The following is a 144179-nucleotide window of genomic DNA, read 5'->3' as shown; positions in this document are numbered from 1 at the left end:
TCCTATAATGCCAACTGAGCCCCAAGAGAATTATCCAGCTGTGGGAAACCTCTGGTTTTGCACGGAGTCCAACAGCCCAAAATAACCAGGGTGGAATCCCTACTGCTAATGGCCAATCAAGACTAATGCTGAGAGAGGCCCATTTTCTCCCTGCACCCAAACTGGAGATTCTCAGCAAGCAATCAGAAACTGAGCCCTCATCAGAAAGTTCCCTCCACTTTAACCCCATGCGAACAGCACAGAGGTCCCCTCTTTATCCTCTGGGGACACATTCCAAAAATCTCAGAGGATGTTGAAAGTTCAGCTAGTACCTAACCCTATATAGACTATACTTTTTCAGTATATATAGATGCCTGTCATAATGTATAATTTATAATCTAGGCATAGCAAAGGATTAACGGTGGCAAATGATAACAAAACAGTTGTAACAATGTGCTGTGACAAATGCCTGACTTACAAGTTTTTCACTTTCTGTTTTTTTCCTTGTTTATTTTTGGACATCGGGCAACTGAATCCTGGGAGATTTCTGAGTGAATTTGTGGTGACATTTGTCGCTACCAACACCCCAGGGTGACCCTGGAAACACCCTTTCTTGTTGTGCAAGTCATGGTCTCTTTGAATTTGTTTTGTCACTAAATGGGTCCTCTGGGTTAAGGTCATTTGAGCTCAACTCTCAGTAAAGCGGGGGCGAACGTGGGGTCCAGAGCCTGAGGCCTGCCACTTGGGGTCCTCAGCGGATCAGGAGGTGGCTGATGGTTGGCAGGCGCCTTGGTCCACAGTGCGAGGTGCTCCAAGGCTGCGCCAAGCATCAGACAGGGCACTAGGAGGACCAGACCTGCAGGGACACTAGGATTTTAAACCACAGATGGGGGATTCAAAGCAACCCCAGAGACACAACAACAGGCAGAGGAGAGAGTCCCTGAGCATCTGAACAGGGGGCCAGGCGCCCCACTGCCCTAGAGGCTACTAGGAGCTTCAATGGTGTCCTGGGCTCCACCTGCCCCAGGACCCAGAGGTACTCAGCTGTCCAAGATGTGCTGGGGGTGGGGCAACCGGGGAGGGCAGGCGGGTGGAGTCACAGTGGGAGGGGGTAGCCGGAGGGAAGGGGCGGGGGCTGCTATAGATCTTGTGCGCCCTGAAGGTGGGGGACTGGAGGATGATCCTACTGCTGGAGGGACAGGGACACCAGAAGGCACAGTGGGCGGACTGGAGGACCCAGAGCGGACTGGGGTGTCCTAGCGCTGGGAGGAGGACCCAGCTGTGGCAGCGGGGCGGGGATGGAGGAAAAGTCAAGGGTCTGCACCCTGTGGTTTTTAGTGAGCAGAGTGTGTGTGTGGGGGGGGGGTCATAAGGCCATGCACAGCTGCGCAGGGGCGGGATGGGGGACTTGGGGGCCAGGAGCAGGGCGGGGCGTGTCCTAGAGTGGGGGGTGTGGGCGTGCTGGAGGTGGGCCAGGGACAGGCCTGATTATTGGGCACTGCGGAGCTGGGGCTGCGAGGGGGACGTGCCCAGGAGCTGGATGGGGCCTTCCTAGGGGGACAGGGTGGAGGGCGATGCAAGGGCGTGTTCTAAAGTGCGCAATGGACTGCAGGAGGCTGAGCAAGGGGCATATCCTAGAGGGGGGATGTGCTGGGGGTGGGGCAAGGGGCGTGCCTCAGTGTGAGCGGCAACGCACAGCTGAGGCTGGAAGGGGACACTCCCAGGAGCCCACCAGGGCCTGTCTAGGGGGAGACTAGGCCTTAAGGTGGGGTGGTGAAAGATGCCTGCCCTAGGATGGGGGGCTGGACATGCTGGGGGCGGGACAGGGGCGGGCCTTAGTGTTGGGCACTGCGGAGCTGCCCCTGGGTGGACATTTGGTCCCAGGAGCGATCTGGGGAGTGACTTAGGAGGGGAAGGGACGGCACAGGGGTCCAGTGGCGGCCCTAGTGTTGGAGGGACCCTCAGTGCTGGGGGAAGGGGAGAGAGGCCCCGGGGGAGGGACAGCAGTGGCTTAGACTGTTCCTGGGGACTCCCCAGCAGCAGCAGGGAGGGGGCGCGGGGTGTGCGGGGGGGGGGGGGGGCGAGAGGACACTCATGCAGGGCCCCAAGTCGGGACCAGGTGGTTTTAGGGAAGTGATAGGGCGAGATGGCCATATGGGGAGAGGACGGGACAGGAGGATCAGCTGGGGTCAAGACCGTGTTGGGGGTGGGACAGGATTGTGTCTTAGAGTGTGTGACAGGCCATGGCTCGGTGTGGGGACCAGGATGGGACACGAAGGGCTTTGAGTTTATTGGGGAGAACTCGGGCTTCGGCCTGCATGTCTTAAAAAATGAGTGTGGAGGGTGTCACAGCCTTGTCAGGGTGGGGCAGGGGACTTGCCTTATAGAGATTGTAGGACTTGGCCCTGGGGAGGAGTCCCGGCTCCGAATGGGAGGGGCAGAGCGGGTCTTAGTGGGGGGAAACTCCAGCGCATCTGTGCCGACCTAATGTGGGGGACACAGGCCATGAGGGGGCAGGGAGCAGGTCTTGGAGGGGTTCGGAGACCCGAGAGTGGGGAGTCGAGTCTCCAAGGCATTGAGGTGAGGCGTGTCACCCCGCTGGATCCTGGAGCGGCTCCGCAGGCGTTTCGGGCGCAGTTTCTGCGTCTCAACCCAGGCCCCCCCTCCTGCTCGGGGGGGCCCCCCACCTCCCTCTGCCCCCACCCCAGCGCTGCTCTCTGGGCCCCCGCAGAGAATGAGCCTGGGACTGGGTTTCGGTGACTCACCATTTCCTAGCACCTCAGCTTCCTTTCCAGGGTCTCTCGCTCTTCCCCTCCCCAGGCCTGAGTGGCTGCGAGTCCTGGGATCCCGAGCACCTGAGGGTGGCCGAGGCGCGTCCCCTGGGCCTGCGAGTGCACCTCTGCGTGGATTCCATGGCTGCGCACTGGCGCCAGGGAAGTACCTTGACCCCAGATCTGGGCGCCATCCTGCCAGGGCTGGTGTCTCCGCCCACCAGGCTGCTTGGTGTGCTCCTGGACCCTGGTGGCTCACTTAATCCGATTAACCTTCCAACTCTGGGCCTAGGGAGTGGCTCCTGGAAACAAGTTCTCCCAGGTCCCCACCACCAGTGAAGCTGGGGCTTCTGCATCTGCTTAATCTGGATGGGGCACAAGCAGGGTGACTCCCAAGGCAGCCAAGGCAGTTTAGGGAACATTTATTTTTATTCCTTCCAAGGGTCTTGGGACAGCCCCACCCCTCTCATAGAATTGGTGCGAATTCAGCTCCACCAGGCTCCGCATTGGGAATCTCTAGGGTGCTGGACTCTTGCTCCTTTGTGCACGCAGGGCCTGGGTTGAAGCCAGAATTAAACCGGCAGGGAAATGGAGTGAGAACAATTTTGATGAGTCTGGCAAGTTGGAGACTGTTCCCTGAGAGATTGAAATGTCAGTTCCTTCAGAACCCTTCCTCCACCCTTGAGCCAATCTTCTGTTAAAATAGCATGTCCCAGGAATTGCCCCTCCCTACAGGGAGCTACAAGGTTTTTGATTAATGTGTCCTTGGCTGCTCCATCCTGTCCTTCCCCCTTCAGCTCTTCTGGTTCCCACCTTTTGACCAGCTCGGGAGCATCCTGTGCCTAGTCATGTTTGCAGGAAGGAGAAAGATAAGGGGAAGAGGACTGGAGACCCAAGGAAGCCTAGGACATATAAAAAGGGCAGAACACTTTGCTTCTTGGGATACCAGGAAACCAGCCTTGGCCTCTTCTCCCTTCCAGAAGTCTGTGTTCCCCTTTTTAAAATAAACCCTGCTTTATATGCTTGCTTAGGTGTGCTTCTCTAATGTTCAAACTTCAACATGTGGGAAAGCAGAACTCCTCACCAGTAACCATGGTATCATATTTGGAGATCCTACGGAGCTCTTAATGCTTAAGTGCAGTTAGTGCAGCTGCCACTCTTCAAGACTGGGGTGAAGGGCTTCCCTGCCTAGGCAGCTATCAATCACCTGTTCAGTACAGAGCAGGCATGTTGCGTTCTGCTGAAGCTACTTCCCAGTTCTTTTTTTTTTTTTAAATTAAATTTCTCCTTTTTTTCCTGGGGTTTTTCACAATCAGGAATTGGTGAAGGGGTTCCTGTAATCTGCTGTTTGACAGGGTCACAGTGTGGGAGATGCTGTGGCAGGGCCACACCATCTGGAATCTGAAACCATGGGGAATGTTAAGTTTTTTTTTTTTATGATCCTCATGATATAGAGAACAGGGCATCTATCAATAAATAATAAAAGTACGTGTTCCCTGAGAATGCAGGAAATTTTCCAGAATGAGACCAAGGACACAATTGAGACAGGCCCCAAGATGTGTTTCAATATCTCTCAGGAGACAAAAAATAGTGTTATTCCTTAAGAAATTCACAGGAAAAAGATTACCAATCAAAGTTCCCGAGAAAAGCCTAATACACAAGAAATGTTTATCCCAGGGTTAACAATGTACACTAATGTTCCCCTCCCTTCTAAAGCCACAACCTGTGCAATAGCCTAGTTACAGAAAAACAATAGTTGTGCCAACTGTACAAGGACCACCCTATGTAACTTGCTTAATTAAAGGAAGATTATAGTATTCCCCTGGAAGACAAGAAGCTAATAAAAATACATTCCCCCCATTAACACACCCTCCTCTGCCTCACACAGGAATTCATGACGGAAGTGGAAAACACATAGTTAATATTAATGGCAAATGGGTTGAGGTGCAGAACCTGCCCTTTAGTTAAAAGATTAAAAAGACACAAGATGTGATCTGCTTTGACCAAGGATCAAGGAAACTTTAAGAAAGCAGTTAAATAAGTCATATGAAAAAAAGGAAATTACTTTGGGAATTAAAAATAGAATAATGTAAAATTAATATAGATATATTTTAGAGTCACTTTGGAATAATAGGCTTTCACTATTTTAAGTGTGTTTTACTGTCACTTTAGATTAAAAGTAAGAAAGCTTACTAATAATTATAGGTGTGCTTTAAAGTTAAAGGTTAATGAAATAATTTATATGTATGATTTAAAGTTAAAAGTTAATAATAGAACAGGAGACATGTAGTCGAGTTGTGCAGTATAGTGTTATGGGTCAGGTTATATGGGCAATGACCAAGCAGACTCCATTTTATCCTGAGACTTAACATCATGTAAGAAATTCTTCTCTCCTGCTCAGGCTTGGGGCTATTCCTTGTAGAGACAGTTATGGGTCCTTCAGTGAGCTGTCCCTGGCTGGCCAGCTAAATTCTGTCCATTTGGACAGAACTGGGAATTGGTGTGTTTTCTGAGTGACCTGCCCCACAACAGTGTGCACCTAGTGATTAAGGTGATAATGTAAAAGCTTAATCATAATTGGCAAAGGTTACAGGAAAATATTCTAAACCATGTCCTCAATATATCTCAGGTAATCAATATGTCAGAAAAGATTGTGACTCTTGAAAAGTATGCACATCAAATAAGTTTGGGGCTTTGAGACTATTTATTAACTACCTGGAAAGATATCTGCAAAAAAAAAAAAAGATATCTGCAAAAATGATATAAAAATAAAGGCCCACCTAAGGGCAGTAGATTCCTTTTGAAGGCTGCTCAGAACTTGCAACCTGCTGTCCTTCAGCACCACATAAAAATAAATAAAACTTAAATAAAGGTATTGTGGCCAACTACACCTAAAATTTTTTTAAAAATTAAAAAATAGGGACAGGCTGGGGATGTGGCTCAAGCGGTAGCGCACTTGCCTGGCATGCGTGCGGCCCGGGTTCGATCCTCAGCACCACATACCAACAAAGATGTTGTGTCCGCCAAATACTAAAAAATAAATATTAAAAAAATTCTCTCTCTCTCTCTCTCTCTCTCTCTCTCTCTCTCTCTCTCTCTCTTAAAAAAAATAGGGACAGAGTGTAAGGGACCGGCGAAACGTCGGAGGAAGAGACCACAAGAGACTAGCTCCATGCAATTGGCAAAAGGAGGTTTATTGAACCAGCCTACTGGGGCTCAAGGCTCACTCAGGAAGGGAGAGCAGCCCAGAGCCCAGAGCAGGGATTGAACAATGCTTAAGTACACCTTTTGGGGAGGACGAGGGGGGGGGTGTTGCATACATCACAGCCTCCTTTAACAAATCACCTTACACCGCGGGAAAATCAAACAATAATTTTTAGACTTGATTAGTACATTCATTGGCGGGAACAGGGCTGGCTGGAGTGATAGGTCATTCCTAAGGAGGGGGTTACATTTAAACTGGTTGGTTCGGACCCTGAATATCTACGTGAGGAATTGCACAGAACTCCAGGCCATAATTCAACTAAATGGCCAGTGGGGCCTTGTCCTAACTGCCTCAGGAATTTAACCCATGCTTTGCAGTTTAGAAGCTTTACCCTTTCAAGAGTAATATACTGAGACAATCTCAGTGAATATTATTGTTTCTCTGTGCACCATGTCGCCCCTTGACATGTCTTGAAAACAGTTCAATATCTTGCTGAACCTCACTCCTCAACCTGGGCCCAGGGCTGTTTTGTGTCACTGATGAGGCCTCCTTGGTCCAGGTCCCAGAGACACCCTCATGAATACAAGCAAATCATTGGCCTTAGCCCACAGGTGAAGGGAGACTGTCCCAAGTCTCCACGGAGTTTCCTACAATGTGAGGATGAAGAGGAGCAAGGAAGAGGTACATGTGCTAGCAAAAGAGTCAAGAAGTTTAAAAAAGCCCAGAAAGTGACTTGTTCATTGGACATGGGTTAGCAAGGCAGTGAGATTTGAGTGTGGGGGTAATTAAACATATTTAAGCCATTGAAATGTTTATATCATTCTTCATGTGGGAGGAGAAACATTTTCTTCAGAAATAGATCTGAAGTGGAATTTGAGGACAAGTGGTTAAATGTTAGTCACAGCATTCAGCAGAAATCCTGGGAAACACAGAAAATAGGAAGAGTTTCCAGCCCATTCACAAATGCACCCTGTTGGCTGGGCAGGGTGAGGCAGTGCTTTGACGGAAAGCTGAACTCCCAGAGTCCAAGTTCACATTCAGGATGTGACTTCTATTTCCTACTCGGATTCTGAATTATTTTCTTTCTGTTATTATTGTTTTCTACATTTAATTTGCTAGGAGTGATGATTGATTAAAGACACACATTATAATCTTAACTGCTTTCTGCTTGCTAAATGTCCTTCTATGAATCTTCATGATTTCATTTAAATACTTGGGAATTATTTCCCAAGTACTTGATACTGTTTTATACAAAAATGTACAATAAACTTTTGAAAAGATTTTTATGGATTCTAATTAGTTACACAGGACAGCTGAATGTATTTTGTCACATTCTACATAGGTGGATTATAACTACTCATTTTTCTGGTTGCACATGATATAGAGTTTCACTGGTCATGAAGTCATATATGTACAGAGGGTAATGACATCTGATTTATTTTACTTTCAATCTACCTCCATAACCCCTCCCCTTTTTTCACTTCCCTCTGTCTAATCCAAAGTTCCTCTATTCTTCCCAAGAACCTCACCCTTATTATGAATTAGATCTGCATATCTGAGAAGACATTTGGCCTCTGATTTCTTGGGACTGGCTTATTTTGCTTAGCATGATATTCTCCATTTCCATCTATTTGCTGGTAAATGTCATCATTTTGTTCTTCTTTTAGGCTGCATAGTATTCCATTCTGTATATATACCAAAATTTCTTTATCCGTTCATCTGTTGAAGGGCACAGGGATCAGAGATCCTTCGACCTTTGTTACAAAATGCCATTGAGTCTGAAAGACGAGCCTCTACTCCTAGGAGCCACAAGCAAATATACGATGTATGGCACCTTTGGTTGTAAAGTGACGCCAGCTAGCCACTGAGATATGATTATATTAAGATTTACATTCATATGGAAATTGGACTCCTGCTGTTCACCCTGGCCTGCTACCGGACTCATGTTACCGGGACTCATGGAGAGTTCCCATTGGTTGGGGAAGGATAGTAGGAGGAAATTCCGGGGGAGGTCGGGGGGATCCCCGGTTCCGGGAGACGGGAGGTTCCGGTAGACGCCCGCGTGGGAGGACCGGGTTTGGCTTGCCGGCGCCTACAGAGTATTGGTGGCTTTTTCAAAATAAAGTTTTGTTCCTGCTTGAGTGGCTCATGATTCTGTGCCCAGCCAAGACTGCGGCAATTGACGGCCCGTGCGGGGAACGCCTGAAGCTTAGAGGTGAGTAAAATTGCTCGCCCCTGAGGGAAGGTGACAGGATGGGTGCCCATCTCAAAAAACAATGTGTTCTTGTTTTGATTTATTTTGTTTTTATTTCGAGCTCCCTAGCCATAGAATTTTCTCAGGTGAACTGGGAAAAATGGTTGGCTCAAGGTTTGAAGTTATTCGGCCCTGAGAAAGAGAAAATCGATACAACCATTCTCTGCTCCGTTTTTGTTTCATTCTGTTTCGGCTTTGTTTTATCCTATCTTATTGGGTTACGTTACCTTTATAGTAGATTAGAATCCAGTAAAAAACAAACCAAAAAACTGTTAAGTAAATTGTTAGAGGTCCAGACTATGGTAGAAAAAACGCTAGGTCAAGCAAAAGAGAAGGTCTCTCAAGCTAGTCAGACAGAGGAAAATTTAAAGAAAGCAAGCTTAGAGGAAAAGCAGCCATCAGGTGGAGAATTACAACAGCAGGTTGCTACTAACTCCGTTCTATCACCAGAGGGCATAATTCAACCAACAGCTCCATATACCGCTGAGCGGCCCTCAACTCCCGTAGTTGATGGACGGAATTCTGAGACAGAACCCCAAAGATTAGCATGCCCTGTACTTGAGCAGGCAGGAGGGCAACGAATTCACCATACTTTAGATTTCAAAACCATAAAGCAATTAAAGGAGGCTATAACAACCTATGGGCCGCAAGCTCCCTTCACAATAAGCATGGTCGAATCTGTTACCAACTTGGACATGACACCAGCAGATTGGGCTAACATGTGTCGATCTGTGCTAAACGGAGGACAATATTTGTTATGGAAGGTTGCCAATGAGGAATTTTGCATGGAGACAGCTAGGCGAAATGCAGAAGCTGGTTACCCTCAAAGAAATATAGATATGCTATTGGGAAAGGGACCTTATGAGGGTCAAAGACAGCAAATTGAATATGACCCTTGTGTATATGCACAAATTGCTGTAGATGCAGTTAGGGCATGGAAAACTTTACAGGGGCATGGAGACTTACAAGGTCAATTATCTAAGGTAATACAAGGAACTAATGAACCTTACGCTGAATTTGTAGATAGACTTATTCAGTCAGCCTCTAGGATATTTGGTAATACAGAACAGGTAATGCCATTTATAAAACAACTGGCTTATGACCAAGCAAATCATTGCTGCAGAGAGGTCATTAGACCATGGAGACATGAAGATTTAAACACATATATTAAATTATGTAGAGACATTAATGAACAATGGCAAGTCTTAGCAGCAGTACAACAGGCTTTAGATGCCAGGCCAAAAACATGCTATAATTGTAATCAAACAGGACATTTCAAAAGGAGTTGCCCCATAATAGGAGGATTTAACAAAGCTGGGTATCAAAGGAATAAAATACCGTGTATTTGCCCACGATGCCATAGAGGGAAACATTGGGCTAATGAATGCCGTTCTCAAACCACCATAGAGGGTATTCCATTATCAAAAAACGGACAAGGACCAAGTGTTTACCCACGATATCATGGAGAAAGGTATCAGGCTCCATTGCCAAAAAACGGACTAGAGGGCCCAATGCCCCGGGGCCCAAAACCACAAATATATGGGGCAATGGAGGAACCCAACAGCACCATCAAGGTAGTGCCCAGGATGCATTATCCATTAAATCCCTCATCAGACAAACTAGAGGGAGCGCAGGGCTGGACATCTGCGCCTCTGCCAGAGCAGTACTAACTCCAGATATGGGAGTTCAAATCATTCCCACAGGAGTAAAAGGACCTCTTCCCCAGGGAACAGTAGGCTTATTATTGGGATGCAGTTCTTCTACACTAAAAGGACTTATGATAAGTCCTGGGGTAATTGATCCCGATTATGAGGGTGAAATAAAAATTATAGCTAGTTCTCCAAGAGGTATATCAGTAATTTCACCAGGAGATAGAATAGCACAGTTATTAATAATACCCAGCCTGCATGATAAATTTTCCAGTTGTAATATAGAAAGAGGTTCCAAGGGATTAGGCTCCACAGGTGTAGATTGGGCTATGCTGTCTTTAAATTTAGATTCTCGCCCAATGCTAAAATTAAATATTCAAGGACATGACTTTAATGGGCTGCTGGACACAGGAGCTGACCTTAGTGTCATCTCTCGTCAAGAATGGCCAAAACATTGGCCATTACAACAAGCCACTCAAACGCTTCGAGGCCTAGGAGTGGCGACTAATTCCGATAGAAGTGCAATGGTATTAGATTGGAGGGATCCTGAAGGATGTGAAGGAACTATACAGCCCTATATATTAGATCATCTTCCTGTAAATTTATGGGGACGAGATGTCCTAGATCAATTAGGATTGACATTAACAAATAACATCAATCCTAACGTGCCCACTACTAGGGCTAAACAAGGCTTTAGGAAAGAAAAAAGATTAAGAGAAAAAGAACAAGGTATGACAGCACCTATTCAAATAGATCAAGAAATAAATAGACATGAATTGGGTTTTCAGAAAGGGCCACTGAGACAATCAAAATTACTTGGAAATCAGAAAGACCAGTGTGGGTTCCTCAGTGGCCCCTGACTAAAGAAAAGATACAAGTAGCCCATGACTTGGTCAGACAACAATTAGCGGAAGGACATATACAACCTTCTGTATCCCCCCATAATACTCCCATTTTTGTCATTAAAAAGAAATCTGGTAAATGGAGATTATTACAAGATTTAAGAGCCATTAATAATGAGATGGTTATTATGGGACCTGCTCAATCAGGGATTCCTCAATTGTCTGCTTTACCAAAAACCTGGCATGTTTTAGCTATAGATATTAAAGATTGTTTCTTTTCAATTCCAATTCATCCCGAGGATAGTCCACATTTTGCATTTACTATCCCTGCACTGAATCATGAAGGTCCTGATCAGAGATATGAATGGAAAGTACTCCCTCAAGGGATGGCTAACAGCCCAACTATGTGTCAAATTTATGTTAATAAAGCAATCCAGCTACTTAGAAATCAAAATCCTGAACTACAAATATTTCACTATATGGATGATGTGTTATTGGCACATAAAGATAAAAACACATTACTAGAATGTTATGCCACACTTACAAACTTATTGAAAAATTATAATCTAGAGATAGCAATAGATAAAGTACAATTAAATCTTCCAATTAATTATTTAGGAGTTCTATTATCCTCAACCACGGTCCGTCCACCAAAAATTCAAATACGAGTAGATCAACTCAGATTACTTAATGACTTTCAAAAGTTATTGGGAGACATAAATTGGATAAGGCCTTATCTAGGCATACCAACAGGAGAGTTAGGACCTTTATTTGATATTCTAAAAGGTCCATCAGATCCAAATTCACCCCGCATGTTAACGCCTGAAGCAAGAAAAACATTAAAAATCATTGAAACATATATGGAAAATATGCATTTGGATAGAATTGATATAAGTTTGCCTTTATTATTTATTGTACTACCAACAAAAAATATTCCTACAGGAGTATTTTGGCAGGAAGGTCCATTATTGTGGATACATTTATCTTATTCTCCTAACACTATTCTTACTAGATATCCTGAGGCTGTAGGACAATGGATACTCAAAGGAATAAAAGCAGCTAAGGGAGTATTTGGGATTTCTCCCAATAAAATTATTACTCCATATACTATGGATCAAATTGATGAGTTAGCTAATGAGTTAAATACTTGGGCAATAATCATGTGTAAAACTAGTGTTTCATTTGATAATCACTTACCATCTAATCCTTTGTTGTCTTTTTGGTCTAAGCATCCTGTAGTTTTTCCAAAAATGACAAGAAAAACCCCTATCATAAATGCTCCAAATATATTCACTGATGGGTCAAACAATGGTACAGCAGCAGTAGTTACTCCTGATCAAACTTTTACATTTTTAGTACCCAAGCAATCAGCTCAAAAGGTAGAGCTTAATGCAGTATTACAAGCTTTTATGATGTTTAAAGATTCTGTATTTAATTTATTTTCTGATAGTCAATATGTAGTTAATGCTATAGTATCCCTTGAAGATGCTGGTAGGATTTCACCTTCTTCAACTGTTTTCTCTTTGTTTTCCACTATACAAAGTCTAATCTGGGACCGAAAAGATCCATTCTTTATAGGTCATATCAGGGCACATACAGGATTGCCTGGAGCCCTTAGTATGGGCAATGAACTAGCAGATAAATCTACACATGACATACATATTTTCTCCACAATAGAAGAAGCTATAAATTTTCATAAAAATGTCCATGTCAATGCTAATACTTTACAAAACATTTTAATATAACTAAAGAACAAGCCAGACATATAATAAAACAATGCTAATACTTTACAAATGCTAATACTTGTCAATGCTAATACTTTACAAAAACATTTTAATATAACTAAAGAACAAGCCAGACATATAATAAAACAATGTGAAAATTGTGTGACATTTTTACCACAAGTTAATCTTGGAGTCAATCCTAGAGGACTGATACCTAACCATATTTGGCAGATGGACGTCACACACTTGCCAGAATTTGGAAAATTAAAATATTTACATGTTACAGTTGATACCTCTTCCGGATTTTTGATGGGCTCCCTTCATGCCGGAGAAAAAACTAAACATGTTATAGCTCATTGCTTGCAAAATTTTGCCACTGTGGGCGTTCCAAAACAGTTAAAAACGGACAATGGTCCTGGTTATACTTCCACCTCTTTTAAACAATTTTGCTCATCATTTGGCATTACTCACATAACAGGAATTCCATACAATCCACAAGGACAAGGCATAGTTGAAAGAGCTCATCAAACTATTAAAATGTACTTATTAAAACAAAAGGAGGGAATTGGAAAGGGGTATATATCCCCCAAAGATAAACTTAAAATAACCATTTTTACTCTAAACTTTTTAAATTTGGATTCATCGGGACTTAGTGCTGCGGAAAGACATTTGTACCCAAAAAATGTACATAAGCCTAAGGTACTTTGGAAAGATATTCTAACAGGACAATGGAAAGGCCCGGATCCAGTGATAGTCTGGAATCGGGGCGCTGTCTGTGTTTTCCCACAGGATGAACAGCAACCGATTTGGATTCCAGAGAGATTAACTAAAACAATTTCTACAGAAAAAGAAGATGATTTGACTCAAATCCATAACAGCTGACATCCAGAGCTCCAGCTTGGCTATTCTTACATCTGCAACAGTGATTTACCAAGGTTTTTTTTTTCAATATCTATTTTATTATTGCATTTTTCCCACATCATAAAGTTCTATTTTAATTTTGAGCTCATACAAACCTAGGTTAATGTTTTTCTGATCAGTTTTATTTTTTGACTGTGTTTTATTTTTTTGACTGTGGAGTTTTTAAACATTGCAATGGAGATTTCACCTAGGTATAGTTACAAGGCCTTTATTTACTATTGTCTTATGTGTTGTATGTTGTGTGCACACTTCTCTTTTGTGTTGTATGTCTGTATGTGTGTATGTCCATATTTCTTATATGAGGAGCGCTCATGAAAAAATGGATCCGAATTTTTTCTTTATTCACGTGATTTATATGGTTTAATTTAAATTAGGTGAACAGCTGTTAATGATTGTTTTTAGAGATGGTTAACAGATCTGTTTGTTTACTAATTTAAATTAGGTAAACAGCTGTTAAGGATTGTTTTTAAAGGAGTTTAACAGATCTGTTTGTTTACTTTCACCTTTCCTTTTCATTATATTTAATAATTCTGTTCAGCATAATGTCTCTTTAGCATCATTGCCAGAATTTCCATCTCCATCCCAATTCCGGTGAAGACTGAGATAAAACCAAACTACAGCTTCTATGATAGCTATCACAGTAAACTGTATAAACTGATGCATCAATGAATATAACTCAACAAGTAATGCTCAATCAAGGACTTGATTTACTTTGGGAGGAAATGGACATATTGATAGACTCCTCCAATTTGAACTGCTTACAGAACTTGCCTGGACTATATATCAGTTGCATACATTGTGAAATATCATCTGGTGCACCGAATTGTGGTACTGCTGGCATATCTTTGCTGATGGTGTCACCAGTGATGCAATTTCCTTGCCAGCTCACCCCATGTTTATTGTGGTAACATGGCATATCTTTGCTGATGGTGTCACCAGTGACGCAATTTTTCCAAAGGAGCCATCAATTGGCTTGGTGTCGTGGCATTTCTGTATCCTCCTCCCTTCTACTAGTGATGGTCTAAAATTTGGGGGCCAACAGAGGTGAGGCAAAGAACCTCACCCCCCCCACTGGCACCAAGGCTAAATTTGGGGGTCAACAGAGGTGAGGCAAGAACCTCACCCCCCCACTGGTGCATAGGCCTATCCACAAGCATGGCTGAATGCTGGACCGGTAGTCAGTGACGGGTTGATCTTATTACAGTGGATTCAACCTAAGACAGGAAGCTGACGCCTAAATGTCAGTTCTCCCATGATGGGTAAGAACCATATGTTAAATTGGACAACCTACCAGGCACGGTCCCTAGCCACATTGCTTGTTGCTTAATTAAACAGAAGGGGGCAGATGCTAGGGGCCACAAGCAAATATACGATGTATGGCACCTTTGGTTGTAAAGTGACGCCAGCTAGCCACTGAGATATGATTATGTTAAGATTTACATTCATATGGAAATTGGACTCCTGCTGTTCACCCTGGCCTGCTACCGGACTCATGTTACCGGGACTCATGGAGAGTTCCCATTGGTTGGGGAAGGATAGTAGGAGGAAATTCCAGGGGAGGTCGGGGGGATCCCCGGTTCCGGGAGACGGGAGGTTCCGGTAGATGCCCGCGTGGGAGGACCGGGTTTGGCTTGCCGGCGCCTACAGAGTCTTGGCGGCTTTTTCAAAATAAAGTTTTGTTCCTGCTTGAGTGGCTCATGATTCTGTGCCCAGCCAAGACTGCGGCACTCTACCTCAGAGCAAAGCCTATTCAAGGAAGGGGCATGACCCTTGTCCTTGAAAAGACCCACAGAGCACTCCTAGGCATAAACCTACCCTGCTGAGTTGTTTGTCTGCAAATAACAGGAGATATCTGCTGTGCCAAGTGTCTCTGACTCAGTCTAGGTGGGGACCCATAGCAACACCCTAGCAGCCACCAATCAGCATGAGACAGGGAAATACCTGTGATGCCAGATGACCCTCCCTGTAGTTTATGGTGGTTGAGAACATGTTGGGAAACCATGTAGTTCAGCACCTACAACCCCCATGGCCCAAACCAAACAGTTCAAATCAATCCCCCTCTGTACTAATAAATCACCCCTACCCACCAGTGTCCACCAAACAGTTCAAATCAATCCCCCTCTGTACTAATAAATCACCCCTACCCACCAGTGTCCACCAGTGAATGTGCTAATCATGTTTAAGAGTTGTTTTATAATTTTCCCGTGGTGTGTGATGATTTGCCAAGAGATGCTATGATGTATGTTGGGATCCCTGCCTTTCCCAAAGAGTGTATAAAACTGCTGCAAACCCTGGGCTAGGGGCCTCTCAGCATCACCCGTTGCTGGGTGCACATGGAGGACTGAGCTAGCTCCCAATAAACACCTTTTTGCTGCTTACATGGATCTTGGTCTCTGGTGGTCTTTTGGGGGTCCAAATTCGAGCCTAACAAGTCTAGGAAAGATTATTGCAATAAATTTTAATTGGGCTTGAATTTTGATAAATCTTTGTGAATTCTATAATTGTTTTGTAAAAGTCAAATAAATTTTTATAAATATATTTTTAAATTTCCAAAAAAGTAAAAGAAAACAGTACACCACAAATTGACATAAGGATTCACTGTATTCTCCTCACTTGGAGAGAAATTGACAAGTTCCATAAAACCCACATGAATTTGTGAAGAAAACCAAAACTATGACCCACTCTTTCAAATACATGACAAAACTCTGTGGTTCAGCACACTGACATCAATTCTTACTGAAAAACTACAGTGAACAAACCACAAAGTTCTAGCCTGAGATTGGATTCTTATAAACATATGGGAGTATTTGAAGATGGAATGATGCACACAATTGTGAACAATTCATTATAATAAATGGACTGAGAACTTCAATGAGGATAGAAGTGTTTCTAAAATGATTCTAGAAAATTCAAAAGTTGTCCTGCAGAATGATGAAGATGCAGCCCCAGCACCAGTCACACATTAAACATACAGTTATCCATGGTTAACATATACGGAAAAAAAGTTCAATATCTCTAGCAATTAGAGAAATGCAAGTTAAATCTATTCCCTCTCACTCCAGTCAGGAGGGCAATTCTCAGGAATACAAGTATCATTAAATCTTGGTGAGTAGGTGGGGAAAAGGTTCACTCACCCACTGTTGGTGGGACTGCAGATTGCTGCAACCACTCTGGAAAGCAGTATGGAGATTCCTTAGAAAACTTGAAATGGAACCACCATTTGACCCAGCTATGCCACTTATCGATTTATATCCAAAGGACTTAAAAATCAGCACACTACAGTGACTCAACCACAAAAATGTTTATAGCAACTCAATTCACAATAGCTCAACTATGCAATCAGCCTAGTTGCCCTTCAACAGATGAATGGAGAAAGAAAATGTGATACACACACAAACACACACACACACACACAGAATGGGGAGGGGAAAAATAAAAGTCTATTGGATTAGATAAAGGGAAATTATGGGAAGGGAGGGGAATGGTGAGGAAAGAGAGTAAATTGAATGGGACACATTTTTATGTTCATATATAACTACAGACCAGGGTAACTCCACATAATGTACAACCAAAAGACTGGGATCCTAATCAGAATAAGTTACACTCCATGCATGTATAAAGTGTCCAAATATACTCTAGTGTCATGGAACACACAGAAATGCAAATACTGAAATTACTCGAATTATCAGGGCAAAAAACAAGAGGGAATTTTGGTGATCTTGAGAGAGGAAAGATGTCTTAGAATTAGACTGAAGGTTCAATCAGAAACCACTTTTAAATATTTTTTATTTTTTATTTTATTTTCTTGGTATGGAGGATTGAATCTATGGGCACTTAACTACTGATCCACATGTCCAGCTCTTCTTTATATTTTATTTAGAGACAGGATCTCACTGAGTTGCTTCAGGCCTCACTAAGTTGCCAAGGCTGGTTTGAAACTCACAATTCTCCTGCACCAGCCTCCTGAGCTGCTGGGATGACAGGCATGAACCACTACACCAGCAAGAACAGAAAATTTGATAAAGAGTACCTCATCAAATTTATAAGAATTTTCTCTTCAAACACCATAAGGAATGTGAAAACAGTCTCTAGATTGAAGCATTCCAAAATCTATGCATACATCAATATAACATCATTTTACTAATGAATGTTTTTTTTATTGATTGTTCAAAACATTACAGAGCTCATGATATATCATCTTTCATACATTTGACTCAATTGGGTTTTGAACTCCCATTTTTACCCCAAATACAAATTGCAGAATCACATCGGTTACACACTCACATTTTTACATAATGTCATATTATTGACTGTTGTATTCTGCTACCATTCCTATCCCCTACTATCCCCCTCCCCTCCACTAATGAATTTTTAAGTTATAATTATACAAATAATTCTAATGTGAAAACACTTTTTTAAAAAAGCTGCTGAACAGGGAGACACTATTTCAAATTACATATATGATTAGTTTCTTTCTAGTGTCTAGATTATAGCAAACTCTAGTGAGTTCATAATTAAATGGCAGTTGATCAATTAAAAAAATGAGTTTAGAATCGTGAAACCCTGAATATGGCTATTGGTATGATAGTGTTCCCTGAGGATGAAGTTCAAAATGAAGATTGTCAACCTTTGGTCATGAGTATGGGGATGATCCTACCGTAAGGCTGCCCCTGTCCTGGATGAGAACAGGGTTCCTCAGTGTTATTTTAACTCACCTGTTTTTCCAAAGGTTATTGATATGCTCTGTGCAAATACCCCCACCTCTGAAATCCGGGGGATCTTAGAGTATGTCTCCACTTGCTGCTCAGGTGACACAATCTGAGGCTAACAGGGACCCTAAGAACTCTGCAGCCGTGTGTTCCTGCAAGAGATAGGCAGGGGGCGACCTTCCCACACACTTCACCCTTCTCCTGCAGTACTTTTTAATTGGAAGAGGAATGATGGGGTCTGACTCTCATTCATGCTTTCCCTGCAAGTGAGGATGCAGAACAACTCCAAAGCTGAAACCAAGCCTCTTGGGAGACCCACTCATCACAGGGGCCATTTGTGGGGAGTCACTCTGAATGACCCACGCCTTCCAGTCCTGAAGCAAGAGGGTCTGACCAATCACATGGGCAGTATCCCAGCTCATGAACTCAGATATGTCTTCAGATGTAGACGCATCACCCGTGGGGTGGAGCCACACTCACCTATTCTTCTGTAATCCTACTCCTTTGCCCCATTTCGGATAGAAAGTTCCATGCAAACTACCTTTGTGTGTCCCCTTCTATTGCTTTGTCCTTGGGTGTGGCCTTCCTAGATATCAGTCAACCTGCTGACAGCAGACATTAGGAAGCTAGACTCAGCCCCCTGAAACCTGACCCCTGGCCTCATTTGAATGGCTTCTCAACAATAAAAGGGTTCAGCCTGTGTGTGTGTGTGTGTGTGTGTGTGTGTGTGTGTGTGTGTGTGTATTTTCTAAACCACCTACCGGATCAGATGGTTGTAACTTGGGGATGCATTTGCTTATCGCAGAAACAAAGCCATCCATGTTCCTGGGATGACCCCCAAAATCCTTCTTCTTGTTCCTGACTATATAAATTACAAGAAAGAAATAAATGTATACACAAGGATCATCAGCTACATCGCATGATGTCACATGCAGGCGTGCACTCCTAGTTAAAAACAAATTGAAATGGATCCAAAATATCTTAAGAACCACGTGGTTACATAAAGTTAATCAATCCTACTGTATTAATTATAGGTTATGCCCTTATCTACAGAAATATCCAAGGATTTTAACTATATTTTCATTGATATTTCTTTTCTTTTTTTAAAATATATATTTTGTAAGTTGTTGATGGGCCTTTACTTTTTTTATTTATTTGTACATGGTGCCAATAATCGAACCCAGTGCCTCATGCATGCCAGGCAAGCGTGCTACCACTGAGCCCCAACCCCAGCCATCATTGATATTTCTTTTTATCAAGGTACAAAGATAATTATTTTTCAGAAATTATTTTCAGAAATTATTTCAAAGTGTAACCAGGAAAAATTCTAAAAGGAATTTCAACAGAGGAGAAGCACACATTGGAGGTCCTAAGAAGAAAGAAATCATTTTTGGGTAAACCAAGATCTTTATATTCTAGATTTTTTTTAATATTTTTAATTTTTTAGTTTTCGGCGGACACAACATCTTTGTTTTGTATGTGGTGCTGAGGATCGAACCCGGGCCGCACGCATGCCAGGCGAGCGCGCTACCGCTTGAGCCACATCCCCAGCCCTATATTCTAGATTTTTATGATAAAAATATTTTTCCTAAACAGAAATATTTTTATATTATTAATTAGACAGATAATATAGAAAGGTAAAAACAGATTTATATGTACTGGACTGACTAAATGTTTTAACTGATTAATTCAAGGATATTTCAGGCTATTTCCCTGATTTTATTCTCTATGCTGACACTGAGCTAATATTTTTGTTCATATTTTGACATGATAAAGACCTATTAAAATATTAAGTTTAATGCCTTTAAGCAAGGTCTTTATTGCCTAATGATTCTTATTGTTTAAGGCAAGGATTAATTTGGGTGAATAAATTCACATCCTTGATTAAACACTAAATACATTAAACTGCTGACTTATATTCTACTTTTTACAATTCTTCTTGGAGACTAAATTTGATTGATTCAAAGACTGTCCATTCTTGCATATTTTGTTTGTTGAATCATTTTGAGATCTGGGAATTTTATTAGGACTGACGTTCTCCAAATTAAAGTTGTATGTTAGTTTTGAGCAATAAAAGTTGCAAACCTTGTTGAAAATTCATGGACATTATAGAAGTTCTCTGACTGGACCTATTATCCATAAAAATATGGTAGGATTTGTATACTGCTTAGTCATATTTTTAGAAAGACAATTGAGAGACACCTATTTAAAGGATAATATTCTGAGACATAAAGATATGTTGAGACCTTCTCTCAGAAAGAGATTGAGGATTCCTTTTAAATTGTTAGGATGGATCAACTAGTGTATATATTGGGAAATTACAATAATCAATTCAAGGTAAATCTGATCATTTAAATACTTGTACTACTATCCATAACTTAAACTGATGATACTATGGCTTATGCCAAGTCTTTACTCAATTTTATTAAATAAAGAAACGGGGGAACACAGGACCCCAGAGGCACACACTAGATCTTACAAAATATTTATTTTTTTCTTAATTGTAATATTGAGAATCTCAGGGGATATAGCCCAGTTGGTAGGGTGCTTTGCTCACATGCACAAGGCCCTGGGTTCAATCCCCAGCACCATCAAAAAAAAAAAAAAAATGAGACCTCTGCTGAATTTACTGAATCATGTTCACTGCTGCTGAATATGATTCAGTAAATTAAATCAGATTTGAAAAGATAGAATTTAAACCTGTCATCATGAAAATGACCAAAAAACCTGACACAGGAAGGTAAATCTTCCAACTGCAGAGTTTACAACCACACAGCTTAATGAACTTGTCAGGTAAGTAAAAATTATGAAGAGACTTCTATGGACCCATTCTCAGATCTATGTTTTTAAATTTGTTTTTTTACTTGTAGATGGAAACAATACCTTTATTTTGTTTATTTTCTCATGTGGTGCTGAGGATCAAACCCAGGGCCTCGCATGTGCTAGGTGAGCGCTCCACCACCGAGCCACCACCTCAGCCCTCAGATCCATTTTTAATGTACATTGTAGTGTGGACTGGAAAGCCCACCCATGAAACTAGATTAATCTTACTGACTGTAGTGGTCAGTTATATGTTGATCCTATGGCAAACAGGATGTCTGGGATTCTATTTGAGGAATAGACACTATACGAGAAACCTAAACCAGACAATCATGCTGCCTTTAGAAATTAAGACTACTTATCTGGACAGTTGTCCAACTATAAAGATTGTAGAAATAGAATTTTTCTCTACAGGCCAGTTATTTACACACGGTATCCACCAATGTAGGGTTGCCCTGATCATTCTACAATAGAAATTGGCACCTTTCCTAAGTATTATTCCTGAGTATTCCTAAGTATTATGCAAATATCTAGTCAGGACCACACAAGAGGTCTAGAAATAGTGGATGCATTTAGGCTGGTCTCTTAGAATGGACAAGAACAATTACAGGAGGATGCCTGTCACCTGGAGGTTTTATTGGTAATACTCTAACCCTCATGAGATGGCATCCAAAAGGATGTTAGGATGTTTGTCTTCTGCCTTCAGAATATCTACCTCACTGACAGACCTAACAGATTTCTTAAATGTGAGAATTAAGAGAAAGGATGATGACTATCCTGTAGCCTGTATGAATACAACTCATCTTAGTTATTATCAGCTGATATTTTAGAGCTACACTCTGCTGAAGTTAAGGTTCAGGTCTGAAACAGGTGCATGCCAGTTAACCAGACCTAGGCAAGCTCCTGGTCTCAGGATCTTTGAAGTGACTACTTTAAATATTATTCCTTGCTTCTATGACACAGACTTTATGGCTCTGTTTCAAACTTACAACATAGGGATTCTCTTAACATTGGACTTAAATTCCTTCCAAGAGGTTTCCTAGTCAGATAAATGCTGATGGAAAAATTAGAACTGAGTTAAAATGCTGTAAAAGGCCAGTGTGATAAATATTGTGACTGAGCCCTCTGCTCCGTGGTTTGTGGAGAGGCTGAAGCGCCATGCCAAATGACAATGTCTATGTTACCATTGCCAAGAGCAAGGCTTCCCAATAAAATCAAAAAAAAGATGAAGAATCTTCTGATGAGTGTTTGGCAGAATAATAATAATAATAATAATAATAATAATAATAATAACAACAACAACAACAACCTGGATCTTCCAAGTTGGTTATGTTCCAAAGATAGTATGTTTTCTACTAATGCCTTTTGTGTTTCTATAGTACATCATGATGACCTCGGACCAAGAATCCAGTGACTGAAAGATACAATTTCTCAATCGCCTTCAAATATTAAGGAAGAGGAAATATGTGGGGAGCCACTCTGAATGACCCCCCGCCTTCCAGTCCTGAAGCAAGAGGCTCTGACGGATCACTACATCAACCCCTGAAACTCTCTCTCTCTCTCTCTCTCTCTCTCTCTCTCTCTCTCTCTCTCTCTCTCTCTCTCTCTCTCTCTCTCTCTCTCAATTTCTGTGAACCCTTAAGGTCAGAGGAGCCATTACAGAACCCAAAGAAAAAGGTATCTGTGTCTCTTGTGTGGTTATTTCCTGCAGCCCAGTTCCCCTGGAGTGACCCTGAGTGTTTTAGTGTGAGGAACCAGCAGCCAGTGATGCAGACATGGTCCCTGTCCAGCTTTCTGACTCTTCAAGCCTGTATGTACTGTGAGCTTCACCCTCACCATGTTGATGTCGTTAGATTTATATCTGCCCTTTTACATTCTATTTTCTTATGTGTTTTTTGAGGGGGGTGAGGACTGGGGATTGAACACAGGGGCACTCAACCACTGAGCCCCATCCCAAGCCCTATTTTGTATTTTATTTAGAGAAAGGGTCTCACCAAATTGCTTAGGACCTCATCATGGCTGAGGCTGGCTTTGAACTCACGGTCCTCCTGCCTCAGCCTCACAAGCTGCTGTGACTTGAAGTGTGCGACACCATGCCTGGCCCTCTGAACTACATGCCCTGAACTGCATCTCTATTGCAAGTTTGATTTTGAGACACAGTGAAGCTAAATTGCTGAGGCTGCTCTAGCAGGTTACTGATCTATTTTTGTTTGTTTTGTTTTGCTGTTTGTTAATGAAGGTTTCTGATTTTTTTAAGAGAATGAACTCACTATAGAGCTGGGACCTCCTGAGAAACTGAGGCAGTGAAAAGACCCCCTTGAACCCTTGATTTTTGCAATCACATCAGAAAGTTTTCAGACATGTCGCCCTGTAACAGGCATGAACTTCTTGAAGGGGAAGGGGACATCCTCAAGGGCGAGAGTGGGTCCTGTCAGAAAGCAGACGGACCCTGTGCCTCTTCTGCACTCTAGTTTTATTGGAGTCCCTGGGAAATTTCCAGAGAGTCCTGCCCAGGTGCACTTTTGGACTTTTGACAGCAGGGTGACATCATACTTTCAAGTCTCGACGATCATGGCAACTCTATGTCACCTTGGCCCACGCTGAGCCATTCTAATTGGATCCTTATCCAAAGAATTATCCTTTCTTCCAAAATCTGGTCTGTGGAAAGAGTCACAAAGTCTGTCCCTGCATAGTCACTTAGGTTTCTCTTAGGGGGTTTCTTGCCTGCATTTCTCATGCAGATCACAGGTAGTTGGCTGAGGAATGTGACATCTCCTGTCCACTTGGGCCAGGCAGAGTTGCAGGTAAATTGCTGTTTGGAAAAGAATGCATGTGCAGGTCAGCACGGTGGGCCCATTTTACAGGATTATTGTCTTAACCGTCTGTTCCCACCATTCTTGCGTGTGTCCCCTAAAAGACTAAGAGACACAGGTACAGAAAAAGCACAGCTTTTGCTGACAGTCTTTCAGGATGGAATATCTGGGTGAGCAGGCAAGTTGCAGTCAGCATTCTATCCTCTGGTTCACAAGGGTGCCCACTTCCCACCCCAGTTCCTCTTTGGCAAAGTACTATGGGGTGCACCATCTTTCAGATCTTCACCTGGGTTTCACTGTGTCCCACTGGGCTGTTTAAAGAAGCTTGCTGCAGGGCACAGTGGCACATGCCTGAAATCCCAGTGGTTTGGGAGGTTAATGCAGGAAAACTGCAAGTTGGAAGCCAGCTTCTGCAGCTTAGGGAGGCCCTAAGCCACTTAGCCAGACCCTGTGTGAAAGTAAAAAAGAGCTGGAAGTTTGGCTCAGTGGTTAGGCAGCACTCAGTCAAATCCCTGGTATCAAAACCCCCACATATTTGTATATAAAGCAATACACCCTTAGTTGTCCCCAACTCCCTTTGTCCTTTTGTGCCAGGAAAGTCTTCTTGTATTGAGTGCATCTTGGACCTAGACACTTTTGACTTTACCTGAATTAACACTGTTTCTTTCTCTCTTGGTCAGGGTGACCCCTCCCCGACCTCCTGTGTGTCCAGGGTGGTTCAGGTGCACGGACTCGGGATCTGCCACATCCACAGTCTGGGGCTGTACACGTGACTCTCCATTTTGCTTTCCTTGCCCTCAGGTTGCCTTTCTTACATCTCAATTGTACATTTAATGCAAAATACTATATTCTCATACCCAGCCATGTTTGGTATTTTATTTGGAGTCAGGCTTTCATTGAGTTGCTTAGCACCTCATTTTTGCTGATGGCTAGATTCGAACTAGCAATCCTCATGTCTCGGCCTCCTGAGCCTCTGGGATTACAGGCATGAACAACTATGCTTGGTCTCACCCTCTGATTTGTCAACTTCTTCATTGGATTGACAGTAGGTTGGAGTCACCATCTGGAGTTATTCTCTCAGGCCCATTACAGTTATGCTCACACCTACCTTCTTTGAATCACAATAAAAGGGATGCTCAGTGGCAAAGTGCCCCTGCCCACAATTCAATCTCTACCATGGGGTGTCGCGTCTACCCGCCGGCAGGAATGACGACAACAAACAGGATTCTTCTTTAGCACGCTTTATTGGGAGCTTCCATTATGGTTCATTGAGAGAAAGGACCCTGAGCCCGAAAAGACCACCCCTAATATACTAGAGCCGCGGCCTAAGTCTCATGTGATTGGACAAAAGCGCATAGCAACACAGCAGCAGCCAATAAGGCAAGGAATTCAGCACTGACGCCCAGAGCCAGGAAGTACAGGTCAACTGGTTCTTACCAGTTTTTACTGGTTCTTAGAACACTCAGCACATTATCATATCGGCTCGCTCCGGAACTGGCCGACCACAAAGAACTGAGTCATTGTCCAAGAACTAAGCCACACCCACACAAGGCAGCGCAGCAAAATGGCTCACCACAATGGGGGACAATAAAGGCACCTGGAATTCAATTCTCAGCCCTGGGCAGCTATGTGTCCACTTTTCCACACCTGTGGAAATATGACTTTTTACCCAATAGCCCCCTTGGCCTTGGACAATATTGTTAGGTAGAATGAACTTGGGCCAGTGAGCAGGATGTGAAAGACTTCACAAAGCCCAACTTAAGAGTAGAGAATAAAGTTGTACTTAATTTCCAAGAGGGGGATAGACATGACAGGCAGTATTAGCCCCAAGTGGCAATTTTTTTATGGTTTATATGCAGAGTTAATGGGCCCAGTGAAGCAGGGATTTGGTTTCTTTCTGGTTGGACTATCAGTTGAAACCCAGGATGCTGAGAGTGCTGGGTCAGCTACTGGGGTTATGTTGCTTCCTAGGGCTTGTGGCTTTTCTTGAAAACCTTGACATGGAAAGAATACACTGGAGGGGGACTTCCTCCTGACAAAGTGAGGTCAGTCTTTGCAATAGAGTGACATGCATCCAGGGGGCAAGTGAGTGTGAGCTCATAGACAAGTTATAAGACCACAGATGCCTGAAGCTTAAATCCTACAGATAATACTAAATCTAGATACGATTTCCCCTATCCATACATGCCTATGATTACCCATTCTACAAAACCTCAAAATCCTTGTCAGCATCTGAAGACAGGGTAAGGACAGGGTTTCCTTGTCTTTCTGGTGTAACTGCACTGGTCAAAGTTTCTTTCCTGCTTTGAATCATAACCTTTTCTGTTTGGTTTTGGGTGAACACCTGACCAGACCTGTGCGGTTGACAGAGTCACGTCTCTGCAGAAGACTTCCTAACAGTCGAAGTAGAACATCGACACTAAGCCCAAAGCACCCATTTTATTTCCACAGCACATTGCTGCCCTAGAGGATCGCCTTCCTTCCTCCCCCACCCTTTCTGCTGGGGAGGGAGCCTTGGGCATCAGAGCCAACCCCAGTTGCTTCCTTTCATAGATCAGGAGCCTCCTCAAAGCAAGAGAGGCCAGGAGGTGAGGAGAATTACTGAATAGTTTTCAAATTGTTTTCATTTTTAGATATTATATATGGGTCATATATATGATATCTTTAAAAAGTGTTTCAAAAATTTGGAGACTGTGTCTTTCTAAGTCACTTGAGGTCGCATCAGCTGGGGGAAAAATATATTTACATTTTACATATATATTATATATATAATATATTATATATAATATATATTATATATAATATTCTGATTAGATGTACTTGGTGTGAGAAATATATATATATATATTTTTATATATATAAATATATATTTATATATGTAAAAATATATATTTTATATATAATATATATTTTAAGTATATAAAAATATGTATTTATATATATATATATAAATATATATTTTATATATAAAATATATTACATAAAGTATATGTTTTATATATAAAATATATTATATAAAGTATATATTTTATATATAGAATATATTATATAAAATACATATTTAATATATAAAATATATATTTTATATATAGAATATATTATATAAAATACATATTTTATATATAAAATATATATTTTATATACATAGACTATATTATATAAAATACATATTTTATAGAAAATATATAATATATTATATATATTTTATATATACAAAAATATATAAAATATATATTATATATAATATATAATAAAATATCGTTCTTTCTTTTTTAAGGTACTGGGGAATAAAGCCAAAGGGGCTTGACCCTGTCCTCTGAGCTCCATTCCCACCCTTTTCATTTTATTTTAAGACAGGGTCTCACTGTTTGCAGATGCAGACCTGACCTTGGGCTCCTCCAGCCTCTGCCTCCTGGAGAAGCTGTGCTTTGTTTTTGTGTTGAGGTTAAACCCAGGGCCTCGCCATGCTCGGAAAGCACTCTATGGCTGAAGCCTAGCTCAGCGGCAGGTGTCACCTCTGTCGAAGAGGCTAAGCCAAGGCTTCCCACCTGGATTCATTCCCAGCACAGCTGGGAAGCTCGTCCTGAAAAGGGCTGGGGCCAAGAATCTGTCACTCTACCCAATTTCAGCCAGTGATTGGCTGATGTTAGCCGTCAGTCACGATTCAGAGGCGGGCCTGGAGGCCATCCATCCGGGTCGCTGGGGGGAACTGTCCAATCAGTGCGCAGAGGGAGGGGAAGGGTGGGCTTCCGAAACTTCGGCGGGTTTTCTTCCTCACTGACAGGGCTACTCCTGCTCCTGGCCCCGTATTCTCTGCTCCAGGGACCCAGGTGACTGCGCTGCCCCTGTTCCTGGGGATCTCGGGTGCCCGGAGGTTCCTCCAGAGGACGCCAGGTTACCAGAGAAGCCAAAAATGGTGAGTTCGCTGAAGGTAGGCGGTCAGCACCTGCCTTGGGGCCCGGTGCGCGGGTGAGGTACTGAGTGGCGCGTGGAGTTGCCGCTGTCGGGTATCCCTGGGCCCTATCCCCTGGTTCCCTGGGTTTGGAAGGGAGGCTCAGGTCCCAGGTGTCCCCTTTGATCCCTACCGGTGGCCCGCACTCACTTTTCCCAACGTGTAGGAAGCAGGACCATAAATGCACCTTCCTTTTTTCAGTGGAGCTCCACCCAGTGGAGGTCCTCCAAATTGCAGGCGCCTCCTGCCTTCAAAAAGGCCACCTTCCCTCCACCTCACAGCTCAGCCAGACATTCCTTCTTCCCACTCATTTCAAATAGACACCGTCTGCTATTTGTCATTATCGCTTAGTGAAATATTGGAAAGAATCGATCAATCTCCCTTCCCCCCTCCCTTCTCCCCTCCCTTCCTCCCTTCCCCTTGTGTTGGAATCTGGGCTGTCCTCCAATTTGTGATCCTCCTGCTTCAGCCTCCCGCTTAACTGGGGTTACAGGCCTGTGCCAATGTCCCTGGCAAGAAGAACACTTTTGAAAGCATTTTTTTCTATTTGTGAATATTATCCTTGAGGGGAAAGAATGATCACTTAACACTTCCTTGTGTTTGGTCAAAATAACTGCTTTAAAGGGAATAAGGGGGTTGTTTATAGATCCCAGGGATATGGAATTCTGGGCTACATCAATAGAGTATAAGTTCTACATTTTCTGAGAGTCCATGATGTAGAGTCACACCAGTCCTGTAGTTAGGTAAGCACACAGGGTAATAATGATGTAGGGATGAAGGAGGCAAGGCACTGAAGGTAGCTGGAAACAGTTTTATCTGGCTGCAGCCCATCTCAGAGGGCACTGTTTTGCTGTAATCAATCCATCCATCCCCTGAACCCTGAGTTCAGGTGGTTTCAGAATTTTATACCCAGCATGTAAGGGGAGGGGCTCAGAAGTTCACATTGTAATACCGGGACCCCCAAATAACTCTCAGACCACACAGTCTCATTCCAGTTAAGCCTTTATTGCTGGCCAGTGTCAGACACTCTGCTCTTGAAAGAATGAGATGGTCAGAGTGGTGCCCCTGCCTTCAGTTGGCTCCTTTTTTAAGCACAAAAACCACAAAAGGGAACTTTGGGGGTTCAGGCAACATAAGCAAGCCTGAAAGTTGTGGTCAGTTAGTCTCCAGTTGGCCCCATAGATCATTCTGTGTTCTTGGGGAATTTTCATGAACAAAAGAATCCAAACTGCCCCAGTCATGAGCTTTTTGAGTGTCATGGCTGAGTTCACAAAATGGAGTCACCATAGTCAATTTGTCACATCACACACATAAAAGCAGGTTTTTCTTTCTCTGTTCTGGCCAAGTTAACCCTTCAAGGAGAGCACCTGAGGAGGGGAGAGCTTCTTCTCCCCTTTCTTTCCTCCCCCACCAGCTGTTACCATGGAGCCCAGTAGGTGACTTGTCTGTGAATCCCAGCTCAAGGCCAGAGGCCTTGTTTGCACATTTCTACAAACTACTATAGTGGAAACAAGTGTGTAAAAAACTAGTAAGGGAAAGTCCAGCACCTGGAGTGATGATTTCTTTTTTTTTTTTTTTAATTTTTGTTTTAGAGAGAGAGAGAGAGAGATTTTTTTAATATTTATTTTTTAATTCTCGGCAGACACAACATCTTTGTTTGTATGTGGTGCTGAGGATCAAACCCGGGCCGCACGCATGCCAGGAGAGCGCGCTACTGCTTGAGCCACATCCCCAGCCCAGGAGTGCTGATTTCTTCCAGACTAGCAGCCCAGTAAAATAGGGCAACACAAAAATAGGAAGTTTATCTACACTGAACTTTTTTGTGGACACTCTTTTGTTGACAGTCCTAAAATTAGCCATGGTGAAGATTTCTGGAGAAACCCAGTTACAATTTTCTGTGAAAAAAGGGGATGCCACTACCATAATGTCTGATTCATTGACTGTCCTTCATCCCTAGCTTTTTTCAGTATGATTTTCAGAAAGGATCTGGCTATGGTGCCCAGCGTGGCCTGAAAGTTGTGATCCTCCTGCCTCAGCTTCCCAATCTGTTGGGTTTAAAGGCATCGACAACCCCAGCTACAGAAAATAGTTCATTTTAACCCAAATATTAATTATCATACTAAGAAACATTTATTCAAGTTACCCTGAATGATGTGTGTGACCCTGCTTGGAAGAGATTACATCACTTCTTTCTTCTTTCCTTCCTTCTTTCCTTCCTTCCTTCCTTCCTTCCTTCCTTCCTTTCTTTCTTTCTTTCTTTCTTTCTTTCTTTCTTTCTTTCTTTCTTTCTTTCTTAAATATACCAGGGATTGAACCCAGGGGCACATAAACACTGATCCACATTCCAAGTCCTTTTTATAATGTATTTTCAGACATCATGTCACTAAGTTCATAATGGTCTCACTAAGTTGCTGAATCTGGCTTTGAATTTAGCAATCCTCTCATCTTAACCTCTCAAGCTGCTGGGATTACAGTTGTGTGCCACTGTGCCTGGCCTCCATGAACTTTTATAAAAGAAACTGTGTATCACTGCATTGGTAGAAACATCAGATTGGTGGGGTACAGAAAAAAAAAATAAAAAAAAATTCTTCTGTATGTCTGTCATTGCATTCTGAGCTTTGATGGATTTTGGAGACATCTGGTCCGATTAGTGATATATTCTGAGAAGTTTTGAGATTGTGGTCTGATACAGAAATTAAGATGATTGACTATTAAAGGGCTTAAGATAGCCCGAGATAATGTTTGCTCTCCATACAGAACCCTGCCTTTCCACCCTCATGGTAGTCTAGTTAGCCAAAGTCAAGTACTCTGAAGGTTCTTTGATGTAGATGCAACTGTATAGAGAACTTGAGTTCACAGCTGTAAAAATCTTGTGCTTTTTCTTTTATCTTTTTTAGATGTAGACACCATATCAAATTTCTTGGACAGAGGTTCCCTTTGGACACCTCACAGAGTCCCATGTCCTCAGCCACTGTCCTCTCCTGGAGCTGCCACAAAGTGCCCACAGCTGCCCTGTGCCTTGCAGGGTGAACAGAATTTCAGGCCCTGGGTCAGCTGCTCCCAGAGGACAGCCTGAGGTGTGGGGTACAGCCTCTCAGGGAAGCTGCTAGGGGCCCTGGGCTGAGGAATCTCCTGGAAAAGGCCTCATCTAAACAGCTACTTCCTTGGGACCTAGTTTTCCCGAAGCTCTGTTCCTATTTCTTGGAGACAGGTGGACAGTCAGCCTGTGGATGCTGGTGCTGAGGGGCCAGGTGAGCAGTGACTCCTGCCCTTTTAGTCTCTCACAGTGTGAAGGAGCAAAACCTCTCCCAGAATATAAAAACCACCCACCCCAGTGCAGAGCTGTGCAAACCTGAAAAGCCTTATAGACTGGAGTCATGGTCCAGGTGCCTGGGAGGGTGATCCTGGATGCTTTCCATGAGCAAGACCAGGAGGAAGCATGTCCCAGCTGTCAGGGACCTTCCCTGCCCCTTGAGCCTGACACATCTGTGCTCCCTCAGCACCAAAGCTTTCTGTGTATCACTTTGAAATGATGTGCTCACTTATCTGAGGCCCAGGTTTATTTATTCAGAGCCATTTATTAGTAAAATGGCAAGAGAGAGGCGGATTAAAATCCACCTTTTTTTTGGTTGTTGTTGTTAAAAATCCCTGCTTACAGCCAGGTACAGTGGTGCACACCTGTGATCCTTCCTGCTCCAGAGGCTGAGACAGGAGTGTTGCAAATTTGAGGACAGCCTTAGCAACTTAGCGAGGCCTTATGCAACCTTGTGAGACTGCGTCTCAAAATAAAATATAAAAATGACTGGGGATGGGGCTCAGTAGTAATATCTCTGGGTTTAATCTCGGGGGCATCAAACAAAAAAGAAATAAAGAAAAAGAAAACATCTAATTGCCTAATTTACCTTTTGCTACCCCTGAGCATGTGTAGAAAGTTTGTAAGATTCAGATTTGTCTTTTCAGTGGTTTCAAATTGAAATCCAACCCTCGATTCCAAAATACCACATAAGATACAGAGAAACTCTGTCTTGCATTATTGCTGCAGAATTTGAGTCCAATTTTACAAAAATAGTGGTGGATAAATTTATGAATGTGATTTCATGAAACTTGTATCTGTCCTTCACAAGGTGATGAATTTGACAGAGGACGACAGTTTTTCGCCATTGTTGTCTGAATTTGGCAGGTTCATGCTAACTGTGTGGTTTTTTGTTATCAGGAATGGAACACAGAGGTGCTTAACCACCAGCCCCTTTTACATTCTTTGTTTTGAGACAGAGTCTTGCTACATCTTCTAGGGCCTCAGACTCCTGAACCGCTGGGGTTACAGGTATGCACCATCACACCTGTCTCATTGTAAATTTTAAGGACAATTTTGAAAATACCTTGAATACCCAACTGTAATCATTTAATCACTGAATATCAGTGAAAGAGTAAATGACACCTGTTTTCTGCAAAAGAGAGATCCATGTGTCTAAATAAGGGTGCTGATCCCCTCACCATGTCACCTAATTCCTGTTCCCTCCCAACTGCCTCCTCATAGGGCCACCACTTTGGGAGCTAGCCTTTTATCTTATGAAACTTGGGAGTAACATAAATGCTCTCTCTATTCTCTCTGTCTTGTACAACATTTTGGCTGGTCTTAGATACAGTTTACTTTTCCAATTTTTTGAAGAGTATTTTTTGTTGTGGCTGTAGTTGGACACAATATCTATTTATTTATTTTTATGTGGTGCTGAGGATCAAACCTAGGGCCTCTCATGTGCTAGGCAAGTACTCTACTGCTGAGCCAGAATCCCAACCCAACTATTTCCATTTTTAGATGTAGTTTTTCTTAAGTTTACCTCCAAAATACAGTAAACAATGCCCTAAAAATTTCACAGAATTTACTGAAACACTCAGTGTTTTTTCAGAGAGTTTAGATCATGGGAACATTCAATCTTCTTTGTGAGAAAGTGTGGTGTCTTTCCACTGATATTGTTGTGTTTTTATGCCTCTAATTGTGTACCTTTTGTATTATAAGCATTTTTATCTCTTATTACATGTATTTTACCAAGCACCACTCTCCAGCCCAAGAGAATTAGTATTGTAGACTGTTGTTTATTTATTTGCTTACTTATTGAGTGCTGGGAATTGATGCCATGGACTTGCTCATGCTTAGTTATCTCCCAGAAATGAATTTCAATTTCTGAGCAACGTTCTGGAGGTGGGCAGGTGTTTTACTGGGGAATAAACCTACAGGCACTTGACCACTGAGCACATCCTCAGCCCTTCTTATTTATTTATTGATTTTTCTTTTTTTTTTAATTTTGTATAGTTGTAGATGGATAGAATACCTTTATTTTATTTATTTTTCTGTGATGCTGAGGATCATACCCAGTGCCTCACACATGTTAGCAAGTGGTCTGTCACTCAGCTACAGTCCCAGACCCTCTTTTTATTTTTAATGAAGACCAGTCTCACTAAATTTCTGAGTGTCTTACTATGTTGCTGAGACAGGCCTCAAACTTTTGCCATTTCCCTGCCTTGACCTCCCTAGTGGCTGAAATTACAGGTGCACACCACTACACCAGCAGTTGGAATGAGTTTTGAAGACTTATCATCCAATTTCTTTCCAGATGAAAATAGTATTGAAAATCAGTTTTCTTGCTTTTGTTCATACTTTTGAAATTTGTAACTATGACTCTTCCTCTTTGCTTCATTTTTTGCATTATTATGAAAAAGTTATTTAGCATATCATATTGTTTCTTATGTATACATTTTTAAAACTTCATGGCTTGGTAGTTTATTTACTTCTTTATTAGATAAACTTTGTTTTTATGAGCAATTTTAGGCTTACATAGGTTTAGTCAGTGTTCTCTAGAGGAAAAGTATCAAGAGGAAGTATGATTATCAAAGGGGATTCATTAGATTGGCCTACTTGACCCGAAGGTGGATGTCCACAGTGGCCATCTGCAGGCTGGAGAGCTTGAGAAGTAGTAGCTGCAGAGTCCCAGAGGCTGAAGCCTCAGAACAAGGGGGATCAATGGTGCTGCCCTAGTCCAGACCAAAGATTCTGGAAACTCACTAGAGAATCACTGGCAGAGTCCACTTTGGGAGAGTGAAGAATTTTGTTCCACCCAAGACACCGTCCTATTGGATGGTGCTGCCTAGCTTAAAGAGGTTCTCCAGTTTGGCTCACTATCCCATATGCCCATCATTTGTAGACACACCCTCATGGACACATACAGAAGCTCATTAATCATCGGCATCCTTTAATCCAATCAAGGTGACAATTAAATGTGCCATTACTCATAGTATCAAATACGCCTTCTCTCCAGCTGATAGTCTCCACTGTTTTCAACATATTGCATTGGTGTAGGGTGTTTGTTAGTTACTAAACCAGTGTTGAACATTTGATAAAGAGAATGGATGAAGCAACATTTAGGATAAGCCAAAGTTCATCCTTTACTTTAGGGTTCCTCTTCCTTCTGATGTGATTGTGTGTGTCACATCATATACAAGATAATGTCATACAGAAGAGTTTCACTGCTCTGGGAATCCAATGTTCCACCTGTTCATCACTCCTCCTCATTCCTTCCTCCCTCTCTGCTCCCTAAGTCCCTGGCACCCATCAGTTCTGCTATTGCATCTATAATGTTGTCTTTTTCAGAATGTTCTTGACTTGGAATCTTGCTGCACTTGGCCATTTCAAACTGGCTTCTCTCACTTACCAGTCTGCCTTTAAGGGTGCTGTCTTTCCAGGCTGCAGAGCTCATTTTCTGAGTGATGCTCTTTGGTGTGGTTTAACTTCAGCTTGTCCATTCAGTATTGAAAGGTGCATCTTCCTTGCATCTAGCTTTGGGCAGTTCTGGATATGGCTGCTGTAGTCACTGCAGTGAGGGTTCCTGTGCCCATAATTTTCACATCATTTGCGTAGACACCTGGAGTGTGATGACTTAATTGTACAGTTTTTTGCATTTATGATTAAATTTTGCATTTATGATTATGAGCATCATTCATAGTCGTCTTTTCTATTTAATACTTTTCTTCATCTATTTAATTTGGATAATATGGTAACTTATGCCTCAGGAAGACTTAGGAGGTGTTAACTCAGCTTTTATGTTTTGGAAAAAACGTAGAAAACTGGTGGCAGTTCTTATGTGTCTCATGGAAGCCTGTTTGAGATGTCAGAGCCTTGCCTTGCCTTTTTAGGAAGTAATTAGTTATTGAGTCTGTTTTTCTCAGCAGCCATGGGCTCATCTGTTTTGTGTATTTCCCCTTGTGTGTAAGTTGTAGGAGATTGTCTCTCTCAAAGAAATGGTCCAGTTTCTGTAAGTTGTCTAATTTGTGTCAAGCACATTTATGATAATCTGAAGTCCCAATGCATTGTTGACGATGACACTTTTAAATCTGTTAGTAGGTTTTCAGTCCTCGTTGTTTTTTTTCTTTAATAATATTGTATATTTTACACTTTTTATTTCTTTCTTTTTATGTGGCAGTGAGGATTGAACCCAGTTTCTCCCAAGCACTAGGCAAGCACTCTTCCACTGAGCCACAACCCCAGTCCCTGTCCTCTGTATTCTTAGCCTTTTGTCAGTTAATCAGTGATGCTGATGTTCATGAAGAACTTGATTTTGCAGACTGCGGATTTCCTGATTGTGGTTTCATCAACACTTTCTCTGTTACCTACTGTTGAGAGCCACAGCCGAAGGGGCCCCAGCAAACTTTCAGACTGCCAGCTGATGATTGGCTCACAGCGGCCCCAGCAACTTCTAGCTGATTGGCTCCTCTGCGGTGATGCTCATTGGGCTGTTTCCCTGCCCTTTCAGACTACAGAGCTGCTCATTGGGGGACTTTTTTGGCTCCACCCACACGACCCAGCCAATCGGCCTCAAGAGCAGGAGGAGTGGGGGAGGTTGAGAGGCTTGTGGGAAGCTGGTGGTGGCAGTTGGGCTCTGAAGGTTTTTCCTGAGGAGCTTTTTTGTTTGGCATGTGTGGTTCTAGAAATGAAGTTTGTTTCCTTTGACAAGTGGCTTCTGAATTGTGCCCAGCCAGACTGCGGCAACCTACCTGTGGTTAATTTATAAGGTTTACCTTGCTCTTCTTTCTCTGGTTTTCTTAAGCGGCAGTTTCATTGGTTGCTTTTAGCTCTTCTTTTCTGAAATGTGTGTTGGATGACTTAGATACCCATTCAGCACCACCTCTGGTGTTCTCTATGAATTTCCTATGATGGACTTTTACATTTTTTTCTTTCAAAATGGTCACCTTTTCTCTTGAGTCACCTCTTTGTCCTGTGTCTGTTCAGAGCCCTGTGTTTCATGTCCCCTTCCCTGGAGGCTGTTCAGTTTCTTCTGATCTGATTTCTGCTTTAGCTCTCATGTTCTTTGAGCATACATGGGATTTCACTGGTGGTGCACTTGTAGGGGTGTGGTTTATGTCCTGTGGAGTGTTGCTGTGACCCTGAGACCTCAGTGTGCTTCCCATTTGGTTGAAGGTCCATGAAGCCCTCCTGTCTGCATCATTGTCCTGACAGAGTTGGGCTGATGTCTCTGAGTGTAATTGTGGATTCTTCATTGTTTTGGGTGGTTCTGTATGGTTTCAGTCCTTGAGTATGCTTCTGTGTAAGTGGCAGGGACATTTTCTTTGTCTGTTCCATCACTGTGCAGACATCATAGCATGCTTACAGATGTGAATGGTGGCCTCTTTCACACGCAGACTGTGTGGGATAGTTCAGAATTCTGGGCTACAAACTTGTTGCTTTACCACACTCTGGAAAAGCTTCTGCCTTAGGTTTGTTTGCACCACCATTGCTACAGGCACGATGAATCTCTTTCACAACAGACAATCATTGCATATGTGGCCCAACCTTGATCAAAATGTCCTTGAACAGAACATTGGTATGTGTCTCATGACTGTATATTATGGTAGTGAACCAGCTGCTGTTAAGAAGAGTTTGACAATCATTGGACATTCATTGTTGCTGTGAGACTTAGAAAAGTAGTGCCTGCTGTTTATTCAGAAGATTGTTTTCAGAGTTATAAAACTTTGTAAGGCTGTTGTTTGGAGAAGGTGACATTTTTGTTTTTTCTTTCTTTCTTTCTTTCTTTTTTTTTAAAGAGAGAAAGAGAGAAGAGAATTTTTTTAATATTTATTTTTTAGTATTCGGCAGACACAATATCTTTGTTTGTATGTGGTGCTGAGGATCGAACCTGGGCTGCACACATGCCAGGTGAGCACGCTATCGCTTGAGCCCCATCTCCAGCCCATGGTGACATTTTTAGGTCATTGAGTTCTTTCTTTCTTTTTTTTTTCATTTTTTTATTGGTTGTTCAAAACCTTGCAAAGCTCTTGACATATCGTATTTCATACATTAGATTCAAGTGGGTTATGAACTCCCATTTTTATCCCAATTACAGATTGCAGAATCACATCGGTTACACATCCACATTTTTACATGATGCCATATTAGTGACTGCTGTATTCTGCTACCTTTCCTATCCTCTACTATTCCCCCCTCCCATCCTTTCCCATCTTCTCTCTCTACCCCATCTACTACAATTCATTTCTCTTCTTGTTTCTTTTTCCCATTCCACTCACAACATCTTATATGTAATTTTGTATAACAATTGGGGGCTCCTTCCATTTCCATGCAGTTTCCCTTTTCTCTCCCTTTCCCTCCCTTCTCATGTCTCTGTTTAATGTTAGTCTTTTCCTCCTGCTCTTCCTCCTTGCTCTGTTCTTAGTTACTCTCTTTATGTCTCTTTATATCAAAGAAGGCATTTGGCATTTGTTTTTTAGGGATTGGCTAGCTTCACTTAGCATAATCTGCTCTAATGCCATCCATTTCCCTGCAAATTCCATGATTTTGTCATTTTTTAGTGCTGCGTAATACTCCATTGTGTATAAGTGCCACATTTTTTTTTATCCATTCATCTATTGAAGGGCATCTGGGTTGGTTCCAAAGTCTAGCTATTGTGAATTGTGCTGCTATGAACATCGATGTGGCAGTATCCCTGTAGTACGCTCTTTTAAGGTCTTCAGGGAATAGTCCGAGAAGGGCAATAGCAGGGTCAAATGGTGGTTCTATTCCCAGCTTTCCCAGGAATCTCCATACTGCTTTCCAAATTGGGTGCACCAATTTGCAGTCCCACCAGCAATGTATAAGAGTACCCCTTTCCCCACATCCTTGCCAGCACTTATTGTTGTTTGACTTCATAATGGCTGGCAATCTTACTGGAGTGAGATGGTATCTTAGGGTGGTTTTGATTTGCATTTCTCTGACTGCTAGAGATGGTGAGCATTTTTTCATGTATTTGTTGATTGATTGTATGTCCTCCTCTGAGAAGTGTCTGTTCAGGTCTTTGACCCATTTGTTGATTGGGTTATTTTTTTTTAAGAGATGAGAGAGAGAGAGAGAGAGAGAGAGAGAGAAGAGTTTTAATATTTATTTATTTTAGTTCTCGGCGGTCACAACATTTTTGTTTTGTATGTGGTGCTGAGGATCGAACCCGGGCCGCACGCATGCCAGGCGAGCGTGCTACCACTTGAGTCACATCCCCAGCCCTCATTTGTTTTATTATTGTTAATTTTTTTGCGTTTCCCAGCACCATTTGTTGAAGATGCTATCTTTCCTCCATTGCATGCTTTTAGCCCCTTTATCAAATATAAGATAGATGTAATTTTGTGGACTGGTCTCTGTGTCCTCTATTCTGTACCATTCATCCACCCGCCTTTTTTGGTACCAGTACCATGCTGGTTTTGTTACTATTGCTCTGTAGTATAGTTCGAACTCTGGTATTGCTATATTGCCTGACTCACACTTCCTGTTTAGAATTGCTTTTGCTATTCTGGGTCTTTTGTTTTTCCATATGAATTTCATAATTGCTTTATCTATTTCTACAAGAAATGCCCTTGGGATTTTGATTTGCATTGCATTGAACCTATAGAGAACTTTGGGTAATATTTTCATGTTGATGATGTTAGTTCTTCATATTCATGAACAGGGTATATTTTTCCATCTTCCAAGGTCTTCTTCTATTTCTCTCTTTAGGGTTCTGTAGTATTCATTGTATAAATCTTTCACCTCTTTTGTTAGGTTGATTCCCAAGTATTTTATTTTTTTTTTGAGGATATTGTGAATGGGGTGGTTGTCCTCATTTACATTTCAGAAGATTTGGCACTGATATACAGGAATGCCTTTGATTTATGCGTGTTGATTTTATATCTTGCCACTTTGCTGAATTCATTTATTAACTCTAGTAGTTTCTCTGTAGACCCTGTTGGGTCTGTTAGATATATTATCATATCATCCACAAATAGTGATAATTTAAGTTCTTCTTTTCCTATTTTTATGCCTTTAATTTCTTTCGTCTAATTGCTCTGGCCAGTGTTTTGAGAACTATATTGAATAGAAGTGGTGATAGAGGGCATCCCTGTCTTGTTCCAGATTTTAGAGGAAATGCCTTCGGTTTTTCTCCATTCAGAATAATGCTAGCCTGAGGTTTAGCATATATAGCTTTTACGATGTTGAGGTAAGATCCTGTTATTCCTAGTTTTTCTAGTATTTTGAACATAAAGTGTTGTTGTACTTTGTCGAATGCTTTTTCTGCATCTATCGATGATCATGTGGTTCTTTAAGTCTATTGATGTGGTGAATGACATTTATTGATTTCCGTATATTTACCCAGCCTTGCATCCCAGGGATGAATCCTACTTGATCATGGTGCACAATTTTTTTGATATGCTTTTGTATTCAATTTGCCAGGATTTTATTGAGGATTTTTGCATCTATGTTCATTAGAGATATTGGTCTGTAGTTTTTTTTCTTTGAAGTATCTTTGTCTGGTTTTGGTATCAGGGTGATGTTGGTCTCATACAATGAATTTGGAAGATCTCCTTCTTTTTCTGTTTCTTTAAATAACTTGAAAAGTATTGGTATTAATTCTTCTTTGAAGGTTTTGTAAAACTCTGCTGTATATCCATCTGTTCCAGGGCTTTTCTTGGTTGGTAGTCTTTTGATGGCTTCTTCTATTTCCTCCTTTGTCATTGGTCTTTTTAAATTGTGTGTATCTTCCTGACTCAATCTGGGCAAGTCATATGACTTAAGAAATTTATTGATATCTTCACTATCTTCTATTTTATTGGAATATAGGGTTTCAAAATAATTTCTAATTATCTTCTGTATTTCTGTAGTATCTTTTGTGATATTGCCTTTTTCATCCCATATGTTGGTAATTTGAGTTCTCTCTCTTCTTCTCTTTGTTAGCATGGCTAAGGGTCTGTCAATTTTATTTATTTTTTCGAAGAACCAACTTTTAGTTTTATCAATTTTTTCAATGTTTTTTTTTGTTTCAATTTCGTTGATTTCCGTTCTGATTTTAATTATTTCTTGTCTTCTGCTACATTTGCTGTTGTTTTGCTCTTCTTTTTCTAGGGTTTTGAGATGAAGTGTGAGTTCATTTATCTGTGTTTTTTTTTTTCTTTTTTTGAGGAATGTCCTCCAGGCAATGAATTTCCCTCTTAAAACTGCTTTCATTGTGTCCCATAGATTCCGGTATGTTGTGTCTGTATTTTCATTTATCTATAAGAATTTTTTTTTATTTCCTCCTTTATGTCTTCTGTAACCCATTGATCATTCAGTAACATATTGTTCATTTTCCAGGTGATGCAGGATTTTTCCTTCCTTCTTTTATCATTGATTTCCAGTTTCATTCCATTATGATCAGATAAGATGCATGGTATTATCTCCACCCTTTTATATTTACTAAGAGTTGCCCTATGGCATAATATATGGTCTACCTTTGAGAAGGATCCATGTGCTACTGAGAAGAACGTGTATCCATTTGATGATGGTTGATATAGTCTATATATTTTGGTTAAGTCTAGGTTATTAATTGTTTTATTGAGTTCTATAGTTTCTCTATTCAGCTTTTGTCTGGTGGATCTGTCCAATGGAGAGAGCGGTGCATTGAAGTCACCGATAATTATTGTGTTGTGGTCTATTTGACTCTTGAACTTGAGGAGAGCTTGTTTTATGAATGTTGCAGCACCATTGTTTGGTGCATACATATTGATAATTGTTATGTCTTGTTGGTGGATGGTTCCTTATAACAGTATATATATAGTGGCCTTCTTTATCCCTTTTGATTAAGTTAGGTTTGAAGTTGATTTTATTCGATATGAGTATGGCCACTCCTGCTTGCTTCCAAGGACCATGTGAGTGGTATGATTTTTCCCAGCCTTTCTTTTTCAACATGTGTATGTCTTTTCCTATCATATGAGTCTCCTGAAGGCAGCATATTGTTGGATTCATTTTTTTTTTAATCCAGTGTACTAGCCTTTGTCTCTTGATTGGTGAATTTAAGCCATTAACGTTTAAGGTTACTATTGATATATTGTTTGTACTTCCAGACATGCTTATTTATTTATTTATTTATTTATTTATTTTAATATGGCTCGTTTTTCCTTTTTGGTTATATTTTTTGTCCTTCTCTTTACTGGATTACCTCCCAATGTTAGTTTTGGGTGCTGTTTTGCTCAGAATGCCTTGCAGTGCTGGTTTTTTGGCTGCGAATTCTTTTAAGTTTTGTTTATCATGAAATATTTTAATTTCATTGTCAAATCTGAAGCTTAATTTTGCTGGATACAGTATTCTTGGTTGGAATCCATTATTTTTCAGTGTTTGAAATACGTTGTTCCAGGATCTTCTTGCTTTCTTCGTCTGTGATGAAAAATCAGCTGTTAACCTAATTGGTTTACCCCTGAATGTAATCTGCCTTCTTTCTCTTGTAGCTTTTAATATTGTCTTTTTGTTCTGTATGTTGGATATCTTCATAATTATGTTTCTTGGAGTTGGTCTATTAGGGTTTTGTATGTTTGGAGTCCTGTAGGCTTCCAGGATTTGGCAATCCATTCCATCTTTCATATCTGGGAAGTTTTCTAGGATTCTTTCATTCAATAGGTTGTTCATTCCTTTGGTTTGAATCTCTATACCTTCTTCTATCCCGATGACTCTCAAGTTTTTTTTGTTTCTTTTTAATAACATCCCATATTTCTTGGATAGATTGCTGGTGACTTTTTAGCATCCTTTCTGTGTTGACTATATTCTTCTCAAGTTGATACACTTTGTCTTCATTATCTGATGCTCTGACTTCTATTTGATCTAGTCTATTTGTAATATTCTCATTTGAGTTTTTAATTTGGTTTATGGTTTCCTCCATTTCTAGGATTACTGTTTGATTTTTTTTTTTTTTAAATCTCTATCTCCTGGTATAGGTCATTCTTTGCCATTTGAATTTGCCTATTTAATTCATTTTCAAAGTATACTTTCATTGTTTGTACTTGCTGCCTAAAGTCTTCTCTAAGATTCCGTTCCATGTGAGTTACGTGTACCTTGAGTTCTTTCTCTGTCCATTTTTCTGAAGCCTCTAGGTTCTCCTGTGAATTTAAGCTTTCCTGCACTGTTTGTAATCCTTTTTTCCCTTGTTTTTTCATGGTGCTCACATTGCTTTCCAACTCTGTTTCACTGCTGTGTTTCTGTTTTCTTCTTTAAATTTGTTTTGGTTTTCATAGTTCCAATATCTCTCCTTTGTGTTGGGAGACAATGTTTAGCGATATTGTGTTTAATTGTGCTTTATGGTAAATTCATTAGTTTCATTAGAGGCCTACAGAATTTGATGGCATGTATAGAATTGAGGTTTGAACTTAGGATTTTATGATGAGGTCGGGCGCTTTGATGGTATGGAGGTTAGTATATGTTAGCTTCTTTGGGGGGTTGCTCAAATGCAGGCGGATATTAACAAGGAATAGACAGGAGTACTTGGGGGTAGTTAAGGGCTTAGTCGGACTATGGACTGATTCGTAGTATTCATCTATTTGCATTTAGTAAGTTGTACATAATCTGGGTGGTCGTGCTTAAGAGGAAAGATGGGGAAAAAGTGAGGAAGCAAACCAAGAAAGAGGGAGAGAGGAAAGAAAGAAAAAAGAATAGAAAAGAAAAGGAAATGATAATAAAAAAATAATAAAACACAGTAAAATAGAAATTACATTTAAAAAAATAATAGTACAATTGTAGAAAAGAAAAAAATAAAATTAAAAAAAAATTAAAAGAAAAAAAGACACTGTTAGGCTTCTATTTTCTTCGCTTCCAGCAGGTGGTGCTGTGCCTTCCGGGCCAAGATTTTGTCCTCCAGCTATAGGAAACAGTCCGTATTAGGCTGCTCCCTCCTCCCCCCACTGGTGTCTCTCAAAACCTGTTAGCTTAGGTTAATTCCTGGTTTCTAGTCCCCTGGCTTCTCCTGTCAGCCAGGTCTACCCCCGTGTGGTACCTCTCGGCAGTTGAAACTACACTCTGGGCCTGCAGTTTCCTGGATGTGGAGTGCGGCTTTTGGGAACCGGCACCTTATTGTTTTGATTTTCTCCGCTAGCCCCTCCTCCTAGAGCTGGCAAAACAGGTTTTGTTTTCGCCGCTGGTGGGAGGGAGGAGTTGGGGGTCAGGTGCCTTTGCCTTTCCCCCACACCTCTACTCACATTCCCTCTGTTAATCACACCCCCGGAAAGCCGGGGAGAGATTTTATGTGATTTTCCCGTTGTATGGAAAATGGTTTTAATGTCACAGATCTGTTCTATCACTGAATGAGATGTGATCAGTCGAAAACTGGCGATGGTGATGTCAGCTCTCCAAGATGGTGGCCGCTGGCTTCCTTGGTGGTCTTACTGGTTTGGAGGAGAGGATTGGACCGCTTCCTTCCCCTGTCTCAAACCCAGAATTCAGCACTGAGCACAGTGAGGGCACAGCCAGAAGGCACCCACAGAATCAGCAGCGCCATATCTCTGCGTTTCTAGCTCGCCGTTTCCCGGCGAGCGTCGCAGTCTAGCAGTGGGGCAAGTCACTGAATAAGCAGCTTGAATCTCTGTGCGGACAAATCGCTCGCGGTTGAGCCCCAGTAACCGATCCTCGGGCGATGGAAATCCTTCCTCTAGGTTTTGGTGCACCCCAATTTTGCTGGAAATTCCTAATAAGATAGCTTTTGGCCGTTCTAACTTCTCATTCACCCGCACAGTGACATGGTACACGGGGGTGATGCACTCCATCCGCCGCCATCTTCCAAGTCCTCATTGAGTTATTTCTAAGACACGTGCCATCATTCCACTTACCCCATTCTGCTTTGACTGTAACCACAAGAAACTATCAAATTGTTGTGTTTATTAATAAATAAATTAAATTAATCAAATAGAGAACTCATGTTAGTTTTGGTCATTTAATAGTAAGCTAGTTGACTAAATTTGTTCTGGAGTAAAGCACCTGCAAACTTCTAGTTGTTCTTAGTGTAATCACACAGGATGAGGTCAATTTCCAGTTAACACATTGTGACCACCTGTGTGAAATGTTGTCTAAATGTTGTCTATGAAGGAATCTCCTTAGTGACCCCATGCCCAGAGGGTGGGAGTGGGGGCTGGCCCTAGGCATTTCTTCTTTTTTTAATATTTATTTTTTAGTTCTCGGCGAACACAACATGTTTGTTGGTATGTGGTGCTGAGGATCGAACCCGGGCCGCATGCATCCCAGGCGAGCACGCTACCACTTGAGCCACATCCCCAGCCCCCTAGGCATTTCTTTAAGTATGGAACAATAGACTTTCAGAGGAAACAAGACATCAGTAAATACCATGTTGCCTATATTAACCTTGTAGGTACAGGGAGCCACTGTAGTTGGCAGAATCTCTCTCAAATGCTTAGTTTCATGATTCCTGCATTTTTCTACTTATCACCTTTCTTTTCTAAAGATACATACTATCAGAAGTGCTTATATTAGCTCTGTACCACACAGGACGTTTCTAGGACACGTAATAGAGGTGCAACCATTAAAGAAGTTAGGAGTGATCTGGGAGCCTGTCTTACTTCCTGTGAACTCACCAAAGGAAGGGTATAAATCACTATAATGTTTGCCTTCTGAGTAGCCAATTTCTAGTGTTGGAATGGGTGTAAGAAATTGAGTGCAGTAAAGATTTGATGGACCAAATCGTGGAATTAATCAGGAGGCCAGGCAATCATGTGAACATCATGCATGTTGAGTGCAGATTTCTCATGCTGTCAATCTTTCCTGGCCTCCACTATACATTTGTGGGATATTTTAGATCTCAATGACCTTTGAGGATGTGGCTGTGAACTTCACCAAGGAGGAGTGGTCTTTTCTGGATGCTTCCCAGAAGAACCTTTACAGAGATGTGATGCTGGAAGTCCTCAGAAACCTGGCTTCTATAGGTAACAATGATGGTTTTAAAATTAATCCAATTGAGAACTCATGTTTATTTTGGTCATTTATGTAGAAGGTGCAAAGGAAATCAGTTGATGAATTATTGAAGCATAAATGGCACCTACAATTTGGCAAAGCATTTCTAGCTCCTAAATATTCATAAAGATTGTTATGTTCTCTCATTTTAGGAAACAAGTGGGAAGACAAGACCACTGAAGATCAGATTGAAAACTCTGGAAGCAACCTAAGGTAACTCTACTCACAAGAGGAATTTGTGAGGGAATCTGAGAACTGTCATATAATTTTTAAAGCAAACCAACTGAAGAAGTATGCATAATTTGAAATGTATTTATTCTTATAATATTTTTTACCAGAAATATGTACTTATCTGTGACAGGTATTCAGTCTTTTCAAAGTATTTGACATGCAAAAAGTACTATGAAATTGCATATGTGAATATGACTATGTGAATAATAGCCATAGAGAAGCTGTGTTGCAAAGGATTGTTTCCTTTCAATCGATTTATTTTCAGGCAACTTTAACAAGTCAGAAAATCTAGCCTTTACATGATGTTGGTAGAAATGTAAATACCTATAAATAAATAGAAAACTGTGAATGAGTTAGGTATCAATTATGTGCTGGTCACTTCGTCTTCAAAGAAGTCCTATGGTAAACTTAAAACTTTCCCCACAGAATAGTGGAAACCTTCAAATCGATTCCAATTCTTAATCAAACAAAGAAAAATTTTAATAGAGTAAATCCATGTGACTTCATTATGTGTGCAAAAGATTTCATATATCCTTCATTCCTTCATAGGCACATCACATCTCACTCTGGACACAAATACTGTAAGCATGAAGAATGTGAAGAGAAGCCATGTGAATTTAAACAATATAGGAAATCTCTGGTTTCTCTCAAAAGTGTTCACACACAAATGTTGTTACAAACTGGAGATAGACCACATGAAAGTTCAGTATGTGGGAAAGTCATCAGTTGTTCCAATGACATTCCAAGTCATGAAGAAACTCATACTGGGTGGCAACCCTATGAATGTCAACAATGTGGTGAAGCCTCTTCTTCTCTCCCAGGTGTTCAAAGACACATGATAACACACAGTGGAGGTAAACCTTTTCAATGTGAGGTATGTGGGAAAGCCTTTCATTTATCCTCTTTATTTAGAAGACATGAAAAAACTCATTCTGGAAAGAAACTCTATGAATGTAAACAAGATGGTCGAACCTTTATTTCACACACAAGTCTTCAAAAGCACAGGATCACACACACAGGGAATGCACATTTCAAATGTAAGGTATGTGGGAAAGACTTTGCTTATCCCAGCTTACTTAGAATACATCAGAAAACACATACTGGAGAGAAGCCCTATGAATGTAACCAGTGTGGCAAAGCCTTTGCTGGATCTGGTGACCTTCACAAACATGAAAGAACTCACACTGGAGAGAAACCCTATGAATGTAAGCAGTGTGGCAAAGCCTTTGCTACCTCTTGTCAGCTTCATAAACATGGAAGAATACATACTGGAGAGAAGCCCTATGAATGTAAACAATGTGGAAAAGCCTTTGCTACATCCTGTCATCTTAACAGACATGGAAGAACACACACTGGAGAGAAGCCCTATGAATGTAAGCAGTGTGGAAAAGCCTTTGCTGCATCCCATCAGCTTAAGGGACATGGAAGAACACACACTGGAGAGAAGCCCTATGAATGTAAGCAGTGTGGCAAAGCCTTTGCTAGATCTGGTAACCTTCACACACATGAAAGAACTCATAGTGGAGAGAAGCCCTATGTATGTAAGCAGTGTGGCAAAGCCTTTGCTAGATCTGGTAACCTTCACACACATGGAAGAACACATACTGGGGAGAAGCCCTATGAATGTCAACAATGTGGAAAAGCCTACACTACTGCCTTTTACCTTCGGATGCATAAATACACTCATACTGGAGAGAATCCCTATGAATTTAAGCAGTGTGGCAAAGCCTTCACTCAGTCCTCTTACCTTCACTCACATGAACAAACTCATACTGGAGAGAAGCCTTATGAATGTAAGCAGTGTGGCAAAGCCTTTGCTGGATCTGGTGACCTTCACAAACATGAAAGAACTCACACTGGAGAGAAGCCCTATGAATGTAAGCAGTGTGGCAAAGCCTTTGCTACCTCTTGTCAGCTTCATAAACATGGAAGAATACATACTGGAGAGAAGCCCTATGAATGCAAACAATGTGGAAAAGCCTTTGCTACATCCTATCATCTTAACAGACATGGAAGAACACACACTGGAGAGAAGCCCTATGAATGTCAACAATGTGGAAAAGCCTACACTACTGCCTTTTACCTTCGGATGCATAAATACACTCATACTGGAGAGAATCCCTATGAATTTAAGCAGTGTGGCAAAGCCTTCACTCAGTCCTCTTACCTTCACTCACATGAACAAACTCATACAGGAGAGAAGCCCTATGAATGTAAGCAGTGTGGCAAAGCCTTTGCTGGATCTGGTGACCTTCACAAACATGAAAGAACTCACACTGGAGAGAAGCCCTATGAATGTAAGCAGTGTGGCAAAGCCTTTGCTAGATCTGGTAACCTTCACACACATGAAAGAACTCATAGTGGAGAGAAGCCCTATGTATGTAAGCAGTGTGGCAAAGCCTTTGCTAGATCTGGTAACCTTCACACACATGGAAGAACACATACTGGGGAGAAGCCCTATGAATGTCAACAATGTGGAAAAGCCTACACTACTGCCTTTTACCTTCGGATGCATAAATACACTCATACTGGAGAGAATCCCTATGAATTTAAGCAGTGTGGCAAAGCCTTCACTCAGTCCTCTTACCTTCACTCACATGAACAAACTCATACTGGAGAGAAGCCCTATGAATGTAAGCAGTGTGGCAAAGCCTTTGCTGGATCTGGTGACCTTCACAAACATGAAAGGAGTCACACTGGAGAGAAGCCCTATGAATGTAAGCAGTGTGGCAAAGCCTTTGCTACCTCTTGTCAGCTTCATAAACATGGAAGAATACATACTGGATAGAAGCCCTATGAATGCAAACAATGTGGAAAAGCCTTTGCTACATCCTATCATCTTAACAGACATGGAAGAACACACACTGGAGAGAAGCCCTATGAATGTCAACAATGTGGAAAAGTCTACACTACTGCCTCTTACCTTCGGATGCATAAACACACTCATACTGGAGAGAAGCCCTATGAATGGAAGCAGTGTGGCAAAGCCTTCACTCAGTCTTCTTACCTTCACTCACATGAACAAACCCATACTGGAGAGAAGCCCTAAGAATGTAAGCAGTGTGGCAAAGCCTTTGCTAGATCCAGTGACCTTCACAGACATAGAAGAATGTATACTGGAGAAAAGCCCAATGAATGTCAACAACGTGGAGAAGCCTTTGCCACATCTTGTCTGCTTCACACATGTGAAAGAACACATACTGCATAGAAATCGTATGCATGAAAACAATTGGTAAACTCTTCTGTTATTACTGTTTCACTCATATACATGTAGGAAGTTTACTGGAGAAAAACCCTTTGAATGTGAAATATGGTAAATCACATTTCATATCCTCAAAGAGAAGAGAGGCTCACACTGGTGAAAATGTGTGTGTGTGTGTGTTTGTGTGTGTGTATGTGTGTGTGTGAGAGAGAGAGCAATCAATCAATCGATCCACTGGGGATTTAGTCTGGTGGTGCTCTACCACTGAGCTACATTCCAGTTCCTTTTTACTTTTTTATTTTGAGACAGGGACTTCTTGAGTTTCTTAGGGTCTTCCTAAGGTTCTGAGGCTAGCCTCCAACATTGATTCTTCAGAATCAGCCTCTCGAGTCTCAGGAATTAAAGGCATACTCCACCACATCCAACTGAATAACTCTTTAAATGTGAAAAATATCACAAATCTTTCCATTTTCCCTGTTGCCTTCAAAGCCATTTCACTCACATTGAAAAACAAACCCTCTGAATTTGGGGGATTTGCTACATTCTGTCAGCTTCTTTTCCTTTCTTATATAAGAAAACACTCATGCAGAGAAGCCCTGTGAATGTGAGAAATGTGGGAAATCTAGTTTTCTCATTTTTTTCCCTAAGGACTGGGAATATTGTTTTGGAATAAAAAGAATAAATCCTATGCAAGTAAGAAATATAAAGGGTTCACCTGTTCTAGTTTTGTTCAGTTGTATGAAAGGACTCATACTGTAGAAAATGCTGAGGATAAGCCATGTGGGGCAGTATTCAGCTTTCAGAGTTTTCTCCAAATGCATAAAAGAATTCACATCCATAAAAATTCTTTTTCTATCTTTAAAAATTGCAGTAACACTTTCAACTTTCCAGTTCCCTTTGAACAGCATTTAAGAAATCACACTGGAGAAAAGCCCTGTATGTAGAAATGTGGTGAGAACTTTGCTTGTTTCAGATTCATTTGAACTTGTTCAGACTTGAGGAAAATTTAATTTTATTTCATTTTATTTATTTATTTTGAGATAACCACTGTAGGTGTGTGAAAATGGTGTGTGCCTTCATTTCTTTCTTCTTCTTCTTCTTTTTTTTTTTTTTTAATGTATTCAGAGGTAACAAAACTGCACCCTGGGTTGGAGAGGAGCATTGCATCAGCATGAAGATTTAAAAGCAACATGTTTTTCTGGGTTAAATCTCTCTTATTGTTAGATTCCATTTTCCTGTATTTTAAGTCTTTTGAGTCTAATGTTTCATTACATATTGTGTATGTTAGTTTAGGCCTCTCCACTCCAGCCTTTAGTACAGATTGGTGAAATGGCTCTTCTGAACTTCTTTCCTCTCTTTCTTTGTTCAGATTTTACCCAGGAGTGCTCTACCACTGAGTTTCTCCACAATCCTTTTAATTGTTATTTTTTGAGATGGGGTGATGCTGGCAGCTGGGACCATAGGGATGTGTCTGTGTACCCTGCAGCTGGCCTCTTCCTTTTCCTTGATTGCTTATTGATCTATTGATGACTCTGGGACCATCACACTTGTCACTTGTTCTTGTTCTAAGGCTCATGTATTGTGCTGTATGTAGGCACATTAAAGAGCATTATAAGATAATATCATTTGTGTATATTGTTTGAAGAGGCACTTTCTCAAAATATATTTTGCCCTATACTTGAGTTGCTTTCTCTTTTCTTTTCCCAGTTCTGGGGACCGAATCCTGCCTTGTGCATGCTAGCCAGGCATTCTAGCATGGAGCGCTCTGTAGCTCAGGTGTTGAGTTTGCTGCTGCTGTGAGTGTGGACCCCACTGATAACCACATCAGCAGATGCAGCTCTGCAGGTGTTTCCTCCACAATTGCAGCTGATCTCTTCCTTCTTAAAGATCTTTTATACCAGTGATTTTTTTTTTTAAAAAAAACTACATTCAACTTAGGTTTTCTCCCCATGAATAATACTTAGGTGGAATATGCCAGAAAACCCAGGCTTGATTTCTCTCTGTGTTTAGAGTACCTCAGTAGCCCTGGGAAAATTGTGTGATGGTTTTCTTAATACACACTGCATGACCAAAGGCTTGGTAAGGAGCATCCCAGTCTGATGTCCTAATACACTGGCACTCCCTTCTCCACCAAATAATCTTAAAAAAGACTTCTCAAGAGACCTTCACCAAAATTTTCTTTCAACAGAATGTCAGGAAAAGATTTTGCAAAGATCTCAATGTGGGTTATAACACAGACTTCTGCTTTTGTGGCAAAGCTTGGAAGACTTCTAACCAATCTTACAATTGGTACACAAAGCACTTTCTGTGAACTAATCAAGACAACAACAACAACAACAACAACAAAAAACAACTTTATGTATACCCCTACAAAAAATATAAACCTCCATTCCTGTCCCACTGGATGTAAATGAAGATCAATGAAATTCCAAGCAGTGATCCAAAAAATTTTAAGTGATACCCCTCAGAACCCTGCAGCTGATCAATGTGCTCCTGGAACATTCCTTAGGTGTCTAGCCTCATGTGCCCTACATCACTAATAAAGCTACAGTCTCCAATCAGGTGATATTGTGCAGTACTTGCTGTGTAGAGGGCTGTTTCTGCTCATGCTAAAGGATTCAGTTACTTGTTCTAAGGATTCAAAGCCTCCTGAGCAAAACCTCACCCAAAACCTATTCAGGTGCCATGGATCTTTATTGCGTATCTTTCATTGGTTATATTAAAGACTATGCAAGCATTATTCTTTGTATTTATGAAAGTTACACAGTTAGCAACAGTATGCAGCTATTTCCTCAGTTACATTCTATAGTTGGAATGTGCAATGTTAAGAGCACCCTGCAGCTCTGAAGAAAGTCCATCCTTTAAAGTTATTTTAAAGCTTCCTTTAAAACAGTGGAACTGGTGAACCATATGGTTGACTTAGCAAGGAACTTTGTGCCTGAGAATAAGGTCAAAGCTGAAAAGTCTCCCACAACAGAGTCTCCCCCATGGAGACCATTGCCATAGCAACCAGGCATCCTATACATTTGCATAGAAACTTTTCCAGTCACCAAGCATGCCACTCCCATTACATCATTAAAGTCCTCCATCTCAGGCACTTGTCTCCCAATCACTGTCACTGGTCTCCACAGGGGATTGAACCCAAGGCTGTTTTATCACTGAGCTACACCCTCACCAAGGCCCCCCCTCGTTTTTCTTTCTTGAGACAGTGGTGGACTCGGTTGCCCAGGCTGACCTCACAGTCATCTAAAACCGGAGCAATGTGGTCTCTGAACCGTTACCCCAATGGCAGTCACATTTGCTGGGAACTCAGCTGAAGTGGTTCAATTAAAGTAACGACTTTGGAATTCTATAGGATGTGACTACTGTCTCCAACCCATTCTACCAGGCCTGGTACAAATTTTCAAGTCCATTTTTATGTCTCCAGATCATAAGAAAAAATATTTTTTTTTCAAATTTTCACAGATGGACCAATATCACACAGACCCTAAGTACTTGGCAATGAGGGTAGGGATTATGGGAAACTTGTTGGAATTGTGTGGATCCATCCTGCCTTCTGATTTGTCTTCCCTATTTTCTCTCTCATTATAGTACAAGGGGTTCTTAACCACTAAGCCACATCCCCAGACCCTCTTTCATCCCCATGACAGTAGAATGCACATATATACACTCTGGTATATCATACATGGATGGGATATCATTTCTCATTTTTCTGAGTGTCCATGTTGCAGAATCATATTAGTCATGTAGTCAAATATATACATACAGTAATGATGTTGGTTTCAAGCTACTACTATCTTTCCTATTCCCACATCCCTCTCCCCTCCCTCCCATCACTTCCCTCAACCTAATGTAAAGTGATTCTGCCCCAGTGCCCCCTCCCTCCTGAATTACCATCAGCATAATAGAGAAAACATTTGTCTTTGGTTTTGCGAGACTTGCTTATTTCACTTAGCATGATATTCTCCAAACATTTACTAGAAAATGTCATAATTTTAGCCTACTATCAACCTGACTAATATTCCATTGGTCATATATACCACATTTTCTTTATCCATTCATCTTTCGAGAACCACCTAGGTTGGTCCATAGTCTACCTATTGCAAATTGAGCTGCTATAAACATTGATGTGGCTGCTGAGGAGGTCATACATGTGAAAATATTTTTTAAAAAAACAAGTTGCTGAGCAGGAGAATACATTTTACATTACATATTTAATTTTTTCATAGTATTCAGGCTATAAAAGGAACTCTAGTAACTCCATAATAAAATTATCAACAAATTAAAAATGAATTCCAAATTGTGAATCCCTCAGATATTTCTGCTACTCTTTATGGTGTTTTCTGAGAATGATTTTCAAAATGCTAATTTTTACTTTTTGCTCCCAGTCATCTGGAAGTTTCTATAGAAAGGGCGCCCCTTTCCTGCATTAGGCCTAAGTTCCAGTGGTTTTTCTAACTTCTGTTGCTGGAAGAATTGCTTCTCTCTCAACTCAATTATAGGTACCAAAGGGGAAAATTAAACAAACTACCGATAGACTCGATAATATTTGAGCACTTTCTGAGCCCTGACCTACCCTTGTTCACCCCAGTAATAATTCCAGTCCTTCCAGTTGTTTTCAGAAGTAGTTTCTCTATGTACTGAGAATCTAAAATTAGTGACTTCTGTTCCAGGGAGTATATCCTAAACATCCAATTTCTATAAGCAACAGAGACTGAGCATGTGCAAATATTCATACATTACAAATAGTTGGATTTGCATTGTTTGTATCTGCTTCCAAAAACTAAAATTTGCAGCAGTCGTATTAAAAATGTGTTAGAAATCACAGATTCCTGTTTGACCACAGAAAATACAGTACACTCTTCTTCTAGCTACTTGACAGCCTGGAATATAACACACTTGCCTTAGAAATTTCATGCATTAAATGAAAACATTCCTTCACCCTATGCAGTCTTGTCAGAATGCCTATGATAAAAATTTGAAAAAATACGGGCTGGGGTTCTGGCTCAGTTGTAGAGTGCTTCCCTAGCACATGGGAGGCACTGTGTTCAAGCATCAGAAGCACATAAAAACAAATAAATAAAATAAAAGTTATTTGTCTATTTATGAATAGTAAATAAATAAGTAAAATATTTAGAAGTAAAAAATAAAAATCTGAAAGATAGTAGGTACTCCAGATCATATGAGCATGGATATAAAGATTCACCTGTAAAAATGCTGGTGAGAATATAAATTGAATAAAGTTATTTTTGAAAATGGTATTAAGGTTCTTCAATAAGTTAAAATAAAAATGTCATATGATTCAGTAGTAGTAATTCTGGGTATGTATCTAAAAAAATTGGAGTCATTAGATCATAGAAAAGACTACATTTATATTTTCATTATAGTAATTTTCACAGAACCTTGTAAAAGAACTGAAGTACTTTTAAGGTAAATGGTAGGTTGGGCATAATTCCCAGCAGCTTGGGAGGGTGAGACAGGAGAATCATGAATTTAGAGCCAGTCTCGGCAACGTATCAGCCAGGCACTAAGCAAATCAATGAGATCTTGTCTGTAAATAAAATATAAAAAAAGAGCTGGTGATGTAGCTCAGTGGTCTACTAGCTCTGATTTCAACACACAGCATAATAAATAAATAAATACGCTCAACACATTGACCCTATGCTTTATTTTCCAAGAAGCAATTTACTTGTACCCTTTCTGGATTAACTGGACAGTATGTGTTACATTCTTTAACAAACTATTACCTGCAGGAGAAATGCAGTTTGAAAATAATGTTTGTAAGAGGAACGCAAGTTACACTAAAGGGGAGACTTTCGTGATCTTGTTAAAGACCAGATTCTGGAACGCGGGGAAATAAAGATAATTCCTACTAACCATAAAATCTCCAAGAGTTTATGATTAAGAATTCAATTATAAATCTTGAACATGAGGCTAATTAACCTAAAGTTTCATGGCACTGGATACTTGAGAGTTTGATATTATCCTGTTGTCAGTCCAAAGTCAAGAAGTGTACCTGGGCAGGATTCTTTAGAATCTTTTTTTGGATCTCTAGTAAAATTGGACAGAAAGAGAGCCATGCTCTTCTCTTTACAGAGAGGACACATTCTCTCGCTTTAAAGTGTCACCTTTTTCTTCCTTCACATCACTTCTAATAAACTCATTGTGTCTGCTTTTTTCTCATGTGAAATGCTCTCAAAGAGAAAGAAAAATCTATAAACTGTCATCCAGTTCTTGGAGGAAAAATTAGAAATACTGCATCCATTTGAAATATAGCATAAAAATAGTTGATAAGGCAAAGAGGGAATGCTGGCATTAAAATTGTGAACAGAGCTGAGAGCATTGGTGCACTCCTGTAATCCCAGGGTCCTGGAAGGCTGAAGCAGAAGGATCATGAGTTCCATGCCAGCTTCAGCAAGGGAGAAGTGCTAAGCAAATCAGTGAAACCTCTTTCTTTAAATAAAATACAAAATGCTGCTGGGGATTTGGCTCAGGGGTCCAGTGAGCCAATAAGTTCTAGAATGACTTTTTATCCAGTGACAACTAATTGACCCACCATAGGCTGGAGCTCAAGATTCAATCACAAGTTCCACAGAAGTCATATGGAAAAGAGTTGGTGTATTATAGATAGTGTGGTTAAGTTATTCCTGCACCCTCTGTCTGATAGGGTCACAGCATGATGGATGCTGTGGCAGAGCTACACCATCTGGAAACTGAAACTATGGGGAAGGTTAAATGTATTGTTTATGATACTCATGATATGGAAAATAGGGTATACATCAATCAATGATAAAAGTACATGTTGACAGAAATGGCAGGAAAATTCCCAAAATGAGATTAAAGATACAATTAAGAGATGCCTGGAGATGTGTTTTAATATCTCTCAGGATACAAACAATAGTGTTATTCCTCAAAAATTTATGAAGAAAATCTTACAATTCTCAAGGTTCTTGAGAAAAACTTAACAATTTGCACTAAGCCCCACATTCTAAATCTATAATCTGTGCAAAATACATTTCCCCCCACTAACAGGCCCTCCTTTGCCTTACACAGGAATTCATGATAAAAATGGGAAACACATTGTTAATATTAATGGTAAATGGGTTGTGTTGAAGAGCCTGCTCTTTTGTTAAAGATTACAAAAACATAAGAATAGTTGTATTTTGAAAAAGTATGAAAGAAACTCTTAAAGCAGTTAAATAGGTCATATGGAAAAGAATATTACCTTTGAAATTAAAAATAGAATAATATAAAATTAATATACATACATTTTAGAAGCACTTCAGAAAAGTGCTTTTAAGTAATAGGCTTTAACTACTTTAAGTGTTTTATTGGGACTTTAGTTTAGAAGTAAGAAAGCTTACCAATAATCATAAGTATGCTTTTAAGTTAAAGGTTAATGATATAATTATAAGTATGCTTTAAAGTTAAAAGTTAATAATTGGTCAAGATACATGTAGTCGAATTGTGTAGTCTAGCACTTATTGATTGAGGTGAAAATGTAAAAGCTTAATCGTGATTGGCAAAGGTTATAGAAAAATATTTTAAACAATGTACTCAATATCATAGGTAATTAATATATGTCTGAAAATATTGTAACTCTTAAAAATTATGTAAATCAAGGAAATTTTGAGCTTTGAAGCTATCCATTAACTACATGAAAAAACACTTGTAAAAAATGTACAGAAATAAACCCCCCTCTAGGGGCAGCAGGTGCTTCTGAAGGCTGTTCATAACTTGCAACTATAGTCCTCTCTCCTCTTCTTTCACCTAAGCTACTCATCCTTCAGGATCCCTGGATCTCTGGTAGCAAGGGCTTGAGCTAAACAATAGAGATTTAAAATTTTTCTTTTAAATTTAATGTTGAGTTTGTTGATGGGCTGTATTGAATTATATAAATAAAATCTGTGATTTGTGCTCATATTCTCATAGTACCCCACACCAATGGGGGGGGGGGGTAGACATCATAATCCTACCACTATGCTCAAGGCAAAATTGCAAGTAAGTTTGTTTTTAATTGCTTATACTCCAGAGTCTGGGATATTGACAGATCTAGAGATCTAGCACCCTCCATCTTTTTTTCCTTTTTATCCTTAATACTAGAAAATTTAAATTTTATTTTTGCCTCATTTTTTTAGGGAAGTAGAAACATTGCTGCCTCAAGGAATTACTTATGAGTAGAAATATCAGGCTATTTTCTCATAAGACCATAGAACAGAAGTATTAAGTAAAATTATAAAATTGCGATATTTCTTTTTTATAAAAATATATACATACATATGTATTCACAAATTGATTTAACGTAATATACAGTGATAAATTTACATGCACTTCTGTCTGGGCTGGGTCTATGTACTGGGAGAAAATACTGCCATGATCTGATTTCATCCTGAGACACTTAACGCAATTCACAGCAAATTAAATAAAAGATTCCAGGGCTGTGAAACATTATTGTTATATCAGTTAGTTGAAAATCAACCTCAGGAGAATTAGAGACCCTGTCCCAGAAATCAATCTATCTATCAATGTTTCAATCTGTCCATCAATTTATCCATCAATCTGTGGTCATGGGGCTCTGTAGTAAGTACCCATGTTCAGATTCCCTGTTTTTTTTTTTTTTTTTTTTTTTTTTTTTTTGGTGTGTGTGTGTGTGTTTTGCTACTGGGGATTTAACTCAGAGCCACATGACTACTGAGCCACATCCCAGCCATATTTGTATTTTATTTAGAGAGAGTGTCTCATTGAATTTCTTAATGCCTAATCATTTCTGAAGCTGTATTTGAACTTGCAATCCTCCTTCCTCAGCCTCTCCAGTTGCTGGGATTACAGGCATGCACCCCAGCACATGGTTGATCCCCATTCTTTTATCAACAAAAAAGGGCAGCCAAGAACCTGTCTTCCTGACATTATTTGTTTTTGGGTTGGATCCAATTTATTGTCACTCAAACAATTGGCCTACTAGGCTCTATTTGGGGGAAGTGCCTGAAGTCCTTTTCAATTTGTGTCTTAGGTGAGAACTGTCCAATCCTCAGCAGCCAGTGATGAGGGGGCGGGCTTGCACAATCTTCTGTTCCTTTTGTTTATGGAGCCTGCATTCTTTGAATCCATTTCTATGCTTCCAGTCCTAGATCAGCCCCAGGTTTCTGCTCTATGCACAAGCTGGAAAAAAATATCAAGGGGAAAGAAAGTAAGCATACTGAAAGCCAAGAAATGGTAAGAGTGTGTTTGCATTTTGAGACTGGGTGGGTAGTCTATTTGAAGCCAGTGGGACTAGCGATGTCAAGAAATGGAATTGGTGGTCAGGGACTCCTCAGAGTTCTCTCCAGAGTCTGGTGGCCAGAAGGTCTCTCTGTGGCAATTCAGTCTTCAGTTTGCTCTGACTAGTCTAGTGGAGCTTAGATCAGCATTTCAAATACCTCTGACATTCTTTTCCATCATTGTATGGTGTTTTAAGTGCCTTCCCGAATTCCTGTGTGGGAATCTGTGTGCCACTAGCCTGGCATTGAAAGGCCCCCGGACCCTCAAATCCCCCGTCCAAAAGAACTAGCGTCACACTGGCTGCAAAAGCAAGAGGCAAGTTTATTAATACACAGGCGCCTGCGGGTGCACAGCAAAACCTCAGCCGAAGCTTTGGTGAACTGGCACACCGGGCTTTGGGGTACAGATCTTTTATAGGGAAAAAGGAGTTGTTTTCCACCTAGCACAATAACAGGTATTTTTGAATCCAGCATACACGTCACTTAAAGGGTAAACTTGTTTTTCACTATGATAAACTTGTTTTTCACTATGATAAACTTATTTTTCACTATAGTTTCCCGAAAAACTCATTAATCTCACAGGTTTACATTGTGTTTCCTCCCTGTTCCCGCTTATGATCCCAGTTTGCTCAAGCATGTCCTGTGATGTGGTCAGGGTGCCCTTTCTAACAGGTCATGTGGTGAGCTCACCTGTTTACTACATACTTTCTACTTTTCATAATCAGGCCTTAGGTTATGGGGCTGGGGTCTTTCATTCCCCCCTTTTTTTGTTACATGGATATAATCCTATATCCATTGTTCTGCCTATTCAGATTCTTGGACTAAGTTTGTGGGTGACCCTGTCTGCTGTTGGTGTAGATGATATTGTTGAGTGAGGACCATAGTTTGAATTATAGAAAGCCTTTCTTTCATGAACTGTACTAGTCTGTTAAGTATGCAGGGCCCGAGTGTCAAGATTAACAGTAAAATAACTAAAGGACCCACTAGGGTGGATAGCAAAGTAGTCAGCCATGGGGACTTATTAAACCATCGTCCAAACCATCCTTGCTGTGCTTCAAATTTTTTCTGCCTTTTTGCCAACCTTTCAGTAACCTTTTTCATGGTTTCACGGACCACCCCTGTATGGTCTGCATAGAAGCAACATTGTTCTTTTAAAACCACAAAAAGACCTCCTATAACCCCCCTAATTTGGGAACTCCTTACTGCTGTGAGGAAGGGGGACGAAGAGAATCTTTCTGGCTTCTTCAGGCTGAAAAGGGACGGCGTGGGGCAAGCAGTTTGGAGTCCCCCTTAAAAATATCGGGTCTATCGAGTGGTCCATGATAAAAGTCCAATTGAGAAGTAATAGGCTGGAGGGCCATTCGAATGATAGGTGGTCTATAAGAGAAACAAGAACTCATTAGTACTGGAACCATATTGATGCAGTAATAAATGCCACAGCACAGGAATATGCCAATGAGTATAATGACCAAGACAAAGATTAACAATGTTTTCCATCAGGCAGTACCAGGAACTAGGAGCTAAGATATTGTTTTCACCACAAAGTTGTTGAGGACATGGCTTCCATCTGAGCATGTAAATCTTTAAGGATATTTGTCACATTGTCAGAAATGTCAGGGATGTCAACACAACAACTAACATTTAGGGTTACAGATGTCATTTTTTTCCTTAAGCTATAGTCTAATAATCTAATGCCATCTGATCCTGCAAAATCCTTTTACTAGTATGACCTGTGTCTAATAGAAATCTTTAATTCTGTTACCTAGGGCTGGATACTCATGCTAGCAAACACCAAGCCTACCTGTGTAGGTTAGGAATATCTGTGGGCCTTAAACTAGAAACTACTCTGGCAGTTTCTTTTGATAGTTATCAGGCATTCCTGTCTGAGAATTTTTTTTGTAGCCTCCAGTTTACTTATTTACGGAAGTTTCATTTAAGTATCATTATTATTAAAATGTCCAGGAATAGCTCTATTTTGGCTTAGACTGTCTTTGCTAAGTGTTTAAGATGAAGCAAGTCAAACTGACTTTTGTTTCAATTTATTGTTAACAGTCAGTTGAATTACCCTGGGAGTCCTCGGGAACTTCACAGCAGCTTCTCAGTTCTGCTAGTGCCATTTGCGCTAGGATGGGTCCAGACCTTGCTTGACCATGTGGCTTCCTTCGGAAGCATCAGGGATGTCTCCCTTTTCTGATGACCCTCCTCTTCACAGCAAATGCACTGACTGGCTTCCTGTCCTCCACTGGTCTCATTAATCTCCCTGATCGGGAGGTTACGTGGCCTAGAGTTGCAGAGCCCTTTGAAGAAGTCCCCTATTCCCTGATTCAGACTGACTCAGAGGGCAAGAGCCAAATTTTTAATTTTAAAACTTAATTTTAAACATCTAGCAAATAAGTTAACAGCCTTATATTAAGGGTACTGGGCTTTAATGTCTATCTCTCTATCCTGTAGGTGATAATCTCTTGTCTTAAATTAACCCAGGTTGTGTGTTCTTAAATCAGTACCTCTGCAAAACATTAACAGGCAATCTTAAATTGTTTATAAGAAAACTACAAGATAAAATTATTAAGAGTAAAAACATTTAGTTCATATAATAACTACCTTGAATCTTGGTGGAGTATATCCCCTGTTTGAGATCCTGGCAATCGTGCCAAAAACCAACTTTTGGAAACAATTTTAAATGTACTGAAATCTGGCCTACTTTTTTTTATAGTCATTTTCACATGCAGTGAGATGGGACATAGAGCCTTATCTCAAGTAAGGCGGGGCTCATAAATCTCAAATACTATAGTTCTGAAGCTGATCTTTGCTGCTTTTTTTGTTTTTTTTTTTAAACATCATTTTACAAAGCCTACATGAATTGTTGCTCAAGTTCACATGAATATTATCACATCTAAAACATTAATTAAAGAAAGGCTGAAAGCTTTTAACCTTTTGTAGAAAAGTAGCAAAGTACTTTTGTGTTTTGCAATAAAACCTTTACATAGATTAGGCTCTCATTAACTTAAAAATACATTTAAATTGTATCTCAGTGTAAAAAGTAACATGGAACTTTGCATAACTTATTGATAATAAGTACAGTTATAGAACACAAATGATATAAATGAATTTCCAACATGTTTTTCTTTTAAGCCTAAAATTACCATACACTTTTAGAATACCAGCTTGATATAATGTTCTTTTTAAAGCTTCTACCTTACAGACTTGTATACCTGGAAGATATGAACACATTAATGGCACCAATTACATTGATGTTTTTATATTAACCAAGTTTAGCTTTTAAAGAAATAACATAGCACAATTTTCTAAAACGACAGCACTTGTTTAACCAGCTGCTTAATGTCTTTAAGATTACTTGCTCAAAAACTTACACAGACATTTTTTATATCATTTACTTACACTTTTTAAATTACTTAATCATATAGACTTTTATCCAGAAATCTAGAACCTTTTAGTTTCTCTTTTTACCTGTTAATCTCCTTCTGTTCACATTTTGAAACAATACTTGTAAATTTTTGAATTTAAGCAGATTTAACATTTTATTAAGGCCTTTTTGAACACCTAGAAAAACTTATAAGCTTAATTTTAAAGACATCTTTACTTTTATCTGTTTACCCAATTTAAATTGAACCATTTGAATCACGTGAATCAAAGATATTTGGATCCATTTTTAAATTTTTATGAGCGCTCTTCATCTGTCAATTGTCATATCACTGCAGGATATATGGACATACACACAGACATACAGACATACAACACGCAACACAAGTGTAACACATAACACAAAAGGCAAAAGAACTCCAGTTGATCAAAAATAGAACTTATCAGAAAAACATTAGCTTGTCTGTAGAATAAAAATCATGAGCTCAAAAAAACATAGAATCTAAGAAAAGGCAAAAGTCCTAGAGAAAATTGACCGGCCAGTAATTAGTAAATGTCATACAATTTACTCTTTGTTTTAATCTGGTAATCTGGTTTGAGTTCCCATAAAAAGACATTTTTACCTTTTTTTTTTTTTTCCTTGGGCTTCAGATCTGTCTCTTACTGAGTGTTCCAGGCTTCTTTTATTTGCATATCAATTTAAGTCCTGGCTGAGGTCTGGAAGGAACTGGGAAAACTGGAATTTTGAGCAGAAACTTCATGTCTAAGGCATTTTAACCATAAGTCACAATTTTCAGGTTTGGAAGTTGAAAACATAGTAAAAGTTTAAGATACATGAATTATCTGAAATCACAAACTAAACAATTAAACCTCAACTTTTAACTGCAAGATTATGTAAATGAAAGACCCATATTAGTTTCAGTCAGAAGGAGGAAATAAAGGGTTAAGACAGATACAGCAGAGTTTCAGTCAGAAGGAGGAAGTAAAGGGTTAAGACAGACACAACAGTTAAAAAGACTGAACGGAGAGGGAGAGACAGAGCTGCGCTTGCCGGCAGAAACCGAACCGAAACCGAAACCTGACAGTTCAAGGGGGAGCCGGCATTCCCCCCCTTTACTTACTTACGGAAACAGTGTTTCCCTTGGAAACACTGGGGTCCCAGAAAAGAAAAACAAAAACAAAACAAAAAAAAATGGACCCTACAGACCCCTGGGACGTCTCCCAGGGCGGCAGGCAGGGGAGAAGTCCGAGTTCGTCAACTCCTTCTCAAGCTGCCTCAGAATACAGAGCGATTACGCGTAATCGTACAGTCGCTGCGCAAACACAGACACAACACAACACAACACAACACAACACAACACGACACAATAGCTCGAGCTGGCCAGCTTACCTTCCAGTGATGCCAAGAGTTCCTCCGGACAGGGATCTGGAGGGGGGAAAGCTGATCCCGGACGAGCCCCCAAATGAAAGACCCCCGGACCCTCAAATCCCCCGTCCAAAAGAACTAGCGTCACACTGGCTGCAAAAGCAAGAGGCAAGTTTATTAATACACAGGCGCCTGCGGGTGCACAGCAAAACCTCAGCCGAAGCTTTGGTGAACTGGCACACCGGGCTTTGGGGTACAGATCTTTTATAGGGAAAAAGGAGTTGTTTTCCACCTAGCACAATAACAGGTATTTTTGAATCCAGCATACACGTCACTTAAAGGGTAAACTTGTTTTTCACTATGATAAACTTGTTTTTCACTATGATAAACTTATTTTTCACTATAGTTTCCCGAAAAACTCATTAATCTCACAGGTTTACATTGTGTTTCCTCCCTGTTCCCGCTTATGATCCCAGTTTGCTCAAGCATGTCCTGTGATGTGGTCAGGGTGCCCTTTCTAACAGGTCATGTGGTGAGCTCACCTGTTTACTACATACTTTCTACTTTTCATAATCAGGCCTTAGGTTATGGGGCTGGGGTCTTTCAGCATGACCCCAGATTGTGTGGTGAAGACTAAGATAATCATCAAGAGAGGATCTCCACTCCATTGGCTGTGTTCCTGCATGAGAGAAGCTGCGGTTTTTAAGAACCCCTAGTTTTGCTCCTCCTGAAGATTTTTGTTGTTGTTGTTGTTGTTCATGTTTGTTTGTTACCAGGAATTAATTCCAGAAATATTTATTTACTGATTCACAATCAGTCTTTTTTTAATATTTTTATTTAGAGACAAGGTCACACTGGGTTGCTTAGGGCCCCAGTAAGTTGTAAGGCTAGCTTTGAACTTGCCATCCTCATGCCTCTTGAGCTTTACAAATGTAGGGTTAGCAGTATCTCAAATCCAGAACAGCTATCTGATATCCAGAACTCCAGTTTAGCTATACTTAGGTCTGAGAAAAAATCTCTAAATTTCCAGCTCTCACTTCAAATTCCCAAAACCAGGTTTCCAAAATGACCAGGCTGCTGTATAACGGAGAGCTTTCTCCCACACCTGGAGGCTAATGAATAGATATGTTAATGAGCACCATTAAGGCCTATTTCAAATGTAAAGCACATTGAGGATCACTTGAGGGAATACCTTCAACCAAATTATTTGTCCCTGGGGTGAATCCAGATGAAAGTTACAGGAAGCAGAATGGGATTCAGAAAGAACAGATGTAAACCTAGGTGGTAGCCTGGATGCTTTTTTAAATATTTATTTTAAGTAGATTTTGTCTCATGCTCTTTCCAAAACCACACATATACTCCAAAGTGGGCACTGAAAAACCAGCCTCTATCTCAGAGCAAAGCCTGTCCAAGGAAGGGGCATGACCTTTGTCCTTGGAAAGACCCACAGAGCACTCCTAGGCACACACCCACCCTGTTGAGTTGTTTATCTACAAATAATAGGAGAGATCTCCTGTGCCTGGTATCTCTGACTCAGTCAGGCTTGGTGGGGACCCTAGCAGCCACCAATCAGCATGAGAAAGGGAAATACCTGGGATGCCAGATGACCCTCCCAGTAGTTTATGGTGGCTGATTACTTGTTGGGAAACTATGAAGTTCAGCATGTACTCCCCTCCTGGTTTAAACCAGTCAGTTAAAACAAATCCTTGTACTAACCAATCACCTCTACCCAATTGTTCCCACTAGTGAATGTGATAATCATGTTTTAGAGTTGTTTTATGATTTGCTAAGAGATGCTATGATGTATGTGAAGTCCCTGCCTTCCCCAAAGAGTGTATATAACTGCTGTAAACGCTGGGCTCGTGGCCTCTCAGCTTCACCAGTTGTTGTGTGTATGCAGAGGACCCAGCTAGCTTCCAATGAACACCTCTTTGCAGCTTACATTGATCTTGGTCTCTGGTGGTCTTTTGGGGGTCCTGAATTTGAGCATAACAGCACACCAAAATGTTTTTTTCTTCTATTATACCCTTTCCCACATCATGGAGTTCTATTTTTTTTTCTTGCTAAGATAAATTTTATTCTTTTTACTCCTACCTTCCCTGAGTGTCCATAGATTTTATTCTTCAAAATTTGTGATACAGGATCCCAGAGAAAATTGCTTAAATGGGAAATTTTAGTTTCATCTCAAAACTCCAGTTTTAACATGATTAATTATTTTTTTTTCCCATGTTTAATTTTGAAGGGATGCCTTATTTGTAATTTTTTTCTCCAAGAACTGAAGGGCTGTTTTAAAAGATTTTGCTTTATCTATGTGAGTTTTTCACATAAAGAAGAAGGAAAAATTTAAAAATTTGGTGACATTAAAAATAATGATTCTTTTCTAAATAAAATACTATAGTTAATGTGTCCTAATTAAATATTTTCCCCTTATATTTGAGACAATTTTATTAAAATGACCTGTAGAATCATTCTGAACATTCCAGCTAATATCTTTGTGGTGGTGTGGAAGAAAAGAATAATGAGACTAGACTTGTTATTAACTAGGAAAGGGCTACAGTACACAGTGACTTTGAAGGATAAAAGCCATGTAAATATCCTGGTACACTTTAATAACCTGTTGTTACTTCTGTTTACCAGTGAGTAGTCCTTGCCTCCCTGAATGCTGAAATATAACACTAGAGAAGCATGCCTAGGCAAGTGTAGAGTGGAAAGTGGAAGGCTTTATTAAGTAATAGCATAAAAGATTTCCTCCCAGAGAAGGGACTCAAAAAGTGGATTCCATGGAAGGGAGTGGTCTTTTCTTTTTTGTAGTTAAAGTCTTATTTTAGTTCTTTCACATTCCTGTCCTTTGTTTTCCCTGAATCCTGCAGTGATAGAATGCTACTGTGAAGGCCAAAAGAGGGGAGATAGATGGGCTGGTGGAGTAATATGGGCAGGAAGTGCATGGGGTGGTTTGATCACAACTTCTCTGTTTGCTGGGAGCTATGTCATTAACAGTGCTTTAGGTTGGGTTCAGGGCCTTGGGAACATTAACATTTCCATATCCCCATGTGTTGTTCTGGTTTCCTGGACCCCATTCTCAACAATGGTCTCCACTTTCTTTGTCTTATTCAATATTAGACCCATTTAACTAACTACACTAGCTACCTATCTTTTGATCTGGCTTCACTGGTTTACATTAATATTAACTAGTAACTTTAATACTTTTTCAATAACTGTTTAGATTGAATCAATAACCCAGGAATCAGTGAAGCAGAGAATCTAGTTTTATCTGAATGTGGTTTTAGTTATCACAGTGAATGAGTTAAGATTCCCCATTGAAGAGTTTACTGTGTGTTGTGCTCTCATTCCAACATTCAATATTTGTTCAATCCTTCGTTTTAGAACAAACTGAAAAAGGTGCCTACAGATACCAAAGTCTCTTGGCCTGTATAGAATATATCAGTTTCTGAGTCTTGCCTTCTAGAGATCAGTTTGAACTATCAGTGTGTAGCCTCTAAGGGGAGTAGTTGGATGTTGTGCAGATGGAAGGAATCTACTGATGTTCCTTTCATCTAAACGGAAGTTCATTTGGTGGGGGGGACCAAACTAGGAATTCAACTCAGAGATATTCAACCACTTAGCCACATCAACAATCCTATTTTACATTTTATTTAGAAACAGTTTGTTAGTGCCTCACTATTGCTGAGGGTGATTTGAGCTCTCCATCCTCCTGCCTCAGAATCCCAAGTCCTTGGGATTATAAGCATTCCCACCATGACTGACTGAAAGTTCTTTTTTTCTTTTATTAAATACTGTGAATAAAGCTGCAATGGAAATGGAACTACTGTTATTTCTTTGAGAAATAATGGATTGTATGTCATTTTAAACCCAGTTTGATTATTATTTTAATTTATTTAGATACTAGAGATTAACCCTTGGGCATTTTGTCACTGTGCTATAGCCCTACCTGTTCCCCTTTTTTGAGACAGTGTCACTCATTTGCTTAGGACCTTGCCAAATTGCTGAGACTGGTCTTGAACTTAGGATCATCTCTACTTATCCTCCTGAGCCACTGGGAGCACAGGCATGGGCAGCCTTACTCTGCACCCCAAAATTATTATTACTGGATTATATGTCATTTTTTTAGAGAGAGAGAGAGAGAGAGAGAGAGAGAGAGAGAGAGAGAGAGAATTTCAATATTTATTTTTTAGTTTTCGGCGTACACAACATCTTTGTATGTGGTGCTGAGGATCGAACCTGGGCCACACGCATGCCAGGTGAGTGCCCTACTGCTTGAGCCACATCCCCAGCCCTATATGTCATTTTTATCTTAAGGTTTTGAAAAACCTTAACAATTTTTCAAGAATATATTTATTAATTTTTTATTTCCCCAATATTTTTCATATATATGTACTCTGGCATCCCTGTAATCTTTCATGTATTTGTTTGCTTTGGTTTGGTTTGGTACTAGCAGCTAAATCCAGGAAGGCTTTCCACTGAGCAACATCCCCATTCTTTTTTATGTTTTATTGAAAGGGTAAAGTTTCTAAGCTGCAAGGCCTGAGTTAAAAAGTGAAGGACAAGGTATTGTTAAGTTCCTCTACTACACCCAGAACCTGAAATTCCTGAGGGAGTTAAGACAACGCAGTACTGGCCATTTAGTTGAATAATAGCCTAGGGCCCTGTGCAGCTTGTCACGGAAGCATACAGGGCCCGAACCAATCAGTTTGAATGTGTACCCCGCTTAGGAATGACCAATCACCCCCGCCCAATCTGTTCCCGCCAATGAATGTGCTAATCATGTCTCAGAGTTGTTGTTCAATTTTCCCGTGCCTCATGATGATTTGTTCTGATGTATGCAAAGCCCCCACCCTCCCCAAAATGTGTACTTAAGCACTGCTTGACCTCTGCTCTGGACTCTTGGCTGCTCTCCGTTCTTGAGTGAGCCGGGAGCCCCAGCGCGTTTGAATGGAATGGATCCCCAATAAATCCCCTTCTGCAATTGCATGAGCTGTCTCTTGGTGGTCTCTTTCTTTGATGCTTCACCAGACCCTTACATTATTTTGAGAAAAGGTTTTACTAAGTTGCTTAGAGGCTTGCTAAGATGTAGAGACTATGTTTTAAATCACAATTCTAAACCTCTGGGATTAGTTCTCAGATTTTTTCCAAAGCTATTCTAAGAGCCCTGAAGAGGGTGTAGGAAATCTATTGAACTCATGTATTAAATCCTCCAGGAAAGTTTATGTGAAGTAGCCAGTGTAGGAGTGTTCTGCAAAGATTTGTTTGAATAAACAGGTATTTCTTGTTTCTAATGCCTATTCTGAACCACTATAGGGTATCATAGTCCACAAAGGTACTAGAAAGACAATGTAAACTCATTGGTTTTCAATCTTTTTATTTGCATATGCTCAGTCACATTTGCTTCCAGAACGTAGAACTTCAGGACATAGTAACTTAAACAACATATGTTCAAGTTGAGAAGCTCAGTGTACAAGCAAACTCCTTTAGGAGCAATATATAGTTCTCGACTTATTACTGGGGTGAGCAGGTTTGGGGCTGGGCTCATGAAATGCAAAAATCTTAATCAGGGTATCAGTGATTTATTGTGTTCCCTTCTGTTACCACAATACAAACTAGGGAGAATCTCCTCTGAGAGCAGTAGCAACTGAGAAAATTTGTTGGCAAATGTCTTTTTGAAATAAACTGTTATACAGATATCACTTGATATGTTACAGAGATGTCACTCCTATACTGGATACATTTTTGTGAGAAACTAATTAGGGGGTGTCCAGCACCTGGAGTGCTGATTTCTTGATAGTTCATAAGGTATGCCTCAGCAAGTAGTAAAACACCATATCCAAGTACCTTTACACTTTTTCAAGTCTACAAGCTGTCTTTGACAATTCTAGTCACATTACATCTTTATACTTTTTTTGTTATCCATTCATTAATTAATTCCATTGTTTATTTGTTTCTTTATTCATTCACTTTTTCTTTAGTTGTCATTGTTTCAAAATTCCTGGTGATTATATAATGATATAAATTTCCTGAATGTAAACTTCTGTAATGTTGCTGTATGTGTTTATTTATATAGTTACTTGTTATTTAAATGTTTTTTTTTCATTTTCAAAGCCTGATTTATATTAGATCTTAATCTTGCTTTATGAATACTTGATAAAAACACATTATTTCAAACAGATTAAGGATTTATCACCTGGGCATAACTCCAATTTCCAACTAAAGTGGTCTCTGGGTCAACTAAAAGCTGTGCAAAAACTCCTCTTTGTTTCTATACACACCTTAAAATAGGATTCCTTTACCACTTTTATATGAGAGCAAACTAACTTCTCAAAGCAGCAGTTAATAAACCTAGATGAGTTTACATTGACTAACCCACTATTGTTTTTAATTTTTTTTTAAATTCTTGACCCTGAAAGTGTCACTGATTACATTTTTAATATTCTCTCTCTCTCTCTCTCTCTCTCTCTCTCTCTCTCTCTCTCTCTAATATTCCAGATTGAACCAAGAAATGCTTAGCTTTTCTGCTAAGACACATCTTTTTCAGCTTTTTATAAAATATTTTATATAGAAAAAGGGTTCTGCTGAGTTTCTTAGAGCCTCACTAAGTTGCTGGGGATGGCTGGATTTGAAATAATGATGTTAAACCCACAGCCTCAGAAGACTCCAGGATTATAGACATGCACCACTGCACACAGCTTTTGATACTCTCTTTAAAATAATCAGTCACAACTCTAAAAATTGAAATTGAATTTATAAGACTATTTTCTAATGCAGTAAGATATTATCAACTGAAATATTTTTGAAACAAATTTAATTAATGACAACTATTTGATTCCCAGAGTTTACTTTTTACCTCTTTACAACTTGGTGAATGGTCTTCTTCCTTGTTTTTAGAATATAGGTGTCTTCTGCTATCAAATGAGTCTAGGGTAAATATGTTGAAAATATGATTCTAAACTTATCACCAATCCCCATATTTATATGAGTATTGAGGGCAGAAAAAAATGATATTTTTAACTAATGAATCAATTTCAGTAAAAGCATAGTATCAGAGTTCAAGGTAGAATTCAATTAAGATGCTTCAGTGGTAAGGTGATGTCAGAACCACCATCCTAAAAATTTAGGAACCTCTGAAGCACCATGTAAGACTTGGAATGCAGTCATTTCTTTGACTTACTCATTTTAACTTCTTGAATTATACCTAGAATTAATTTAACCATATTATATTTTATTTCTGTTTAAAATGGTTCAAGGAGTCTACATTATTTTCACAAATGACTTTCCTAAACTTACATTTTCACCAACAGTATGCAAGCATTTTAGTTTTCACATATCCATAGTTTCTTGACACTTTTTGGTTATTAGATTGTTGACAAATCTATTCTCTCTCTTTTGGTGGGGGGTAGGCACTGATAATTGAACTCAGGGGCACTCAACTACTTAGCCACACCCCAAGCCCTATTTTGCATTTTATCTCATGATTTAGTGCTTAGTTTAAGTGCCTGCTCACAAAACTACACTGTTTTCCCTTGGAAGATTATAAATTAGTTTCAATTCTTAGAACTTATTTATCTTTGAGGTCATGAATCTTTCCTTTAGTCTAGACTTACCCATTCATTATTAGAAGGAATAAATATTTTATTTGAGAGATAAATTATGTCCTCTGCTGATATGTACAATGTGTATATTTTTATAATTGGAGTCTATAACTTAATACATGAAGCTGTTTTGAGATTGAATTATGCTGAGTAATTTTTGGTATTTAGAATCTCAACTTTATGAAGTCTGTGTTCATGATCTTTTTAACAACTACCTTTGATTCTATAAAAATCATTGAGATACCATTATTGCCTAATTTAGTACTCTAAATTATCATTTACCAGTGCTTTTTTTGAATTTGGCCTTCTATTTTGAAATCTACATCATGCCAAGAACTTTGGAAAATTAATTCACTCCTGATACTTTTATTAACATTTTTTCTTAATTTCAGTCTGAATAGAAGCTGCCATATTTGGACTGAAGTTACTTAATCAAATTATAACTAAATTTAAGAATTTTGTCTGTAAAAATGAATTTGAAAAGTACTTGTGTCAATTCAATTTGAAGTGAAAGAAGATATTGACTACCTGCCTTTGGCTGATCTCTGATCCTTGGTTTTGAGTGGACTATCTAGTTATTTAGTACTTGGCCTTCAGCTACTAGACTGTTTATGAATTTGAAAAATTGTAAATGCCCTGGGTTTAAATTAATAATTTCTTTGATTTTGTGAAGAAATAAAGAATATTGGCAGTCATGTAATTTTTGAAAAGCATTTAGTAATTAAAATAAAAAACTATTCCTGAATTCTTCATAAAAAACGTCCTTCATTTAGTACAATTTTGTGTTCTTACTATTAACATCTTTAGGAATATGTAATAGTTAAACACTGAAAAGAGGCAATACAAAATGGTAGGTAAGAATGTGAACTTAGAAATCTGACTGATTGCCTGGGCTCACATCCTGGCTCTGACACGGCACAGCCATGTAGCCTGGGCACACTACTCAACATCTCAGGATTTTTCTTTTTTTTTCCTGTAAAGATGGCATAATAATAATGCCGGCATCAGGATTGCTGTAGGATAACCTGTTAGAAAATATGTAAAAACATGTAAATCTTTAGACCTTAAGTAATACCCGGATGATAGAAAAACCAACATAACCTTTCTTTTATTTTTCTTTTTCTCTTTCTCTTTTTCTCTTCTCTTTCTCTCTCTCTCTCTCTCTCTCTCTCTCTCTCTCTCTCTTTCTCTTTCTCTTTCTCTTTCTTTCTCTTTCTTTCTTTTTCTTTTTCTTTTTCTTTTTCTTTCTTTTCCTTTCTTTTGCTTTCTTTTTCTTTTGCTTTCTTTTTCTTTTTCTTTCTTTCTCTTTCTTTTTCTTTCTTTTTCTTTCTTTTCCTTTCTTTTCCTTTCTTTTGCTTTCTTTTGCTTTCTTTTTCTTTTGCTTTCTTTTTCTTTTGCTTTCTTTTTCTTTTGCTTTCTTTTTCTTTTTCTTTCTTTTTCTTTTTCTTTCTTTCTCTTTCTTTTTCTTTCTTTTTCTCTCTTTTTCTTTCTTTTTCTTTCTTTTCCTGTCTTTTCCTTTCTTTTGCTTTCTTTTTCTTTTGCTTTCTTTTTCTTTTTCTTTCTTTTTCTTTTTCTTTCTTTTTCTTTTTCTTTCTTTTTTCTTTTTCTTTCTTTTTCTTTTTCTTTTTCTTTCTTTTTTTTCTTTTTTTCTTTTTTCTTTTTTTTCTTTTTCTTTTTTCTTTTTTTTCTTTTTCATTAAGCAGTCTGTGCACCTGGAAAGCAGGGAGCGAGCTGTTCCAGAGATGCCAGAAGGAGCACATGGTCTGGGCCAAGAGGAGCAGCAGAGAGAGGAGTAGGCAGTGAGCGACAGGGTACCCTGGCATGAATGCTAAGCTACCCAGACTGTAGAGGGACGTGTGGCTGCAGCTGGGACTCTACCAGGAGGTGCACCCTCCCTGCGCGTTAGTTATGCGAGTTGTAAAATTACTATCCAAATTTCTCACAGTGCTTTTCAAACAGCATTGTTCTTGGTTACAGAAAATTCTTGGCTTGATTCTTGGTATGAAACTGGAAGTGCAAAGCACATCTTCTCTTGGCTTCCTTTTCTCAACTTACACATTAACCCTGAAAGTAAAACCCATTCTGTGGACAACCTTTCAAAGATGCTGTTCATCTTTCAAGACCCTGTTTTAGCAGACAGAGAAGGTACTGATGATCCAGACCTTATTTCTTGTCATTCTGAGAAAAAAAAATGATGCTGAAAATGCCTGCTGAAGGGAGGGTCCCGCCCTCACAGTCTACGTCAGACAAGGAGGTGCACAGAACAGTGACAAATATGTTGCCCTCTGAATGCCCCAAATGCATCTCATTTTACATGGTAAAGCTACAGAATGTATCTGGAAGGGTGTGTGTCTGCACAGATGTGCATGTGTATATCAGACAGCCAGTATACACATTTTATTTCATTCTGAACTTTAATAATTAGACTTGAAAATTTCAATTTGATGATTAAATAATCAGATTATTTCATTTCCATATATTATAAACTATTACAGGGTAAAAAGCATTGATTCTTGTCCATGTCTCAAATAAAATCATGATATAAATTTTTAGACCAAGATTTTTGTGTGTGTGTGCTGAGGATTGAACACAAGGTCTTGTGCATGCATGGCAAGCACTTTACCAACTGAGCTATATCCTGAGCTAGAGAAAGATTTGTAATGAAAATAAAATATCTCACATCAGAGAAGTGGACATACATGATTTTTTTTTCTCCAAGTGGGGTAGTTTCAGTTGGATAATAAAAGCTGAATCTTGTTTCATACATACCTATTGTCCTCTTAACATTTTTAATTAAAGAACATTTATACAAGTAGGATTTAGGTTCAAGATATATCTCTTTGTCTCATGGTTTTGTTGCTCTACTTTCTTTGAAGCTGTCCTCTTAAAAGTTTCTGCTGATACTTAGCATTTTTATACTACCCCAAAGGATATGTTGAAGAGAGAGAGAGACCATTTAGACCACATGTCTAGAGGTTGCACATGTGAGTATAGGGTAACCAGATCAGTTTAGTTTGCCCTAGATTGTCCCTGTTTTAGTGGTTGATATTTTTTTGTTTACTGCTCCTGGGGTTATATAACTTGCCCTATTGTATTTGTCTTTACTACTATTAAAGTTTCTATATTTCCAAGGAACTATGGAAAGTTCAATGCTAACTGATGCTGAAATATTTTGTGAACAGAACTGAATTTATTTCCAAAGTATTTTTCTCAGTAATGTACCATTGTCCCTACAGCAGAACTTACTATAGATTCCACTTATACAACATTATTAAAGTTAGAAGATGACAGGTTGTTGGGGGTTAGTGATGTAGGAGAGGGACAAATGTGAAGGGATTAGAGAAGGACATCTCAATAGAGCCTTGGGGCCATGGAAATACTCTGCCTTGACTGTTTCACAGCAGCATTCTGGTGAGGTGTCCAGTTGTTATTTTTTAGGCTGGTATTGTTTCAGGAAATTGGGTAAAGGAAATGCATCATCTGTGAATTACTATTTCTTTCAAAAAAAAAAAACTGTGAATCTGTAGTTATCTCAAGAGCTTAGATGCAGGGAATGGGAAGAGAAATGTGAAACCTGCAAAAAGTATTGGAAAAGGTTTTATTTTCAGGTTGGGTCAGTGGCTTAGTGGCAAGATAGCTTGCCTAACATGTGTGGGGCACAGGGTTTGATCCTTAGCACCACGTACATAAATGTGCAAATAAAATAAAGGCATTCTGTCCATCTACAACTGCAAAAAAAAAAAAATAAGGAAAATGTTTTATTCCCAAAGTATGGAAGGTTTCCAGAAGGAAACTCCTTTAGAAATTCTTTGTATCTGCTCCTGGACAGGCAGTGTATTAAGAGCTTTGAGACCATGGATACTCATTGTTTTGATAACATAGCTACTGCTTAATTTTGTTTTGATGCTGTATACACCATGTTCAGTATTTTAGTACTATTTCAAAAAGTAGAGCCTTCTGAGTATTTCTTAGGAAGCTGTGGTCAGTACAGTCTGGTGGTGCAGAGCCTGGGATCAGACACCACACCAGGGCTTATGCCTTAGCTCTACTTCCGCTGGGTAGTATAATCTTTGGCAAATCATTTATTGTTTTTGGCATGAGTTCTTAAATGTAAGATGAGATCAGAGAAGTCAGTTTTGTCTCTATCATAAGTGAGATGTGAAGAATCATTGAGACAATGAATGCATTCTATGAGTGCTCTGCAGATGCCAACTTTTCTTCAATTATTATTGGAAGCAGGTACAGTAGTGGTGCAGGAAAACCAAGAGATATATTCCTTCTTTTTTTTCAACAACTGTGATTTGTAGAAAGTCTCTTAGCCTTCCATAACTTTGTTTTCTTCTGTGGAATCTCATTATGTCTTAGTACATGACAGGTCAACAAGATTCTTGGTTCCAAATGCCTGAATTGTGAGGTGAACTTTCTAGAGGCAATAAAGCCATGACTGAAAGCACAGGCTAGAGTCTCACAGGCATCAATTTGTATCTTGTCTCTGCCTCAGTTCCAAGACACATGTATCTCACTGCTGATCCACATCTTTTCCCTCTGCTTTTCTCTAAGACTGCATTTTTTTCCAGAACAGCACTGTAATCAACCCACCCCAGGTGCAAATCAAAATTATTACTACTGTTGTAATACCTCTAATATTATTACTCATTCTCTACTCAAACTAGTGCCCAATAGGCAAATTTACCAATGCCACTACCCTCTTCCTGTTTTTCCAGGTAAGTGTTTTTGGACTGCATTTACTGATTCTACACATTGGCTTTGCTTCTTTTCCAGCTGTATGGTTAGAGTAGAATAGTGGAAGAGAACACAGAGCCTACAAATCCTATCTGTTTGCTGTTTGGTTCTTTGTGGAACGTGTTTGCTGACCCTCATCTAAGAAAATCATGACAGACACATCCTTCAGTTTCCTGGCTTTCCTTCCACCTGAGGATTGTGTGGCCTGTGTTTTCCTCCTCTATTTTCTGGCAGAGTTGTATTAAATTGTTTCTAAGTGAGATGTTTCTAGGTGTGATAACCCTCCATAATAATACAACAGTGAGCATGTGGGCAGGCCAGGTGGAGTGGAGCAGAAGGAGGGCAAGGCAAGGATGTTCCAAAGCCATGCTTCAGCTGCTTTGCTGGTCCTGGGCTACCTAATTTAGTATTTTTATTATATAAAAAAAATAAACTCGTATTTTGGTAACACTTTTAAAATCATTGGTTGTTGTTGCCTGTGACTATTTGAAACACAACCATAATATATAGTCTTATTAGTAAAATTGTGAAAAAATTGTTGGACTTCTTTACTCTTCAGATTTTCTATCTGCTTCTCATTTTAATAATAATGATTATTAAAATAGGTAATAAATATAAAGATTTGTCTCAGTTTTTTGTGGAGTAAGCAAGTAATTGGAGGTTGTTATTTTTATTTCCTAATAAGTCTATACATTATTTTAAATTACTTTGAGTCTATGTCTATGTGGGCATATATTCACCAAATAAAGTACCTTTATTCAGAAATGTTTCCATTGTAGATGTAGTTATTTTGATCATCTGTGTGGAAATAAATGTTTTGTATTTGAGTTGAACTACAAATAAGTTTGCTGAATGTTTTAAAAAAACGTATGCATCCATTTTTTAGAAAACTGTCTCAGGGAAGCATTCAATGCCATTTATACTATTAAGTAATGTTTACAGTTCATAACAGAAAACAGATGAAAATAGTATCAAAATTTTATTATGTTTAAAAAAGAATAGATAATAATAAAAACCATTGATGAATACTAATTTGTTCAGGATCTGAGATCTAAATATAAAATTGTTTCAAATATTCATTCCCTGGTACTTAATCCATTAACTTGTTAATGGCAATGCCATGTAATAATGGCTGTTCCAAAGTACAAAATTCAAGAGATGTGTTCCTTTGCATTCCTTTGATTAAAAAAATATCATAATTACTGATTTTGACTGGGAGGGCTTCAATACAAAAGTAGCATTATATTTTTCCTGAGTTTTCTTACATCAGGGATTTGAAAAAAATTATAATTATTTTAATACAAGTACATCTAAAATGTTAGCTGTAAAGAAATTTTTTTTTACAATATTCATATGATCTGTTTATAGCCATCACCATTAATACAGATATTCAAATAATTTATTGCTGCATTAAACCACCTCATCTTATGCAGACATGAGGTGTCCATAAAATGACTTAGTTTTCTGACCAAGTCACCTATCTAAGATTCCAGATTAGCCAATGAACCTTAATTATAATGTAATATTTAAAGCAGGCTATCTCAAGCCTTATAAATGTCAGGAAACAGACATAGGTACGTGGGTTCTAGGAAATATCAGTATTATGATTTAGATATTAATTTTTCTTCAGAAGCTCATCTATGAGACAATACAAGAAGGTTTAGGTGTGAAATGATTAGTTTGTGAAACTCTTACCTATTAAGTGAATTAATCTTCTGATAAGGATTGAGTGGTAACTAGAGGCAAGTTCGGTATAGCAAAAGAAGAAGTGTCCATGGGGTCAGGCCTTTGGGGTTTATATTTTCTCTCTAATGAGCAAAGCACTCTCTGTTTCCTGGTAACATTTTTTCAGCTTCTTTTTTCTACCACACTCTCTTGCCATTGTGTTTATTCTCATTCCAGACCCTGAGTAATGAAGTTAGCCATGTCTGCACTGAGACATCTGAAACTTTGAGCCCCAAAATAAACTCTTCCTCCTCTAAAATTTTTATTGAACTTAATTTTGGTCACAGCCATATAAAAGTCAAATAAAAGAGTAAGATGCTTCCATATTTGGGTACCTAATTTTAGACTAATAGGTAAAATATGTGAGGCCTTACAAAGTTCAAATCAAATGTTGACTGCACCAGAATTTCAAGATGCCTTTGAAAAGTGAAAAAAAAAAAACCTCCCTGGTGAAAGGACCTGCCATAGGCTAGTCTGGCATATATAAAGTGTTAAGGCTATATACATATGAGTAACAATGTATAGTCCTTGAAGATCTCATACAAACATTAAAGACATACTGTGATCAGTAACCTATGTGTAAGAAGACCTTGACCAATTATACCCCAAATGAGGGAAGAAGGGTCTCCCTTCATTTGGGGTGTAATTGTAACTTGTTTAATACCACAAAATATTGAGAAACCCACTGTCAACTACTTCTTTGGAGGTAAAATACATCTCAAAAGAGTACAGCAGAAATGATATATTTTTTTAAAAAAATCACATAGAAGGAAATATTCAAATGGCACATAAGTTTATGAACATGAGTACAAAGCAATACTATTCGATGAGCTACAATTTAAGCCAACATAGACTATTGTACACTTACCAGAAAAAAAAGAAGAAGAAAACACACAGAAAAGACTAATGGTAACAGACATATTAAATGATTGGAATTGTGCAGCCTGCTCTGGCAAGTTAAAAGGTAATGGCACTTTGAAAAATGTGGTGGTACTCTCTATTAAGACATATACTATGAGCCGTTAATTCTAATACCACACAAAACTAAAGTGGAAAAAACATTCTATGGAAATGCTCTAACTGGCCCCCACCACTGTTGCTTTAACCACTGGAAACTTTTCTGCCAGCTTCCACCGCACTCTTCTGTCCAGGATTCTTCAACATAGACACTGAGACCCAGTTTTCAAACAAGTCTAAACACCACTTTAGCAAAATGTCAGAGAAAATCAAGAGGTAGTGCTCTTTTAATGCCAAGGACCTGAATGATAAGAAGAAAATGAAGAATAACAGAAGCTGGAAAGACCAAAATAAAGAATGAGACGTAGAATGAGGAGAAAAAAAATTCTGATGAGGATGTAGAGGGGAATAAATAGGATACAGAAGATGAGAAAGAAGATAAAGTGAAGCCCAATTGGCTGAAATCAGAAACTGTGGTGACAGCAGTAGAACAGTGTGTTTGGGAAGGGTTTCCTCTTGGGTAGTGAGAGTAAAAAAAATAAAATAAAATAAACTAGTGTGTGAATATTTTACCTGCCTGTAGCTCAGAGAGCTGCCCCAGAGATGACATTTTTAAAAATTCAGGCATTTTGTTTCCACCTATCCAGATGCTGACCTGCTTACTTTACCATTGTTACACCAGCTGACATGTTCCATTTGAGCTTTACCCTGGTTTCCAATTTCCCTTCTCCTCTTCCTTGCTCTTTTTCTTCATCCTACCATTTATTCTCTGGTATTCTTTATTAGCAGGCCCCAGCTTTATGTCCTGCCTCAGCCCCCTTCTACATATCAGGATTTACCTCAATCCTCTTCTATGAGAGGACAGTGGGCTGAAGTGAGGTCAGGGTTTAAAAGAACCAAACAGATTCCCCCTTTTTGTATTGATTAAAGAAGGAGTAACCTTCTTTTTTATTATTTGCTTTTTCTGAAAGAAATAAATAGCACTATATAGAAAACAAAAAGAGTTATTACCATTGGGAATTATGGAGGTATATTAAGAGGAAGAGAGCATGAGGTGATTCTCAGGACATCATTAATGTTCAATTTCTTGATGTAGGGAATAATACATGGTTTGTTTACTTTGTGATGATACAAGGATCTCTATCATTTTGATGTTTGCCTGTTCTTACTGTGCTCAAGAAGAGCTGTATATTATTTTGCAAAATGTTGCAGAGGAGAGTAAAATGATGGATTTAAACATTAGGAGACATATTATAGTAATGGATGTGATAATTTTGTTGATTTTGGTGCTAGTTTAATGGGTTTGTACATATACAATAAGAGAAAAATATACACCTAAGATATATACAGGTAAACATGTGCCAATTAAACCTACATAAGGCTGTAAAAAAGTGAGATGCATCTAAAGTCAAGATTAAAAAAAACACATAAATTAGTAAGCCATAAAATGACTAGGAATTAGTTAGCAAATTCTTCATCTCAATAATTGGAAAAGTACATTTTATAAAAATAAGAGGAAAGAAAATCTAAGCAATGGAGCAAAATTAGAAGCTATTGAAAATTAACACACCACAGAAGAATGCCAATGTTGGTGATTTTAAAAAGCAGATAAGCAGGGCTGGGGCTGGGGCTCAGTAGAAGCACACTTGCTGGGCATATGTGAGGTACTGGGTTCAATTCATAGTACCACATAATACTAAAAATAATAAAGTTGTGTCAACAGCCAAAACAAAATTAAAAAGCAAATAAGCCACAGCAGTGGTGAAAACTTTTAATTCCAGTGTCTCAGAAGTCTGAGGCAGGAGGATCATGATTTCAAAGCCAGTCTCAGAAACTTAGTGAGGCACTTAGCAACTCAGCAAGATCCCTTCTCTAAATAAAATTCAAAAAAGTTCTGGGGATGTGACTCAATGTTTAAGTGTAGATCTCAAACTAAAATAAATAAGTGGTCAACTCCAGACAAAACCCTTTCTTGCTATTTATGCAGTGGTACCTCATAGATGTTATGGTGTATGGAAGAAGAAAAATGGCATTCATTCAAAAGAAAATTGTTAGGGTATCGAGACATCTGTGTGATAATGTAATGCTATTGTACCCTTCACTCATACCACATAACAGCTTATTTTCACATACTAAATACTGAATATAAGAATTAATAATAACTATTCTTAAATAGAAAAGAAAACATAAAGAATCCATAAGTTAACATAAATAAGAAGGACATACATTATATATTTTGTGCACACCTGAAATACGCTGTACTCTGAAAGCAATGGCAAGAGCACCACAATTCTAAAGTAAAACCACACAACTGAGCAAAATCCTATCTCAAAACAAAATTTTAAAAATAGCTGAGAATATAGCTCATTTATAAGACACTCTGGATTTAATCCCCAATATTACAAAAAATAATTTTAAAAAATCACATCATATACACAAACATTATTGACTAACATATGGAATAAATGCATTCTCAGAAAAAAAGAGTATAGAGTTAAACTGTTCATACCCATTTTTAGAAACTTTTTTGTTATTAAAAATACATGATACACTTCTACCATAAACAGAAACTAAAATTATAAAACTTGATAATATGAGGATACAGCTACATTCTTTCAGATTTGAAACACAGGGCATGGTTGAAGTTAATGTACATTTAGGAAGAAATAAATATTATAGTTTAACAAAAAATATAAAACAACAGGTTTACTTTTGTAGATGTCACATGAATATTGCATTTTACATGTATGCGTATTTTAAAAGAAAATGTGCAGAGTTTGAGAAAATAAAAATACAAAATGCACATAAAAGACTCAATTGCACAACCTATTTATAGATGATAAAACAGTCAGTATAAAGAAGACAATTTTCCCCAGGATAACTTGTATTAATACCCCATAAAATTTTTTCCATACTTTACTTTTTGTAAAAGAAAGAATCAAAGCAAAAAATTTTAAAATTCTCTTAAAAGGTTAAATGTATATAAAATTTTCCAAAGATGTCTGTTACATAAGAGCAAAAGTACCAACTATCTTTACCTGACACTAATATATGTTATATATTTAGAAACCACCATAGATAAACTCATATGTACATAATCACATTTTTATTTCTAAGTGCAACACATTTTTAGTTCACCAGCCAAGGGTAAGATTTTTGCATCTGAAGCACAGCTGTTAGAATGGCTACTATAAAAATGTTAAGCAATTATACAAATGTGGAAGAAAGTAACAATTTCACAATATACTAGAATATTAATTTAGTGGAGACATTTTTTAAAGCAGTAGAATTTGAAATTTTTTTTCAGCTACTTTGCTGAGAAAAAAAAAAGATCCAAATATTGACATGAACACAACTCTCAATAGACATAAAATATTCCAACTGTGGGATCCTCATATCAGAAAGTTCTGAAACACAGGGCCAAGAAAATACCAGAGTGGGGAATGAGAACACTCTGACATAAATTCTACAAGAAGGACTATTGGCACAAAGACACTTGGACAATGTGTCTGCTTTCGGAGAGACAAAGAAAAAACAAAGAGACACATTTTTTTCAAAAGCCAAGTGATCCTTCTCTACTTTTATATCATGTAAAATGTTCATGAACAAACAAAAAATCAAACATTTGATATTGAGTTTTTCTATGATACTCGGAATTTGAAAGAGGAGCATGTTAAATCTGAGGTACATACCTAGTCCTTGTTTTAAAATTTTGAGGAAGTTTTTGCTAACATTCCCATGTTGACCTTGAAAGTGTAATACATGTGATTACATGCATTTGTCATTGAACCCAGAGAGGAAACCAATCCTTGAAAATATTCTATGCATTCCAACATGGCGGGGGGCACAGAGAGATCAAGTCTCTGACCTCTTCAGCTGTGCGGGCATAGGGAGTCGTAAACAATCTAAATTCTGTTTGCTCAGGATCACTAGGCAATGCTGAGCTGACGTGGATCTGGGGCGCACAGTCTGGGCCTCTCAGAACACACACTGAGCCCGGATCGGCTGAATTCAAGCTCCCGTTCGCCTGCTTCCCGCAGACAAACACTGTGACTCAGCACTAATCCATCTGGCTGAAACAATTGGTCGGCCCTTCTGATCCTACGGAGGTAAGTGCCAACCGAGCCTTCATAGGTAGTGGCCACAGGTTTGAAAAGGGGCTTGGGAGAGAAAGTAAGGACCCACCCGTTGCATTGGTCACCCGGCAAAGGGAAACAAACTGTCTCCATTTGCATGAGATACCACCATGGCAGAGAACTGAAGTCACCAGACTTCGGTGGAGGAGATAACTTCATTGAAACCTGCGGATACAGGTGTGTAATTCCCTAGCCTTCCCTCTCCACACATCGGGGAAACCTTACGGGCCCCTCCCAGCTCTCCCGTGAGCGCGATAGCCAGACCTAGGGAATCAGACGTGGCGGGGAACCCACGGCGCGGAACTCCCAGCTACCGCTCCCACCAGTGCTGACAACTGAGGTCTCTTGCACCAGCTACCGTGGGCGTGGCTACTGGAGGGCAAGTAAAATTTGCTGAGGATTCTCAGCCCCAAGCTCTACAAACTTAGGGTCTGAGGGAATGGCAACCTGGGAGAGTGTGCCCAGTCATTCATAAAAACAGGGCTCCCGGGAGCGGCAGACCTGACGTGTAGCCAGTATTGTGGTGAGCGGCACCCGTGAGAGGGGCCTGGCTAGAGGAAAAGTGGGGAAGTGACTAGACACAAGAGGAGGCCCTAGACACTCAGGATTGTAGACTCGCCCAGTCTGGGAGGAGGAGCTGCTGCACAGTGATTAGTTCCCGAGTATTGACAGGAGAAACTTGGCCTGGTGGGCACAGCGCTACCTACTGGAAGAGAAGTTAATCAAACTCTAAGCCTGCATTTATTAGTTTTTTTTTCTTTTTTTTTTGATTTAGGGTTTTTCTTTCATTTTCATTTTTCTTTCTTGTTGTTTTTTAAATTTTTTAAAAATTTTTTAAAAATTTTTTTCTTCTAATTTTAATTTTTTTATTATTATTTTTTAAATGTTTTTTTTTCTTTTTTTATTTCCTATTTTTTCTTCTTTTGTCTTTTCATTTCTTTTCAATTTTCTTATTCCCCCTTCCTTGAATTCTACTTGCTTACTCTCATTCTCTTTAGTGACTTCTTCCCTTTCCTTCTAATACCTTTGCTCCCAAGCATCAAATAAATTTATAGGAGTAAACAGTAACTCAGCAGTAAAAAAGAACAAGAAGTAACATGAGCAGCTTGAAAAAGCAAGGAAGAAAAGGAGTACAAACAATGCAGGACAGCCTAAATATTTGGGAGGACCTAGAGTCATCAGAAAAATGGTCATATAAAGAACTCAAGGAACACCTCAGACAGATGGAATGGAACCTTAAAGAGGATACAAGACAGCAAATTCAAGCAGCGAAAGAATACATTGAGAATGAATTACATAAACAGATAAAAGAAGAAGTTAAGCATCTTTATCAGGAGATAGAGATTATAAAAAATAATCAAAGGATAATTCTAGAAATGAAGGAAACGATAAACCAAATTAAAAACTCAATTGAGAGTATCACTAACAGAGTGGAGCAAGTAGAAGCCAGAACGTCAGATAATGAAGACAAAATATATCATCTTGAAAAGAGTCTAGCCAACTCAGAAAGGCTGGTAAAAAATCACAAGAAAAACATTCAAGAGTTATGGGATAACATAAAAAAAAACAAACTTACGAGTCATTGGGATAGAAGAAGGTACAGAGATTCAAACCAAGGGAATGAGTAACCTGCTGAATGAAATAATTACAGAAAACTTTCCAGAAATAAAAAAAGGAAACAGATATACAAATTGAAGATGCATACAGGACACCGAGCACACAAAATCACAGTAGACCAATGCCAAGACACATTGTTATGAAGATATCCAATATACAGAACAAAGAGAAAATACTAAAAGCTACAAGAGAAAGGAGGCAGATTACATTCAGGGGTAAACCAATAAAGTTAACAACGGATTTTTCATCACAGACGCTGAAAGCAAGAAGGTCATGGAACAATGTATTTCAAACACTGAAAGACAATGGATGCCAACCAAGAATTCTGTATCCAGCAAAATTAAGCTTCAGGTGTGACAATGAAAGAAAAATCTTTCATGATAAACAAAAGTTAAAAGAATTTGCAGCCAGAAAACCAGCATTCCAAAGCATTTTGAGCAAAACACTACACGAGGAAGAAATGAAAAATAATAACCAAAACCATCAGTGGGAAGTGCCTCAGTAAAGACAGAGGGCAAGGGGAAAGATAATCATGGAGAAACAAACTAATTTTTTTTTAAAAAAAGGATAAATAATCAAACATGGATGGAAGTACAAACCATATATCAATAGTAACCCTGAATGTTAATGGCTTAAACTCTCCAATAAAGCGACATAGGCTGGTATCATGGATTAAAAAAACAAATCTAACAATATGCTGCGTCCAGGAGACACATCTGATTGGAAAAGACATACACAGGCTGAAGGTTAAAGAATGGGAAAAAATATACCACGCACACGGTCCTCGTAAGCAAGCAGGGGTGGCCATCCTCATATCGAATAAATTCGATTTCAAGACTAAGTTAATCAAAAGGGATAAGGAAGGATATTATATACTGTTAAAAGGAACCATTAACCAACAAGACATAACAATTATCAATATTTATGCACCAAATAATGGTGCTGCGACATTCATAAAACAAATTCTCCTCAAGTTCAAGAATCAAATAGACCACAACACAATAATTATGGGTGACTTCAACACACCTCTCTCACCATTGGACAGATCCTCCAAACAAAAGTTGAATAAATAAACTATAGAACTCAATACCACAATCAATAACTTAGACTTAACTGACATATATAGAATATGTCAACCATTATCAAATGGATATACTTTTTTCTCAGCAGCACATGGATCCTTCTCAAAAATAGACCATACATTATGCCATAGGGCAACCCTCAGTAAATATAAAGGGGTGGAGGTAATACCTTGCATTTTATCTGATCATAATGGAATGAAACTGGAAATCAATGATAAAAGAAGGAAGGAAAAATCCTACATCACATGGAAAATGAACAATATGTTACTGAATGATCAATGGGTTACAGAAGACATAAAGGAGGAAATCAAAAAAATTCTTAGAGATCAATGAAAATACAGACACAACATATCGGAATTTATGGGACACAATGAAAGCAGTTTTAAGAGGGAAATTCATTGCCTGGTGGTCATTCCTCAAAAAAAGAAAAAACCAACAAATAAATGAGCTCACACTTCATCTCAAAGCCCTAGAAAAGGAAGAGCAAAACAACAGCAAATGTAGCAGAAGGCAAGAAATAATTAAAATCAGAGCAGAAATCAATGAAATTGAAACAAAGAAACTATTGAAAAAATTAACAAAACTAAAAGTTGGTTCTTCGAAAAAATAAATAAGATCGACAGACCTTTAGCCATGCTAACGAAGAGAAGAAGAGAGAGAACTCAAATTACTAACATACGGGATGAAAAAGGCAATATCACAACAGATGCTACAGAAATACAGAAGACAATTAGAAAACCTATATTCCAATAAAATAGAAGATAGCGAAGACATCGATAAATTTCTTAAGTCATATGATTTGCCTAGATTGAGTCAGCAGGATACACACAATTTGAACAGACCAATATCAGTGGATGAAATTGAAGAAGCCATCAAAAGACTACCAACCAAGAAAAGCCCAGGACCAGATGGGTATACAGCGGAGTTTTACAAAACCTTTAAAGAAGAATTAATACCAATACTTTTCAAGTTATTTCAGAAAATAGAAAAAGAGGGAGCTCTTCCAAATTCATTCTATGAGGCCAACATCACCCTGATTCCGAAACCAGACAAAGACACCTCAAAGGAAGAAAACTATAGACCAATATCTCTAATGAACCTAGATGCAAAATCCTCAGTAAATTTCTGGCAAATCGAATACAAAAATGGATCAAAAAAATTGTGCACCATGATCAAGTAGGATTCTTCCCTGGGATGCAAGGATGGTTCAATATACGGAAATCAATAAATGTTATTCACCACATCAAGATGCTTAAGGATAAGAACCATATGATCATCTCAATAGATGCAGAGAAAGCATTCGACAAAGTACAGCATCCCTTTATGTTCAAAACATTAGAAAAACTAGGGATAACAGGAACCCTTGACATTGTAAAAGCTATCTATGCTAAGCCTCAGGCTAGCATCATTCTGAATGGACAAAAGTTGAAGGCATTGCCTCTAAAATCTGGAACAAGACAGGGATGCCCTTTCTCACCACTTCTATTTAATTTAGTCCTTGAAATACTAGCCAGAGCAATTAGACAGACAAAAGAAATTAAAGGCATAAAATAGGAAAAGAAGAACTTAAATTATCACTATTTGCAGATGACATGATTCTATACCTAGAAGACGCAAAAGGGTCTACAAAGAAACTACTAGAACTAATAAATGAATTCATCAAAGTTGCAGGATATAAAATCAACATGCATAAATCAAAGGCATTTCTGTATATCAGCGACAAAACTTCTGAAACGGAAATGAGGAAAAACACTCCATTCACAATATCCTCAAAAAAAAAAAAAATAAAATACTTGGGAATCAACCTAAGAAAAGAGGTGAAAGATTTATACAATGAAAACTACAGAACCCTAAAGAGAGAAGTAGAAGAAGATCTTAGAAGATGGAAAAATATACCCTGTTCATGGATAGGCAAAACTAACATTATCAAAATGGCGATGTTACCAAAAGTTCTCTATAGGTTTAATGCAATGCCAATCAAAATCCCAATGGCATTTCTTGTAGAAATAGATAAAGCAATCATGAAATTCATATGGAAAAATAAAAGACCCAGAATAGCAAAAGCAATTCTAAGCAGGAAGTGTGAATCAGTCGGTATAGCGATACCAGATTTCAAACTATATTACAGAGCAATAGTGACAAAAACAGCATGGTACTGGTACCAAAAGAGGCGGGTGGACCAATGGTATAGAATAGAGGACACAGAGACTAATTCACAAAGTTACAACTGTCTTATATTTGATAAAGGGGCTAAAAGCATGCAATGAAGGAAGGATAGCATCTTCAACAAATGGTGTTGGGAAAACTGGAAATCCATATGCAACAAAATGAAACTGAATCCCTTTCTCTCGCCATGCACAAAAGTTAACTCAAAATGGATCAAGGAGCTTGATATCAAATCAGAGACTCTGAATCTGATAGAAGAAAAAGTTGGCTCCGATCCACATATTGTTGGGCCGGGCTCCAAATTCCTTAATAGGACACCCATAGCACAAGAGTTAATAACAAGAATCACCAAATGGGACTTACTTAAACTAAAAAGTTTTTTCTCAGCAAGAGAAACAATAAGAGAGGTAAATAGGGAGCCTACATCCTGGGAACAAATTTTTACTCCTCACACTTCAGATAGAGCCCTAATACCAGAGTATACAAAGAACTCAAAAAATTAGACAAGAAGATAACAAATCACCCAATCAACAAATGGGCAAAGGACCTGAACAGACACTTCTCAGAGGAGGATATACAATCAATCAACAAGTACATGAAAAAATGCTCACCATCTCTAGCAGTCAGAGAAATGCAAATCAAAACCACCCTAAGATACCATCTCTCTCCAGTAAGATTGGCAGCCACTATGAAGTCAAACAATAACAAGTGCTGGCGAGGATGTGGGGAAAAGGGTACACTTGTACATTGCTGGTGGGACTGCAAATTGGTGCAGCCAATTTGGAAAGCAGTATGGAGATTCCTGGGAAAGCTGGGAATGGAACCACCATTTGATCCTGCTATTGCCCTTCTCAGACTATTCCCTGAAGACTTTAAAAGAGCATGCTACAGGGATACTGCCACATCGATGTTCATAGCAGCACAATTCACAATAGCTAGACTTTGGAACCAACCCAGATGCCCTTCAATAGATGAATGGATAAAAAAAATGTGGCATTTATTCACCATGGAATATTACGCAGCACTAAAAAATGACAAAATCATGGAACTTGCAGGGAAATGGATGGCACTAGAGCAGATTATGCTTAATGAAGCTAGCCAATCCCTAAAAAACAAATACCAAATGTCTTCTTTGATATAATGAGAGCAACTATGAACAGAGTAGGGAGGCGGAGCAGGAAGAAAAGATTAACTTTAAACAGAGACATGAGATGGGAGGGAAAGGGAGAGAAAAGGGAAATTGCATGGAAATGAAGGGAGACCCTCATTGTTATACAAAATTACATATAAGAGGTTGTGAGGGGAATGGGAAAATAAACAAGGAGAGAAATGAATTACAGTAGATGGGGTAGAGAGAGAAGATGGGAGGGAAGGGGAGGGGGGATAGTAGGGGATAGGAAAGGTAGCAGAATACAACAATTACTAATAAATAAGGCATTATGTAAAATTGTGGGTGTGTAACCGACGTGATTCTGCAATCTGCATTTGGGGTACAATTGGGAGTTCATAACCCACTTCAATCTAATGTATGAAATACGATATGTCAAGAGCTTTGTAATGTTTTGAACAACCAATAAAAAAATAAAATGAAAAAAAATGAAAATTTATCACAACCTGGTCATGGAAAGATTTTCACTTTAAAACAGACAAACCTTCAGACGTCCACTACTGTTAAATCCCATATAGGCCCATCTGATTCTCTCCTTCTGCTACCTGCACCATCAATATGTCACATATATAAAGATGGTTATTATCAGATTTGGGACAGAGATTTATGGCTCACTCCCAATATTAGGCATTTAAACCAAAAAGCCCCACTCTGTTGAGAACAATGAAACCATACCTATGACACGTGGCCTAATGCTACTCAAGAATTAGGATGGACCTCAGAGTCACAATGTCAACAAATTATAGTTTTACAAACTATATGGTTTGGAACAAATTAGGTTTCTAGACCTAAAACTATTTGGCCAGCACCCAATGGGACTCAATGGATATGTGGAACTAATCTATGGCCCTGGCTTCCCCCAGGCTGGATAGGAAGATGTACTATTGTGTACCACTGGGTGCAGGGGAGATGGACCCCAAATATAACTCAGCCACCAAACCTCCCCAATCTCAAACACAGATTGGGACAATATGTGTTTCGTTGGTATGATCATCTAGCTTCTTTGTTTATCCCACAAATTGATTTAGAAGATGTAATGTGGCATGTGGAGATTTTAAACAATTATACTCAAATTGCCCTCCATGATGTTGAGGAAAGTATCTCTCTCCTTAATACTGAAATAACACTTATGAGAAAAGCCATCTTACAAAATGGGATGACTTTAGATGTCCTCACTGCAGCCCAAGGTGGTACTTGTGCTGTTATTAAAACTGAATGTTGTGTTTACATCCCTGACAATTCTGGCAATGTGACAAATATCCTTAAAGATTTACATACTCAGATAAAAGCCATGTCCTCACCAACTTTGTCATGGTTCTCCGGTACTTCCTGGTGGAAAACATTGTTAGTCTCTGTCTTTGGTATCATGCTCATTGGCATATTCCTGTGCTGTCGTATTTATTGCTGCATCAATATGGTTCCAATACTAATGAATTCTTGTTTCTCTTATAGACCACCCATTGCTCAAATGGCCCTCCAGCCTATTACTTCTCAATCGGACTTCTATCATGGACCCGATTTTTAAAGGGGGACTCCAAACTGCTTGCCCCACATCATCCCTTTTTCAGCCTGAAGAAGCCAGAGCGGTCTTTGTCCCCATTCCTTACAGCAGTAAGGAGTTCCCCAAATTAGAGAGGGGAATGAAGCCAGATTAAAATTAGGTAGTCAGTGTAGTTAGGTAAATCGGGTCTAATATCATATCGAGTGAAATCTAAAATGGAGGCCATGCTGACAATGATTCTGGAAATGCAGGACAACTCATGGAATGTTAATGAAGTCCCAGAAAGGCCCTAGGCCAAAGTCTACCCCAGAGAAATGTTAATGGAACCCAGGAAACAGCCCCCAACAGATTTGGAGATAGCCCATCCCAAAGAAGTGATAATGAAGTTCTTCCTGCCAGATTACTTATTTGGCCCACCTGTGTCCCAATCCTTTCCCCTTACATTCCATCACCAAAAGTATAAAAAGGGGAACACATTTGCCCTTCAACGGATTCCACCTCTTGGGTCCCCTTCTTCCTCCAGGAGAAGTCTTTTCTGCTGTCCTTTAATAAACTTCTAATTTCTACTCTGACCTTGCCTTGGTGTGCTTTTCTGGTGTTATTCTTCAACATTGGGGAAGCAAGGACTCATCACCGGCCAACAGCAGTAACAATACCATTTGACTAGAGAGTAGCTTATTGCAAACTGATTCAAAATTAAACTAACAAAAATAAAATGACAAGCTCTAGAAACACGAAAAAAAACAAAGATTCTTTTGTGTACATTGTTCATCTAGATTTCTCACAAATTGTTTTTTCCAACATTTAAAAATTAGAGCAGTAACTGGATGGTCTTATTATATGCAATTGATACTAAAGTTGATTTCAGAAGGAAGACTGTTTCAGAGCTGCCTTTGTAATCTCCAGTTCTTTCTTTTTAAGCTTCATCATCTTGTAAGTTATTTCAATTGCATTGTGGGTGTGATATTTCCAGTTAACAGTGATGAGTCTTGCTTCCCCACATGTTGAAGTTTGAACATTAGAGAAGAATACTGAGGCAAGTATATAAAATAGGGTTTACTTAAAAAGGGGTAACATAGATTTCTCCAGCAAGGGAGAAGGGGGCCATAGCTGGTATCATGATATCCCAAAAAGCAAGGTGTTCTGCCCTTTTTATATGTCCTAGGTTTCCTATGTTCTTCTGTTTTCCCTGCTTATGTTTCTCCTTCCTGCTTACTTGACTAGGTGCAGGAATGCTCTGTGGGGTGGCCCAAAGGTGGGAAAAAGGTGGGCAGAAGGGGAAAGGGCAGGATGGAGTAGCCGAGGGCACATTAACAAACTTATAGCTCCCTGTAGGGAGGGGAGATTCCTGGGACAGGTTATGTTGGCAACAGATTGCAGCAGGGGCAGGTTCTTGATAAGATTCCTCAGAGCACATGTCCCCAACTTCCCAGAGTTCACTTAAAATTGATCTCCTTGACCGACCTAACTTGATTTACCTATCTTCACTGACTGCCTGTCTAATTCTGGCTTCACGTGCATATGCCTATAAAAACATGTTTTTGACGTGCTGAAATTAGTCTTTAAAAATATGAAACTGGAAACTATCAGTGATGTATAAAGCAATATTACAAATCTTTTTTAAAAGTTAAAGTTAGAAGCTGATGTATATCTCTGTGGTAGCCCTGGGTCCAATTCCCAGCAGAAAAATATGGGAAATTATAAAGTGGCATTTGGCTTCAAACTTGCTGAAGTTAGTAACAGGGACTTGAAATCTAGAGACTAGTATTCACATTATTTTTGTAGTTCTCCAGTTCAAGTTTAGTTTTCATTTAAAGTTTGCAAAAACTAATGGTGAAAACTTTATCTTCATAGGATTTGGATTTTTATTTTCATAAAATTTCATAGTAGGGGCAAAGGATCAGGCAGCACTTCCTGACAGAAAATAGATGAAAGTACACAAGCAGACCAATTGGTTGCAAAGTCAGCTTCTCAGGTCACAGATAGTGTTTGTCATTTTTGGTCTCTCTGCTGTTATTGGCTGGAACTTTCTGTTAGTTATAAGCATTCTCCTAGCTAGAATTTCAGTCATCTAAATAATAAAATAGATTTCAAATGGTGGTTAATTTCAAAGTAGTCCTAGGGGAAGGAGAAAAGTGGAACAATGCTAAGCTTTTATGGAATTGTAAACAACCCAGGATCTTTTGCTTAAGGGAGTAAGAGCCTGTAAATCTTTCAGTAAAGTGGCATAAAGGCCCATGGGTATGCAAACAGCATCCCACTAGAAAAGGACAGGGTGTGTGCACCTGACTCTATCACACACCTCAGCTGCAGCTAAACCTTGCAGGTTACTTGTGAGACTACAAGACTCAGCAACAGCTCTAGTGCTAGTTAAGCATCATGTTAGAGAAGTGACCACCACTTTCCTGAGGCTGTGGTCACTCCTCCTGGTTTGGCCAAGTTTAAATGTTTGTTTACTCTCTCAGGGGCTTACAGGTCAGCTGGTCCTTCATATGTGCAGGTTGTACACTCTCATATTCAACTAAACTTAGCTGCAACATATTATAAAAAGTATTATCAGTAGTAATAAATCTACATTTGTCCTTGTCATTATTGCTTAACCTGTTACATGTTGTTTATGTTGTACTGAGTATTTTATGTAATCTACAGATGTTTAATGTATTCAGGAGGGTATGCAAAGATTACGTGCAACTACTATGACATTTCCTATGAAGGACATAAGCATCCCTGGGGTTTTGATGTTTATGGGGATTCTGGAACCCATTGAAGCTGGAAGTTAAAAGCCAGATTTCTGGTGATGCTGACCCTCTGCAAAAGGTTAGGTGAACTCTGGTTCCAGCAACACCTCCTAACTCTGGCCCTTGTATTCTCACTGGCTAAGAGGAAATAATACCAGCTAGTGAGTTTAAACTGTTTGAGAGATTTAATCTTAATTAAATGAATCATTCTAGTTAACAAGTTGGACATTAAGAGCATTAAAAGTAGTTCCATTTGGTAAATTATAATTATGTAATTTCATTTTACAATTAAATTCAAATTATTGTAAATATATTATTTTTATAAAAATTTAAAGGAAATACTGAAAAATAATTTGCATTGATTAGTCATTAGAAAACATAGAGAATTATAAAACAACAACAACAACAACAAAAACTTCCAGTATCGGTCAAAATCCAGAAACAGCTGAGTTGAGGCTAATTGATCTTGTATGGGAAGGACATTTTTGTCCCAAGAGGAGGTGGGGAAGGGCTTCATAATTAGGCCAATTACACAGTTACACAAGAAGGCCAAAGGATAAAATGGTAGAGATTTACATAGGAGATAAAAGGAAGAGGTGAGGGCTATACAGGGTATGATATGAGGTGACACAGAGCAAAACAGGAGATGAAGGAAAAAAATGGTCGAGGGAAACACAAAAGGAGATGAGGAGCACTGCACAGAATATGTGATTATATGACACATGAGTACACTGGAGGCCATGAGAGAAGGAGGAGGAGGGTTTTGGAGGAGGTGGTGTAGTGGAGGAATACACAGGGGCTATGAGAGGACATAGTGGAGGGCTAACCAGGAAGACAAAGAGGAGGTAGAGGAGGGATTCTCAGCACCCTTGAGAAAAGGTGGTGTAGGCAGAATTACTAGGCCAAAGAGAAAGAGGTGGGAGAATACATTATTTTTTCAATAAAATTTTAAAGAAAATAGTGAAAAATAAATTTTCTTTGTCATTACTCTTTAACCTGTTACATGTTGTTATGTTGTACTGGGTATTTTATGTAATCTAACCAGGATTACACAGAGGGAACAAAGGTGGGGGAGGGCTTTCTTGGGGCCATGAGTTGTGGTTGTGTGGCTAAACATGAAGAAGTAGAAGAGGTGGTCTAGGGATAAATGGGAGATGACAGGAGCCATGAAGAGCTATGCTGGAAGATGTGAGAAGAGGTGATAAAGGGCTTAACTGGGGCCATGAGACAAGAAAAGGTAGGGCATGCCATATATGTGAGGCAGTGGTAGTATAATCCACAGTAGAGAATGAGGAGAGGTTGTGGAGACTGACAGAGATAATAGGAGGTGGTATAGGGCCACATAGATGAGAAGAAATCATAAAGGAACAAAAGGAAAAGATGAGAGGAATTGATGGAGGTCTGCACAAGGGATGAGAAGAGTTTGTAGAGAGTTATACAGTGTGGGGAAGGAGAAGGATGTGGATGCATAAACAAGAAGGAGAGAGAGGCAGTGGTGGAGGGCTACACAGTAGCCTGTAAGAAATTGTGTTTGAGGGTTACACAGGTTGCTGGCTAGGAGGTTGAGCACAGATATACAGGAGATGAGAGCAGTTGGTATAGGAAGACACAGAAGTTGAAAGGTGGATGGCTGCAGAGAATAGGAAGAGAAGTGAGGTTAGAGTGCTACTGTTGAACCCACAATGCAAAGAAAAGACCACTGATGCCAATTTTAAACCAAATTAAAGAAAAGTTATATTGTGTACACAAGACAGCTGATCACTACAACCTTGCCCGAAAATGTGGGCTAGAGGACAGCAGCTTGTCTGAGTGCAGGGAAGTTTTTATAGCACAAAAAGTTACAAAGGCAGGTGTCTTGGGAACTTATAGCTAACAGGGTTCTGGCAAACATAATATAATGGCTGGTATTGTATTGTATTATTTTAATCTACATAATTTAAAATCTCAAGGTAGGGAGTAAATTTAGATTCCAATATCAGAATTTATGAGGAGCAGCTGGGATTTCAAGGAGGGATGTTATCTGGTCAGGAAGAGCTGGGAACAGATAAATTCAAAGCATGAGCAAAAGTCCTTGACAAGCTTTTTAAACATCAAATTATGATCAGATCGAATAGAAATTTTAGTATTTTATAGTAGAACATAAATGAACGTTTCATGAATTTGTGATGAGATGGCTCCTAATCTTTAGACAGAATTAGGCTGGGTATCTCAGCTAAAAAAAAAAAAAAAAAAAAAAAAAAAAAAAAAAAAAAAACAGGAGGAGGAGATGGTCAAGTGCTACTCATGGGCCCTTGAGAAGAGGTGATGGAAGAGTGTGCAGCAAGAGCAGAAAGAGATGAGAAAAGATTGTGGAGGGCTAAACAGAAAGCTGTGAGAGGAGGTGGTGGAGGGCTAAGTGAAAAGATGAAAAAAGAATGTGGGGGGCTATACAACTAGAGATGAATATTTCTGGTGGAGTGTCCATAGTAGGAGATGAAAAGAGAATATTGAGGGATACATAGTGTTGGTAAAAGGAGGGAGTGGAGGGCACACCACAGGCCAAATGAGATGTGATATAGGGATACACAGGAAGCTGTGAGAGAAGAGGTGTAGGGTTAGAGAGAAATTCATAAGAGGTGGTAGTCAAGGTTAACATACTATAGAGGATAGTGTCTCAGAAATGCTGAATTCTAAAAAGTCTTGGTTTGATCCTGACCCTGACCTATGTTTTCTACTCCTAATCACAAAACAATAACCCTATTTCCTATCTCCTATCTCTTACCTTATCCTAGAAACACACACCATGTACTTACTTTTCTTTAACATCCACCCCATCCTTTAAAACCTTCACACCTATTCAGTGACTAACACCTGACCACAAACCTAGAACAAACATTTACTCAGACCCAATTCCAAACTTATTTGCCACCCTAATCATAACACAATATAAATTTGGTTATCTGATCTTGAATTTTTAAAAGAGGTTGGGATTCAGTGTGGCTGACATTGAGAAGGGTTTGGGCTTTGGTATGGATGACATTTGAGGGAAGGCCTCTAAACTCCAGGCTGGCTGGTGACATCTAGCTTGACTCCAATAAATTTTTTGGACCAGATTGGAGAGAGCTAAGGCCTGCTTTGTCTGAATGTGAACTTGACCTGGAACAATTAAATTATTTTTTTTTCACAGCAGCTGTGAATATTTCATCTGAATATCACACCAGCCTTGTACTGGGCTATTTCTACACCCTGTTTATAATATTAAAACAAACTCAGAGTACTGAAGTGAGTGCCCTGGACCACATACTTGTGAGCAGCATGGCTGAAGTCCTGAACACAACCATGGCCCTACTCCTTGCTCTCCCACAATCTTCACTATCTCCAAGTCAAGAAATGAGGGATCTCAATGCATGACAGAGAAGTGTTTTCTGGGCATATTATGCTTCTGGTGATGGGTGTTTCTGATTCATTCTGTCTCATGGGTTACAGTCATTTGAAGGCTTGACTGATAATTGTGCATCCACCTCTAAGGAGGCTCAAGGTGGTGCTGTCAGTTGGCAGGAGCACTCAGTACTTTATCTTCCAGGCTTCTGCACAACCTGCCTGAGTATCTTCAGAGTGTGGGGGCTGACTTCCTTCATAATGAGTAATAGGGAAAACCAGAGATCAAGGAGGAAGTAGCATTTCTTATATTTCTTATATTATATTCTTGGAAGCCACTTTCAGAGAATCCTATTAGGACTCTGTTAAATGAATAGGATAGAGCTGAGCTCTATTCATTGTAGATGGATCTCCACAAAGGCATAAGCCGGGATCACTGGTAGCATCTCAAGACTGGTACACTAGAAATTCATAAGTTTTATCATCTGATTAACTATTTTGTCCATTGCCTTATTTTTATTTCTATATACAGAAAATGATTATTAGCATTTTGTACTCTTTTGAATGGCATGCTGTCTGTTTTATTGTATAACCCACTTTTCTTTACTCAATATTATGTTTTTGAGATTTACATTGGTATAGGTCTGATTTCTTCATTATTTTGTGAGTATATGCCAATTTTCTTTATTTTTCCCCTATTAATGGTCATTTAGATTGCCTCCAACTTTTGCTCTTATAACAATGAAAATCTTTGTGCCTGCCCTAGGATAAATAATGAGAAGAGAAATTGCTGGTAGTAGAATCTGTGTATCTAATTTTCAATTGCCCCTTAGAATAGTCATATTGACTTCACTGGTATCTCCACAGAGTAGAGATGTTTCCATTTCTCTTCAATATAACCACTCACCCTGTTGCCAGGCATTTAATTTTTGCAAATCTGAAAGATAAAGAAATATTTTCATTAATTCTAATTGTGGTTGAAAACCACATCAAATTTCCCAACATAGCCATCTTTAAAGTGACCAGTTTGTAGTGTTAACTATATTCACATTGTTGTGGAACAGATCTCTAGAAATTCTTCCTCTTACAAAACTGAAACCCCCATTCATTCAAAAGCTCTCCATTTGCCTTCTCCTCCATTCCCTGGCTGCTACAATTCTTTCTGTTGTAGGAATTTGACTACTTAAGATACATACAGATGTCTACATATTACATAGTGGTATTTTTGCATCAGGCTTTTATTCTTCTCAGCATAGTGACCTCTGTGTACATCTAAATTGTGGTATGTGACAGGATTTTCTCTTTTCTGAGGTTACATAATGTTTTATTGTTTGTATATACCACATTTTCTTTCCTTATTTTTCCATAGGTGGAAATTTGTGTTGTTTCCATACCTCGACTATTGTGGAAAATGATGCAACAAGTTTTCTAGCAGAAAATCAGCATCAGAAAAGTAGGGCTGGTTAACTGGAAGGTGCCTGGAGTGGACTGAGTGGACCACCACTATTTAGGAGTCCAGCAGTCTTAGGCCCTGCAACTGTAGCCTTCTGAGTTAGTGACAGAGGGCAAGGAGATCACTGTCCAGAGGCTGATGAGGGCTTACAGAGCAGTAGTTTGAGGTCTTGGATTCCCTTCTACAACCCCACACCACCTTGATGAAACAGAGAGAAAAGAATTTTGAAACAATGAAGTCTTTTGTTGAACAACTTTTCAAACCAAGAGAACATGGGTCATGGAGCAGCCATTTGCAGGCAAGTTCTAGTTGCTCACAACAGAGGTTGAGTCTGGGAGGAATACTGAGGGAGTCACAGACCTCCAGAAGCAGCTTAGCTCCACAAACCTAAGCTGCAGGGAGAGCGTGCTTATGGTGGGTCCTTCTATGGCAGATAATGCCTTCCTCCAGGTCTCCCAGACAAAGTGCAAGGCACCATGGAAATACACAATGTCTCTAGGCCTCAGCATCTTCACTTTTCCAATGAGAAAAAGGTCACCTCCCCGTGTTAACAGGATGGATGAAGGGCAGAACCATGAAGCAGGTTGGCAAAGGTCACAGTCTAGACAGGGAACCTCCATGCTCATCTTCCCTTTTATAATGCTGGCTTCCCATGGACACTTCCCATGGACAGTTCTGCCTGGAGCCAGCTGGGACCAGGGTGTGGACTCAATGACTGGAAAGTGACTGACAAGCCCCATTTTAATGCTCAAATTATATCATATCACCAGGAGGTGTTTATGGATACTTAGTTGATTGATTGAATGAATGAATGAATGAATAAGTCAGGGTCTATGGGAGTCATGGAAATCAATGATGTCAAGTGAGGCTCTAATATGCTTTTGGTGGGATTGCTAAGTAGAAAAGGCAGTCATTTTTCAATCTCCTTTTGAATGTCACCTTCTGCAGGAGGACTCCCCCCTGATACCCTCATCAGGTTTAAGTGCCCACTCTGTGCTCTTCTTAACCTACCCCCATATACTAGATGGTTCATTGTGTTTTTCACTTGATCTTGAGTTCTTAGAGACAAAATTACATCTCATAGAATCTTCTTGCATCCATAGCACAGGGTCTGGGAAAAGGAAACAAGAAGAACCATTTTTGAATGTTTTCAGGTACCAGGCATTGTACTAAGTGCTTTAGCTACCAATATGCTTGACTACCTGAATATCAGGTGCCAGGGTGACATTAGCATGCCATTGTGCAGGTAAGAACACTGAGGCTCAGAGGAGGTAAGAAGCTGATGTTTCTTCCTGCTTTCTTCACTCTACCACTAAGCTGCATCTCCAGCCCTTTTGAAAATCATTTTTATTGAGATATGGCCTCACTAAGTTGCATAGGCTAAAATTAAACTTGCCGTCCTCCAGCCCAGCCTTCCAAGTACCTGGGAAAACAGGCATGTGCCACCTCATCTGCCGGGGCTCTCCCTTAAAGCAGATAAATTTTCTCTTACCATTGTCTCTAGCAAGCTTTCCCAAAATATCCTGGGCTCTAATGGGCTTTGGCTTATGAGAGGCCAGTGTTCTGGGGTAGAAATACTAGCTGTTTTAAGTAGAAAGGGTGGTGCACTAGAGGATGTTAGGCATCCCAATGAATCATTGATAGGGCTGGAGAAAAGAACTTGAGGCTAAGCTTCAAAGGAAAATGCCCCAAACCACATGCAGGCTTGACCACATGAACTAATGACTGCTTCTCCCTTGCTTCCCTGGAGTGCCACGTGCCAGGAGCCTTCCCTTGCTTCAACTCCTGCTGCTGTCAGCCCAGTGCTGCTTATCCTAATGGATCCAGAATTATCAGACTAAATGAGTTAGTGAGTGGACAGCACTTGGAGCTGTGCTAGGCACCTTGTAGCTGCCCCTTTGATGTGATTTCACCTCCTTACCCACTCTTTCAGCTGGTGGATTGGGTTGGGTTTATATGGAGAAGGGAACTCATATGCTCTGGATCATATAGCAGAATTATTTCCTAGAGAGTGAACTATCTTGGAGGGTGAGTGGACCTGCATATTCTAACAGACATAACTATCATGTAAGCTGCTGTAGCCCAGGAAGACTCCAACAAAGGGGTAAACTGAACCTTCAAGGCTCATGATTTTACAGAACCTGATCCAGAAGAAGTAGACTATGCTGTCTTGTGGAACAGAATCAAACTCAGACTCAGGTTCAAATTCTGACTAATTATGAACACTTATGCTAGTTTCTTCATCTCCAGGACTGGAAGAATATATATCTTCAATAAATTTTAGCTCCTCTTCTTTAGAAACAATTATTATGAATTCCCCTGGGAAGAAGTTCCATGTGTCTTCTCCCTAACATCATGTATATTTTATGTCCTCTATGCCATTCCATCGTACTTTGTATCAGCAAAATGTTACCCAAGGACACTACAGAATTCAATACAGTCTCATGGTTTTCTGGGTCCTGCCAAATAAATATCACAGGGAGGCCTTAGGAAATTCACGCAATGAAGCTGAAACATTTTATTGATAACAATTTTATCCAGACCAGGTGTATTGTAGCAAATGACCTCCTAGGCGTGTGTCTCTGTTCACCTTGGTGAACACTGGGGCCAGAGATGGAGTGGGGAGTAAAGACTAGGGCTAGCAGGCAGTGCCCTTGGTGCAAGCAGGGAGAGGGCCTGGGGGTTGTCATGGAGGGCACTGGTATGGACACCTGAGGAGCCCAGATTCCAATGTTGTCTCTTGCCACTTCCTAGCTTTGTGATTGGAGCCCATTGCTTAATCTTGCCACTCCAATTTTTCCACTGTGAAATAGGGAGGACAGTAATACCCTCTTAGGGCGTTTGTGAGGACCCAAGGGGTGTTGTTAAAGATCTCAGCTGCTATGATTACTATTTTTACTACTTTTCCCGTGGTCCAAGCTGGGGCTGAGGCTCCCAGGTCCAGGACCTGGGCAGGCAAATGCGCACAAACACCTGGTGGTCATGTTAGACCAAGGAGCTGCCTAGCACCTGGGTTTTAATCCTTTGGGGTCACGGGGTGGGCGGAGTGGATTCAGGGGCGGGGCTATAGATAGAAGGTCAGAGGAACAGCTAGTCCAGACCAGCAGGGGCAGTTGGCAGTGTAAAGGGGAGGGGCCAAGTTTGTTCCAGGCCAGGTTTGCTCAGCGGTGAGGGCGGGGTAGTGAGAGGAGGACCAAAGTCTCGCGAGATCTCACCGCTTTGGCTGCAGAGCCGGCGGAAGAGGCACCATGAGAGGTGAGCGGCGGGCTGTGGGTGGCATAAAGGCCCTTGGGGGCTGAGAAGGGTGAGAGTGGCTGAGATCAATGCCCCTGGCAAGGGGAGCAGGGCGGTAGGCAGGTGGCCAGCATCTTTGGAGGCAGTCCCCCACGCCCAGCTGCTGCAGCGGCGCCGCCGGATCTACACCATCCCAGACCTGCGCGTGGTGGTGTGGCTAGGCCAGGGGCCAGTCCCCCTGCCTAGTCAGACCTGGCGATTGGTGCCACCCTGGTCCCGCCTCAGTCTCCCAGGGTGGCGGGGTTGGCACTGCTGGCCATGGCAGCTCCACTTTGCTGTGTGCCAGGCACTTGTGCACTTCCATGCTCTGGCTGCACAGAGAGGGGCAGCGCCCTGCCCAAAGTTGCACTGCTGGAACGTGGTGGGATGGGGCTTTCAACACACTGTGCAGGCCAGTGCCCCTTCCTTGTATCAGGCTTTACTCCCAGCACTGCTTGCAGCTGGTTTTCTGGGGTCCTGGTGGGGCTTCAGAGGGTGTGTCTGGGACCCACTCTAAAATTGGATGCAGCATGGTATGTGAGTTTGTTGGGACAGGCTTTTTCCATGCCTTTTGTCTGATTCCCAGAAGGTCTTCCACCCCTAAACTATTATTTGGCCCAGTGTGAGAGAGCAGATGTGGGGTTAGAGTGACCGTTGTGTGCTAGGGTGGGGTCAGTAGCCCAATGAAAGTGGAATACTAGAGCCCAAGGCTTGCCTCAGTCAAAGGAAACTTTGATTCCCTTTGAAGCAAGTGATTCTAGTCTGGTACAGTTAGTTGTCAACCACAAAATCAAGGCTCCTCTCCTTGTGTTGAACATTTAAGGAGCCTACTTTGCTACTGAGCAGCGAGGTTCATAAATAACAGAACCTACTTACACACGTAAGTGAAAGTGGGTATGATACTTTCACTTACATGTAAAAGAGAAATAAAGGGAGAACAATGTATGATATGCAGTGCTGTCTCACTTATAACCAGAACTTTCAGCTGTGGTGGAAGACAGCATGCATTCAAGTGCTTGCAACTGCTGCTAATAAAGAAGTTTGAGTTGGTTAAAAAAAAAGTATTAGGATCTAGTTCAAACAAGAAAATCAAAGAGGGAGATGAAGATGGAAACTAGGGAGATAACACTTAGCATTGGGATAATCTTATTTAAGCTAATAAAAAGCAGAGGCTACATTGAAGTAGGGATGACATGCCAAGGTCAGTTACAGGCTCATAGGTCATACTATGGCCCTTGCATGGATCCCATTTCCCACCATGTCGCAACACATTCTTTGTGTTTTGTGCTTTGATGTATTGCTACTTGAAGGAACAGTAATGAATTCCTTCAGTTGCTAGTAATAACAGTAAAATATTAACAAGATTGAAATTTTTGGATTCATTAGGGTGAGATTTATGTGCCATCTCATACTGTTAGCATATATACTAGTCTATGTATACTTGTTATAATTTTAAATTTATGTTGAGTTAATGTGTAGTGTGAAGAAATGAGCACTAATTTTCAATTTTCTTATTCTCCTGAAGCATCCCTTATTAGTTTGTCTTACATAATTTGAGGCAAGCTGTGGGGTGTCCTATGAAAACTTTTACATATTGTGTCTTAAAGAAATGCTCATTAAAGTGGGCTTGATTAAACCATTTTTAAGATCAAAATTCTTGTGACCAGGATGAATCTTGATGATACAGATCCATCCCACCCAAGCATTGTGTGAAGCCTAGATCCTGGCCCCCAAACACTAGATGCCCCAGTGTGTCCCCCAAACTCTTTGATAACTTTTTTTCTGGGAAAATTATCATTTTTTCTGAAGTGTCTGACATATAACAAAAACATGGTCTTGGTTAGTGACACTTTTGTCAATTATTCTAGAATCTTGGGAGGCAAGGTTATTTCCTGTCATAAAATTTTGTCTGTGTTTGATGGGAATTCACATTAGAAATGTTGACAACTAAACACTAGAATCATTTTATCAGTTTGATGTGAGAAAAGAGTTGGGAAGTGACAGCAGTGTGTATGATAGCAGGTCTGATTTGAGTAGAATATACATTTGTGTCATCACTTAGGGGCTGGGTTACTTATAGGGATTGGATTGAACCCATAGGCAATCTCTCACTGAATTCCAGCCCTTTTCCCCCTTCTTGAAATGGGATCTTCTGAAGCTGTTGAAGCAGTCTCAAACTTGGGATCCTTCTGCTTCAGCCTCCCAGATTTTTGGGATTACAAGCAAGCAGCAACATGCTGAGCTGTAATCACTTTTAAAATAACCCTTTCTACTTACTGGTGTTCATATTAGCAAATTTGGGAAATGTACATAAATGTACATATACCAGTCTTCATGGTATGACTCATTACAAATTATCTTTTCATTTGAAACACTGCTAGTTATGATAGAGAAAAATTAAAATAAAGTTTAGCTTAAACTAGCTAAAGTGTAACAAAAATTTTTTCAACTTGTTTAACTCTAAAAAGGATATTTATTTTGATTTTTTAAAAATCTTGTAAGGTGTTTTTTGCTTATTACTATTGAAACGTGCTATGAAAACAAACATTTAAGTAAAGGCTTCTTGGAAGAGGATACATTTTCAGTTGTCTAGAGATATATTGAATCTCTTTAACATGAGAAGTTAGCCAAGTTGAAAATAATTATTTTTATTATTTTGAGCAAGTAAAATGTTCCAGAGTAAAAGAAGTCAGTACTGTTAAAAATACTGTTAAAAATCATTCCTTTTTTGCATATTCACATGTTCCTAAGTAAACTAAATAAATAACAAATTACAATGATTTGGAAAATGTTTCAGTTTCTAAGCGTAGAGGATGTGTTTTCAATGGACAAAACATGCTTGCCTTTATGGTGTTTTACATTTGAGAGACATAAAAGTTAGCTAGGAGGAAAACAAATAATTTACCCTACAATTCTGTGGTTTATAATTAAGGCATTTCATTGATTTTTAAGATGCACATCTGAGATGGATGGAATCTTAAAATTGGCATGTTGTAACCACATGGCAGTTTTTCTTCTGGGTGATACTTAGAATGAGAATGTTCTAGTGTCTTAAAGGTGATGGCATCTCAGAGGCAGTGAAATAGGAAATATATAAAAATGTCAATTTATTAGTTAATTTTTAGCACCAAAAACTATTCAATGGTGACTTGCAAAATGAAGATACACATTTCTTTATCCTTCTTTTTTTTGGGGGGGAGGTGGTGAGTACCAGGGATTGAACTCATTGGCATAGAGCCACACCCACAGCCCTATTTTATATTTTATTTAGAGATAGGGTCTCACTGAGTTGCTTAGTGCCTCACTGTTGCTGAGGCTGGCTTTGAATTTGAGATTCTCTTGTCTCGGCCTCCAGAGATGCTGGGATTATAGGCATGTGCCACTATATTTGACTTATAAATACTTCTGTTTAAACTAGAATTCTTTACTCAGAAGATTCTATAGAGATCTTTCTCCTCATGTAAAACAAATGAAGGATTGGCATTCATAAACATGAGTACCTTTTTTTTGAAAAGTGTTTGAGGGAAACAAACTTCTTGGTGCTTTTGCATGGAGAGCACATGGTGGGCAGTTAATGCATTTGAGGTTAAGTTGTTCAGAAAACACAAGCAAAATTTATGAAATATGGATTATTTTTGTTTCTCCTATTTCTGAAAGCTTGTAGGTCCACTTATACTTTTTTTAAGACATCCTTAAGTTGAATTTTGATGATTCACAGTTGTTATTTTTTTATAAGAATGTATTTGAAAACATTTATTCTCTGTGTACATAGTTTATGTGGGAAAGTAGCTCCATGATATATATATATATATATATATATATATATATATATATATATATATATATATATATATATATTGGCTAGGAAGCCTGTAAAAGGACTTTTTTCAGTTGATACTGAGGACAGATTTCATAGGAAACTCAACCATATAAAGGTTACATACTTTTTTCTCTAGAAGGACTTCAGCTTTGCTTATCCAAGTGTGGTCCTAGGTCCTGTAGCTTGTTTGAAATGCAGACTAGTGCTGTTGTGAACCTGTGGGAAGCACCAGACAACATATGTGACTCTCATGCTTGAGGGTATTACCAGGATTGCTGGACTAGTACAAATTTTCTGATTCAGTTGTCTGGGTGTGAGCCTGAGAATTTTAATTTTAACAAGTTATCACATGATGCTGATGCTACTGGTACAGGAATGATACATGAAGAACCATTATACTAGAGTGCCCTCATTTTACATTTCTCTCCTCTTTCCCAATTTCCTACTCCTTCAAATAGCTTTTTAAAAAACAGACCATCATATCCTTTAACTTGATTGAAGGGGAAAAAAGCATTTTTTTTTTTTTTGTGATGACCATACTAAGATTGCTTTTCAGCATCTAATTTCAGAACAAAAAAGCTCTTTAAAGCTTGGTTTTAAGTCTTATTTATAGGTGTCTCTTTCTCTTCTTTCTGTAAGTATTCTTTTTAATGTTTAAAAATTCCTTTAATATAGATAACATATTTTTATGGTTCAAAAGTTAAAATGACAGGCATGCTTGGGAAAATCTGATTTCCAACAGGTCCCCCCCCCTTCACTCCTCTTTCTTAGATAACCTCTTTTAATTTATTTCTCATAGATGTCAATTGTTTCCTTTTATAGTAGGAGAAACGCCAGTATACTATATTCTTTTTATATAAAATGTGGCATACTATGTTACTAATTCTGTTGCATGGCTTTTTCTTTATATGCTCTTGAGATATTTTTCTTTTAGTATTTATTTAGAAAGAATATAATATTTGTTTATAGAAAACACTTTTTTAACAACAGCTTTCTTTAAACAGCATCTATTAAGTACCTTGTTTATTTCACCAGCCCCCTTGGTGGGTATTTGGGTCATCTCTATGTTTATCACAGACCATATTGTGGTGAAACAGCTTGTATACATATCATTTTATACATGCGCAGGTGCATCTGTGGGATACATTCCTAGAAGTGGGATCACTTCACCAGTGGGCATTGCATTTATAATTTTGTTAAATACTTCCTTTCTTAAGTATTGCACCATTTTGAACTCCCACAAGTACAGTTTCTCCTGTTATCCCTGAAGGATTGGTTGTTTGTGAATACTGAAATTCAAGGATGCTCGAGTCTCTTTCATAAAAAGGCTTAGTATTTGCATGTAACTTATGCACATCCTCGACATACTTTTAAATTATCTTTAGATTTCATAGAATACCTAATACAATGTAAATGCCATGTAAATAGTTATTATTGTTTAGGGACTATTGACAAGGAAAAAAGTTGGTATGTGTTCAGTATGACAATTTTTTAAAAAAATATTTTCACCTATGATTGTCGAATCCAGTCTGGATACCACAGATAAAAGAGGGCAGATTGCAGTGTATGAGAGAGTTCCTATTTTCCTGGCGCCTTTCCAATGTACTATGTTTACAACCCTTGAATTTGTTAACAGTTTGATAGATGAGAATTATCAATATAGAGTAGTTTTAATGTGCATTGCTATCATTATTAATGAGGCTGAGCATTAAAAACTAGTTGTATTTCTTTTACTGTGAATGCTCTGTTCATGTGTTTTCCACATTTTTGTTTTGGATTCCTTTTTTTTCCCTTCTCAATTTCTAGAAATTTATAAATTGGAGAGATTAGTCTTGTGTGATATAAATTGTAGTTTTCCCCAGATTTTCACTTATATTTCATTTACCTTCACATATTTTAATATACAGAAGTCTTGCATTTTTTTTCTTTTAATTTCACAGTTTATATTACTTATTATGGTATCTGCATTTTAAGTCACTGAAACACTTCCAAGTTTTTTTAGAATTTGCCCATGTTTTTTTTTTTTAGTACTTTTATTGCATCATTTTTACATTTAAATGTTCAAACTAGGATTTATTCTGGTGTTCAGAATGATGTGTAAGTTCAAATTTATCTTTTTCTGTGTGCCTGTTATTTTTATCTGTTGGTTTTAGAGTCCTTCTTTGAACACTCTTATTGTATTGTTAACTTTTGGATGTACTGGAGTGTCTCTGGGTTTGTATGCTATTAGTCTTTTTCTTCATGTACCAGTATCACATTATTGGTTTTATAAAAGTTTTAATATCTTTTAAAACTAACTATTTTCCACTTCTTGCTTTTCACATTCCTGGCAATTCTTGCTTGTTTATCTTTTCATGAGTACTTTAGAGCTGTTTTGTCTAGTTCCAGAAAAACAAAAACCTAAAAGAAATAAAAATCAGATTAAATGTGTACATTTAAAATCTATTTAACTTCTCCAAACTTCAGCTTCCTAATTTGTGAGAAGAAGAATACTGTCTTTATAAGAATATTGGGAAAATTAAAGGCAAAAATGTGTGAAACTCATCACTGTCTCTTCTACCACCACCATGTGGTGAGGGGGTGGTTCTTTTTCCTGCTGGTACTTCTCTCACTTTTAAAGAGAGAAAGAAAAGAAAGACAATAAAAAGATATTGGAGTTGAAGTTAAAGCTAAAATCTTTCTCAGTTTTCAGTTTGAAGATAATCAGTGCATTTCAGAAAGGGCACAAACAGTCTTTTCTTCAAGGCCCTCCTGTTTATTGCTGTCTTGTGTGCACCCTAATAACAGTGCTAATCACCATTCCCTATGATGCCATCCTTTCCACCAGAATCTTCTACACCTAATTCTGCCACTTAAGATATGTTATACCCCCAGCCCAGTAAAAACCAGTGTCTGTCACTTTAGGCTGCTTTCCTGTGTTGTGGTGTGAGCCTTGGTAGATAAGACACTCCTTGAGAGAAACTGGGTCTGTTCTGTATAGGAGAGAATTCCAGAACCCAGCAAAATACCTGACAAAGTTCATGTTGAGATGTTTGTTGAACAAACAAATGAAGAATTCACTTTGGACTTCCATCTTACATGTCTGGGTAGCTCCTCTCACCCATTACACATTAGTCTATGCATCTTTTCAATAAGAGTTATAAGAAATACAATAAATAATAGGGGTGGATGTGGTGAGTGGCATATTTTTTAATTATGTGAGAGGCTATAATGTTAAAACATTGAAAGTTTTTCCAAGAACTATTTTAGAGCCTCTGATGTGGATTATCCTTCATATTCCTTAGAAATTTTCCTTATGGGCATTGTTATTGTACATATAAGGAACAGACTCAAAGAGGGGGGCTGACATGACTTGCCCTTGGTCACAGGCAAGTGGGAGAGGCAGGGTCCAGGAGCAGGAGATGAGTGTGCCATGGTGCACCAGACATATGCACTGAATGCAATCATTTGCATAGGTTAGATTTGTAATAGTGCCCAACTTTACTTCCCAATTGTCCTATTCTGTTAACTTCTGTTTTGTTCTGATTGATCTCAGATGTTTACATTCTCCAGGAGGCTGTTTCTAACTGCCTTTGATGCTGGCATGTGTTTGATAGAAAATAATATTTACTTTTCTATTTTTAGGTTTCTAATGAAGGTGATAAGAAAAAATGTAAGGCAGGAAAATATTTAAATATTTTTACTGTGGTAAGTATTTTATGATTTTACATTTTAAAAATTCTTTAATTATTATTTGTTTAGTCTGGTCCATTAAGGTGTAAAAGGGAATTGTTTTAGGAGTGTTTGAGTTCATAGAACCTATGGGTGGTAAGGTGAATGCCAGAAATATGGGCTGTTTGAATAATGATGTTTGCCTTTCTCTATCTCTTGGACTCTAATATTTTAACTTTTATTATCTTGTCATTTTAAAGTGTGGTTTTGAGAAGGAGATCCTGTATTACATCTACTTGCAACATTCAATGAATTCTTTTCTTTTTTTTGTCAAACTATTTTATTGATTGTTTAAAGCATTACATAGCTCATGATATATCATCTTTCATACATTTGACTCAAATTGTGTTTTGAACTCCCATTTTCACCCCAAATACAGATTGCAGAATCACATCTGTTACATATTCACTTTTTTACATAATGCCATATTAGTGACTGTTGTATTCTGCTACCTTTCCTATCCCCTACTATCCCCCCTCCCCTCCCCTCCCCTCCCATCTTCCCTCTCTACCTCCCCTGCTGTTGTTCAATTCTCTCCCTTTTTTTTAAATAGGAAGTTGAAAGTATTTGAAGTAATTTTTGTGATATAGAGGCACTTCTTCATCTTAAAAGTTTGTTGTGATTTTTTTATTATAATAATTAGAAAAATTTCTACCCATATGAAACAACATAATGACAAAAGTAAGTCCTCATCTCCTACACAAAGAAATGGCCACCATTAACACACTTTTGGAAACTTATTGATGTATATGAAAGTATATATAGGACTTTAAATAAAAATCACTCTCTATATATGAAGCTATGTGGTCATTTTTAATGTGTTTTATATATCTCTTTGTGAGTTGAAACTGATGTGCATAATCATCTGTGATCATTTTACTGGCTGTCTAGTTTGTTTTTTTTTTCATTTTCTATTTTTAGTTGTCAATGGATCTTTATTTACATATATGGTGCTGAGAATTAAACCATGTGCTTCACACATGCCAGGATAGTGCCCTACCACTGAGCTACAATGCTAGCTCTGGCTGTCCATCATTTAGAGGCATCATACTTTATGTATCTACTCCTTTGATAACCATTTAGATTGTTACTTGTTTTTCTTTCTTGTGAATAATGGTATGTTGATGATAGTATACTTATTCATTTATCTTCTTAGAGGTATAACTGCCAGGTCAAACATTACACATTTTAAATATTGATAAATATGGCTAAGCTGTTATCTGTAAAAACTATCCCCCCTCAATTTTCATGAGAATATTATTTTCAAAACCCTTGCTCATACCAAGTTTTGTTAATCTTTTTAATCTTTGATAATCCAATAGGAAAAAAATAACATTTTTGTGGTAACATTTTTTTTTTATTGGTACTGGAGATTGAACCTAGTGGCACTTCACCAGTAAATTAGATTCCCAGAACCTTTTGTTTTATTTTATTTTGAGACAGGGCCTTGCTAAGTTGCTGAGGCTGTCATTGTACTTTTGATCCTCCTGCCTCAGTCTCCTACGTTGCTGGGATTACAGGTGTGTTCCACTGTATCCAACTACTGAAGAAAATATTGTGTTATTCAAAGACTTCTTTTATTCAATATTCTTATTAACATAAAGAATTCTCTTCCTTAAGAACACACTTGTGATTCTTATTTGTGAGATATTATTAAGCATTAAATGTAATGAAAATATTTAAACATATTGAGTTGTTTTTAGGTCTTTTGCCTTGATTTTAACTTATTATTAATATTTGAAAACTTGATGGTTGTGGAATTGGCTCAAGTCATAGCACACAAGCCTGGCATGTATGAGGCACTGTGTTTGATCCTCAGCACCACACAAAAATAAAATAAAGGTATTGTGTCCACATTAATACTTTATCCTTTATTTCTCCTATTACCTGCATTTGTTAAAGTTTTTATACTACATTTAAATAGATATTAAGACATAATTACATGGCTGGGATTATGGCTCAGTGCTTGGCATGTGTGAGGCACTGTGTTGTCAATGGGAAAGAATATCTTCCCACATCTTCTCTTGGTGCTTGAAACCATCCCACTTCTTTTTTCTTTTACTTTAAGAACAGATAACAGACACTTGGGAATTATAATCAGATTGTATCATTTTTTTATGGAAAGGTTACCAATTATTGCACTGCAAAATAGTCATTTCTTTCTAATAGAGAGTGTTTCTCTCCATGTCTCTCTTTCTCTCTCAGGTCAGTGCTCTGAAAATACCTCTTAGGTGAAGGAATGCTTTGTGTCATGCCCTGATTTAATATGTTTAAAAGAGACTTTATTGAAAGCTTTTTCAAAAACCTATGTGGGAGTTGGATGAAGGAGAAAGATTATTCATTCAATGTGAAATATTCATAGATCTTTAGATGTCCACAAGGTAGAAGGATGGCCAATGTTAATCATCCCTACTCTGATATAAGTTCTGAAATGAGTATTTGCCGTGAAGAGTTGTGAACAGTGAGGATTTTTGTGGTGGGCTGTGGATTGAGCATTGCACTGTGCTCTTTGTGTGCATTACTTCATTTTGTTCTTAATACAACGAGGACTCAGTAAAATTGTGAAGTTTGTCCTTGGGCATGTAGCAAGCATGTTTAAAAAAATAAAAACAAACAAAAAACTATCACTTGAATTCAGTTCTCTCTATCTCTAAGGTCCAGTGCTTTCTAATGCATACAGAAAAGGATATTGGTAGAAGCTTAGAAAATTATATGTGACTTCAGAGGCTGCAACAGGAAGATAGACAGTATAAGGCCAGCTTCAGCAACTTATTGAGACCCTGTATTAAAATAAAAAGGTCTGGGGATGTAGCCCAGAGGTAGTACATCTCTGTGTGGTTCAATCCTCAGTTCCAAAAAAAAAAAAAGAAAGAAAGAAAGTTGTTTGAATGTTTTCATGGTTGTAGTCTAGATAATGGAAGTGTTGAAAAGACTGACAATAACTTTATTCTGTCATCACCACTGCCATTATTAATATTATCCTTTTTATTTTTAATGTTCTTCAGCATCAACTAATGAAGTCTAGGAGCATGCCAGGGTGTCTGGCTCATAGGCTTATATAATTTAGCAGCACTCAAAAGTGAAAGGTTCATGCTGCCAAGTACAAACAGATGCTCTGTGGATTGTTAATTTGGTTATAGGAGAGAATGCTTGTTTTTCCTTGCTATGTGCTAATAAAGAATCTGGAAGATTTTCTTATAAATGTAACAGATTTTGACTTGTTTAAATCCATGTAATAGAAAAGAAATGGGCAGTCCTAATAAACATTTTTTTCTTTTGTAGTGTTTGGTTAGTTTTATTCTGTAACCTGCCAGCTAATTGTGAATTGCATGCTCTTTTGTTCTTTGCTCTTTTTACTTTGGATCTGGTTTTATGGTTGGTTGCAATAGGAATTTATTGGTAGGAACATAGATTATTTCCCCATTTGAACAGATTGTGTGTTTTTATGACAGAATATTCTGTCACAGGTAGAGTGATTCAACCAGACCCTTATGCAGAGGTGTTACTATATGACTTTGTGCAACCATTTTAAAAAATAACAGTTTTATTGACATATAATTCACATTACCATCAAGATCACTCCTGAAAAGTGCAATTCACTGAGTTTTAGTATATTCGCATAGTTGTGTGCCTATCTTGCTGTCTAATTCTGAAACACTTTTGTCGTCTTCAAAGACCCATACCCTTTAGTCATCACTTTCCACTCACTCTTGCTTCATGTATCTATGAATCTCCTTTTTGTCTTTGTGGATTTACTTGTTCTGGATATGTTATATAAATGTAATCATTCAATATATAGCCCTTTGTGTCTGGCTTCTTAGCCTATTTTTGAAGTAGCACATATCAGAACTTTATTCCTTTTTTATTGCTAAATTGTGTTCTGTTATATGGATATACTGCAGTTTGTTTATCCATTTATCAGTTGATGGATATTTGCACTTTGTGGTTCTTATGATCATGCCACTGTGAATATTTGTGTTTTATAGTTGACTTATGTTTTCTTTGGGTAGATATTTAGGAGTGAAATTTATGGACCATAAGTAACTCTGCCAGACTGTTTTATAAAGTGACTCTACCATTTTATATTCCCATCAGCAATGTTTGAAGATTTCATTTCTCCATATTCTTGCCAACAGTTTGCCATGGTATTTTTCCATAATAGTCATCCTAATGGGTATGAAGTGGCATCTCATTGTGGTTTTGATTTGCATTTCCCTGATAACTAATGATATTGAATATCTTCATGTATTTTTTAGCCATTATTTATCTTTGTTAGACAAATGCCCATTCAGATTCTTTGCCCATTTTAAAATTGAACTGTCCTTTTCTTGTTCATTTGTAGTAGTTCTTATGTATTCTGGATATACACAAATGCACTCTTATGAGATATGTGAAGTATAAGATTTTTCTTACTATATTATAGTCTTTTCACTTCTTATGAAGCAAATAGATTTGTTGTTGGAGTCCAATTTACCAGTTTTTTGACTGCTTATGCAGTTTTCTCTGAAATTTTCTATAAGTTAAAAAAAAAAACAGACCTCATTTCTCAACATCTCCTATTAAAATTTTTTTCTACAGAAACAATGATCATTTCTTTAACTACAAAATAGGTTAGAGAGATTAGAAAATATTTCGTGTTTTCAAATATTTTCATCAAATTTGATGGGTGAAGCCCAAGTTGTCAAACCTGATATCCAGTGTACTTTTTTTTTAAAATCAGAAAATGTCTTTGAGTGTTCTGCTTAGCTCAGAATGCACATATTATTCTGTAAACATTTATAAATGTCTAATGTATTCTAAGGACTTGACTGGGTCCAGAGATCCAGGGATGCTGGGAACATGGTCCTGTCCTTAAAAAACAAAAGGTCATGTGCCAGGCTACAGATTTCTACAGAGTGTAGTGGCACCAGTGGAGGAGAAGGGGCACTGTCTGGGTGAGAAAGCCTCACAGGGAGTCAGTGTTGGTACTCTGTCTGCAGAGATGTGTGGGTGATCAGAACCTTTTGTTATAGTATATGATTTTTTTCTTTCAGACACTTGCTGTTGTGTGTGTTGTGTATCTTGGCACCAGTTATCTATAACAGCAATATTTAGGGATATCGATGTAAGGAAATGTAAATACCAATGTGATGACTTTGATACCTAGAAGCAAGCCTGAAGAAAGCCACTTTTCTTTGACTTCTCCAGGTTTTCAAGAATGGGAACTTCCTACTTACTAATTAATTCAGTGTGGTGTGTGTGTGTATCTGAGTTGCAGCCCAAACCCAAGCAATTCTGGGTAATCAGAGCTAAAATGTGAGTCAAGGAGGAACAGCTATTTGGCTGGAAAGAAGATTGTGTATATAAAGAGGGGTGAGTACTGTTAAGGAATTTAGATCTTTTTTAATAATGGAGAGCCATTGATAGGTTTGGGTGTATTCGGGGAACATGGTTTCTCCTGTTAACTGTACCACAGATGATAGTTGTGAGGACTAGACATAGGAGATTAGTGGGGCTGTTGGACTAGTCCAGATGAGAGCCAATGAGGACCTGAGCTAAGGCACAGATGATAGAGGTGGATACACAGACTGGAAATGTTTAGAAGGTGCAAGTTGGGATGTGTGGCTGCAATCAACCATAGTAAATTAAAAGGAGGATTACTGAAGAAGGAAGATTTCTGAAGAAGGATTCAAAGGAATAAAATGCCACTGAAGCCAGCATGATTTTGGGCCCTTGGGGGTAAAAAGTGACAGAGCAGGGGGGCATTCTCAGGCTCTCCCACAAGAGGGACAAAAGAGAGTCTCCTCCCAGCTGTGCTTTTTAAAATCCCAAGAGCACTCTTTTTTTAAAAAATTTATATTATTTTCTTTACTTGTTGATGAACTGTATATGTATTTTTTTTTTACTTTTATGTGATACTGAGAATCAAACCCAGTGCCTTATACATGCTAGGCAAGTGCTCTAACACTGAGCCACAACCACAGCACTCAAGAGCACTCTTAGCCTTGGGTATTGTGGCCCTTGCTCAGGCAGAAGCTTTGCTGGGAGCTTCCTGCCATCATCACTAGCATTCCAAGAAGAGGGGAAGGATTGTGGAGCAGAACCATCTGTTTCTCTTTGGTAATTCAACCTGGCTTGGGCAATTGTTAAGATCTGAAGAGGAAAGTTGAGAATACTTCAGAAGTTTGTGGCCTGTTTAGCCAGCAATGACAGCATTTCTGTGCAGGATCAAGGTTCACAAGTGAGTAGACTAGAATGCAGAAAGTAAACAGAGTTCACATTTAGACCAGCTTTTTTTGGGATGTGACTGTCCAAATGTTATGTTTTTGTGACTATTCCCCTCTAGAGACTGGTTATTTTCTTTGCTATGACTTTCCAGAGCCTAGCATGGATTTTCAGAGGTACCCTTATCAGCTCCTAGAAAAAGTAATTAAAATTCATTTTATACAGTGAAGCTTATTGAGTTTTTTTGTTTTCTGCCTTTTTTTTTGTACTAGGAATTGAGCCCACAGTGCTAAACCACTGAGCCACATCCCCAACTGTTTTTTTTTCTTTGATCTTGAGACAGACTTTTGTTAAGTTGCTTAGAGCTTCACTAAATTGCTAAGGCTAGGTTTCATCTTGCAGTCCTCCTGCTTCAGGTTTACAAGCCATTGGGATTACAGGTGTGTTCCACCAACCTGGTTGAACAATCTTTCTTAATGGACAAAGAACAGTAGATGCTGTTTAACTGGTTCTTGCTCCTATGCTAGTGAAGTGTGAATTTAAATTTCTTTATGCATCTCAAAGAGAACACAATAGTGTACCACAATTTTAAAAGGGTGGAATTTATGTGGTTTCTGTAAACTCCTTTTCTTGATGTTATCCATTAAACATCAGTGTGTTTAGCAGTTAGACATTTTTTAGAAATGTTTTTTTTAAACAGAGAGAGAGAGAGAATTTTTTAAAATTTATTTTTTAGTTCTCGGTGGTGGACACATCTTTGTTGGTATGTGGTGCTGAGGATGGAACCCAGGCCGCACGCATGCCAGGAGAGCGTGCTACCACTTGAGTCACATCTCCAGCCCAAAATAGAAATTTTTGTCAGAGGACAGTGGAAGGCTAGACTGGCATTACACTGTTACGGCAACAGCATCATTCAAAAACAAGCATTCTTGGCTGGGGATGTGGCTTGCCTCACATGTGTGAGGCCTTGGGTTTGATACTCAGTTGCACAAACAAATCACTGTTTTATGTTTTCATTAATGAAATACAAAGTCATTTTTGGAGGAATGAAGGATAAATTACTCATTTATATATCTTATTTGTTATAACATGACATGAATCATTTGCTTATGTGATAAACACTGCTACAGTTAAGATCAGAATTTTCTTGAATATTTAATGTCACTTTAAACATGATCAGGATTAATAATAATACTGCTGGTAAGGCCACTCTATAGATGTCATTTTACTAAGGATCTTGATCTTGCCTAAGTTTCCAAGATATAACAATAAAGGCTAGCTGAAAGCCAAAACTTGGAAGATAAATTGTTGCACACACCCAGCTCTGCCACTATGTTGTTTCTCCTCCAGGCCAAGGCAAATGGTCAGATTAAGGTGAATTAGAGAAAAATAACTGTACTGAGATTAAATGGGAGTTATTCATGATAGGATGAATCCAATTTCTCTGACAGGTTTGGTCCAATTTGGGGCCCTCTTGTTAAAAGGTTCAAGATATACTCTGTGTTGTCAGTAATGGGAAGTAGCTCAGTGACCTTGGACAAGTTATTTAAGGTCAGTTACACTCCACCTTTCTAAGATATTCACCATTGTAGCATTGTTTTGAGGATGAGCACAGCTGCTGCATATAAACTGGTAAGCACAGTGCCAAGCACATTACAAATTGCAAGTAGATCTTACTCCATGAAACAGTGTTTTTCTTCAAGGTAAAATGCAACAAGAGGGCAGTAATTGACATTGGACATATCATGAGGAACCACAAATTGGCTCTTAGCTTCAATGAAACTCAAGCTGTAGCAGGTATTATTTCACAATTTTAATTAAAATCAGTTTCAGAGGTGAGATGTAAAGTTTCATAGTTTTAAAAGTGGTTAAATGTCTTTGCTTTTTTCACCAATTTACCTGAAGAAAACCATTTGCATTTGTAAAACTCCAAAAATCAATAAATAGAAGATGCAATAACTGAATACTATGGTTTGTTTCATCTTTTGTTTAGTGGATATTGCTTCTCCATAAAGATGAGAATACTTGGATATTGTGCTTTCAGAACTCATGTTCTGCATTCCATGGTTACTGAACACTCAGGATTAGTAGTGTTTAATGTAGATATGAATTTGGGTATGGTGTGTTTAGAACACATGCAGAGAAATCATGTCAGTCAAAATTTACTAAAAGCTTATTGTTTAGCAAAACTCTACCTTTGAGAACACAAAACATGACAGTTCTGAAAAACCTGAAGAAATTTAGAAGAGGAGTGACTTTCTAAGTCAATCAGAAGCACATGCCATCCATAGTTATTGCTAACAAGTGATTTTTATAGATTTTTGTGTACCTGGCATGGGTCCTTGTATTCTTTTTTTAAATTATTCATTAGTTATGATCAGTTATACATGACAGTAGAAAATGCTTAAATTCATTGTATACAAATGGAGCAGATGTTGGCTTCTTTTAGAGAAACAACCTTAAAGGGTAGTATCATTGCAAGGGAAAAAGATAGTGGAAGGTTTACAAATGGATTCCCTTGCTAAGCTGTAAAATGTCTTGTATTTTGTGGCAGAGTTATGGATGATTTTATTTGTGATGAATAATTAAGCTTGTATCTTCTATAAGATATACTAATTTCTATTCTTGGTCCAGTTAGCTGAACTCAGTAATGAAGAATATGCTGCTACAGAGTATTATCTTTGATACTAGCTGAATTCACTTAAAACTTCCTATTTGTTTTTTGGCATTAAAGAAATCATTTGTGGTCTGTCTTTTCACATCCTTTCATATTTCTAAGCCAGAATGACCTCTTAGAGCTGGCAGACTTCATACTCACTGTGTGTGGAAGTAATTTGTAATCTTTGTTCTGAGTTCACTTAAGATATGAGAAATACTTGTAATGTTGGAATTAAGCTGTTAGGATACAGTTCTTCAGTCATATTATCATTGAAATTTATTATTTTAACCTTTAATTAGGAGAGTCACTGTTCTTGGCTGTCTGTGGCCTGTTTCCATTGCTATTCTTTCATCATGTGATTTAAGTGTTTCTAAATCTTACAAATTATTCCAAAAGAAGACATGGAATAACTTTGTAGTTCAGTACTGTCCATTCTGCATGAAATCCAGCCCTTTCAACAGTGGCATACAGAGGGCACATGTGCAATAAACATTTATTTGGATTAATTAATTGTTTTAGGGCAGCTTGCAAAAGTAATGTTTTCAGTATTCAGTGACTGAACCTTCAGTACTGGTAATTCAGCTAAACATTCAGACTTCATTTGAAGCGAGTAAACAGACAACTGTGCAATCCAGGGAGACCAATTTGTTAACTTTTCTATCCAATAGTAATTTACTTTTTTTTAAGAGAGAGAGGGAGGGAGGGAGGGAGGGAGGGAGGGAGGGAGAGAGAGAGAGAGAGAGAGAGAGAGAGAGAGAGAGAATTTTTTTAATATTTATTTTTTAGTTTTTAGTGGACACAATATCTTTATTTTATTTTATTTTTTTAATTTTTTTTATTGATTATTTAAAGCATTACATAGCTCATGATATATCATCTTTCATACATTTGACTCAAATTGTGTTTTGAACTCCCATTTTCACCCCAAATACAGATTGCAGAATCACATCTGTTACATATTCACATTTTTACATAATGCCATATTAGTGACTGTTCTTTCTGCTACCTTTCCTATCCCCTACTATCCCCCTCCCCTCCCCTCCCCTCCCATCTTCCCTCTCTACCTCCCCTGTTGTTGTTCAATTCTCTCCCTTTTTTCCCCTCCCCCTTGCCCCTCATAACCTCTTATAATTTTATGTATCATTGAAGGTCTCCTACCATTTCCATATGCTTTCCCTTCTCTCTCCTTTTCTCTCCCCCCATTCGTCTTTGTTTACTGTAGTCTTTTCCTCATGCTCTTCCTTCCTCTTCTGTTCTTAGTTGTTCTCTTTATATCAAAGCAGACATTTGGCATTTGCTTTTTAGGGCTTGGCTAGCTTCGCTTAGCATAATCTGCTCTAATGCCATCCATTTCCCTGCAAATTCTATGATTTTGTCATTTCTTAGTGCTGCATAATACTCCACTGCCACATTTTTTTATCCATTCATCTATTGAGGGGCATCTAGATTGGATCCACAGTCTAGCTGTTGTGAATTGTGCCGCTATAATCATTGATGCGGCCGTATCCCTATAGAGCGCTTTTTTAAGGTCCTCAGGGAATAGTCCGAGAAGTGCAATAGCTGGGTCAAATGGTGGATCCATTCCCAGCTTTCCCAGGAATCTCCATACTGCTTTCCAAATTGGCCTCACCATTTTGCAGCCCCACAAGCAGTGTACAAGTGTACCCTTTTCCCCACATCCCCGCCAACACTTGTTGTTGTTTTACTTCATAATGGCTGCCAATCTTACTGGAGTGAGATGGTATCTTAGGGTGGTTTTGATTTGCATTTCTCTGATTGCTAGAGATGGTGAGCATTTTTTCATGTACTTGTTGATTGATTGTATGTCCTCCTCTGAGAAGTATCTGTTCAGGTCCTTGGCCCATTTGTTAATTGGGTTATTTGTTATCTTATTGTTTAATTTTTTGAGTTCTTTGTACATTCTGGATATTAGGGCTCTATTGGAGGTGGGGGGGGTAAAAATTTGATCCCAGGATGTAGGCTCTCTATTTACCTCTTTTATTGTTTCTCTTGCTGAGAAAAAACTTTTTAGTTTAAGTAAGACCCATTTGTTTATTCTTGTTGTTAACTCTTGGGCTATGGGTGTCCTATTAAGGAATTTGGAGCCCGACCCCACAATATGTAGATCGTAGCCAACTTTTTCTTCTATCAGACGCAGTGTCTCTGATTTGATATCTAGCTCCCTGATCCATTTTGAGTTAATTTTTGTGGATGGCGAGAGAAAGGGATTCAATTTCATTTTGTTGCATATGGATTTCCAATTTTCCCAGCACTATTTGTTGAAGATGCTATCCTTCCTCCATTGCATGCTTTTAGCCCCTTTATCAAATATAAGATAGTTGTAACTTTGTGGATTAGTCTCTGTGTCTTCTATTCTGTACCATTGGTCCACCTGCCTGTTTTGGTACCAGTACCATGCTGTTTTTGTTACTATTGCTTTGTAGTACAGTTTGACCTCTGGTATCGCTATACCTCCAGATTCACACTTCCTGCTTAGAATTGCTTTTGCTATTCTGGGTCTTTTGTTTTTCCATATGAATTTCATGATTGCTTTGTCTATTTCTACAAGAAATGCCGTTGGGATTTTGATTGGCATCACATTAAACCTGTAGAGAACTTTGGATAATATCGCCATTTTGATGATGTTAGTTCTGCCTATCCATGTACAGGGTACATTTTTCCATCTTCTGAGATCTTCTTCTATCTCTCTCTTTAGGGTTCTGTAGTTTTCATTGTATAAATCTTTCACCTCTTTTGTTAGGTTGATTCCCAAGTATCTTATTTTCTTTGAGGATATTGTGAATGGAGTGGTTTTCCTTATTTCCATTTCAGAGGTTTTGTTGCTGATATACAGGAATGCCTTTGATTTATGTGTGTTGATTTTATAACCTGCCACTTTGCTGAATTCATTTATTAACTCTAGCAACTTCTTTGTAGACTCTTTTGGGTCTGTTAAGTATATTATCATGTCATCCGCAAATAGTGATAGTTTAATTTCTTCTTTTCATATTTTTATGCCTTTAATTTCTTTTGTCTGTCTAATTGCTCTGGCTAGTACTTTGAGAACTAAATTGAATAGAAGTGGTGATAGAGGGCATCCCTGTCTTGTTCCAGATTTTAGAGGAAATGCCTTCAGTTTTTCTCCATTTAGGATGATGCTAGCCTTTATTTTATTTTTGTGTGGTGCTGAGGATTGAACCCAGTGCCCTGCGCATGCCAGGCAAGCGCGTTACCGCTTGAGCCACATCCCCAGCCAGTAATTTACTTTTATAATTGTGTTTATGTAGAGTAAATGTCAAAAGAAAAGGTGTATTTGAAGCAGTTACATGAGTAAGTTTGCTACAGTGAAAGATTTTTGGTATGCTGATGGAGAAGGGACAATTTAAAATTGATATTACAAAATTCAGGTAGCTCTTTTAAAAGACTGTTTTTTTTAAAGTCTAATTGACATCCAATAAACTTCATGTTTAAAGTGTATGATTTAATCAGGTCTGACACATGTGCACACCCAAGAAACCATCATCACAATAAGGAGAATGAACAGATCCATCACCACCCCAAATTTCTTTGTTCTTCTATCCTCAAGGTCCTCTGTCCCTTTCTCCAGGCAACCACCAACCTACTGATCTGCTATCACTGTAAGTTAATTTGCTTATTCTAGGGTTTTATGTAAATGGAATTATAAAACATGTTCTCTCTCTCTCTCTCTCTCTCTCTCTCTCTCTCTCTCTCTTTGCTCTTTCACTCAGTGTAATTATTTTGAGATTTGTCTCTGTTTCTGCCTATATCAGTGGTTTGTTCCTTTAAGTGCTCCAAGTATTCCATTGTATGGATGTGCCTGTTCACCACTGACAGCCATTTGGGTGTTTCCAGCATTTGGCTCTTAGACTAAAGCCCATCTGAACAACTGTATTGCAGATAGTTGTGTGGACTTAGGCTCTCTTTTCTCTTTGGTAAATACCTAGAAGTGAAATGAGTAGATCATGTACTAGGTGTATTTTTAATTTTTTAAACTGCCAAACTCTATTCCAAGTTGTTGTTTCCTTTTAATTCCTACCAGCACTGAATGAGGAATCAGTTGCTCCAAGTCTCTATCTTAAATATTACTGTGGTAGTCTTTTTAAATTTTAGTCCTTTAAAAGATACATAGTGTTACCTCAATGTGATTTTTTAAATTTTTTTAGTTGTATATATACACAATGCCTTTATTTTATTTATTTATTTTTATGCAGTTCTAAGGATTGAACCCAGTTATTTATATGTGCAAGGCAAGTGCTATGCCACTGAGTCACAATCCCAGCCTCTCATTGTGATTTTAATTTGCATTTTCCTATTGGCTGATGATGATGTTGAGCATATTTTCATGTGCTCATTTGCCATTCCTTGGTAAAGTATCAAATCTTGTATGTTATTATTTATTGAGGTATTTGTTTTTCTTATTAAGTTTTAAGAGTTCTTTATATAGTCTAGATACAAATTCTTTATTAGATTTATGATATTTTGTCCCAGTCTGACATGTTTTACATTCCACTAGCAGTGTCTTTCAAAGAACAGTCTTAATTTTGATGAAATTCAATTTACGAATTGTTCTTTAATGCACTTTTGGTATCATATCTAAGAACTCTTTGCCTAACCCCAAGTCACAGAAGTTAGCTCCTGTTAACTTGAGGAGATTTATTGTTTTCAGTTTTACACTTAGGTATATTGAAGCCAGATTTAAAGTTAGGTAGTCAGTGTAGTTAGGTAAATCGGGTCTAATACCGAGTGAAATCTAAAATGGAGGCCATGCTGGGAATGACTCAGGAAAAACACAGGACAATGGAATGTTAATGGAGCCCAGGAAACAGCCCCCAACAGATTTGAAGATAGCCCATCACAAAGAAGTGTTAATAAACAGCCCCCAGCAAACTTAAAGATAGCCCATCCCAAAAGTCCTCCCTGTCCTTTTGGTCCACCTGTGTCCCACCCCTCAGGCTCTCCAACCTACATTCCATCACCAAAACTATAAAAAGGGGAACACATTTGCCCGCCAACTGGATTCCACCTATTGGGTCCACTTCTTCCTCCGGGAGAAGTCTTTTCCTCTGTCCTCTAATAAACTTCTACTTTCTACTCTGACCTTGCCTCGGCGTGCTTCTTTGGTGTTATTCTTCAACATCGGGGAAGCAAGGACTCGTCACCGGTCAACAGCGGTAACATATATTGGAGGTCCCATTACCGAGATTCTACACCGAGGTAAGCGCTTCTCTATGCACCCCATGTCTGTTTGAGGTGCATCTTTCTCTTTCTTTCTGGAGGGTAAGGTGGGCACCCGACGGTTATTTAAACGCAATTAGTGCAGCCGCCACTCTACAAGACTCGGGTGAGAGGTTTCCCGGCCTAGGCAGCTCTCAATCACCTGTTCAATACAGAGCAGGCATGTTGGGTTCTACCGAAGCCGCTTCCAACTTTTCTGTCTGGGCCCGGAGAGCAATTGGCGTGAGTACACAGTGTCCCGAATCCCGATCTGCCTTGGATGCGTGGAGGTGGAGGAAGGAGTTTGGAACAACCGCGGAATTCCGGTCTGGGCTACCCTCAGATGTTTCCAAAGGTTCCTTTCTCTTGAGCCCCCTCCCGACAGCCCTCAGGGGTATCTAGGGTGATCGGTAGATGAATGGCACTGAGGGAAAGCCCCAATCGCATTTGCCTCCGTATGGGCCATGCAACACTCCCAACCCCACATCCAATCCCTCCTGGATGTTCCCCTTCCTTCGCAGGTCAGAAACGTTAGCAATTCAGGCTGTAGGACTGAGAAAAAGGCATGGGATAATTAGTAAGATCTGCCCAGGTTCCCTAAGGTGCATAGGTAACTTTCAATAGTCTGTTTTACCGCCCAATGTTTAAAATGTGCTGTGTTCCTTAAGCTGCTAAGAGAAGCATTTTTAGAATCAACTCCTCTGGTAATCTGCTACCTTACAACCAGTAGATATCCCTTAACACTTAGGCGGCTCCTTTAGTCTACAGAGCAAAGGCAACAAAAAGTGCACGATTTTCTTTTTCAATGGGTTTTAGTGGCCGGGAGGATAAGCAGTAAGGCCCTTAAGTCTGAATCCTCCCAAGGTCTCTGGCACAGGGCAAACTGAGACCCTAGCAGTTTGCTAAAGGGGACCAGAAACCCCTTGGCAAAGCAAGGTGAGAGACGGGTTTTCTGGACCATTTAGGAGGTTCAAGCTTAAGGAGATCAACAGTTTTCTCCGGCGCAGGCGCCTGAGTTCTGTTTTTTTCTCTCTTCACTCAGATGGGAGCCTCACTCTCTAATACGTCAGGTACGCCACTTACCTGCGTATTGAAAAATTGGGATAAATCTGACCCTCAATCGCTCAAGAAAAAGCGCCTCATTTTCTTCTGCCGCCAGGCCTGGCCTCAATACAAACTCCCTGATGGAGAAACCTGGCCACCAGAGGGAAGTATCAATTTTAATACTATTTTACAACTTGATAAATTTTGCAAAAAGGAAGGGAAATGGTGTGAGGTGTCATATGTTCAGGTTTTCTTTGCACTAAGGGAAAATCCTAAATTATGCAAATTATGTCCACAGTGTAAAGTAGACTCAGCCATGGTATCTGCCATAAAGAGAGAAAGTCTTGGGGACTCACCTACTGAGGAAAAAGAATCAGGAGAACCCACAAAATCCCTATCGGCTGTTGGTGCGCAACAACAGCCTTCCTGTCCTCCATATCCTGGCCCCCCTGCGTCTGCCCCAACAGACAAACCAAATGTATTACCTCTCCAGGAGATGCCAGGAGGAGAATTTGGGCCAATCAAAGTACATACCCCCTTCTCCCTTCAAGACTTAAGGCAGATAAAAACTGATTTGGGGAGATTTTCAGAGGACCCAGATAGATATATTGAGGTATTTCAAAACTTATGCCAGGCATTTGACCTTGCCTGGAAAGATATTATGCTATTACTCAACCAGACCTTGACTTTCAATGAGAAAGAAGCAACTCTAAGAGCAGCTGAGGAATTTGGGGATGAACTACACCTTGCTCCTTCCCCAGCAGAACAGACTAGGAGCAAACCTAATTACCCAACTGGAGCACAGTCAGTTCCCAGAAATGATCCTGAGTGGGACCCAAATGATGAGCAAGACGCTTGGAAAATTAGCCATTTTCAAGTATTGATCCTTGAAGCCCTTAGGAGAATCAAGCAAAAGCCCATTAACTATTCTAAGATTTCAGAAATTATTCAGGGCCCCCAGGAAAGCCCTGCTGTTTTCATGGAGAAACTCAGAGAGGCAATGAGAAAACACACCACCGTAGATCCTGAATCCACAGAGGGCCAACTACTTTTAAAAGACAAATTTATCACCCAGTCAGCCCCAGACATCCGGAGGAAGTTACAAAAATTGGCATATGGCCCTGATCAATCTTTAGATAACATCCTCCAAATTGCTACTTCGGTTTTCTATAATAGAGATATAGAGGAAAAAAAGGAGAAAGAGCTTAGAGACAGAAAAAGAACTGAAGCGCTGGTATTTGCTCTCAGAGGAGTAAGCTCCCAGGGTGCAGGAGGATGAAATGCTCCTCAATCCACGAAAGGGACTTGTTTCCAATGTGGAGAAGAAGGACATTTCAAACGGGATTGCCCAAAGGCCAAGCGACCGCCTCCACGGCCCTGCCCTAAATGTCATGGCAATCACTGGAAGAGTGACTGTCCTCAGGGGCGTAAGTCCTTGAAGTCAGACCCCTCTACACAGGCCTGACGGGGCCCGGGCTCAACCTTGGCTCCCGTGACTCCTATCACCGCATGTGAGCCCCGGGTATGCTTCTTCGTAGGGAGCCAAAAGGTCAACTTCCTTTTAGATACTGGCGCCAGTTATTCTGTACTCACCTCCTATCCTGGACCTCTTTCCTCTAATACTGTAACCATACAAGGGGTGTCTGGACGGCCTATTACCAGAAGGCTTACTCCCCCACTGAGTTGTGAGTGGGACGGGGTGATGTTTTCTCATGCATTTCTGATAGTCTCAGAATGTCCTACCCCTTTATTGGGAAGAGACATACTTTCAAAACTTCAAGCGTCAGTTACAATGAATTTAAGACCAAGAGGACCATTATGTCTGCCTTTATTAGAATGTGATATAAACCCTGAAGTGTGGGCTACTGAAGGCAAAATTGGAAGGGTGAAAAGTGCAGTTCCAATCAAAATAGTCTTAAAGGACCCTTCTGTCTTTCCACATCAGAGACAATATCCCCTACGCCCAGAGGCAAAAAAGGGTTTATTGAAGATCATTCAGAACCTCAAAAGACAGGAACTTTTAGTGCCCTGCAATAGCCCATGTAACACACCCATTTTAGGAATTCAGAAACCCAATGGGGAATGGAGACTAGTTCAGGACCTGAGAATAATTAATGAAGCAGTTGTTCCTCTCCACCCTATGGTTCCTAATCCATACACTCTGTTATCCGAGACTCCAGCAACTGCTGCCTGGTTCACGGTGTTAGATTTAAAAGATGCCTTTTTTTGTATACCCTTAGACTCCCAATCACAATATCTGTTTGCCTTTGAAGAGCCAGATAGTGGATCTCAATTAACTTGGACTGTATTACCCCAAGGGTTTAGAGACAGTCCCCATCTGTTTGGCCAAACCCTAGCTAAGGATTTAACAGAGTTTAGAGATAAGACATCTCTGACTGTCCTGCAATATGTAGATGATATACTTTTGTGTGCCTCCACTAAAAGAGAATGTCAAGAGGCTACTAAAGAACTTTTAAACTTCTTAGCTGATAAAGGTTATAAAGTCTCAAAGAAAAAAGCTCAATTGTGCCAAAAACAAGTTCAATATTTAGGATTATAGCTGTCTCAAGGAACTCGCAAGCTAGGACCAGAAAGAATAACCCCCATAGGACAATATCCTCTACCTCAGACCATAAGACAACTTAGAGGCTTTCTAGGGATAACTGGATACTGTAGGCTTTGGATCCCTGGATATGGGGAAATAGCTAAACCTCTCTATAGCCTCCTCAAAGAAACACTACGCCAAGGAACGACTTCCCTCATATGGGAACCAGAACAGATTAAAGCCTTCAAGGCATTAAAAGGGGCCTTACTCCAAGCCCCTGCCCTCAGCTTACCCACTGAACAAAAATTCAACCTATTTGTTACTGAGAGAGGAGGGATAGCCCTAGGAGTGGTCACACAAAAGAAGGGACCAGCTCAACAGCCAGTAGCTTATCTCAGTAAGGAGCTTGATCTTGTGTCTCGAGGATGGCCTCATTGTTTGAGGGTAGTAGCAGCTGTGGCCTTGCTAGTTCCTGAGACAATTAAAATCACCCTGGGAAGAGACCTTATTGTCTACACCCCCCACGATCTCTCAGGAATTTTAAATACAAAAGGTGAACTATGGCTCTCAGACAATCGCCTTCTAAAATATCAAACCCTACTTTTAGAAGGACCTGTAACTCAAATAAGGACTTGTTCTAATTTAAACCCAGCTACCTTCCTCCCAGAGAAATTAGAGGGAAATCCTGAACATGACTGCCAACAAGTCCTGTCTATCAACTACTCAGCTAGAAAGGACCTTCAAATCCTTCCCCTATCTAATCCTGACCTCACCATGTTCACAGATGGGAGTTCCTTCATGGAACAAGGAGAACGCAAAGCTGGATATGCTGTGGTGACTTTACATGACACCATAGAGGCACAATCTTTGCCCCCAGGCACAAGCTCTCAACTAGCCGAATTGATAGCCCTAACAAGAGCATTAGAAATAGGGAAACAACAGAGAATTAATATTTATACTGACTCCAAATACGCCTACCTAATCCTGCATGCACATGCAGCAATTTGGAAGGAAAGAGGATTTCAAACTACTGGGGGAACGTCTATAAAGAACTATGAGCAAATCTTAAGACTGCTAGAGGCTGTCCATTTACCCAAAGAGGTAGCAGTAATTCATTGCCAAGGGCATCAAAAAGGAATAGATGAGATAGCAGAAGGGAACAGACTAGCAGACCAACAAGCCAAGGAGGCTGCTAAGGGTAATTCACAGATAACTACCTTAGCCCCTTTGATATGGACAGGTCCTCCCCCAGAGATAAGACCTCAATACACCCAGGAGGAAACTAACAAGGCACTAGCTAAGGGAGGTATTCTTTTACCCTCTGGGTGGATTCAAATGGAAGATGACAAACTTTATTTACCTGCTAATTCCCAGTGGAAGATTTTACATACCTTACATCAATCTTTCCACTTAGGAGAAGAAAATACTCTCAAATTAACCAGAGAGATATTTGAAGGAAAGGATCTTTCAAAAACTATTCACCAAATAGTCAAAGCCTGTGGCACATGCCAAAGAAATAATCCACATAATTCTACTCAAAAGCCCCCAGGATTACAAAGAATGGGACAATTCCCTGGGGAAGACTGGCAACTTGATTTTACTCATATGCCTAAGAGTAATGGATTCCAATATTTATTAGTTATGGTAGATACTTTTACTGGGTGGACTGAAGCCTACCCCTCCCGAACTGAACAAGCAGGAGAGGTAGTCAAGGCATTATTACAGGAAATAATCCCACGATTTGGGTTGCCTCGAAGTCTACAGAGTGACAATGGAGCAGCCTTTAAGGCAGCTGTCACTCAGGGGATATCAAAAGCCTTAGGCATTAAATACCATCTCCATTGTGCTTGGAGACCTCAATCCTCAGGAAAGGTAGAAAAAACTAATGATATTTTAAAAAGACATCTAAGAAAACTCACTCAAGAAACCCACTACCCATGGCCTAAGGTGCTTCCTTTAGCACTGCTCAGAATTAGGAACACCCCAAAGACATTAGGGCTTAGCCCATTTGAGCTCCTATACGGGAGACCATTCCTAAGAAATGATATTCTTAAAGACCAAGAAACTGCAGATCTAGTAACTCATATCACAAAATTGGCCAAATTTCAAGCTGAAATTTGCAAATATCCTATGTCTGAGCCAGTTACTTCTCCACCTCTATATGAGCCTGGAGATCTAGTTATGATTAAGACCATCCCTTCAAACTCTCCAAACTTAGACCCTATTTGGAAAGGACCTTTTTCTGTAATCTTATCCACCCCTTCTGCAGTAAAGGTGCTGGGACAGGAGAATTGGATCCACCACTCTCGGATTAAGGCCTGTCATCCTGAGCCAATACCCAAAGAGACTTCTTCTTCCCAAGAAACTGAGGAACGATACTCCTGCACTCCAGTAGAGGACCTAAAATATCTCTTCCGCAGAGAAAATGGTGATATGTAAACTTTCCCTTCTCTTTCTCCTTGTTACCATAAACAGACCAACTGAAGCTAACTCTTTTCTAATGTGGGCTCAACAGTATGCCATTAGGTTACAGAAAGATAATTGCTGGATATGTGGACTATTACCCCTTTCCAGCACTTCTGGACTACCTTGGTGGGTATCCCCATTACAAGGAAAGGACTGGATAAATTTACAATCCTTAATGTTACAACAAAAGAAGGAAAGACCCTATTTACAAGACGCCTCTCGTGCAGATGTTAATTTATGGCCTATAAATGAAACTTTATCACAACCTGGTCATGGAAAGATTTTCACTTTAAACCAGACCAACCTTCAGACGTCCACTACTGTTAAATCCCATATAGGCCCATCTAATTCTCTCCTTCCACAACCTGCATCATCAATATGTCACAGGTACAAAGATGGTTATTATCAAATTTGGGACGGAGATTTATGGCTCACTCCCACTATTGGGCATTTAAACCAAAAGGCCCCACTCTGTTGGGAACAGCGAAACCATACCTATGACATGTGGCCTAATGCTACTCGAGAATTAGGATGGACCCCAGAGTCACAATGTCAAAAAATTATAGTTTTACAAGCCAATGATTGGTTTGGAACAAATTGGCTTTCTAGACCTAAAACTATTTGGCCAGCACCCAATGGGACTCAATGGATATGTGGAACTAACCTATGGCCCTGGCTTCCCCCAGGCTGGATAGGAAGGTGTACAATTGGGTACCCCTGGATGCAGGGGAGATGGACCCCAAATATAACACAGCCAGCAAACCTCCCCAATCTCAAACACAGATGGGGACGATCTGTGTTTCGTTGGTATGATCATCTAGCTTCTTTGTTTATCCCACAAATTGGTCTAGAAGATGTAATGTGGCATGTAGAGACTTTAAACAATTATACTCAAACTGCCCTCCATGATGTTGAGGAAAGTATCTCTCTCCTTAATACTGAAATAACACTTATGAGGAAGGCCATCTTACAAAATCGAATGGCTTTAGATGTCCTCACTGCAGCCCAAGGTGGTACTTGTGGTGTTATTAAAACTGAATGTTGTGTTTACATCCCTGACAATTCTGGCAATGTGACAAATATCCTTAAAGATTTACATGCTCAGATAAAAGCCATGTCCTCACCAACTTTGTCATGGGAACAATATCTTAGCTCCTGGTTCTCCGGTACTTCCTGGTGGAAAACATTGTTAGTCTCTGTGTTTGGTATCATACTTATTGGCATATTCCTGTGCTGTGGTATTTATTGCTGCATCAATATGGTTCCAATATTAATGAATTCTTGTTTCTCTTATAGACCGCCCATCACTCAAATGGCCCTCCAGCCTATTACTTCTCAATTGGACTTCTATCATGGACCACTCGATAGACCCGATTTTTAAAAGGGGACTCCAAACTGCTTGCCCCAACATCGCCCCTTTTGTCAGCCTGAAGAGGCCAGAACGGTCTTCGCCCCCATTCCTTACAGCAGTAAGGAGTTCCCCAAATTAGAGGGGGGAATGAAGCCAGATTTAAAGTTAGGTAGTCAGTGTAGTTAGGTAAATCGGGTCTAATACCGAGTGAAATCTAAAATGGAGGCCATGCTGAGAATGACTCAGGGAAAACACAGGACAATTCATGGAATGATGACGAAGTCCTGAAAAGGCTCTAGGCCAAAGTCCACCTCAAAGAAGTGTTAATAAACAGCCCCCAGCAAACTTAAAGATAGCCCATCCCAAAAGTCCTCCCTGTCCTTTTGGTCCACCTGTGTCCCACCCCTCGGGCTCTCCAACCTACATTCCATCACCAAACCTATAAAAAGGGGAACACATTTGCCCGCCAACTGGATTCCATCTCTTGGGTCCCCTTCTTCCTCAGGGAGAAGTCTTTTCTGCTGTTCTTTAATAAACTTCTACTTTCTACTCTGACCTTGCCTCGGCGTGCTTCTTTGGTGTTATTCTTCAACATCGGGGAAGCAAGGACTCGTCACCGGTCAACAGCGGTAACAGTGCTGAGAATCAAACCCAGTACCTCACACGTGGTAGGCAGGTGCTCTGCCGCTGAGCCACCACCCAGCCCCAACACCACTACCTTGTGAGAAGCTGCAGTGCCCTGGTCACAGGGTGTCTTCAGTCTAAAGTCCCAAGCCTCTTTGGAATGTGAACTGGGTGTTAGGCCCTAAAGAACCTTCCCCCCTTGGCCTTAGACCACCTGCCATCATTCACACCTTAACAGACATTCTGAACTAAACACATATTTGCATTGACCCACCCTGATCTACATGGGGGGGGGGGTTTATGCTCACATCAATTTCCTGATGGTGCTTCTTGTAGTTTTGGGAGTTGGTTTATTTTTGGAGATTGGGTTACTTCCTCAATTTGGAGATTGGGTTACTTCCTCAGTTCTACCTCCTATTAGATTGAGAGCAGATAGGTTTGCTGCCTCGTGTGTCTGTCATCCTTTGGGGACGTGTGTTTGTGACAGCTTGTTGTCTGGGTTTGTGACTCATAGGGACTACGGTTGGCTGAGGATCTCACCAATATTTTTGCCTTGGTCAAGGTAAAGGGGCATTGGAAATTGCTTCTCTCTCTCTTACTGTCTCCTCTATGTGTTTTTTTTTTTTTCCAAATGAGGCATGAGATAGAAGTATCTCTGAAGTGGATATTTTCAAGGTAGGAATTCATTCATAAGCTATTAGAAGCTGCAAGTGAGCTCAGAAAAGTAACAAGATTCGAGATCCATCAATGGTTTCTGTACATGAGAAAATAAAGACTCAAAATGAAATTAAAAACAATCTTAGTGACAATCATATCAAAAGCAGAATACTTAGGAATAATTTTTAGAAAGTTGTGGAAACCTGAATGCATGAATGTTTATATATTTGTATGTATACAAATATGTATATATTTATATAATAACTACCTATAAATAATATATATTGAAATCTAGAACACATGGCTTCTTTTTAGAAGATCTAATAACATCCCTAAATCCCATATTTCTTTTTTAGAGCTTTACCTTTGTCACAGAAGACACATGAGAATGTAAAGTGTGCAGTGGGCGTACTTTTCAAAGATGATCACGGGCAGGACCTGGTCAGCAAGTCTCCCACCCCATCTGCCCACCCACAAACACCTCACCCCTTCCACCTCACTTGCATTCGACCACCCAAGTCCACACCAACTGCTCAAGATGCAGCTTGCTTGCAGAGAATGTGCATGTCAGGGGCCCTCTGGGGGTCCCCTGGCAGAACGCCATGATAGCCTGGGTAATGTCACATGACCTACTGGACACTCCAGATCAGTTGAATGTGTGACAGGTACAAAGAGAATCAACATGTTGTTATCTCGTTGACTAATAAAGTAAAAGACACATAATCTCTCTCTCTCTCTCTTTTTTTTTTTAAGTTTTGGATTGCTTGTTTTCAGTTTGATAAAATTGGGCTGAAGAACAGTTTCCTATATTTTTTTGTTGTTTTTTTGGGTGTAGGAATTTAAGTTGTGTGACAGTGAGTTTAGCAATACATACACAGGGGAAAAAAATCAGTGGTAGAGCCGAGTAAATAATTAATATATTTGTCAGAAAGCGTATTATATATTCATCGTGGCATATCACCCAGACATGAACAAAAATAAAATCCTGGAATGTTAAGGAAGATAGATGGAATTGAATGCATGAATGTTTATATATTTGTATGTATACAAATATGTATATATTTATATAATAACTATATAAATAATACATATCTATAATTTACATATATATGTTATATATGCAATATGTATTCATTGTTTTATATGCAGGGTGTTTTTTTTTTATGGACATTCACGTTGTTTTCAATAAATGGCGATTGTGGAGAGGGCCACAGTGAACTTGGGAGTGCAGATAGCCCTAAAAGTGGATTTCATTTCCTTTCATGGTGGTCATGGTCACTGTGGGTGGTCAGCCTGAGCGCAGTGAGGTGTGCCTAGAAAGTTGGTATAGACCTGTGTTTCTAGAGGGGAGTCAGGAGGCAGGGGAAAGAGCACATACGCATTTATGCATTCTATCAATTCTGTTTTTCTTAAGGACCCTGGCTAATCCAGGGATATGCTCAGAAAAATATCTGAGTCATATGGTATTTCTAGTTTTAATTTCTTGAAAAACCCCATATTTTTTAAAAAAATATTTTAAAATTGTTGATATACCTTTATTTATTTTTTTCAATATATATATATTTTTTTTAGTTTTAGGTGGACACAATATCTTTATTTTAGTTTTATGTGGTGCTGAGGATTGAACCCAGTGCCTCATGCATGCTAGGCGAGTGCTCTACCACTGAACCCCAGCCCCAGCCCAATAAATTTTATTTTATTTTATTTATTAATTTATCTCTATGTGGTGCTGAGATTTGAACCCAGGGCCTCACACATGCTAGGCAAGCACTCTACCATTGAGCCAGAACACAAGCCCTCATATTGTTTTTCATGATGTCTCTATTAGTCTGTATTTCTAGCAAGAATGTCCAAGTGTTATCAGAAATAGAATTGTTTTTTCCAATAATTTCAAAACAACAAAAAGATTACCTGCTCATTGCAGCACATGCTGTGTCTCAGGTATTTGGGAGGTTATTTTGGGAAAATCTCTTGAGCCCATAAGCGGTTCAACATAGAGGTCCATCTGAAAATATAATAAGATGATCAGGAGTAAATTTCCCCAAACAAGTGAAAAAATTACATGATGAAAATTACACTGACATATTTTAAAAATTAAAGATCTTAGAAAAGATGAGAAATCGAATGTTCCTGGATTTGGAAGTCAAGACGCCAATCATTTACATATTGATTTAAAATTCCAGCGCAGTCACTATCAGGATCTCCACCTATTTCTTTATGGAAATTGACAGTCTGATTCTGAAATTCACAAGGAATCAATCACAAGGGCCCCCAAGCAATCTTGAATGGAAAAAAAAAAGCAAACTTGCAGGACTCATGTTTCTTCTGTATTCCAAACTTGCTGTAAATCCACAGTAATCAAGAGAGGATGGTACTGGCAGAAGGACAGAAATGTGGGATGATGGAATAGAACCAATAAACCCATTCGTAAACTAATTTGAATGTATAGTTTCCGAACACGTGGTGCTGGAATATCAGATCTCTACATGCAAATAATTAACTTGGAGCCCAGTTCCATTCCATATACACGAGCTCAAAATGGGCCAAAGACCTAAATTAAGGAAATAATACTATAAAACTCAAAGGAAATATAAACTCAATTTCAGAGGATATGGAGACAGAGCGGGTCCGTGATTCTGGTCTCTCCATTACACCTAAAGGAGACAGTGATCTGAGAGGTGAGTGTCAAAAATGAAAGGGAGGTGTCTGTGGCCTGGGAATGTGGTAAGACTTGGGAGAATTGAAGTTCCTGAGATGAACCCCAAGTTTGCCCTGTGGTTGGTTGGTGGTGTGGGCTCTGCAGGCAGACAGATCTGGGTTTGAATTTCTAACCCTGCCCTGTAAGAGCACTGTGGTCTTGGACAAGTCACATGACTTCTGTGAGCCTCAGTTTCCTGGTCGGTCCAGTGGGGATGGTAATAATAATTTTTATCCTACTATATAGGATAAAAATTAAATGGGGGTATGTGAACGGCTGACTGCCCTGGCTGATGCACTCAGCAATACATTGTCGTATGTATTAAATGTGATTATTTCTGGTTATAAGGATTTTGGTACATCCGTTTTTACCCACGTTCTTCTATCATAATATGCCTTTGTTGATTTGATGCCTCATTAAATTTTAAGTTCCTTGAGGTTACGTGTCCTCAGCACCTAGCAAGATGTCTCGCACCCTCGTACTCTCCAAGAACCAGAACACGTTTACTTAATCAGTAGATCAGGCAGCCAGCCATTAGGCAATTCAGTTTTGTAAAAAAAAGTTTGAAGACTGTCACACTCAAATATGCATAAAGTAAAAAGTATAAAAGCAAAAATTATTGTGTCTAAGGCATGGGTATAACTATCAAATTTGTGCTTTAATATGAATGTACACTAAAAATGAAGAATAATTAACATTTTTTAAAGGTGGATGTGTTAGAAGTGGTATGTAAATAGTGCTCCTGCTGTGTGACTGTCTCAGGGCACTGAATGTGTGGGTATCACCACAAAGGGGCACTGTCACCTCTCTCAACCCTAGTGACACGCAGGCTTGATGAGTCTTGGCTGAGCTCCTGGATTACTATATTCCACTCCCAGTGTTGATCTCGCACTTTGGAGAGAGAAAGCTTGCCTGTCTCGGTGCCAAGGATAATTTTTTCATAAGCCACCCAGGCGTGGGCACAGTAGTTTTACATTCTCCTTGGATGTGGCTCAAGTGGTAACGCGCTTGCCTGGCACGTGCCGGCTGCTGGTCAGCACCACATAAAAATAAAATAAAGACGTTGTGTCCACTGAAAACTGAAAAATAAATATTAAAAAAATTCTCTCTTAAAAAATTGAAAGAATAAAATAAAACGAGCCTTATAAAATTCATATGGATACAGTTATTTCCACATTACAAATTAATTCAGGCCATTCAGTATCTTACATTTCATTAAATCAGAGAATGTTAATATAATCTAGTATAAACATGTTAATGTTAGGTTAAATATTTATATCTTATGAATAGAAAGCTAGGGAATCTTCAAAGGTCAAAAGGAGAATGAGGCGGGCTGGGAATGAGGCTGGGGCTGAGGCTGGGACTGAGGCTGAGGCTGAGGCTGGTGCTGAGGCTGGAGTTGAGGCTAGGGCTGAGGCTGGAGTTGAGGCTGGGGCTGGGGCTGAGGCTGAGGCTGAGGCTGGTGCTGAGGCTGGAGTTGAGGCTGGGGCTGGGGCTGGGGCTGGGGCTGGGATTGAGCCTGGGGCTGGGGCTGGGGCTGGGGCTGAGGCTGGTGCTGAGGCTGGGGTTGAGGTTGGGGCTGAGGCTGGGGCTGGGGCTGGGGCTGAGGCTGAGGCTGGGGCTGGGGCTGGTGTTGAGGCTGGGGCTGGGGCTGAGGCTGAGGCTGAGGCTGGTGCTGAGGCTGGAGTTGAGGCTGGGGCTGAGGCTGGGGTTGAGCCTGGGGTTGGGGCTGGGGCTGAGGCTGGTGCTAAGGCTGGAGTTGAGGCTGGGGCTGGGGCTGGGGCTGGGGCTGGGATTGAGCCTGGGGCTGGGGCTGGGTCTGGGGCTGAGGCTGGTGCTGAGGCTGGGGTTGAGGTTGGGGCTGAGGCTGGGGCTGGGGCTGGGGCTGAGGCTGAGGCTGGGGCTGGGGCTGGTGTTGAGGCTGGGGCTGGGGCTGAGGCTGAGGCTGAGGCTGGTGCTGAGGCTGGAGTTGAGGCTGGGGCTGAGGCTGGTGCTGAGGCTGGAGTTGAGGCTGGGGCTGAGGCTGGTGCTGAGGCTGGAGTTGAGGCTGGGGCTGGGGCTGGGGCTGAGGCTGGGATTGAGCCTGGGGCTGGGGCTGGGGCTGGGGCTGAGGCTGGTGCTGAGGCTGGGGTTGAGGCTGGGGCTGAGGCTGGGGCTGGGGCTGGGGCTGAGGCTGAGGCTGGGGCTGGGGCTGGAGTTGAGGCTGGGGCTGGGGCTGAGGCTGAGGCTGAGGCTGGTGCTGAGGCTGGAGTTGAGGCTGGGGCTGAGGCTGGAGTTGAGGCTGGGGCTGAGGCTGGTGCTGAGGCTGGAGTTGAGTCTGGGGCTGGGGCTGGAGTTGAGTCTGAGGCTGGGGCTGGGGCTGGGGCTGAGGCTGGGGCTCAGTGGCAAAGCACTTGCCTAGCATGCTTGAGGCACTGGGTTCGATCCTCAGCCCCACATATAAAAATAATATTCTTTCCTTTGGTCAGTCAGAACTGTTGTCAGAGAAAGTAGTTTGGGCTGATGTTTTTAGTAGCAAAGCCTCAGCTATTCAAGTCTGATCCATGATTTCGGGGTATCCCACTGTCCACCGGCTGTTGTTGCTGGACTGGCTTCTATCAGTGAAGCGGTCCCGTCTGGCCCAGTGTCAAGCAAATCCAACTTGCTGAAGCCCCCAGCTCTCTGAGCAGGTTCTGGCCTCTTATCCCATCTGCTGGCAACAGGTCGCTTGATGGAAGGCAGACCTGGTTTCTCTCTGTTGACATTTGGATAGCCTGGACTCTCCCTGCCCTCCCTGTGGCTGGCTGACATCTGTCCTTCTGGTGATGAGGACCAGCACTTGATGAGGAAGTTGTCTGTTGACCTGAGTGTGTTTCCCAACCTTATAGTAAGTAACTCACAAGTGGCAGCCACCCCCCAGAGGCAGGAGTGCGTGGTTAAGTCTTTTGACAATTATGCTACTTGTCACAGTATGTCTCCTGTGTTTGCAGGAGAACTTGAAGGGCTGTGCCTTTCTTAGGCACCTTGGTGTGAGCCCTAAGGCCCAGGGCGGATGCTGTTTGAGGCTTCCTAACCGCTCTGAGACAGCTTGGTGTCCAGGGGTACAAGTAAAGTATTTCACATCTGTTCATTTTCAGGCTGCAGATGGACATTTAGCTGTCCAAAATTAGGGACCCCCAAATGGCAGAAGCATGACATTTCTAGGAGCCCACATGACATTCTGTTGTTTGTGACTTCTTTAAGGCACTTGATCTTCTGCTTTTGATAATGACTTCAAAATTCATGCTCATTGGCTAATCAGGAATCCCACATGGGGGACTTTATTTATTTATTTAACAAACCTGAGCTTTTTTAAGAAAAAAAATTATTCTAATTTGTTATACATGAGAGCAGAATGCATTACAATTCATAGAACACATACAGAGCACAAATTTTCATATCTCTTATGTACACAAAGAATATTCCTACCATTCGCGTCTTCATACATGTACTTAGGGTATGATGTCCACCTCATTCCACCATCTTTTACAAACCAGAGCCTTCTTACGAGACACCTGATTCTTGGTTCTTGGCTGTGAGCAGTCATTTACATATTGTAAAATGGTTCCTTTATTCAGTCGTGACTCCCACAGTTATCCCTTTTGCTAGCCTGTCATTAACCAAAGTAAAAAAAAAAAAAAATTAAGTCCCTGATGTAAGACAGCCCAGCAGGACTTTGAACTGAAGTCCTGTCCCTCAGAGACCGCATTCTTCATCTGTGTGGCCAGGGGGGACAGCTCAGTGCTGAAAGGCCCCTGGGTTAAATCTCCAGAACCATGAAAAAAACTCAAATATAAGACCAGAAAATCCTTTACCTTGAAGCCAGTGTGTACTTGGAAGGGACAAGGAACAGAGTGTGTGTTAGCTCAGGCTGAGGGGGTTGAACTTCATGAGGCAGGCGTGAGGGAGGTAGATCGAAGCCATGTTTGGTTAGCAGATATTCTGATCTAACTGATGGGAAAAACCTGTTCAATTAATTGTTTCTGAAGGAAACAAAATGGGAATTTGCAGTTTATAGGGAGTTGATGAAAATTACAGTCAATACCTTGGGCCTTGTAACCTGCATCCCAGTTGGGCGAAATGCTGCAATTTTGAGCCCAAAACTTACAACATCTCTACAAGCCAGTGGCAAAATGGAATTATTGGATGACCCATTGTTAGAGAATTGGCTGGTGTTGGCAAATTCACATGCTTGTTATTACAAGTGGTGGCCAGAAAAAAAAAAAAAAGAGAGAGAGATGAGCGGTCAGTACCTTAAAGCAGGTGTAGCTATGTGTTTGTTCACTGGTGAGAATTGTGACCCTGGGAGAGGAAGAATGTGACATTGGGTAAAAGGAATCCAGGGAGTGGGGACCTCACAGATTTTTTTTTTTCCTGAGCTGCTCAGAACTTTCTTCTGACTGTTTAGGAATTAACCACGGGGAACTCTGGCTTCACAGTGAGAGGACTCCCCAAGTTGGGCATGTATTTATTTGTTGAGAGCCACAGTTTAGTCGGAATGACGCCTGGCATTTTGCTAGAGGGAATGGTTGAAAGGTGACCCTGCTCCAGGAATAGGGCAGCTCCGGGAATAGGGCGGATCCTCCTGGGAATAGGGCGGCTCCAGGATTAGGGAGGATCCTGCTGCCTCGGGCACCCACTACTTTGGAGTTCCTGTTGAGTTCTTGGGGGTGGGGTTCTGAGCACGCAGAGCCCAGTGGAGGGAGTGTATTCCCGGGAAGTGTGTGTAGAATGCCCGGGAGAGTTCAGGAATAAAGAGTTGCTGTTTGAACCTACAAGGCTTTTTGGCGGCTCGGTTATTTTGTGCCCAGCCAGACGGCGGAATTTATTCTCATCAGTTTCCTTGTGGACTACGAATCCAACAGGCTACTCACTGAATTTTGTTTTTCTAGCGCCTTTTGTAAAATCTTGGTGCCATCTAATTCCAGTTTGCCCAAGTACTTAATGTTTTAACTTTATATGATGTGATTTCTTTCCTAAGCAAATCTAGGCTGCAACAGTGAGTTCACATAGGATGCTAAAGGTCAACGCCAGATGGACACAACTGTGTTTTCTGAAACTCAACTTTTTAAAAACTGACGTATGAACCTGTGGACTTGGTACTTCCTGTGGGACATCATGTTTCCCAAACAGGACTCAGTTCTGAAGTTTAGTGTTCAAAAAGATCTCTGTTCATCCCAAACAAACCCTGAAACTCTCCACCCAAACCCAACAACTAATTATCCAGCTAATCTTTCCCAAGAAGATTTTTACGACTAGAGTTTTAATTTTTTTTTCAAAGCGTACAACACGTACCATGTCAGGCTTACTGTTGACCATGCCACCAAATCTTTGAGGCCAAACAAAGAAAATGTCTCCAATCAACATCAAATAAGAGCCGCTCTCTAGTGGGGTGAGTGGTGGTGGTGGTGGTGGTGGATGACCCAGAATACCCTTCCTACAACTGACCCTGAGAAAGGGAATTCATACAAGGTTTGAGCTGGCATTGGGACGAAGGTGATGCTTGATGGGAGCAGCTTCCTCTGGGCGAGAGGAGGGACCCTCAGAAGCCGTGAGATGCAGATCATGCCATGGCAGAAGAGTCCTCGGGCTCCATCCCAGCCTCTGGAGATGTGAACCGAAAAGTACTGATTCTAGGGAATGAAGTTGAGTTATTCTCATAGAAGAAACTGGAGTTCTTTGTTGCAACACAAGTTTCTGTGAACCATGCTTCTTGTCACCAAAATGAACCATGCAACGAATCTGTGGATTCTGTTGTCCCAAAAAATAGAAGCAAAGGGCTGGGGGCCAGGGTTCAGTGGTAGAGCACTTCTCGCCTTGCATGTGGGAGGCACTGGGTTTGGTTCTCAGCGATGCATGTAAATAAATAAATAAAGGTCCATCAGCAACTAAAAAGTATATTAAAAAAAAATGAAAGACAAGCCAACAGGAAACACCAAGCAATCTGTTGAAGCATCTGGGGTGCCGTGCTGGGAGTAGATCATGGCGAATTCCCATCTCTTTTACCTTGGTACTTGTTTTGGAGGGTGCCATCAACTTTCTTGAGATGCCCTTTAAATGGGAAAATCATTTCACCCAGGTCACCTCGGGGGCTGTTTTTGAACTTCATTGAGCAAATGTCTGCCTTCTGACATCTTCAGAGGAATGAATTGTCCGTAGACCATCAGCCCCCTACTCACTCTTCCCAGAGGATAGATAAATGCTGAGAGCGGGAATTTGGGAAAAGTTGGTTATTTGGAGGCTTAGCCAAATCTCCCATTATCCATTTGGTCTACACACGTAACCTCTTGGGACATGAATATGTGCCGCATTCTGGCTGGGCACAAAATAACCGGGAGGTCACGAGCCACTTGTAGGTTCAAACAGGAACTACTTTATTGCCCGAACCCCACGGGAACTCTCTAGAACTCCCCGGAAACTCTGCGAGAACCAACGGGAACTCAAAAGTAGCGGGCCCCTGAGGTAGCAGGAGCCGCCTTATTGCTGGACAGCAGAGGTTTATATACACAACTGAATACACAGCTTGCCCCAATCTAGCATCATCCAGTTACAGCAATCAGTCACCATCCCAGTAATTATACACAGCTTAACTTAATCACCATCATCCCAATGGCTTGCTGGTGTCACTTCTCAACCACTCCTTCTGGCAAAATGCCAGGCACCATCCGACTTGGCTGTGGCTCTCAACAAATATGTCCCCCATGGTCTCCATCTCACAGAGACACAGATACTTGGTGGCTCACAAATTGGGTACTGGTGTTGAGAGGGAAATGCAGAATCATTCTTGTCCCTGGATTTCCTTCAAGGAAAAGCCACAGCTGTGAGGGTGGACCAGAGTCCACAGTGTCCTTCAGTAAGTCAAACTAGGGGTGGGAGAATGGCCATGGTGCCGAGATATCTTGACTTTCCCCTTGGGATTTGTGTGTCTGTTACACAGGTCACACTGCTGTTCCATAGGTTTGTCACCTTGAGAACACTTGTTTACGTAAGTGCTAATGTCATGGGGCAGACGGCTCAGAAAACATACCAGTCCATTTTGTCCCAGTTGGAGAGTCTTTAGCTGGCCAACTGGCCACTGCTCTCCACAGGACCCATAACTGTCTCTGCAAGGTGTTCCTGAGCCTCTCAGGGACTTTAATGGCAAAAGCCACATCCAGGTTGAGGGGTACAGAAGCCGATTGGGCGGTCAGCGAGACAATGCAAGGGGTACATTGGTATTTCCCACAGGACTTTCCAGGTTGGCATAGCAACAAGCCAGCAATGACCCTCGTTGAGCACAAGTTAGAGAATGGTTACTAACACGTCTAGACAGTCTCTGACAAGGTACATTGCCCAAGAAACATGGGAACCAAAGAGAATAATTTTACACTCTTTAAGAATCATCATCTTGCGTTGCCAAATGTGCTGTGCTCAGCAACTCCTGATAGGCACAGATGCGGGTGTCCCCATGGGAGAAGCATTTCTCACAAGTCTGTTGGGTCCTTGCCCATATAGCCTGTCCCAAAACATTAAATGTATTTTCTTAGTAGGATTTCAAACCTAAGAAAATCCGCACAAAGCAACCAGATTTGGGGGGAGGAGGTGGAAGGTGGCCTTACATTAGATGACTTAAATGTTGCTACTTGCTACTTTAATGGAAATAAAAATTCCCTTAAAATAGCTGAACTCAAATTCATCAATAAGTTTTTCCATCAGTGTCCAGTCGTTTCTCTTGTACCACTGTCCTCGAGTCCCTAGAGAGCTTGCCACATGTTTAGAAAATCAGGTGCCATCCCAGAACCACCGAGTCTATGTTTTAGTAATATCTCTCAGTTTGTGGTCGCAGAATTAAAATTTGAGAAGCATCCTTCTTACCATTCCTTTTTCATCTGATAAACATACAAATGTCTCTTATAAAACACAAAATGAATGAAGATGTATGCTCTTGGGTGGATGCCTTAATTTCACATTTTATCAAGTGCAGCAGATGCCACCCCTTTGGGAAATACGTCGCTCTCTTTCAGTTGGATAATAGACTGTGTTGTAAAAGCGACTCACTGAATAATGAAGTCACCCATCTATGTGAGAGCCACTTCTACTGTTCTTTCTGCTTCCCTCTCACTTTAAGCTGTGTCAACGATCACGTGGTCAGCGTGCTGTTTATTTGCCCCGTTCTTATTTCAGGAACATTTGACGTTCAGGGATGTGGCCATTGACTTCTCTGAAGAGGAGTGGGCGTGTCTGCAGCCTGCTCAGCGGACCTTATACCAAGATGTGATGTCCGAGAACTACCACAACCTGGTCTTCCTAGGTGAGGCTTCAGGATTTCTAGTTATCAGTATCTAATTTCCTTCCTCTGCAGAATAGTTGTGGGGAGCTTTTGCTCTGTATGAATGAGTGTAAGATTCTCGATTTCAAGAAAGACGTTTGGACAGCTTGTGGTTTGTCATGTCAGTGACATCTCCACTAATCTTTCCTCTCTCCCTTTCTTCAGATGATCTAGGTCCTTCATTGTAGATTACTGGTATATGTAGTGACCGTGACACAAGGTGTCATGGTCTACAAGTCACAGTCCAATTTCTTCCCTTTACTTTGATTTGATTCCTTTACTCTGATACTTGGAAGTAGATCTCAGGATCTGTATATTAAAATTTCTTCCTAAAAATTGTAATGGGTCAGTTTGCAAAAATATATTTTTTAGAATTTCTATTACATATAATATTATATATATTATTTACTATATAAAAATCATATATTATATATAAGTCATATATAATATGTTACAATTAAATGTTACATATCATATAGATATTATAAATAATACGTGTTATCATTACATATAAATTATGTTTATGACTTATAAATATATATTAGTTACATATGGTAAGTAGAAATGCTAGAAAAATATTTTCCAGATGTTACATATGGTAAGTAGAAATGCTAGAAAATTATTTTCCAGATATATGATATATACATATGTATATATGTGTGCCGCAGTCTGGCTGGGCACAATTCACGAGCCACTTATCAAGCAGAAACTGAACTTTATTTTTAGAACACACGCTGCACAGGAGCTCTTCAGGAATTCCCTCAGAGCCCAACTGCCACCATCGGCTTCCCACAAGCCTCTCAACACGCCCCCCCACTCCTCCTGCTCTTGAGGCCAAATGGCTGGGTCGCATGGGCAGAGCCAAAAAAAGTCCCCCAATGAGCAGCTCCGTGGTCTGAAAGGGCGGGGAAACAGCCCAATGAGCATCACTGCAGAAGAGCCAATCAGTTGGCAGCTGGAAGTTTGCTGGGGCCACTGTAAGCCAATCATTAGCTGGCAGCTGAAAGTTTGCTGGGGCCCCTTCGGCTGTGGATCTCAACATATGTGTGTGTGTGTGTGTGTGTGTGTGTGTGTATCTGCACAGTTCTAGAATATAAACATCAGTAGGTATAAGAAGATTTCCAACAGATAGTCATTATTTTATTTTTCAATCACTAAATCTTAATGTCTCTAAGCCAAAACGGAACACCTTTCTCAGGAGCAAAGGAAGGAGCCCTGGATTTGCGGAGACAAGGAGTAGCCATATATACCCATGTGGTTGGAAATGGAGACAGAGGACTCAGTTGGGGGTTGTAAAGGTTAAGGAGGAAGTCACATTTGAAACTGTTGGTTGAGAAGTAAGCATGCCACAGAAATGATTTTTCAGAAGCTTAGGTTGATTTTTCTTGCTATCATAGGACACATACGGTTGTATGTTTATCATGCTTTCAAATTCTTAAAGTCTGTCCCTTCAGTGGTGTTCTCCTACTTTCAAGTTAGCAGCCAAAACACTTCTCTTTGGTTGTGACAGTCAGCATATGACAGCTTTTCCATTACCTGAGGGTCTCTAGGGAATGTGCACATTTCTGAAGATGTCTAGCCAAGCCGTTGTAGTATATTAATATCCCAAAGCTGTTTCTGTCATATCATATCTGTTTATTCATTAAAATTTCCTTACCAGAGTTCTTTATGAATTCTTAGGATGGATTTTCTGTGAATTTGTTCTGCCATGAGATTAATATCAGTGATTGATAATGGCTGATCTTTGAGGATACACAGTCACAGGTGGAAATTGTGGTTACGTAAAAGGGTGTGTAAAATCATGCATCTGTGGTTATTCAGAATTTTTTGTGGTTAATTTCATTTTTCCTTTTTTGTTTCTTGTGTTTTATAGAGGACTTTTTCTCACATCTGTTAATAACTTTTTTGTCTTTCACCTGCATTTTATAATTAGGTGGCAGTTTCCATTCTTTGACAAATTAGGGCAGTGCAAGTTGAACTTAAGATATGCATTATCCTTGAATATAAAATTATACATGTTTGTATTTGTTTGTATAAACATTACACTTGGCTTTTTTTTTTGAGGGGGTGGGTTGCCTATTTTGTTTTTATTTTATTTGTTTATTTATTGATTGATAATTCAATCTATGTAGCTATATCCCTAGTTTCTTTTAATTTTTATTTGGAGAGATGTTCTCACTAAGTTGCTGAGGAAGACCTTGAATTTGCAATTCTCCTGCCTCAGAATTCCTGTAGCTGGGATTACAGTCATGCCCGTCATCTATATGTGGACACATCTGTTATTAAGTTTAGGACAAAGACCATAGCATTTTATTTTTTTAAGCATTTATTTATTTTTTTAGTTGTAGGTGGACACAATACCTTTAGTTAATTTTTATGTGGTGCTAGGGATCGAACTCAGGGCCTCACGCATGCTAGGCGAGTGCTTTTCCTCTGAGCCACAACCCCAGCCCAAGACCATAACATTTTAAAGGTAGCTTTCAAAAATATTGCAATTTTGTTTATGTTTTACATATTGTTTGAATTTTAATGCTGATCAAAATTACACAATATAAAACAATAGTATCTTAAATATTTTGAGTATACTGTTCAGTAATATTAATTCAAGTTGTTATGCAAAATCCCTAGAACGTTTTTATCTCACAAAGCAAACATTCAATTATGAAAACAAGCTCCATGTCTGTCTCTCCCCATCACAAACAGCAATCTCCTTCCTGCTCAGATAATCTCCCAGGTTTAGATCTCATAAGTAGAATTTTGCAGTATTTATCTTCTTGTTAGTGACTTATTTAAGTTAACAAAGTGTACTTAAGATTTATCTTTATATAGATTTTGCAAAATACCTTACCTTTATTGATTTGAAAAAACATACCTTAGTTCCTAGCCACCAAACTCCCTCATTGGCTCATTTACTTGTGATTCCTTGGGTGCAGCCTCCCATGGCGCTGGGGTTGCGCTGTGAACCACCTCTCCTGACAAC

The 144179-nt window shown here is 39.7% G+C and overlaps 1 pseudogene across 1 annotated transcript in view; it reads right to left on the bottom strand.

Moving 5' to 3' along the window:
- The window catches only part of LOC308640141 (arylsulfatase D-like), a 10782-nt pseudogene extending 7838 nt beyond the window's left edge, over positions 1-2944 (bottom strand). Inside the window, exon 1 of the transcript in view lies at positions 2835-2944. The product of the transcript in view is annotated as an arylsulfatase D-like (transcript). The remainder of the gene's footprint in view (positions 1-2834) is intronic.
- Positions 2945-144179: the final 141235 nt, after the last annotated feature.

This window comes from Spermophilus citellus (genome assembly GCF_964194105.1).
Source record: "Spermophilus citellus genome assembly, contig: SCAFFOLD_368, whole genome shotgun sequence".
NCBI lineage: Eukaryota > Metazoa > Chordata > Mammalia > Rodentia > Sciuridae > Spermophilus > Spermophilus citellus.
Note: the sequence above shows the minus strand (reverse complement) of the source record. Positions and strands in the feature narration are given on the sequence as shown.